Source organism: Leptopilina boulardi, unplaced genomic scaffold (genome assembly GCF_019393585.1).
Source record: "Leptopilina boulardi isolate dan_hultmark-lab unplaced genomic scaffold, ZJU_Lbou_2.1 LbouV2_216, whole genome shotgun sequence".
In the NCBI taxonomy this organism is placed as follows: Eukaryota; Metazoa; Arthropoda; class Insecta; order Hymenoptera; family Figitidae; genus Leptopilina; species Leptopilina boulardi.
In genome coordinates this window covers 317,185-436,065 of record NW_026137770.1, presented here as the reverse complement: position 1 = coordinate 436,065, position 118,881 = coordinate 317,185, and the positions used below count along the sequence as shown (strand labels likewise).

Sequence of the window (118,881 nt, the reverse complement as noted above, 5' to 3'; positions counted from 1 at the left end):
ATTATTAAAAGAACTATTCGTTTTTTTTCAAAAATTTATTTATTTGAAAAAATTAAAATTTTCTTTTTTAAAAAATACAATAATTTATTTTAGGAAATTATGATGATCGACGTTTAAAAAAGTCGTCAAGAAAAAAGTATAGAGAACGGAGTTCGTCTAGAGATAGTTATAATTATCCTTATCGCAGGACTGACTCTGAAAATCAGTCAGAATATACAGACGAATTCTCTGACGTAGAGAATCATGAGTCCAAACAAGTGGTAACCATAGATGGTCCAATGCAATCGGGTTCCTCTGCAAGAAACAAAAATTTACATGTAAAAGAAGTACCACCTAATACAGAAAAACTAGAAAATGCGCAAGACGAGAGCCCACTAGTTATTGCAGAGAAAACAGGGGAAATAAAAAATACCGAACAAATTTCTATTTCGGAAAAAAACCATGAAACTGAAAAAATCTCTGAATCCGAAAAAACTCCTGCAGCAGAAAAAGAAAAAAATTCGCTTTCAGTAGAAGAGCTTAAAGTCATTGGCAATCGAATAGATCCAGAAAGAGTTTTGGCACCTGAATCTAATGAGGATTTAGTAGTGAGGATACGTGAAATTATCAAAAAAGGATTACCAGAGGACGAAAAGAATCTTTTGTTGGTCAAGTTTCCCCCACCAAAGAATTGTTTGTTTTTGGATCCACCTAAACTAAATACGGAAGTGAAAGCTGCCTTACAAGATGCAGTAGTAAGAAGAGATTTGCGAATTAGTGAAACGCAACAAAAAATTAGTGCAAGTCTTGGAGGAATTATGAATTTAGCATCATTTGCGTTCACTCTCGATAGTAACAAAAAACTTGAAATGCAGAAATCTAATTATAAAAACATCAATGTTTCTTTGCGAGAAACTCTTAATTCTACTCAAGTAGGTGAAAAGTTATTTGGAGAAAATTTAGAGGATCAAGTAAAGGCGTCAAAAGCACTAGCTACATCAAGTGGAGCAAACTCGAGGGGTCCGGTACGTCGTCAACTGCCGAGACGTCCGTTTTCGCAAACCGGGCAGAAGTTTTCACCGCGCGGTCAGAAATCGAATTACAACAATGGTCCAATGAGGAAGAAGAGGTTCAACAAGGAACCCAATTAATTCTAGTAAAACATACAGGGCGTTTAAAATTCTTTATTAAAGAATGGGAAAAAGTTTCACTAAAAATATGACTGTCGAACTTCCAGCAGACAAAAAATCGAAAATTCTTTTGCAAATCGAAAAAATTAAATATATAAAACAATGCACGATTCGGGAATTCGCGGCATTTATCAGGACATTAGGTTTTTGTTGTTGTACATTAAAGTACGGTCGTATATACATAGAAAATTTTGAGTACGAGAGATTTTTGGCTCTTAGAGAGAATAATGACGATTTTGAAGCAATTATGTATTTGAAAAATATTTCGCGGTCCGATATTGAATGGTGGAAGTTAAATATTCCAAAAGCAGTCAATTCTATCACCTGTTTCGATCCTTGCATTGAAATTTTCACTGATGCATCTCCCACTGGTTAGGGAGCTCCTTGCAGTGGAAAACGGGCGCATGGTTTTTGGACAGATGACGAAAAAGCGAAGCACATGAATAGTTTAGAATTAATGGCTGTCCTAATGGGCCTGAAATGCTTTGCAAAACAATTAAAAGGCCAAGACATACTATTAAGGGTCGATAATACGACGGCAATCGCATATATAAATAAAAAAAGCGGGGTTCAATATCCTCAATTAAATGACCTTTCAAAACAAATCTGGATCTGTGTGTATTCGCATCGTATGTAGCGTCCAAGAAAAACATAGATGCGGATTTTGAGTCAAGAAACGGAATACGCGTTACATAATAAATGTTTTCATGATATTATCAAAAAATTTGGACAACCACAGATTGATCTCTTTGCATCAAGGTCAAACACCAAATGCAGACGATATGTCTCCTGGAAAAGGGATCCCGATTCTTATGCAGTAGATGCGTTCACTTTGAAGTGGAAACAATAATTCTTCTTTTACGCATTTCCACCGTTTGCGATAATATTAAGAGTTTTACAAAAAATTAAATTTGAAAACGCGAAGGGAATTTCAATTGTACCTTACTGGCTAGCTCAACCCTGGTTTCCCTTGTTTATAGAATTATCAATTTCAAAGCCCTTATATTTTAAACCATTTAATGATCTTCTTCAATCAATTAACAGGGAACAGCATCTAATGTGGGAGACGCTTACCCTGGTTGCAAACGTATTATCAAACAGGCATTCCAATTGAAACAAGTGTCAGCGGAAACAGCGGATGTTATGTTTTCATCATTAACAAAATCAACCATGAAACAATATGATACCGGGTTGAAAAAATGGTGGGCGTTTTGTAATCTTGAAAACTGTAATTGATCCGCTTTGTAGATCAATTCAGAACATTTTGAGTTTCCTTTCCGAAGAGTATAAAAAAGGAATGTCATATGGTTCTTCAAATTCATTTAGGTCTGCAATTGAGGGCCTCCATGCAATAAGGGGACGAGCGCGCCAGTAGAAGTCCCCGCGGACGGCGCGCGGCCGGCTACGCAAGGAGACAATGAAAATCACGTTCGTCCCCTTATTGCATGGAGGCCCTCAATTGCGTTAATATTCTGAATTGATGTTTCCCATCCGTAATTTTTATTTAAAATAAATACACAAATAAGTAAGCCCATCATTCTTGAAATACAATCACATATATTACACGGCAAAAAACTTTAAAGGAATGAGCAAGATCCGGAGAGTCGATAATGTAGGTTTCCAGTTAGTAGTTCAATTTTTCAATTATCTTTAAAAAGTGTGGCGGTAGTGAGACACCGAAGGAGTACTACTACAATATATAATCTCTTCAGAAGAGGCGCTTCATACAATTATGATAGAACTTCACTTACAGGTAAGTTCGTTTAATCATTTAATTAATTCACAAAAAAAGAAAAAGATGCAAACGCGAACTAAAATGCACTGACACCAGGATGAGAATAAGAGTAAAATGGCTGACGAGTCAAACTCGAAAGCGTCGCTAAACAGCGCCCTCTCTTCTCGGTGTCATTCAGATTAATCAATATTTTATTTTATCCACGATCGATAACTGATATGCGACCGTCGGTAACGTAGATTCCGGAACTATCCTATGTAGAGTTGATTGACACGAGAAGTCCATGGAAATTGACTGCCAGTATTGATTTGACAGATCGTCATCAAGACAGCAATTTCGTCTTTTCTGGTGTTCTTGAATATTCGGCACTCTTATATAAATATATACACCAGAAAGCTCTTCCCTTGGTGACTTCTAATTCCAATGGTAATTAGTGATGTCCTCAATGTATTTATGACTCAACGAGAATCCTCAATGCCTCGCGAGAGTTTTCATAACAGAACGGAAGGACAAATCAGAATCGAATTAAATCATATAATTAGTCGACTATTAACCTAACGACTTTGGCAAGTTGATTTATTAATAAGAGAATTTATTTTTTAACAAAATGAAGTGAGTATCAAAAGAAAACAATTTTTATAATTTATAATATTTTACAGACATTATGGCTGGATTCACACCCTAGTGTCGTTTATTTACATAAAAATTTATTTAACTTTATTATTTTTAGTTCATTTATACGCGACAAAATGCCTAGTTACAATAAACATATGTATTTTTAGTTTACTAATATAGCTTCAGAAAGTATTTATTAGAATCAATGGTACATTTTAACCTTGTGGAAGTTTCAAATGACATTAATTAACAGATTAAATTTCACTTATTAAATGAGCTACCTTCTTGTTAAAAGAGATTAATTAATGAACTTAGATGTATGGATAATATAAACGAAACCAAATAATTTCTCCCAACCAAATTAAATCCCTACACTGAAAAAAAAGATTTTGTGTTTGCAATAAAATTGTTTGGTTAGGCAATTTTGGGTCTTGTAACCAAATTTAGGTTGGCTGAAACAAAGTCGTAAAGTTATCTAATTAGATGAAATTAAGACCAAACTCATTTTAAAGATTAATTTAATATTATATAAAATTTTCTTTTCACTGAGCATATATATATATATATATATATATATATATATATATACCTATACTATATATTGGGTTAATCTAAATTTAGAAAATTCTGGGTCATTTGTATTACATCAGAACTAATTAAATTGATAATAATTATTAAAATTTTCCAAAAAAAAGAAACATATATATTATAACTCTCTAACTGAATTAAATTATTATTATCTCTAATTAAGTTCTTTTGGTCAGTTTTGAAAGTCTAACTCCATTGTTATACACTAGTTTCACTTTAAGTTATAATTACAATTCTCAATTGCAAGCACGAACGTCCCACACGTACAAGAATGAAATAAACCCACAAAAAAAAGAGAATCAATTGAACAATAATAATTATTCTTTTACTATAATTGAATTATTATAAACTCAAATTACACGCTATTTAATTAAATATGTCTTTTATAAATATGCACTTTAATTATGCGGTTTTTATTTATAAAACGCATAATAATGCTGAACAAAGATGATAAAACTTTTTATCACACAATTATTCATATATATTTAATGATAGTACAATAAAATTCGTTTGCTTTTATTTCATGTCAACATTATTGTCAGAATATAATAATTTATTATTATATTGTATTAATTTAATATTTTATGTGAATATTATTAATTATGATATTAAATCTATTCTTGTGTAGCTAAAACTATTTTAATGGATTTTCCTTTATTAATTTTCATTTATTAAATTTGTTTACTGTCCTGTAGTTAATGATTCTTATAGTGACTAATAAATATCAGTATTATATTAATGTATCAAATTCGTGTAAAATTAATTAAAAAAAAAAAATTATTCGATTCGCGAAATTAATCACACGACCGTGAGAGAGGTTTCTTTTTTTAATATTGAACCTTCGCGTGGACTCCGGAAGCACGTTGTCTGGCGGTCATTGTAGCCCAGTTTTACAAAAAAGGCGTGGTAGAGAGTGCTATACATTAAGAAAAGATTCTATTAGCGAGAGAATAATCGAAAAGGTGAAAGTGAAGCAATTCGATGTTCCCTACATATATATAAACTTGTTACTAATATATACTCGTTATATACTCTGAGACGCGGAGACACGCGACTGTCACCCTGAAAACAAGTTCATGAATTGAACTGTAGCGGGTCTCTTTTGAGCCTGAGGGTAATTTAACACACGCCCCTTTTCTCTTCTTTCGTTTCTACTTTCGACCGAATAAGGAATAAGACTCAGGAGTTTGGTGACTTCCCAAGAACAGGAAACAATTTCCTGCAGGCACGGGAAAGTGATTTTAATCGTTCGACAATCGCGTGCCTCCCCCTTGGGAACCTTTCTGATGACTTTCGTGTCTGACAACATTGTTACGCAGACAATTTTGCTCATTTTTGCTTTTTTTTTCCTTTTTTTTAGACTCCCTCAACCAATGCACATTTAACTACAATAAACCATTTATCTCTCTCGCAACGGATATCCTTTACTATTTTTTTTTATATTACAACTGTATTTTATTGCATAGCTCGTTATAAAGATTCTTCCAATGTGAAGAAGAATCGCAATGGATTGATATTTAAAATGTTTTCTGAGAAACTAGTAACGATTCTTTACTGTGAAAATATTCATCATTAACTCATTAAATATGCCTGTGGTCTGATAAAAGGGACCTCAGGTACAAAAAACGATTTTCATTTTTTTTTTTTTTGGTTGTTTGACAATTGGAATAGAAAAATGTACACTGATTTCGAATTTTATCTCAATTTTTCATTTGTAATTAGGGACCCTGAAAATCCTTTTATAACGAGTTTCAAGCAAATTAGATCAAGTTTGAAAAATTCTTCCGCCATATTTGATCCGTCATTTTGAAAATGTCAGATTTGTAACGTATTGACTATTAGTTTGGCTGTTTTCTCCAAAACTTGATTTTGGAAGTTAAATAACTATTATTATTCCACTATCATATTTATATATTTGATTGAAAGAAATTTCAACTTTCTAGAAAAATTCTATTTCTTTATCTAATATAATAATGAAAATTATAAAAATTGTATATTAATTTTTCGAAAATAATTAAAATTTTTTTTTACTCATTATTAATGCCTTTTATGAGTTAAACCAAAAACCATTAAAGTCAGAGCCTTCACCTTGGAATTGACACTGAGAAGGAGAGTACGGCCACGTGATTACTTGATTAGCACAATTTATCTAGACTTGTCGCTAATACAAGATGCACCGGTTACAGAAACTTTGTTTTCACTATCTTTTTAAATGCAAGGGGCGTGTACTTTTGCCTAGAGGGTTTTTCTTGTAACATATAAGACCAAAGAAAAGTTAAACTAGTTCTGAGATTTTTCAACTAGCCATCAGGTATAAAGGAGAAATTCAATGTCCCCCGATCTATCATTAACAATCGAACGCTGCTGTTGAACGCAAAGAAAAAAAAAGAAAAATAAAAGAAAATAAAAGAAGCTTCTGAATAAAGTGTGATCAATGTCATCTTAATTATATTTTTCATTTTCTGGTGCAAAGTGTTGTTTATTCAACATGAAGTTACTGGTGCGTATATCAAATATTAATTACAATTATGTTTACTATGTGATTTCATTAAATTGAATATAAATTACCAAATTTACACTATAAATACAAGAGAATTAACTATCCATCTCATTGCTATTTAATTATTTCCCAGTATTTTTTTCCTTATCTCATGGGGGAAGATTTTTTTTTAATTATATTTCAATTTTATTTTTGAAAAATATTATTTAACATTAATTATTACAATAAAAAAAATAAGCTGTTACTTTTTTTTAATTTACATTTTTTATAAATGACATTTTCCAGGTGCTCCTTTTACTGTCACCGGCAATTTTAGCCCAGAATTATCATCAAACTCGAGATCCAAATAATGAACCTTTTATGCCAATTTATCCAACATTTCCCTATAGTCCCAAACTGATGAAACGAGGAGCAGAGAGAAATATCGCAAATCCAGGAGCACAAGATTCTTACACACCAAAACAAGATCTTCGAGATTCCTATTCCTCAAGTTTTCCTGGAAAGGATTCCTATTATTCGCCTTATAATTCATTTTCAAAAACACCAGCTTCACCACCATCATCTTCATTTCCTGGCATCTTTTCCTCGACTCCTTTTGGTGCCAATTCTTTTGGTTCCTCTCCTTTTGGTGCCACTCCCTTTGGTTCTACTGGTTTTGGTGGAAATCCTTTCGGAGCAAATAATCCCTACAGTTCCCTAAATTCCTATGGCAATGCTTTTCAAAATTCACCACTTGCACAACCTCCAGTTGCTCCATTTCCACAAAATGCATTTCCCAATAATTACTATCCTCATCCAGGTTATTTGCCAAATTTTTACAATCAATATCCATTTTTGCCAAATTATCCCAACAAAAAGGACGATGACGATGATGATAGTGATGAAAGAAAGGGAAAAAAGGGAAAAGGCAAATACAAGGATGACAATGATGAAGATACACAATTTAGAGATGGTGGTAATTTTCTCTCCTCGAGCAGCAGAGATTTAGATGGACAATCATCAACCTACAAAGGATCAGGTTCATTTAAATCGAATTCAAATTATGCCGACAAACAAAATGGTATTCCAGGGCAATCCGCTAATTTGGATTACGCTTCAAATTCTTACGTTAAATCCCATCAATTGGAACAATTGATGCGTCAAACGCTAATTAAATTACTTGCCCAAAGTGTTGCTCAACAGGTGAGCCAAGCTCAGTATCCCAATATCTACGAGACGAACACTTCTCCTAATCAAAATATAAGAAACAATGATTATACTTCAGCTCCAAGTGGATTAGCCAAAACTGGATTATCCTATGTGGTGAATCCTTCAATCATTAATAAACCATCGAATCAACAACTTGGCACTGGACAAATACCATCGACCCAATTAATTACCAAAAGTCCAAGATTTCCCGATTCACAATATCCAAAAGCACCTGGACTTTTTCTCACACCCCTAAAAACAAATAGAAATCCTATTCCAATTCCATCTCCCGATTATGGTGACTATGAGACACAACCATCGCAAGTAGATCAAAATTATCAGGCATCATCCAATCAGGAGCAGAGAACAAATTTCAAAAGTAAAAATCTACCCACACAAACATCTCAAACATCAAGTTTTGAATACTCGAGTTATCAGCCAACTCCATCGACCAAATCATCCGAACAAAAGGAATTGGACAATGTTAGTATTAATTTCAGTAATAAAAAAGATAATAAACGAGGATAATGTATACGGTATAAATTCTTTTTTCATATAGACTGACTTCTGATATTATTTCAGCAAATGTAGAAAATTAGATTCTGTTGTATACTAATTATTGTGATAGAATTATTGATCTATTGAATAATTAATTTAAATTAAATAATATCACTGTAAAAAGAAGTATATCTTATTTTAAAATGTTTTGATATCGTTTTCAAGACATCATGTTTTAAAAACACTATCAACACATCTTAAAATAAGATACTTCTTTTTGCGGTGTTAAAATTAATACTTAACATAAAAATAGACGATTAAAAACGTAATAATTTAAATTGTTTACTTTATTAAGACACTGTTTATAGAGATTGTAAAAAATATTTTTGAAGAATAAAATGAAATTTTGTATTTCATTGAGAAATGGATCCAATAAATAAATCTTTATCAGAGTGAATATTTTTATATTATGAAAAGATTTCTTTATATGAATAACATTCATTGAAAATTTGGTTTAAAAAAAAAGTGTTAACATTTTTAATAGATAAAGTCTTTTTTTAAATTAATCTTGATAATTAATATCAAGTTTTAAGACATTGATAAACAAAAAAATTTGCAATAGATATTAAGAATTGTAATTAGGTTAAGAAATTTTTTTAAAATATATGTCAACAATAGAATGATAAAAATACATTTTACCAAATAGTTTTATTATAAAAATTAATTATATGTAAAGTATATGTGAAATTTAGATGAGTGTCGTTATAAATATACATTATTTATATATATATATATATATATTTGTGACGCTCCACGAGAGAAGGGACCTAACGTGCTTTTGACTTGAGGTTCACTTTTACCGTGCAATGACACAGTGAATGAACCTTAAGTCAAAAGCACGTTAGGTCCCTTCTCTCGTGGAGCGTAACACACATATATATATATATATATATATATATATATATAAAATATTTTTATATATTGAAATGGAAAATGATATCTTGTATTTTAAATACGTGATTGAAAGTTATAGACATTAATTATGTTTTTTCGAAAAAATGTACATTACTTTTGTAAAAATTAATAAATTGGTTTTCAAAATCAAGAAAAAAAACTTTTAAACAACGCACTTGAAATAATAAAATTGTAAAAATCGAAAATTCAAGATGCAATAATGATAAAGCATCTTTATCCAACATTTATTTTATTTCCCATTTTTTTCCTTATTCCTCGTATGTTTTTTTTCTGAAATAATTAAAAACCTTGAAAATCTTCAAATAAATATAAATTAACAACAATTTATGAATAATAATCTTAAACTATTTCCTAAATTATTTTAGCATATTTTCTTTAAAATCGAGCTATTGTTAATAATAACTTTGTTTTTTTAAATAGTTTAATATTATTTCATAAATCAAATTTATTATTATTACACCTGTTACGCATTTTTCTTTGAATAATAATGAAAATTTATTTTAATTTTTTAATTTGTTCAAAAAAAAAAAAAAAAAGAGATCGCAGATAAGTTATTGTAACCACTTTGGTTAGAATAAATTCACGTTGAAAATCGTGACCACTCGTAAATTAAGAAAGAAAGTTGACGTCACTTAGTTTTTATAGGGCTATATTCTGTGCGATTGCGGAAGAGAAATATGTATAGTCTCCCATATTTAAACTATATCACACATACACGTGTACAAAGGTAGCAATTACAGAAACTTGCTCGCATTTTAGCTCGTATCATCTTTTTACTTGAGATTAACCGCGACATAATAAAACGTGTTATGTGCCAGTATAAAGTCAAGTAAGAAAGATAGTGAGAATCACTTATATCTATCGTGTTCCTTTTTTTACTTCCCTTTTTATATTTTAGTTATGTTAGATTTCTCGTTAAATAAAATAATAAAAAAAAAACTTTAATCAACTGTTGTACTATTTTTTAAAAAATCAATCATTATTATTAACAGAATTGTTACTTTTAAATATTTTTATTTTTAAATATTATTAAATTTATACGAGTTGAGAGGAAAACTACAGAAAACCTTTTTTAAGCACAACTGGAAGTCGATTATGGTAACTCCATTTCCATTCCCCTTTCCATACTTTTCCCAAATGTGAAATATTGATATAAAAAATGATAAATCTTAGATAAAAGATTTGTAGAATTATTAAAACTTTTATTAAATTTCGTAAATATTTACTACGGTTTAAAAAATATTTATTTAAAATTGAAATGTAATTTGTACTTTCCATATCAAAATTTCCTATTTTTACACTTTTTTCCTAAGCTTTATCCCAATTATCAATCTTTTGCCAAAAATTCTTACGAAAATTTCAATCAAAAATGCCATAATGGAAAGCGTAAATCCAATAGTAAGTACGTAAAGCAAGATAAGTAATAGTTTTTTTTCTCGATTATTTCTGGTGGTTCAACACTTTTAAATTCCCTCGATTCACTATCAAAGTATGTCTTTAGAAAACCACCTTCCCTGATTCTCAAGATAAATTCATGAAAGCGATCAATATGTACGGACTATAACTTCTTGCATGGAGAACTCTTCTAACCTGTAGCACAGATTCTGGCATAACATTTGCATTCAATTTTCTATTGTATTTTTCATAATTATTTATCAACCTTTCAGCCACTAGAGAAAAACAAGATATATTTTTATACTCATTTATATACTTTAGGCATGCAAAGGCAGTTGAATTACTTGGAGTTTTAATAACTTTAAATCCCAATTTACTAATATGGGGATTTAAGCTGTATTTCATGTTAGACTGTAATATAATCGAATTCGTCATTGGTATCAAATGCGATGCTGCCAATTCATCGAGAGTTGTTATTTCAGGCGACGGTAGTAACTCGGGGTTTAGGATAACTGTAAAAACATAGCCTGTATAGATCATGCAAGCTAGTAATAACGATCCAAAAACTATTCTTTCCTTCGTTTTTAACTGGTTCCTCAACTATTGACATTCCCATTATAATTTGACTGATGTTCAACGTTTGCCATGTCTTTTGATTAAATCTCATCATAATAGCAGCTACCTTTAGTAAGCCAATTGTACCAATTGTTGCTATGATCATTAAGGAAAACTCTTGTGAAATAACAATGATTTTCAAGTTTCTTGAAGATTTGGGAATTATAACTTTAACATCATATTGTCCAAACAATCCAAAATTTATCAATTGCTGATCTAATTCATCATAATTAAACATTGGTGTAAACCACATTTGAGCTTTCTTTTTTAATAACGTTTTACGAAGCGAAACTGATGTTCTATCATCTTTATAGATTATAGAAACATTGGGTTTAAAGTATGGTAAAAGTGTAGCAAATTCACATTCTCTATTGAAATTATAATTTGAAATTTGTACATCAAGAATAAGAAAATTTAGACGATAACCATGCAAATCCTGCATTTTTTTGGAAACCATTGATTTTTACATGAAATTTGAAAAGCGGAGTACTTCTTCGTAAACGGATTCATCTGATGCAAAACTGGTAGTTTTTCTATTTGTTTCTTAAGAAAGACACGATGTTGTTGATCAAGTACCATAATCGTAATATCCAAAAACCCACCTTTCCATAGTTTTTTTCAAAATTTCTGTTTGCTTCAAGTGGTCTGATTTTCCTGAATATATGATTAAACATTTTGCTTGCGGTGAATTTACCGATGTCGTTTTAATGTAGAGCATTAAATTTTGAAACTGTTTAATCGTTTTATTGTTTATAGTGTCTGTTTCTACTACGAAAAGCATTGTCCTTCTTAATCGTCTATGTCTATGAAGATGATGTATCTTTTTTTTATCACTGCTGGTCATCCTTAAACATGGAAAATCCTTATTCACTGTCTTCTCAAGTGATTCTTGTAGATATTTTACTAATCTATTATAGTAATTTTCTTTCGATGATAATCCTAGAATTTCTCTCCAAATTACAATTACAAATTACAAATTTAATAAAACTCAACACGCGGATATGAACAGCCTCATTGTAGTGATTTTTTTTCAATTTTTATACAAAGAACGAATCATATCTAATAACAAAGCAACAAAGTAGAACAAGATTGAAAGCAGCTACTGTATTCACAGTTCAATAAGATCTGATTCTTTTCCTATTTTTTAAAAAAAGTGAAATATAAAATATATGCATCAATTCATTTTGTTGATCCAAAAATGATAATAAAAGAAACATTGCAAATTGTTTGTATTTTATGTTTTAAAAAGACTTTAGAATTGTAAGTTTTCATATTCTTAGATTTTATCTCATTCAGTTAAATTTTTGTAATTACTATCGATAAAAACTTGTTTGGTGAAAAAAAACTAAAAACATCTTTTAAGTTATTTATAAAGGATAAATAATCTTTCCTTTCAAATAATAAATACAAATTCATTAATTGTAATTAATTGTACCACTTAAAATTTACCAAAATTTCCTAATAATTTCTAATTTTTAATTATAAATTTTTAAGTTTGTTTATATTTATTAAAAGCCTTGAAATTTATAAATACACAATGCAAAAGTGATATATTGATTTTGCCATCTCTATGGAAATAAAAATTGTCAACATAAAGTTGGTTTTTTTTTTAAACAAAGAAATACATTCAGTATAACTTCATGTAAGGTATAACTTGTGAATAAAATAATATTATTTCATGGACGTAAGAAGTAAGTGGACCCAACGCAAAATCTTATTTTCTACGAGGGGGGTAAATCGCATCTTTGGTAAAGGGTGATTTATTGATCGAAGTGCGTTGATTGGCGGGAATTGCGCCGTTGTGCGAAATTTAAAAGGAGAAACAAAATTAAAACAAGTAATTAACAGTAAAATTGGTAAATTCCAATCTAAGAAATACTATTTCTATAGTATTGTCCACAAAATTAATTAATAATATTCTTCTGTAAATGTTTAACATATAATGGGTATATTGCAAATATAAAATAATGAAAAAAAGTACATATATTAAGCCGAATAAATTATAAATAAATAAATTACAAATAATAATGATCAACTATTAATATTAATTTTATCGTAAATACATTACCTATTACAATGGCGTGAAAGAAAATAAAGAACAATCTATATCATAAATGTTTTTCCGCCTCATTTAATATTCCTTTGGTAATACAGAACTAGTTAGTAAGTTAGACTATTGTCGCGACTATAGTATTGATTTTATAAAAAAAAAAAATTAAGAAAATAAAGGGCATTGTTACAAAAATGCAGCTACAAAGTTTAGCGAAAGTTACGGTGACTTGACAACACTTTTTCTAATTGTGTTATGTAATTTGTTAACGATCCCCTAATGAATTAATAAACATGAAATAATTTAACCGAAAAAAATATATTAATATCCGTATAAATAGAAATGAAGTTCGACATTAAGATTTCAAAATGGTAAAATCAATTTATTAAAATTTACTACACTCGCAATAAAAATAATTAAAGTGAAGGTGAAAAAATAAAATTTTTGTTTAACGCTCAAAGATTCTATAATGTGTGCGTATTAGCTAGAAAGTTTGACGTTTAATTGATGGTGCAAGGCGCATATCCGCGTGCATTATGAAGTTGCGGTCATCTTAAGATAAAATAGTAATATCTGAAGCAGCCTCCACACCCATCCATATAGTTTCAAACGAACTAGAAAGTTGGATTCTTTTAAGAAATTCACCATAGGAGAGAAGAAATTTCCTCCCTTCATTTTTCTTTTATATATTTATGTATATATAGATATATAGAATTCGTTTAACTGTACCGATGACGGTGGGAACGGTTACAAAAGCGATGTCCGGTCATTGTAGACATTTCAATTTTTTTTTCCTTTTCATATATTTTTTACTTTCAATTCGCCATGATTTCAAGTTTTGATAAAGATAATCGTTTTTTTTTTTAAATTTCTCGTGGCACAAGACAATTTCATATACTCGAGATATTGACCCTAAATATCCAATATACTCTTCTATTATATATTTCCCGTACATCGTTAGAGATATAATACTGTAATAGACATCATAATTGTTATAAACTTTCATTATATAAAAACATTAAAAAGCACTTAAAGGGATTTTCGATTAAGAAATTTATTATAGTTCAATTTGTTCCGGATACAAAAATATAATATAAAAAAAAAGACAAATAAAATCGATAAGAAGAGAAAAGAATGTAAAATATGTGAAATTAAAAGATTAAGAAAAAAGGGACAAAAAACGAATGAAAAAGAAAATGATTATATCAATTAAAGCGAAATATAATAATGATAAGCGTAAAGTGGGTGTTAATATATTATACATATGGTACACTTTCTAACAGTTATAGGCCATTTTATACAATGTATAATATAATATGTAATTTTATACATTCCTTGTTTATGAAAAAGGCAGACAGCTTAAACTTTCGAAACGTTTGCATGATACCTGTAATCCACACCTATAATGAAAGTTTTGAAGTTCAAGAGCTAAGATATAGCTTTGTTTTGGCAAATTATTGTAATAGAATTTTTTTTTTCCTAATATATCTTTATTTGATGTGTATCACAATGATATTTTTGGAATATAGTTCGATAATTCTATAGTTCATATATAAAATAGACGAATACACACGGAAGAGAGACATAAGCTATTGTTAACGCACAAGTTGATGGAAACGTCTGATTCATATTCAGTGGTGAATTACAAATATATTCAGAATAAGAGTTAAACAAGCACACACTCGACACTATTCAAATTTTATGGTTTTCCGCTTTCGTTCTTCCCAACTGCTTTTGGTCCAATCGGACCTTTACATCTCGTTCACTTTGTCCAGAGAGACTTTAATCTTCCGGGTATCCAAAGATATATATATATAATAAAAGAAAGTTATATATATATATACTTAAAGTACAACTCTTGATAAATTCGTATAAATTATATTCTGAGCAGCAGTTTAAGATATTATCAATGATAATTATCTTAAAGTAATTATATCGAGATCGTGATTCTAAAGAATAATGCAATCATGTTGGATTTCGGATTTTGTATTATTTATTCTTTGATTCGGGGAATTTTCATTAATTGAGATTTATATATATATATATAGTGAGTTGCGTTTTATTACGTGCTTGAAATATTAATTATGAGCCTAATCTCTAAAGAATAAGTGAAATTTTACTGATGAAATAGTTGGAATTTAGCACTTTAGTAATATTTCCTTTGGAATTTAGTCATTATTTTATCATAGTTTACGAAAAACAGTGAATTAAATAATAAAGTTCATACAAAAAAGTAGAATAATAGAAAGAAAGGTGGCGCCATATCTGTTATCATTTGGCACGTTAAGGTCATATGATTATTGTGATTTCACATGTAAATATTCTCCGCAGGTTTTCTCGCAAAATGATTTATCAACTTAAAAAACACACCAAAATTCGTTTAAATATTATTAAATTTCGTACAAAAAATAATAATAATAATATAGCAAATTCACGAACACTTTTATATAAACAAATTCCTAAAGTTAATTTACCTTATAATAACCCAGATTTCATTAGATTGTTTAAAATTTTAAAAATATACATACTGTTACGTCTCAAAAATTAGAAAATAATATTTTATTTTTGTCCGCTTTGGTGATTCACACCGAAAAAAATAATTCGCGAAACTTTCGTAAACTAGTTTTTCACTTTTGGACGGTCCCAATGTTTGGAAATCTTTCATTAACTTTTTCCAATATTTCACGAACGTTCATCACTCTCTTCATGACAATCAATGTCTGCGCACGCGCACAAAAAAAAGTTCGTGAAATCTTGAAAAAAAGTTAATGAAAGATTTTCAAACTTTAGGCCCGTTCAAAAGTGAACAACTAGTTTACGAAAGTTTCATGAACTATTTTTTTCCGTGCAGTGATATTTCCTGTTTTATTTATAGAGCAGAAGGCTTTCTGATAAGGGTACAGGTAAGAAAGAGAAAAATGTATAATATTTTAAGTTACAAGGTTACGAGTTTATTTTTACACACAAATATTTTAGTTATAAAAATTAGTTCTTTTTATGAAAGAGAGAATCTTGAAGCAACCAGTCTTGGAAAGTAAAGGAAGTCCACATTCCACTGTAACAAGGAATGCACAAGGTTACTACCGAATTTTACAAATAGGTAGTACAAGGATTTAGTAAATTAGTTAATGGCTTATCTTGTTGAGTAAATAGAAATTCTTTTAAGTCGAACTTGAATATGAAATCAAGCAGAGTAACAATACTTGTACTAGACTTTATATATGATAATGAGATGCTGATACCAAATTATGAACTGAACTTTCCAGGCAAATGTGGACCTTTTATACAAGATTTTCACAAAGAGCGCGCACAAATTTTCATATGAAGATTGCATTTCCCAACCCTTTTTAATAAGTAAGAAACCGACTAAATGTTATGGATTAGGGTGACTCCTCTTTACATTCCATAGGTTTGTGATAATAAAGGTATTTTCTCTCAATAAAACAGGCAATTAAAATAATCCTACAAATATATTTTTGGAATTCGAAGGGAAATCGATGTTAATATAAGTGAGATTCGAAAATTACAGAGGGTCGGATTTTATGATTTTATTACCAATTTCCTGTACACTTGTAGGGATGCTCAAAGGGGTATAAAAACATTTAATGGAAAATCTACGTCGACCGTGACTGATTTTCTGATTCGTTAAATAATATTAAAATACTTAATCTGTCAGACTACTGTCGCGATTATAGTATTGATTTTATACAGAAAAGTTAAACAAGTGAGGGTTACATCGATCAGAATTGAATCATGAGTTTGATTGGTATAATGTCATCATACAAGACCGTGAACAGAATTATAAAAAACGTTGTTTTTCAGAAATGTTACATATAAAAATTAATTATTCCACTATATTAACAAAAGAGACGACATAATGTATTTAAATAAAATCTACTTATCTTTAATTTTCAAATCAGACTCATGATTTTATTCTCTTCTAAAAGGTCTATAAACCTGAGCTGGCATTTTAGACTGTGCAAAATAAAACTTTTTAAAGTAAAGATGTAACAGTTCAATTTTATATTGATAATTGTGCTATTTATTTATATATTATTATTTATTTATAAAAAAAGAGAATATGGTATTTTAAATAGAATTATTAATGTTCATCAGATTTAACCTGAAGATAATAACGAAACAAGTCATCGAAACGTCGTTTTTTGTTTTGTGTCAATAAACAACATTTAATAACATAAATTTCTGTTATTTTGTTCCTTCCAAGGATCGAATTTTTTTAACTTTCTAATCAGCATTTTTAATTTAACTGATTTCTTTGCATAGTTTTACAACATTCAATTTAAGTTTTAATACCCGTAAAAGAGTTCGTTGAAAGTCTACTGACTGTTTTAGTAGAGTAATTGTTCTAACTTTATCGTATTAAATTTTATTAATTAACTATTTATTACTCATTACCTATTATATATTATTTTTAATTCATTACATAGCCCAACGTACTAAAAAATTTTTTTAATCATTTGGAATATGATGAAAGTTATTAAACGGAAATTTTTGTGGTCGCTGATTACGAATCTGAAGTCAGATTTCGAAAATTCAAAATGGCAAATCCAATATGGTGGGTTAAAAAAATTAAAAATCATTTTAAATGACGAAAATTTTTTCAAATCACTCCACAGCTTTTTTAAAAAAATTTTTTTTCAAAGTCTTGATAGTTTATTTCTCTATAGATTTTATGCAACATAATAAAAAGCATAAAATTTCTAATAAAAATAATTGAATTAGAATACATTGTTAGAAGATTTCATTATAGTTGTACATAATTTGAAATATCATAAAATAATTAATTAAAATTAAAATAATTGTTAATAATTTAGTAGTTAATACATCTTTAAGACAAATTAATTGTGATCATTTATAATATGTGTTATTGTTTTTTCTGAAAGTTAACTTGCAGTTCATGACCTTCGTTTGGAATGCATTTATATATTATAAATATTTTTCATGAAAAAATATAAGTGAAAATCATATTTAACTGATGTTCTCACACAGGTCACGTATATAAGAAGTTTAAAGAGGAAACATAGTATCAAAGAAAATTGACTTATAATTGCAATTTTACTGGATTGCTACTCCTGGTGCATTTAATGACAACTTTCAGAAACTCTCCTGTGCGAAAATTATAGGTTGTCTTTTTAATCTGATCTGCTTCTCTCGTCGAAGGAAGATATCGTTCCTCTCATATAATTCGGTTGCAACTATAATAATATATAGACTACTGTCAAAGTCATACAGTTCCGGTTTTTACTCGCAAATTACTCGCAGTCAATATATATATATATTGAGAAGTAAATTTTAAATTTTTATGTTTCATTATTGAAAAATAATTGAATTTACAACAAAATAAAATTTTTTTATTCTGAAATAAAATCTCATCATCTCGATGGATATCATTTTGTTGTGTGTACATTCTTATGTACATATTTAAATAATTATTAATTTCGTAAGACAGGAAACTTTATATATTATCAAAGAATAATAATAATCAAAGTGTAATGGCAGGAATCGAACCATGAAATTTCAGTAATGCCCACTGTTTAGAATGTTGACTTTATTGATATTCACTTTTTTATAACTTTTAATTATTTTATTTTTGTACAAAAGTTTCTATTTTTATGCTTCCTTTTATAGTATTTTCATTTTCATTATTATACTTCTGATTATTTTTTATTCCCTCGTTACATTTAATTCAGTAAATCATTTATTTATTACAATTTCCATTTTTTTCTATTTAGGAAATTTTCTATTTGTATTTTCATTTTAATATTTTTTTATACTATTTGTATCATTATATTTTTATACTTCTATTATATTATATTCGACTTCTTGTCATTTTGAATTATAACTTCATTTTACAATCCTACTGAATTATACAATAAAAAATTTTTTTATTTGGTAAACTTGATATTTTTTTTCTGTACTAAAATATCATGAATTCATCCATAAAATTAAATTCACAGCTTTCAGTTTTTCTCTCGTGGGCAAAATTTTATTTTTCCTGAATTTTCAAGATATAATATGATGATCGAGATATATGCTGCAGAGACTTATGAAATTTGAACTGATGTGGAACGAGGTGTGTCGGCGTCAATTTTTGGAACAACTCAACTCTCTTTGGATGAATGCATATAGCTCTCAACCTTGCAAAGAAAGCGTCCTTGCGAAATTTATTCTTCTGTGCGGTGTTCACAAGGTATTATAAGAGAGAGAATAAGAAGTTGGCTGATTGGCCCATGGATTCTTCATTCAAAGTGAACGGTGACCGCGCGAGTAAAACCTCACTCTATATAGAATCCCATACCATGTGCTCTCTATACACTCGAGTAGTTGTATTATTATTTTACCGGACAAATAATTTAGAAGTGAAGTGTGGTAGCTATCGAAACGGAAGTAGGGATAAAAGCTATATATAAGAGGAGAAGAACTATCCGGATCATTTATATAGTCGTATAAGATAGATCGGTTGTGTCTTTTTTTTTTTTGCATCTCACCTAAAATGGTAGGTGTTTTTTTTATTATTGTAATTATATAAAATAATAAATATTTTCATATTAAGAGAGTTGGTAATTTAATTACAAAATCCAATTAGGTGATGTGTTATCATGTACCGTTGATTAGCTTTGGGGGTATTATGGTTAATAACACGTATAATATGGACCAAAGTGTATCTAATGTAATTTTAGTGAAATTGTGACTCAAATTATTATTTGTGTGTTTGTTTATAAAAAATTTTGATTTAAATATTTAAATAAATTTTAATAATAATGAAAAATAAAAAAATTATAATTAAATAATAATTATACTAATTATTTTTATTTATGTGTCTAGAAAAGTTCTGATAAATATTATGCAAATTAAAAATGCATTCAGATTTGTTAAAGAATTAATGGGAAAAAAATTATTTCTGAATTTAAAAATTGTATAGGGTTTAATTCTTTTTGTTTTCAGAATTTTTATTTTTTTTGAATGAATAATTACCGTATATGTATTTTTTATTAACTTCCTTGTATTATAAATCTTTGGAATATTTGTGCAAATACAAAGTAATTAACATTAATTTAATGGTGTATAATTTCAACGCAATATAACTTTCTCAAAACAATTTGCCGCTATTTAATACTTATTGAGTACTTACTAAATGACTAAACTATATATTTATAAATATAATTTAAAAAATTTACAATCCTATATATAATTTATAGGAAATCATCAATATTTCTATTAAATTTTGAAAAAAAAATTATATCAATAAAGAATGGAAATTTTTCCTCATAATTATAATTTTTATTTTAATATTGATTTTTATATAAAAGTTTAAACTTTTTGATTTTCTTGTACAATAATTAATATACATTTATGCTTTTAAATTATGAAATTTTTTATTTAACAATTAATTGAAATATCAATGAATTAATTTAAAACCCCATAGATAGAAGATTCATTAAAATTTATTTAATAATTAACAGAATAATGTCGCTGTTTTAATTTTAATTTTGTCGGGAACTTTACTTTTAAAATATTAAATGGATTAATTTGAAATTTTGTGAAGATGTTTAAAATATGATGAGGGAGGTCTGTTACGTGCAAAAACTGAATTAATTATTATCTATTATTATTATAGAATATTTATAATAGTGACGTCACATATAACTTTAAATTTTCTTAAATAAACCAAAATATATTTATAATAATTAATTTAACGAAATATAACAATTTTCGCACGTTCTTCATCATATTTTAGATATCTCCACAAAATTTCAGATCAATCCATTTAATATTTTAAGAGTTTTCCCGTCAAATTTAGCATTGTGGATATAACAATAATAATATTGTATTTTAAACCAGTCAATGGAGTTGATATTGTTGCATCCGCAGATATAACATAATTAATTTAAAATAATTAAGTTTCAAGTCTAGACTTTGGTTCAATAACTTAGGAAATCTTTTCGATTTACCTTTTGTAGAAAATTAGAGGATTAGGAATTGATCTTAAATGGAATTGAGAAAATAATTGCGTTCTTAAAACACTAAAATTTCTCGGAAAGGTTTTTAATATTAATTGTGAATAATAAAAATTTATAAGTTGGAACTTGATAAAATATCGTGTACCATAACACAAAATTTATCGGAATTGTGAAATGGGTTAAGTTAAGAAAGAAGAGAAAAAGAAATAATTAATTTTTAATATAAACTTACTTTTTTTTATTTATCAATTAATAAATTTCCTGATAATGCAAAGAATAGACGTCCTTCTCAGAATTTTGAATTGATTGGATGAATTTTGAAAAGCAGCACTTGAAATAAACTTTGAACTTGTAGAATAACTGAATTTTAATTGTACAAATGACTTTTTAAGATTTTTGAATGACTGACTGACTTACGCAAATATGCGTTTTTAAGGGTCTATACCCACTTCAAATTTAGAGTTTTTGTGGGTTGTCCCTTAAAGAAACAGATTTCCAAAAAGTAGGGATAAAAATCTTAAAGAAAAAGATATCATCTATATTTTGCATCATTTTACAATTAGGCTAAATTTTTATTATTATAAATGTTGGATTTTCTAAATTTCCAAGGGCAACTTACAAGTGCAGACCACTTAAGTTTTTCAGTTTCATTGTCGATTCTAAAAGGAAGAAATTAGCATTTATATAATAAAAAAAAGACATAGATGTTTTTTCTTTTAGAATAAATATGAAATTTACAAATAAAAATTCATAGGAAACAGAAAATAACAATAAAAATCTAATGAAATAACGCAGGACGTTACAATAGTATTAATCATTATTTCTATAAATTAATGATCTTTCAAAGACTAAAAAAGCTAATATTAAAAAGCAATGTTCTCTTTTCCAAATCATCAACGAATAACCCAATTTTAATTCTGACGAATAAATAATATTTCTCATGATTCACGTCCACTTTGTAGAGATAAAAAAAAATCTTAATTAATGAAACGTTCACTTTTCTAACAATACTTTTTTTTTGCTATTGACATTATTATATTTTTTTCAAGATTTAATAAATTTTAATATGAAATCTCGTACATATTCTTTGTGAATTATATTGAAATTCCTTTATCTACTTTTCTCTATCTTTTAATAGAACCGTTCGCGCGGCAAATAATTACAAATGGAAATCTATGAGAAATGCATATATATATATAATTATACTGCGTAAATTTGAAATTAATCCATGAAACACTTTTCGATCAAAGTTTCATGATAGAATAGCTTTCTCTATTCTTGTTTTTTTTTCATTATTCTTTTTGTTTTTTTTTTCTTATAGAAGGGTTTCATTCTACTCACTTTACTATTCGTTACGGTTCTGGGAGAGAAGAAAATCAACTTGGAAGACATTGAAAGAGACAATTTACATGCGGAAACTAAATCAGACGATGGGCCTGATGATAACAAATACAATATCAAAGAAGGGGATCACTATCAGGAATCAACAAATTTATACGAAGCTCAGAATAGTCAAGGGAGCACTTATGCAGATCTCCAGTCCGTAACCGGCTCTAAATATATAGTACGAGTAATTACAGTATATAATATAAATTATTGCTATTCGTGATAAACTTTTATATCGTTTATAAGATAATCTCTTTGCAAATTCATTGCCCAGTTCAGTTTACACTATAATTAATTCTTTTATTAATAATATTTAAGAATTTATTTTTTATACCTTCTTTTTAAATATGATTTAATTTTCTTTCGTTATCTTTGCAAGAATATCTGAACTATATAATTTATGTATTTATCATATAGCATTATGAATTATTTACAATTCACCAAACTTTTACAATATTTACTATTCATTTTGTTTATTATTTTTTTCTATTCATTATTATTTAATTATTATTTATTTATTATTTATTAATGTTTATCATATTATTTTTACATTTTTTTTTATTATTATTTTTATTACCTATTACGAAACAAATTTTGTTTTAAAAGTATGAAATAATAAAAATTTTTTACAGCCAGAAGAATATCATCAGACAAGGAATTATTTGCAAAGCGAAGCCGATTATCAACAACAAACAATTTTGTCAGCACCTCAACAAACTCATCAACCAATACAATTTTACGCAGAAATAGTCCCAGAGAATAATCCTCAAGCGACCCACGAAACACAACAAAACGTCTATCAGCCAGAATTAATTGTTAGGAATAAAATTCAAACGCTACAGCAAAAAAATTCACCTGAAAAAATAATTCAACATGACAATAAAGGTGATGATCTATTTTAATTATTATTATACTTCTTTATTAGATAAAATAGCCCATATATACAAAGTCCAATTTGAGACATAAAAGAGTAGACATACATAAATTATTTAAAATATATAAAATAATACAAATCAATAAAATAAACACAAAAGTCCGCATACCGCTCAGCAACTTCGTACATTCAACATTTTAATAAACATAGCGATAAAAGCATTAATAATAACCGTAACCTCACAAGATGAGAGTACATTACACCAATACGACTCCTGGATGACATCCTCATTTAGATCCGGAAAATATTTAAGTTTAATTGAAATTGGAACAAATGACTAAGAAATGGTGCAGATTCTTTCTGAAGAAATTGCAGAATTTACAATGATTCATGGATGGCAAAGAAAGTTTAGATCTATTATAATAAAGAGACTTTAAATAGTAATTAAGAAGTCGAACCAATTGAACGAAGGACGTCCGTCCCAACTCTTGCCATTTCCATGAGACGTAGAAGGCATAATTTAGGATACCTAAAATCAGACATGTCGTTTATCTTTCTTAACCATACTAAAGCCCTGTCCAAAATCAATTATGAAACTGGAAGAGTACCCGTTTACGGCAAAAATAATAAATTCTTAAAAAATCTTGAAAAACCCTTTCGAGAAGATCCACATGTTCTATGCCCCACATTTGAATCGCGTATATCAACGTGATCTTTACTAGACTAGCAAAAAAAAAAATTCGTAAAAGTCGACCAGGAGTCAGTTTTGGTATTATAAATTATAATAAAACCAATTATACATATTCCTTAACAACCTTAATACTCCCTGCCGATGGTTGTCCGCTACCAAGAGTCGCTTCAGGTAATACGTATGCTGATGTGTTGGGAAAGCTCTGCAAGGAAGTTAATCCTGATATCACTCACACGAGAGTCTTGATGGCAAGGCCCACTAAAAAGGGAGACCTCTTGATCAGGGTCGGAGGTGACTCGGACAAGGTAGCTTTTACCGCCGAGGTGATCAAGGCTGTTGGCAGCATAGATAAGGTGCAGAAGGTGGATCGGAACGTTATACTCAAGATCCGCGACCTTAATTTCCTTACCCGTAAAGCAGAAGTCCAGTAAGCGCTGGAACAAAAACTCGGAATTTGCAGGAAGGTGACGGTCTTCGGACCCAACAAGCGAGGGATGAAGCTTGCAGTTGTTGTCACCGACCAAGAAGAGGCTGTCAGGCTGCTTTATGTACTGCCAAATAAGGAACAAAGTCATGATTGTCCGGTGTCACCGATGCCTGAGTTAGCGCAATCTAGCTAGAAGCTGCAAGGTAGCAGATATATCGGCTGTGTGCTTTAAGTGCGGGGAAGCCGATCATAAGTTTGCAGATTGCAAGAGCAGCCCCAGTTGCTTCTTGTGCAAAGCGAAGCCTTGGATACCAAGAGTTATGCAGATTTTCTACTTCTCCCGTAAAAAAAACCTCAATACTACTATTCTCCAATTTAAATGATTTAAAACGCTTGACACAGTTTTTACCACCTTAATGAAAGATAACAATTTTAGTTTTGCTGGTATTAATAATCAGACGATTTCGATTACAATAATGTTTCGGTTAAATGACAGTTGGGGAATATTCATGCACCCTCTTATTTTTTAAAGTAAAAAAAAGAATATACAAATTCAAAGTCTAAATTTTCTGAAAGTATCGATTTTTACTTTTTTCTTCTTTTTCTTTTGAGGATTCATTTCATGAAAGTGAACCATGAGATGTAAAATAGAGAGTAAACCTATATATATGCAGGTATATAAGATTTTTTAGACAATCTACTCATTTTACGATTCTTCAAACGCTATCTTTTCCCAAATGTACTTCTCTCGTTTAGTTGGAATTTTTCTCATGTAAATAACCTCATATAAATTCAGAATAGCTATAAAACCAGTAAATCCTTTAACAATTTAAAATCTCTATATACATATACACCACTCTCAAATTTTCATAGAAAATTAACCTCTTTTCAAGCTATAAATATATGTAGAAAAAAAAATTAGATACACCTAAAATATCCGGAAATGATTTAACATTATTTTGCATTGTTTGAAAATTGACAAGGAACAATTTCAAATTGTGAATTATATATATATACATACACACACAGAAAATGCTTTTATTTGTTACAGATATGATTGTAGTAAAAGAATTTACGAGCCCAGGGAAAATGCATTTATCTATATAGATATTTATTTCCATCCATAGAATAATAATAATTTACTTCTTTTGTAATCAGATTTCAAATACCGAATTTATATTTTTATTATCTCTTTTGTTTCTATCATAAGAAATATAAATATTTGATATTTCCTTCATGATGATGTCAAAATATTTTACTTCATTTGTTTTATTTTATAATAAATTTATATTCATTATTTCTTATAATTTAATTTTTTTTTCTTTTTTTAAAATAATTTCTGAATATATGATAGTTTTCTGATAGTTTTCTTTTTATTAACGTTAATTTGTACTTTTTAGAAACTTTATACATGGATGTTTCAACAAACCAACAATTACCATATTATTCGAATTTGGAATTAAGCAAAATGAATTCAAAAATTCAATCGCAACCACTGTATCATCGACTGACTGTTGATATGCATCAACACCCATCTCCTCAAGTCTATTCGAATGATTTACATCAAAATCAATTTGTTTCATCTGGAAAATTTGCTTACAACATTCAACCTCAATATGTAACTTATACACCAAAACATACTCACACTCAAGCACTTGTCTCAAAGGTCAGTGTAATTTTTTAATTAAGTTCTTGTACATTTTTATTAATAAAAATAATAATTATTATTAATTTTATCAATTTTGAAACATTCTTCCGCCATATTGGATCAGCCATTTTGAATTTTGAAAAACTATACATGTGATTTGTAATGTACTTTATTTTCTAGAACTATTTAAAGTACTTTATTATAAATGAGAAATTTTTATTACATTTTTTTGTTGTTCTAAAATGACATAATACTTTCAACAATTAAAGTTTTTGAATGAAACAATAAGAATTTATTTACATACATATAATTATTTTAGTTAGTAAAATTAGAAAAATATTTAAATATAAAAAAAGAAAAATTCTTTATTAAAGATTTATTATTAATGAAATGATTCGTGTTTTAGGGGCCAAAGACTAAAATTTACACTGTTCACAATTCGAAAATGGCTTCGGGAGCGCAAACTCATTCATCTCCAATTTACGCTCAATCAGAGAAGATGCATCATCAGCCAAAAAAAGTGATTTATCTTACTCAACAGCAAATGCAGTATTTGCCCCAAATTATTTACACTGAACCAAAGGCCGTTTACAGTCAAACAGCTCCAGTTTATGCCGATCTCTTCTCACGATTACCTACTTTTGTACAGGATAATAGTTTAAATAATCATGGAATTCAATACACTCAAAATGAACAATATTATATTCCAACGGCAATTGATGAACAATTCGTGAAAATATTCCGTGGATCTCATAAAGAAAGAGTTAAGGTAAAATTATTATAGAAGACTACAATGTATTATTTATTCACATTTATTTAAATTAATATAATTAATTTTTTCATATATTATATGATATTCTATTTATATTAATTCTAGTTCTAATTATTTTTAAGATTCCGGATGAACCGTCTGAGCATTTTGTTCCACCACAAGTACCGCCACAAAAATTTAAATCGAGTCTCACACAAATTGTACCAGTTTCCACGGAAAGTGAATCTTTGCCAACAAAGAGTTTTACATTGTCATCTGAACCGAAATCTTTACTTGACTCATACATTCCTAGTTATTTAATAGCTGCTCAAGACTCGGCAAAGTAAGTACATATATATTTATATTTTAATATTTCTAAATAATATATTTTTTAATTTCACTTTTTACAGTACACTATGAGATTTTAAAAAACATGGCAGATTAAATTTATACCATTAAATATTAAAATAATCCATTTTTTGAATTAAATTCATTTTTAAATTTAGTACAATGTAAATGATTCTAATTGTAAGTTGAAAATTTTAATCCTTAGATAGATTTTAAATAATACACCATTTTGGTATTAAAAAAATACCTCCACAATTTATTGTGTAATTGACAACTTTCAGTTTCTAAAAATTAAAAGATTTCCAACCTCGTCTTTAATTATTTGTACTAGAAGATAGAAATTACACAGCCTCAGAAAAAAAGAATAACACGAATCTGAAGTCCACTTTACTCTATCACGTCAGGATTTTTTCCTAATCTAAAAAAACATGTCGGATTTTTGGTGGTATACAAATTTTTTTTAAACCTTAATGGATTTACATAAAACTTTGAAGTCAGATTTTTAAAATTCAAAATGGCGGATTCAATATAGAGGACAATTTTTTTAAAAATTGATTATTTTTTCATAAAACTTGTTGGCTAAAGGTTTTTAGTGCCGCTGATTACGAATTGGAAGTTAGATTTAAAAAATTCAATTAACGGATTAAATATGGAGGATAAATTTTTTTAAAAATGATAGATTTTTAAGAAAATTGTTATCTACGATTTCTTGGAGTTGCTGATAATAATGATATGGTATAAAAACGCGTAAATACTACATTTCATGAAAAACTATCAATTATTAATAATTTTGTTCACCATCTTGGATCCGCCATTTTGAATTTTGAATATCTGACATCAGATTCATAATTGAAACCCTAAAAAATCTAAACTTTTTTCCTTTCTATTACAAAATAATTTATTTGGGTTTAATAATTTTTATTTCCCAATTCACTGAATTTCACGGTTAAGATTACTTTGTAAAAAAATTATTCTTTACTTAAATGAAAATTATGACAAACAAAATAAAATAAATTATTACGATCAATTTAATATTACCTAGATTAATTAAAATTTGAATAAAAAATATTAAATACAAATAAAAATAATGTCGGATTTACCGAAATAAATTAAAAAATAATTACAATAATAAAATTTATTCAAAAAATCTCCGTTCAATTATTAATAATTCATAACATAAATTAAACTATTAAATTTACCTTGCGCAGGTATTAAATAAATTAGAAAAAGATCGTGATACACTTTACACACTTATGCACAAAAAAATCCTTTGTTTCGCACTCGTCAAAATTAATGGCATTCGCCCTAAAAACAATATTCCGATTAGATATATCGGCAATATAAATGATTGATAAATAAATTAAATAAATGACAATATTATAAGATACTCATCCAAAATTAGTAGTTAAACTGATGGAATGATTAGAGGAATTATTTCATCTTTGGCTTGCCAATTGCACATCTTGACGTGTGGAGCCTTGAGTGATGCCTTCGGTCTACTGATCAAATTATGTTCCTCAATTAGAATTGCAAAAGTAAAAATCCATTGTAGGACGAAATCAAATTAAATAAATGGCTTATAAAACACAATTAAAGAAAAATACAAAATATAATATTTCCCTCACAACAAAAGGATATCCTGAGGATATCCTGAAAACGTCCATAGGATATCCTAGGATATCCTGAGGATATCCTCAGAACATTCAAACCGCCGTTACGTAGGATATTTTTGGGATATCCTGGGGATATACTGAGGATATTCTGGGATATCCTGGGGATATCCTCAGAACATTCAAACCGCCGTTACGTAGGATATTTTTGGGATATCCTGGGGATATACTGAGGATATTCTGGGATATCCTGGGGATATCCTGAGGATATTCTAGGGATATCCCTGGGATATTCCAGGGATATCCTAGTGATATCGTGGGGATATTCTTGGGATAATCTTGGTATATCGTTAAAATATTCTAGAAATATCGCTAAGATCTCCCTAGGATATCATTATGATTCAAATTTTGACTATTTGAGATAGCAATTTTTTGATACAAATAGGTTTCCCGTGATTGTCAATCATCTTTCAAATTTGGGCCTTAAAGTTGATAATTAGAGCATATATTTAAGCCAAAAATGCGATTTTCGACACTTTAAATTCGTTTTTTATGGGACTGACCGAATGAAAAATTTTTGTTCTAACACTCGCACCGAAAGTACACCATTTCTTACCTGTGTACCGGGAGAAAAGTATGTCTTTTCCCACGAGCGGAAGGGAAATGATTAGGATATCCCTGGGACGTCCTAGGGACATCCTCAGATATCCCTGGAATATCCCTAGGATATCCTAACCGCCGCTACTTTGGATATCCTTAAAGTATCCTTAGGATATCCCTGGGGTATCCCTAGGATATCGAAGTGATGTTTTCGGAATATCCTAGGATATCTGGTGCTGTGAGGGTTGTTTCACAGACTAAAAAAAATCGCTGACGAGATGCAAAAATCAAATGATTAATCAATCGCAAATTTCCTCGAATAACGACTAAACTTAACGTTATAACCACTGAGTTCAATTAATATATTAAAATTTTCTCCTAAACTAAAGTTTGATACTACTAGTTATACACGTGACACTAACATACGTTACACAAGTTGCCAATTATTATCAGACGAAAACTCAACATTCATGCACTTTGAACAGATGAAATAGAGTTCGGCAAGGTTAATTATTGTTACACTTACAAACGAAACTTTGTGGTTAATTAAAATTCAGTTTACATTGTAAACTGTGTAAACTGTAACTGTAATTGAACAAAATAGGTCTTGCCACTCTCTACAGTGGGAAGAAATAAAAAAGGTTGGGTTCAAATTAACTTCCAGACCATAATTACGGAAAAAATTTAAAAAAAAAAATTCTGCAATTTAGAACTAAATTCTTCAGAGATTAATGAGCTAACGAATTTTTTAATTTCTGCAATATAAATATTTAATGGTAATGCAAATGTAAAAATTAATGATTTTTTACACTTTTTGATCTGTTTTGAACAAAACTTTCTTGATTAATAGTTAAAAAAAATAAATAAAATGACAATAATTGCGTTTTCAGGTACAAAGAAAGACCAATAAAACTAGAGGGAGGTTTTCTTCCGTCCAAAATTAATTTCATTCAGTCACACAAGAAGCGCAAGTCGGAGTGAAAGAATGAAATATAATATTGTATAGAAAGGAATAGCTGAACGGCGTGGTGCCAAGGTCAGTAGTGGAAGTAAATGAGATTCCAGGCATAAGAAGAAGTTGGTCTTGCAAGACCATGTAATTTTCCACAGGAAGTCGGAAGTAACCTATATTCCATCTAGTCTTTCATTAACGATCACGAAAAACGTGTAATATATTCTCATCACTTAAAAAGGTTTTATATATTTTGTTTGTTCTCTTTTTAATAAAGTTTTGAATATAATCTTTTCATTTTTATTTTCCTCTAACAACTATTTGTCCTGTTGCTGTGAGGGAAAGGAAAACTTATACTGCGCCTTAATGCGGAAAAACATACTCAAGTGTCATGTATTCGTATGTTTTTTCGCTGTAGGACAGAAGGTTCTTTCCAGATTAATTACGAATACAATATACCTTCGTGATACGTTGCTTTAGAGGGGAAGTGACGTCATATTCCTTACGTAAAGTATTTTAAACTTCTCAAATTAAAATTTTTTTTCATTCGACACTTTTTGAAAGGGCTTTGGAGGAGGAGTGACGTCATAATCCTTACGTGAAATAACTTACACTTTTCAAATTAAATTTTTTTTAATTTCGACACATTTCTTGTAATTTTTTAAATTATTTGTAAAAAAAAAATGATTATAATTGTTTCTCTTCACGTTTCTATATATCTTAAAAGAAATTAATAATCGTAAAAATGAAATTTATTTCGCGCGATTACTGTCAAAAAATATAAAACTTTCTTTTAAATATGGTATAATTTCTCCATTAGAATAATTCCATTTTAAAAGAGGATTGCAAGTTTGGGTTTGTGGCGATAAATTATCATCAGTTTTATTGTAGGTCTTGTGCCAGATTTTGTTAATTATCAAGTTGTAGAATGACTTCGCAATCACTTTTAAATGGCGAATATTCTGGAATAGAATATAATGAGTTCGCATTTTATAAGATATACAATTAGTAATTTTATACAAGAAAGTTTTTAGTTAATGTAGTAAAACTTTTTATTTTTTTAGAGCATAATCGCTTTTACAATGCAACAAATTTTTTTTTTTTTTATTAAATGTTTAAAACGTCCCATCAATTGCCAGGGTCATTAGTGACGGCAATACAATATATTTATAATTTGTCACATTAGTTACATTATTTTCAATTGGTTATTTTGGTTACATTGTTAATTTAGATTGAGTTTATTACATTTGTTTTCTTTAGGAAAGTTAGAACTTTTTGGAACTGATTACTGTCATTTAATAGCAATTTTTAGTTGGTTTTTGATTTTGAGTCTGTTTCGTAGCACATTTTATTTGGGACAATCTATTAAAATATGTTTTATTGAGATAGTATTTAAGCACTGGTTACAAAAAATAGGTTCTCTTCTTATGAGCGATGAGTTAGATGAATGCGTTCAATTCGCAAACGGGTTAAAGTTATTTGATCTTTACGGTTTTCCAATGAGATTTTTTGTTGATCATAGACATTGTTTTTGATTTCGTGTAATTTAGAAGATTTAGCTTTCCATTCGTCGTTCTAGAGTTTTAGTGTTTCTTCTTTAAAGTGTACAAGCGGTTTTTGCAAGGGAATCTGCTGTGTCATTTTCTGGTATGCCGACGTGGGATGGAATTTAGATTATAATAATTCTTTTTCCATTATGTTTTAAATGTGTGGATAGTTCTTGGATTTTTTTTGTGATTTTGTCATGTTTGGTACGATTTTGTGTATAGATTTGATCCCACTGAGAGAGTCAGAGAAAATTATAAATTTATTTTCAGATCAGTTGTCTATGAAATTCAGGGCTTTTAATATTGCGTACGTTTCACATCGGAGGATAATTTAATTCAGGTAGTTTGAATTGTAGGTTTGTTTTAGTTGTGTGAAAACTATTTCCGGATCCTGTTTGACATTTAAAGCCATCTGTATAAATATGGTAATTTAGGTATTGTGATTTTAATTTTTCAAACTGGGCTCTGTATAAGACTGGTAATGTTTTTTTTTTGTTAGTTATGAGACTATTAAAGCTGTTATAAGACGGAGAAAAGAAGGCTCCTAGTGATATTCTGAGTTGTGAACAAGAGACAGTGTTTCTAAGACGTTTGGTTTAGCAGAGCTGTAAATGGTGCAACAATATTTGATTTTTGCTCTCATAGTTGTGTGTATTTATTAAGATGATTTGATATGTATTTCAATTTCTCTTTGCAAGTGTTTAGATTATGTTTAATTTTCTTTTACAGCTGTTTTTCAATTCTTTTATATGTGACTTCCATGTTAAATGGTTATCAAAAATTAATCCGAGTATTTTTATTTTTTCTGTGACAGAGAGTAGTTGATTATTTAGATGTAGTTCAGGTTTTATGGATACTAATTTTCCTTTTGAAAATACTATGCATGTGGATTTTGTGCTTGAGAATTTAATTTAATACTGATTGGTAAGTACTTAAAATTAATAAAACAAAAATTCAGTAGGGATTTTTTTCATTTAATTTCATTTAAATTTAGTAACATTTAGTAGGAACTGATATAAATAAAAATTATCTATAAGAATTAAATAAATAATTTAAACAATTTTAAATTCAACTTTTCATTAGGTTTTTATACCTATTGTACTGTACGTACGAAAAAAAGTACATGCTAATTACATGTGGAGTAATAACTTACAGACTACTTTAAAAAAGGATACTAAAATGCATCAACAGCTTCTTTTGTACGAAAACGATTTTAACAATAGTATTATTTATCAGCTTATAAACCAAATTTCAAAAATGATACCAACACGAGTTGCTGATTTCAAGAACATCACGAATGAAAACGGAGAGAGAATAGAATTACCTCCATATTTGCTAAAGGTAATAAGAGTAATCATCACTTCAAGAATTGATCACAACATTTCATCGAAGGTACTTAACATACTTGAATCTGTTGGGCAATTTTTGGACGTCACTATCCTTGTACTAAAACAGCGTAAAGATGATAAAACACTACTGGTTGAAAATTATAAAACAGTGAATGCGAACTTGCACTACTACAATCCATTCACTAAAAGATCTACTAAAACATAACATTCTCAAAGCAAAGCATTCTGTTTCCGTATAAACTTCGTAATCTGAATGGTTACAAGATGAAAATCGGTGTAATGCACTCTTCACCTTATGCCCTCTTTATGCGAAATTCAAGTAAACATGTTATAAGAGTCCACGGTCCTGACATCAACTTATAGATTAGTATATCAAAGGTCATTAATTTTTCTATAAAAATGAAATTATACAATATTACTAGCTGGTCTGCATTACGCTTATCCAAATACAACAGCACTAGAATGATGAAAAAAATAGAACAAAACGAGTTGCATTTGTGGGGTATTCCAACCATTCTAGCGAATTGATGGAGTACAGGAGTAATGAAGTTTTCGAAATAGGCAAAGGTACAAGAGCTATAAATTTAGTTGTATTAGTGCCAATTTTACCCGGTGAATATAAAATTTGGATAATTGAATGGCATCTTTTTAAAATAGTATTCATCTTCTATTTAATTTTGATACCTTGGTTGATAAGTAAATACCTAAAATTCGATCAACGAAACTGGAAATTAATGTACATTGTTCAAATGGCACTGGATTTAATATATTTTTCAAGAGGATCACCGTATCCAAGTCGATTTGATGTTGTTACATCTGCTCTTGTAGAATCTAGAATTAGTAACAAGTGGGATGCTGAATACTTTCCAAAAGTTTCTTTACAACAAAGTCAAATTGATTTATTTAAACAGAAAAAGTCTGTTATACATCAAAGGTTTGGAAATTAATTATAATCCTTTTAGTTTTTGGATATAGCTGTTCATTTTTTGCTTTCGCTGCAGAAATTTTTATTCATTAGCATTTGAATCTGTAAATTCAATTTCGTCTATCATAAGTACGAATTTCATGATATTGTTATGTCCATAAAGTTTGATTATTATCAATATACTTATCATTTTACTTCAAGCACTACAAAATTTTATTGTTAATCCGTAATAATTGCATCCTTGTCTGAAATTACTATAAAGCAACATAATAAATACTTTCTGTCAGAAAATTAATATCTATATTTTCAAAACAGATTTTAAAAATGTTTTTACTCTCTTCAGTAGCTTCCATACTAAATGCGTTTCGGTAATTAAATCACACAGTGACTAAAATATGATTTTACGTGAGACCCTTAGATTGTTATTAAATTATTAAGATCTTCCTATCTTCATGACGGTATTTCGTCAAAACAATTATCATTGAAATTATTGATGTTAATGGCTTTAGTGACATCTCAACGCATTCAAACAATGTCTAAAATTTCTTTGAAAAAAATTATTGTGTCGACTGACCTCATTTAAAATTAAAAAACCAGAACGTATAAAGATTTTGAAAGTTGGCAAATTTTCCCCCAAAAAATATTATTTTAAATTTTTCCAAAGTAATTTTTTTTTGAAACAATAAATAAAAGAAAAAGAACATTTTTTGAAATAAAATAATTTTAGTTCATTAATATTATGAAATTATTAAGTTTTTTTTTAATAAAATAGTTGTAAACTATTTCTATATAGATAACTTAAAAAAAAAGTGGGGATATATGGGCATATCTCTAGAACTTTTAAACTTTATGTTATCGCTCATTATGATACCTTAAGAATTTTTTAAATAATTTTTCAATACCATAATTTGACCAATTATAGGGCTTTTTAAATGTATCATGCGTTATATAATTTTTTTAATTATGTAGGAAATGACGAACGTAAGTTAAAGTGGTGAAATCGACAGTTTCTAGTGTGTGATATTGACTGCTTTTTTTGTTTTTAGACTGTAACTTTTTTAACGAAACATTGTGTGTCTTGTGGCTTGCAATAGAAGTAGGTGGGAGTGTAAAGAACTAAAAAATCCATGAAACAATGATGTGCCTCAAATTGAATAAAAACTATGTAGCTTCAAACTTGCGAGACAACTTTTTCAAAATTTCTACAAGTTAGCAGTTAAACTGATATAACTTTTTTAACGGAGGTTTTTGAGTAACGGCACAACGGGATTATATTATCTACCTAATAAGAAGTAATTTGAACCCATACAGGAATGTGTGCCTCCTTTACACAAAGAATGCAATGACTTCAAACATAAAATTTTAAAACGTAACTCATATCAAAAAACCACATATTTGAAAAGCACATGTTGAATTTTGCTTCTAAATGCTCCCAACTCATTGTAATCTCTTCTCATGCATTATAAAAGTCTACAGAAAAATCGTTCACCTTTGCACACTTCATTAAAACTTTATAATTAATAATGACTATAAACCTAAACTGTCCGACGCATAGTTTGTGAAGAAAAGTAAGTATTAACTAATAGATGTGTTTAAATCTGGCTGATATTTCTCACTCGAAGGTTTTTGGGGTCGCTGCGACTACTAATCTGAATTTTAAATTTTCCAAAATTCAGAATGGCGAATCCAATATGGCGGACGAATTTTTAAAAAAGTGATCCCATTGGCCTCAAATTTTTTACTCGGGGGTTTTTGGGGTCGCTGATTATGAATCTGAACTTTGTTTTTCAAAATTCAAAATGGCGGATCCAATATGGCGGATGACTTTTAAAAAAATTGATCCAATTGGCCTGAAATTCGTTACTCGGCGGTTTTTTGCGTCGCTGACTACGAATCTGAACTTAGTTTTACAAAATTCATAATGGCGGATGACTTTGTACAAAATTGATCCCATTGGCCTAAAATTTGTTACTCGGGGGTTTATGGGGTCGCTGATTACGAATCTGAACTTAATTTTTCTAAATTCAAAATGGTGGATCCAAAATTGCAAACAAAATTTTTTAAAAAATTGAATAATTGAAAAATATCTTTCTGACATATTTGATACACCATTTTAAATATTAGTAATGAAACTTTAAATTTTATGTACATGGTTACAAAAACTAAGCTACGAAAACCCCCAAGTAACAAATTTCAGGCCAATTGGATCAATTTTTTTAAAAGTCGTCCGCCATATTGGATCCGCCATTTTGAATTTTGAAAAACTAAGTTCAGATTCGTAATCAGCGACCCAAAAAACCCCCGAGTAACAAATTTCAGACAAATTCGATCAATTTTTTAAAAGTCATCCGCCATATTGGATCCGCCATTTTGAATTTTAAAAAACTAACGTCGGATTTGTAATCAGCGACCAAAAAAATCCGCGAGTAACAAATTTCAGTCAGTTTTAAACACATCTAGAGATTTTGGGCAGGTTTTTTGCAATAAGGCCCACTGTGCTGCGTAACAATTTGTAAAAATGAGTTACGCAAATTTTTGTATAGTATTTGATCAATACTGAAGACAATAAAATTTGTTTCACGAATGTGCCCTGAAAGAAAAATTAATTTTTCTAATATCTCAAAGTTTAAAAGTTCTAGAGATATGCCCATATACATAACGACATTGCTTCATAATCATTTAGCGCCATAGATGAGCGAATAGTGAAATCTATAATTGATCATTTCAGGTTCATATATATATCCAGTTCTCATAAATCTCCACTTCCGATAAATGTCTCTATCCTCCACTTACACTGCTGTAATTATATAAAATCAGATCGTTATAACGCGGAAACATATAAAACCCTTTCAATCTCATTTCAATAGAAACTTTGAATTATTTAGAATTAGAATCAATAACTACTTAAAGAGTAATTTAAATTTACTATATAATTGTTTGAATAATAGTAACTGCAAACATAGTAAAAGAAAAAATAAAAATTCGAGGCATATAAAAATTTATGGTATTAAATAATATTTTTTTTAATAACAGGTTATTTTTTCGAATTAAAAAAAATTAATTTCAATAGTAGCTAAAATTAACGTTGCATTATTATTCTCATTTAACTTGGAAATATTTATTATCCCTTCTTTTTAGAAAAAGTACTTTTTCTTTCATCTTAAAATAAATTGTCTTCTGAGATAAAAAAAAAATGAATAAAACTTGATTTGAATCAATCAAATTTTACTTCACAGAAATGTTCTGCTCTAAATAGTACAAATGCAATAAACTTAAAATTTCATTTAAAGGAACAATTTTTAAAAGCAGTATAAATTAGGAAAATCGACTTGAGAAATTTGTTATTTAGTCACTTTCTATTTTTTTAAAATTCAGAATAAAATTTTCTTTATTAAAAAAAAAATAAATAAACTGTTTTTTGTACAAAAATTATCAACACTTAGATTTAGAAAAAAATTCAAATTAAAAAAAATGCTTTTACTAGAATAATAAATAAACTTTAACATATTTTATTTAATCGTAAACCAATATTTATCTTCTGTGCTGTTTTTTCTCATTTAAGAAAGAATTAATAAAAATTCATATCATTGTATTTAACTAAAAATTTGTATATGTATTTTGCATAATAATAAAAAGAACTTTGATTACTCACTTTCTAATTTTTTTTTTCAACTCTATTTTCATAATCGTTCAATTATTAAATTTTAAACGCACAATTTTAGAATTATACGCAAAGAAATTTTTTACTTGAATAAATTACTTTAATTAAATAAAAATAGATTTGTCTGAAATTTAAATAACTCTATTTATTTGCTCCAAATAACAATTTTATTTGATACGAACATGATTTTTTTCACTCAAAATAAAATTATTTGAACCAAACAAAATTGAGTTGGTACAAATAAAATTAATTTTAAAGAAATATGTATATTTACTTAGCTCTATGACAAATATATTTTTTCTCTCGGCGGTAGATGAGGTGATTTTGACAAACATATTATTAAATTTATATCTACAGTTATAGTAAATCGAAAATTAATTACCAATAAAGGAATATAATTAGACAAAAATAACTTTCATTTAAAAAATAATTCCTTAAAATTAACATCAAAATTTACTTTTACAAATATTTCAAATTAGTTCAACGTACTTTCTCTATCTTTCTATCTTCTTATCGTCGTCTTCCTTTCTTTTTATTTTTCTCAAACTTATAAAAAATACACAGTGATTACAATTAAAACATAAAAAGAAATTGACCAAACTGATTATGAATTTATTATCTCATATTTAAAATGTGATGAAAAGTTAATTAAGTCGCTAAGAGAAAAAAAAAAAGCCGGGCACATTGCATCAGTTGATCGAAATTTAATAACCAGTTATTTCGTGCTGGATTTCTCTTGTTGAATTTTTATTAGTCCATTTGATTTTTTTTTTTCCTTCGGAGAACGCGTAACTTTTGGCAAAATATACATCGTTGTCTTCCTCTTTATACAAATCGAAGGTGAATAGCATTCCTCTTGTTGTGTTGAATATATGCGGTGAAACCATAAATGCGTCCTCTTCACTCGCACAAGGAAACCGAGGGCATATAAGGTGGGATGCTGTAGTCTCTACTTCATCAGTACCAAACACACACGATTCGTCTTCCGAGCCAGCAGGTTTAAAGTTTGTTCATCATGCGGTCCACATGGACACATGTAAGTTCCAATTAATTTAATTGTTCCTAATTCGCTTTCTGATCTAACTGCGCGTGTATCCACACTAATTGCCCTAATTAACGTCAAACTCACTCTCTAATCTACGTGTCTTGATCACCTGTAATTTTGCGGACTTTGTTTGTTCTCATATTATACTCGGTTCTATGGACTCTCATTATGCCAGTCGTGTATATAGTGTTAGAGCAATTCTTACGTTATCATTTACTGAATGTCTGCCAATCAGCCAAGCATACCAAAAGTTCAAGGCATGAAGTTTATATATATATTTTTTTTCTTTCACTGCCATTTCATTTTCTTTCATGGTCGAGTTCACTGTATTCACAACTTCTTTACTATATATAATCATTTAAAAACATAATTCAATTGTATTTCACTGATGATCAGAGGGGCGGAAAAAGGAAAATTCCACATAGAATATAAATTCACTTTCACGTGTGCCTTCAATTTTACTGTCACGGATATATTATTTTATATAGTGTATTAATGTTGTTGAAGAAGTTTAAAGAAATTTTTAGAAAATATCACAACATGTGCGAATTATATACTATATACGCGAGTGTGTGTGCAAATTCAGTAATATTAAGCGGATCATTTAATTTAATTAAGATTCGTTATTTTGGTGACTTGTTTGATAAAGAATATAATTAACTGTTATAAATTAGATTCATGATAATGGTAATTAAGTTTGTGTGGTAATTGTTGTGGTTTATTGTCAAAATTAGTGCCATTTTGTATTGCCTTAGAGAGACAGGCGCATGATGTTGTGCGTAATCCATTTCTGGGACACTCGGAAATCGTTGTTCTACTTTTGGCTTTTCCTTTCATAAACGAAATTTATGTGTTTTTCAATGTTTAACCTGGTTATTATGAAAACAGCCTAGAAATTTAATCGTCTTTTATAATATAATCTTCTTTTTGATATATATATATATATATATAAATAAATAATTCCTTTGCAATGAGTATTTTCTCTTATAGATAGTAAATTATGTTTTTTTTTTAGTTTTATGTTATTCATTATGTTGTTTGACATTGTATTTTTATAAATAATTGTTTTGTGTTTTAATTTCGATGTTGTGTAAGGTTCTTCAAATTTCTAACACCAACGTCCTTTTCTTTACTTCCTTATCCTCTAGATTCTTCTTTGTCTTAAAATGTCTTATTCTTTCTTTTCATTTAAACTTTTTCTTCACCTTCATCACTTTTTTCTTCTGATTCATTATCTTAAAACTCCTTTTTCTATCTTTTCTTTTTTTCTTCTTCTGTATCATTGGCACTATTATCTTCTTCTCCTCTTTATTCTCCTCCTACACTTTTCTCTCTTTCTTCTTCCTCCTCTTCATCTTCTTTTTATTTTTCTCCTCTTCGTCCACTAATTTTATCTTTAAACTTTTCTTTCTATCTTTCTTCTTCTAAACTATTTCAACTACCAGCTTTTTCTTCCCTTAATTCTCCTTCCTCCCTTTCTTTTTTTCTTTTTAATTTTTCTTAAGGTCATGTAATTGTTATGATTTCATATGTAAATATTCTCGGCATGTTTTTTCGCAAAATACTTGATAAATGAAGCTAAAATTTTGTGAAGAACTTAAGGGGGGAAAAAATTGAAAAAAAAAAATTCAAACCGCTTTTTTTGACAATCAAAAATATTTTTGATTGTTATTAATTTAAACAAAATGTCACTTTTTTGGTTTTCGAGATATTAATTAATTAATTAATGTTAATAAAATATGAAATATTTTAGAAATAAATAAAGTTACCGTAATTTTGAACACCAATTAAAAGGTTACGTAATTCTGCATCCAACGAGGCCTATATAATTGTTTATTAACAATCCACTAATCCAAAATACTTCATATATATATGGCACATTGGATGCGGAATTACGTAAGTTATTAATTGGTAAGTTCAAAATAACGGTAACTTTATTTATTTGTAAAATATTTCATTTTTATTAACATTAGTTAATTAATTAATTAATTAATATCTTGAAAACAAAAAAATGTCATTTTGTTTAATTTGTCTATTAAAAAGTCTATATTTTAAGCTTCATTTTAAAGGGTAAAAGAACGAAAAATTATGAATTATTTAAATTAAAAGATAAATGTGAAAATTAGTAATTGCTTCAAAATTCATTAGTGAATAAAAATGTTAAATCAATTATTGAAATAATAATAAAAATCGAGTAAATTAACTTATTATTTATCATTAATCCAATAAGGGGTAAATTACACTTAACTTAATCACTAATAGCAAAGACATCTTTACTTAATTAGTTTCATTTTCTAAAAATGAATAAATGATTTGTTTATTGTAAAAAATGAGAGTATTTCGAAATGCATTTTGTCTTAATTAACAAACCATTACGTTGGAGGTGAGAAATTTATTCATTTAAAAGTACATAAGCATTATCAAAATTTAAATAATAATAGAAAAGAAATGAATTATGCAAGATATTGATAAGTATATATAGGCATAATTTATATAAATTTATTATTCGTAAAAAACAAATTAGGATTAAAAAAAAATTTATTAACCGTTATATTCCCACAAATATATAAATATATGTTAAGATTTTAATTACAAATTTAGAACAAGTGTTTGTATACTTTCTTCCAAGTTGATCTTCGCTCTTCCGTTACTGTGCTCCTTTCAAAAATTTTATATTATCATCTCACTAACTTATATAATGAATATGAATATATACAACTTGCTTTAAAATAATAAATTGCTAATATTGCCTCTCCAATAATAAACAGTTGAAAATATTAATAATAGTAATAATAAATTAATAGATGCTTTAATATAACAATATCATTATTTAGTAGGTGATAAAATAATATAATACAAGAATTTGGATATAATAACAATAATATATGTAATAATAAAATAATAATATCAATAATATATTTAACACTTTTTGGTATTTCATAAAAATTTTTAATATTATTTAATTTTCTGATCATCTTTTTTTTGTAGTTTATAAAGAACTATAAAAATCTAAAGATTATAAAAGTTAATAAAACTATAAAGTTTATTACTCGTATTTATTAGGTCAATAGGTTTTCAATTATTTACTTTATTTCTGCGTGAGAGAAGAGAAAATTTTTTTTTAATACTTTATATGAAATTCATTTTAAAATTTACTAAATACTAAATAAATAGTTTTTACAACGAATCACAATATAATTTTACATTTCTGGGAAAATATAATACAACTTCTGAATATAATAAAAAAAGATTAGATTAAATTTTTAAAAATTTGAACATTACTTTTTCCCCTTGGATGAAAAGGTGGGGTCAGCTGCACATTGTTCTGAATTTGGCGAATATTTTTTTTTTCGACAGGACAGTTATTTCCTGCTCCTGATGATGGTGTCCATAATTGTGGAGAAAGTGTTTCTGATTTTCCATCATATATATATATATATATATAAATACGCAACCATATCTCTGTGGTCAATTCAAGGTACTTGGGACACAAGAGACTTAAAGCAGATGCTCTTAAGCAAGAGAGTGAAAGTTTTTTGTATCAGGAATAACGTTTTAAACATTTCAATTCACCACGATTCGTTAGATAACCAGCGACTTCTTTTTTTTTGTTTTAAAAATCTTCCATTATTTATGATCTACGACTATATATATATATATATATATACAAAAAAAGGGTTTCAAAAAAGACATAAAACTGATTGACATATCCCATATCTTATTATACTATATACATATATTAACCAACACATATAAGATAATATATATTTAGTAATGGTTAACAAGGATCACAGGTACAAAAATTTCACATCTATTCAATTCACTTATTGTCGCAATAGATGAGAAATTTTCGTAATAGAAATGCGAAAAAGATAAGAAAACATATACATAATATATTAAATCTATTATTGAGGGAGCAGGTATATTAAATTATTATTATTCATCCGTTAAATTTGTAATTCTTCTTGTTGTCTTATTTCTTAATGGATCATAAGTTCCAACAGAAATAAAAGAAATTTTCAAAAGGACATTATTTATCGTCAATATTATTATCAATGAGAATGAAATTACTTTTTTTTTTGTAGTATACCCTATATTTTGCGCAGTTTAATACATAAGAGAGAAAAGTAACGATTCCTATTGAGGATACTTCGATATATACACGATCAGAGTCAAGTCCGCAATATTAGTTTCAAAACAGGTTTCATCCGATGCATTTCGCATTTTCTCCGCTTTCTTTCACGAGAAGACGTTTGGTAACGTATATGCATTCTAACACTCTTCGAATTTTTTTTTTTTTACCTTGTCACTGTCATCTTAATGGAAAAACTATCAAAGGTTCGATTTATCAATGTAAATTGATATTTTTTTTCTGTCGACAAAGGAGAAAATTTTCATAGAGGAAACAAAGGATTGTATCTGACATTGTAGGAAAAGAAGTAGAAAAAATCGAATCGAAGATTCTTTATAGTCATCTGTGAAATAAGGCATTAATTTTATGCTCCTCTCTCGAGGAAGTATACATATATATATATATATATATATATATATATATATATATATATATATATATATTCATCACTGTAAATTGAAATTTTATTGCAGGAAGAATCCTTTGAATTCAATTCCCTAAAAGGAAAGTTTTGTTAAACACAAAGTATTTTTTAAAAAGACAAATTTATATTCCAACACTAACATCTGATAAATTGTTTAAATGATTCAATTTATCATTTTTACATCCCTTCATAATAATTTTATGATGGTATTATTTGTTCCTATAAAGTAGTGAAGAGAAATTATTTTGAACCTCTTTATCCACATTGATTATTAAAAAATTCAATTTTTTTTCTATTTTATTAATTTTTTTTTTGATATCTAAAAAAAGTTCTAAATTATTGTTAATTTTGCAGGTACTTATCTGTGCGCTACTGATTGTCGTAAGGACTCAGGCGTTACGATCAGAGAAGCTTAAGAGTGAAAGGAATGCAGAGGTCGAAGACAGCTCGAATCAAGATGCTCTACTCGACCTTGATAAAGAACTCAAGGATGACCTCAAGAGCAGTAACCTTTCAGTTCTGCCCCCAATATTTCTCTTCGAGTATACAAACGGTACGAATGCAACAAATGATGACAAATCAAAAAGAACAATTGACTCACACCTAGGCTATGGTTTTCAAGGAAATAATCTTATTTCCGGACATTATAATTATTATTTCCCAGCTGGAAAATCCGGAACAACAGTTAGTATCGAAGAATCAATAAGTCCCTTTCTACCAAAAACAATTGTCGAATCTGAAAATCAATACAATGGTGATAGACGAGAAAATAATTTCTTTAATCAAAAATCTAATAACGCTAAAAATCAACAGCCACCACGTTACGATCAAACACAAGCTTTTTTCCCACAGAGAACTAAATTACAAAAATCATCAGCTAATTTAGGATCTTATCAGGAAACATCTACAATACCGAGTACTCATTTAAGTCCATTTAGTACCGTGACTCAAGGACTATCAGCTTATAATTCTTTATCAACAACTCCAAATATGATTTTCGAATCAACTACTCCCTCTTCTTCTCAAGTGAATGCTGAGAATTCAACACCTGAATCACTCGCGAACATTACTCCGGCTGCTTATCGATCCAAGTATCGTTTTGGTCCTTACAATACTCCAAGAACTACAATTCCCGAGATTAGAGATCCTAATTCACAGGAGGATTATTATTCCCAACCTGATGACGATTTAACAAACTATCCCAAATACTCAGTGGAAAATGGTGTGAAATATGAACACAAAATTGTTTGGAAATATCCTGATGGAAGAGTCTCGGACACACCACCAACATCCTATGTTACTCATCCAAAATCATCTACTCCAAAAACAATAACTTCGAATTTCCCAACAGGAAGATACAAAAATAAACCCACTAATTTTCATTCAATCAACACACACATTTACAATAATCCCAGTCAATCAATATATTCCCAAACACCTGCTCAATTTCCAAAAGATGATTCCGAATTAAAGAATAGCAATCAATTTCCCCCTAATGATTTCTCGGATTCTAGTTACGAATCCGTGGATATTCCATCATCACAACTACCACCACACAAAGTTGTCTATCAGAATTCTTTCAACATGAAACCAAACATGAGACATCGTTTCCCATCAAATTCACCGCATCGTAACAATCAGAGAATTTCAAATTATAATTCCGCAAAAACCGCTCGTCCAGTTCTTAAATACGCTGTGAATAGTCCTAATCCCGAATACATTGGCACCACTGAAAATCCTGGTAAAATTGGTTCAGAAAAATTTTCACCCGAAGCACAAAATTACATCAATAAAATGCTCGCTTCAGGTAAATTTCACAAAAATAGTTATGGTCATAAAATTGTCGATCCTCAATATAATGATCTACTAAAATTTAATCCATCAATTTCGCAATACATCAAAAATCCATCTTCAATTTTAAATGCCCAACCAACATTTGTTCAAGCGGGAAATTCACTAATTCCAGTAATTATTCTACGAGTTGATGGTGCACCTCCTGTACAACAGAAGGCAACACCGAATATTAATTTAAAAGCACTGTTACAACAATATTTGACACAATATGCACAGAGTCTTAATGAAATGAATCAAGATTCGTCTTATGATTTGGGTAATGATTATTATTCAAGACCACAATCTTCAAAGGGAGGAAATCCCATTTCTGATTTAACGGAACTAACACAAAGTTTAAGTCAATATTCTGATGATCCAGATATTGCAAATGGATTTCAACAGAGATTTCCACAGAGTAATCGATATGACAGAAGACATTATCAATCGAGTAATTATGTACCAATTGTGAAGCAAGGTCATCGATTTATGGAAGATGAAGCTAAAATGATTGAAACAGTTAATAGATACACGAGTCAAGGTAGAAAACCACAAAAAGTTAAGAATGTTGAAATTATTGACGGTCCGAGATACACTAATTATCATAGAAGTTAAATTTCTTTTGGAAATTTTTATAGGGAGACTTCAATTATTTCCTCTGAAATTATAGAAAAAATTAATTCGCGACGCTCTACTGATACAGACACTTTAGAAACTCAGTTAAAAATTTATTGAAAACGCATTGAGCCCTCACAGCACCGGATATTTAAGGATATCCCTAGGACATCCTGGGGATATCCATTGCCTTGCGGCGGTTTGGATATCCCTGGGATATCCCAGGGATGTCCCAGGATATCCTCAGGATGTCCGAGGGATATCCAAACCGCCACAAGCAAATGGATATCCCCAGGATGTCCCAGGGATATCCTTAAATATCCGGTGCTGTGGGGGAGGTAACAATTTTTTGAAGGAGCTTTTGAGTGAGATTCCAATGATTTGGTATCAGTAGAGAGAATTATTTTAGTTTTTAATGTAACTTTTCCTTTACAATATGGCATCAAAAGGATGACTTCTCGATTTAAGTGGGCTGTTCTCGCAAATCACAATGTAAATATACAAGTGTACAAGTTATATTTTTGTTTAGAAAAAATTAACAAAAGATATGTAATTCTTGTTTAAGACATTTTTTATTAATTTTTTGTACAATTTTTTCAGTTTTTCTTAGATATTGTCTTTCATGCAAAAAAAAAGTTATTTAAATTTCTCACATAAAGAAAGTGAAAAGTAATTCTGAAAATACAATATCCCTCACAAAAACGGATATTTCAATAGGGGGAGACTCTGAGTTAGTGAATCATTAGATAGTGATTATTAATTAATGAAAATTAAAATATATTGAGTATTAATTAATTATTATTTAGTTAAATATTGGGTAACTCAAGAAAAATTACTATTCAATGACAATAATTAAAATAAAATTATTTTGTGTGAAATTAAAAAAAAAAAAAATGTTGAAAAAACTTGTTAACTCAAGAAGAAAAAATTTAAGCTACATTTTATCAAAAGTTATGAAACTAATTTATACAATTATTAAATAAACTGATAAACAAATATTTACTATAATTGTATTATAAATTAATAATTATTATTAATAAATATTTAATATCATTACAAATATTTTTACAGCTTATATAATTGGATAACGATTTTGAAAAAATATTTTCTTAAATAAAAGTAGATGAAGAAGTAAATTGTCTGGGTCCGAGCTCAAGCATGTAGGATTAAATGATAATTAATTAATACCAAATATCTTAATTTTCATTAATTAATAATAATTTAATTAACCCACGAGTTTTTTTAATCTGAAATAAGCTCTTTGTCATTAAGTTGTAAAACTTTTATTTTCATTACATAATGCGTCACCATCTAATGATTCACTAACTCAGACTTCTCCTGTATGATATTTTATAGTTGTCCTAGGGATATCATTTTGTCCGGAGAAATTCGGATGTCTCAGGGATGTCCGTGGACGTGCTAAGGTAATCCTAGGGAAATCCTAATTTCTTCGGACAAAATGATATCTGTAGAACATTCTGAATATCCGAATGCTTTTAGGGGTTTACAGAATAAAAGTTTTTAGTTGTATAGTTTTTAGTAAAATAAATCTCAATTTGGTTTTCTCAAAAAACATTGTTAAAAATGAAATTAAAAATTGTTTACCAAATGTTTACTGTATATTAATGTTGAAACTGATTTAATTGTGCATTTAAAATTTGTATTAGAAATTATTTAAATATATTTTTTTTTAAATGTTCTTATGTAATGAGAATTGGTGCTTGTAAATTTTGGACTATCTGCAAAATGATATAAAAATAAAATAGGAAAAACTTAAGTTTTACCTATATTTATGCCAGTAACTAAGTACTTTTAACAGCTTCATAAGATACATTGACAATATGTTTTTTTTAATACTCATTGTATTTATGGACTTTATGTACCTGAATTCACAGAAACTATTTAACTATTATGTTAAGTGTAACAACCATTTTAACAATCAATTGAGTTTAGTTATGTGCAGTTTTTAATACTTCATAATTGTCAATTTCATAGTATGTTCAGTAACGAATTTGAAAAATCAAGTAATCACATTTTAAAAATTATTCAAATGTTTTCAAATTTATTCAAATTTATATTGTAACATTTTATTATTATTTCAATTAAATTTGAATAATACAATTATTATCTTTATTTACAAATTTAAAAATTGCCTACATTTGATATCCAATATCCAAATATTAAGCTGCTCAAATGAGTTTTTGTGCCATGACGCAAAAATTGAAAATTTTGTTTTGATTAACATAATTACTGTTATACTTATTACAATTAAAAGTATATAAAGTCTAGAATGGGAGTGTGCAATAAGCAGAGGAGTGCAAAGAATGTTGACTTTTTATGTAATTGTGGTTTATCATATAACGAGCTAGTGAGAAAAAGCTATATACAGATTACGGGTACTTCGTGAAGATGACCAAATTTTTACACTGCTTCAAAAATGGTACCTTTTTTGAACATAGTTTTTAAGTTTGATGTGTTTTTATAATGTATATTTTTACTTTTGTAATAATAAAATAAAAGTGTTAAAAAATCACCTAGCCTATAATTTCAGTTGATACTATTTGAAAAATTGAAGATGCTCATGAATTATTTTTTTAATTTATATTGTGAATAATTTATTTATTATAAATAATAAAAATTGATGAATCTTGGAATAACCGCTGCAACCTCTGAGATAAATTTAATTTTAGAAAAGATTTAATTTTTAATTTTACAAAATTAGAAATTATTTTTAATAAAAATGCATAATAAATTAAAAATCTAATTTCAATCTTTATACATCTCAATTCATATCCAGTCTGTCCGCCTTCTTTGGGTAGGTGACTACAACAGCGAGCTTCATCCCTCGTCCGTTGGTAAAGAAATCCAAGTCGCGGATCTGAAGTGTGACCTATCTATCTACCGACTGCTCCTTACCCATGCTTTCGATCGCTTTTGTAACATCCGCAGTGAAAAAATTCTTGTTAAAGTCGCCTTCAATTTTAACGAGGCCTCCCTTCTGTGTAGGTCATGCAGCTACTAGCGTTATGTGGCTGGCGTCCCGATTGATTTTCTTGCGAAGCTTACCCAAAACGTCAGCATACGCTGTAGCTTCGATGTTGCCTTTTTCGTTTCTGGTTTTACATTTTGCGATTTTCATCATCTGTGCCTATGGGCACTCGTCATTGGTATCTGCCACTTGATGTTTACTCCACGCCTCCTCGATAACGGATTTAAAAGTTTTCAACCCGTTCTATATCGTTAAATTCACGTTCTTCTGAACATCCAAAAATTTCATCATCTTCAGGACCTCTACCACGATCCTGGTGTCACGTCACCGTAACGTTTGATAAATTTTGCAACTGTATTTTTGTAACAAAACTCTCTTTATTTTTACTTTGTTTTGTATAAAATCAATACTACATTCACGACAGTGGTCTGACTTTCTAACAAGTTCTGTATTATCAAAAGTTTTTCTCACAATTCAGAAAATATAACTACGAGATCGGTTTTTTGTACATTGTTCTACTAAGAGAGCCTACCTATGATTCTTTTTTACTACCACAATTCTTGTCAATCTAAAAGGAAAGTCACACTAATTCACAACGATTAGATGGTCACTCTTTAATTAAGAGGGTGAATAATGCTACCCTCTTCTGAGAATTTGTCTTCCCTCTTTGTGAAAATCCTGTATAAAATGGCCACATATGCCAGGAGAGACCAGTTCAGATTTTGGTACCAGTACGTGTTAAAAGTTTCTACATCAAGAAGAATTCATTCCAATATACAAGGATTTAACTTGTCACAATATTTGGAAATCATCTTTTCCCCTTTGTGGAGGAATCTCATTGTTTGGGTTTTCGTCACGGTCAATTGAACTTCGATCAGGACCTGTGTTCATCACCTGTAGTGGGATTACGAATAGCGCTAGTCGCTATGTAGAGCTTTTCGCTATTTAGGGTTAAAAATTTACATATGTTTAGTGAAATCAGTTCTACGTGATGTCCAAAATAAAATAGCGTTGACGGATTCTTCAAAACTTAAACTACAAGATCGTAATTCCAAAGAGAATATAAACATAACCCCACTGGATAAGACCTTTGACATAGAATTCATGTCAATTTCTTAAAAGATTTTATATACGTACCAAACCAATACTACACGAAGGTGGAAACAATTCTCTAACTTCATGTTTGTCAACTGTTACTTTACAATAAAATAATTTACAAAAAATTATTTGATTAAACATTTTGATTATTCGAATAAATTTAACTTGAATCCATAATTTTTAATTTCATACTTTCCGATTTAAAAAGTACTCATAATAAAATTTCTATCTGTGAATTTTACCAGCGAAACAATTGTGCTAACCTAAATCTGTGAAACTGATACATTTTTTTTGAGTTATCCAGTAACAAAAAACTTTTTTAAGTGAATATGAATTGCTAAGTAGCGAAATCCTACTTCAGGACTGCAGCGGAAGAAGGTAAGTAACAGCAGCGCCACTATGGTTTTGGTGTACGGCGGTACAATTTTGGGAGCGTGACTGTCCAAAATGTTGGTGAGTAGCTCACCGAAGTTGTGGGGACGCCACCTTTGGTTTGTACAACTTTTTGGCAGACACGCGCCCAAAAATGTACCGCAGCAGCCCAAACGTAGCTTACCAACAGAATGTTCCGCAGCCGCCTGTCGAAAGTCGGCTACAATGTAAAAGGTCTCTTAGTGCAGGAATAGAAAATTTTTTTTAGGAGAAAGTGTAGAAAGTAAGGAAATTTTTTTTTAATATATCCTTCGAATTGAAGTTAATTATATTGACTTTGAGCTTGTTGTCAAGATACAATCAACCGATGCTAAGAGCTATTTTAAACAATTTTTTATAGCTTTTTTTACACAATATACAAGCGTTTAATGACTGCGTTAAAACTATCTTTTCAAATCTACAAATTACTAAGTATCTATCAAATTTTCACCATCATTTTTTTAAATATTCTTGAAAACATGCCAAAAGCAAAATTGTCTAGCTGTGATGATAAAAAATGTCTTATCAACCTAACTAGAAAAATTGGTTTGTGGAATTGTAAGTCAAATAAGTCGCTATGAAGCTAAACAATTGCGTGTTATGTTACATTAACTTTTTGATTTGGAAAGAAACCCTAGGCTTATCTCCAAAAAAAAATGATTATAATGGATTAGTAAAATATCTAAAAGAGGAGTCAAAACTGCATCAGGTAATGTTCATTATTGATGATCAACTGAAAAACAAACCGAAATCATTGGAATCACTTATGAAGACAGTCAATAAAGATTTTCCATGCGAAAGGATGACCAGCAGTGATAAAAGAAAGATGCAGCTTCTTCCTTTACGTCAATGATTAAGAAGGACAACGCTTTTCGTAGTAGAAACAGACACTATAAACAATAAAACGATTAAACAGTTTGAAAATTTAATGCTCTATATTAAAGTGACATCGGTAAATTCACCGCAAGCAAAATGTTTAATCATATATTCAGGAAAATCAGACCACTTGAAGCAAAAAGAAATTTTGAAAAAACTATGGAAAGATGGGTTTTTGGACATTACGATTATGGTACTTGATCAACAACATCGTGTCTTTCTGAAGAAACAAATAGAAAAACTACCAGTTTTGCATCAGATAAATCCGTTTACGAAGAAGTACTCCGCTTTTCAAATTTCATGTAAAAATCAATGGTTTCCAAAAAAATGCAGGATTTGCATGGTTATCGTCTAAATTTTCTTATTCTTGATGTACAAATTTCAAATTATAATTTCAATAGAGAATGTGAATTTGCTACACTTTTAGCATACTTTAAACCCAATGTTTCTATAATCTATAAAGATGATAGAACATCAGTTTCGCTTCGTAAAACCTTATTACAAAAGAAAGCTCAAATGTGGTTTACACCAATGTTTAATTATGATGAATTAGATCAGCAATTGATAAATTTTGGATTGTTTGGACAATATGATGTTAAAGTTATAATTTCCAAATCTTCAAGAAGCTTGAAAATCATTGTTATTTCACAAGAGTTTTCCTTAATCATCATAGCAACAATTGGTACAATTGGCTTACTAAAGGTAGCTGCTATTATGATGAGATTTAATCAAAGGACATGGCAAACGTTGAACATCAGTCAAATTATAATGGGAATGTCAATAGTTGAGGAACCAGTAAAAACGAAGGAAAGAATAGTTTTTGGATCGTTATTACTTGCTTGCATGGTCTATACAGGCTATGTTTTTACAGTTATCCTGGACCTCGCGTTACTACCGTCGCCTGAAATAACAACTCTCGAAGAATTGGCAGCATCGCCTTTGATACCAATGACGAATTCGATTATATTACAGTCTAACATGTGTAACGCTAATTTAGATGTTAGAAATATTAATTAAAATAACAATATTCCACAATCTCGTGCTTAAATTACGTACTGTGATTTCGCTACACACTACTCTCTGGCATACGATCCTCTCTCATGGGGAGATTCCGCTGAGACGATCGGGAAACACGACGACGACGACCTGATTTGAACTACCTGTTACTCTTATTTATGGTACTCACTAAACACATCTTGTTGAGATAATCCGCTGAAACGACGATGTGGCTGCGACTTGACTCCAAGGATTGAAAACACAATAACTCGATTTAAACAATATAACAACTATTTATTTAACAACTTGTAACACACTATTCAATACTAATAATCCATTAACACATTTGTCGGCACACATCCGTCTTACACAGCAGCTCCGATTGATTATTGCGCGCCCTCTTCCTTCCTGCTGGCCCTTGGTCGATGAGAATCCGGAAATAACTGGAACTTCCTAATCCTGCATTGGACAACGAACCACCTATACTAAGGAAAAACCGCTGACACGCACAATCACACACTCATATGAATAGATCTCCCTGCTTGACATATTCGACGCTGATACTAGTATATAGAATTCTCGACCATATAATGAATATTGGTGACTGATATCTGAATAACGATATGCTTCGTTATACATGAAATACAGCTTAAATCCCCATATTAGTAAATTGGGATTTAAAGTTATTAAAACTCCAAGTAATTCAACTGCCTTTGCATGCCTAAAGTATATGAATGAGTATAAAAATGTATCTTGTTTTTCTCCAGTGGCTGAAAGATTGATAAATAATTATGAAAAATACAATAGAAAATTGGATGCAAAAATTATGCCGGAATCTGTGTTACAGGTTAGAAGAGTTCTCCATGCGAGAAGTTTTAGTCCATACATTGATCGCTTTCATGAAATTATCTTGAGAATCAGGGAAGGTGGTTTTCTAAAGACATACTTTGATAGTGAATCGAGGGAATTTAAAAGTGTTGAACCACCAGAAATAATCGAGAAAGAAAAACTATTACTTATCTCGCATTACGTACTTACTATTGGATTTACGCTTTCCATTATGGCATTTTTGATTGAAATTTTCGTAAGCATTTTTGGCAAAAGATTTTTTGCTCTGTGAGGAGGGAGTTGAGTTAATTTTCTGATTCTTAATCAGTGATAAAAATACCACCAATTCTTATAAGCGTACACTAGATGATAAATCTGTTAAATTCCTCTCATTAATCAGTTAAAGTTGTCTAAATTATTATTTTGTGTCTGTAATTCTTCCTAATAAAATTATTATATTTTTAATACATTTTCTTTTTTGCATTTTATGCATCAAATTTTCTTCTTCTGTTCCTATCAAAATTAGTTTTCCTTATAATAGTTATAAGAATGTAATATTCAAAATTGTTTTAAATAGTTTACTTTACTTATGTCAATGTTGTATATGTTATGAAAATTTAATAAATGATTAAATGAAACATATATATAGTCCAATTTTATTTTTAAAATGTTATCAATGTGAAGTTAAGGATTTTGAATTGGAAAATCATATTTGATTTGTAATAATTTAATTTTTCTTATTATTAATAAATTGTTACAATAAAGAAACGAGTATATGACACAATGTTGGTGAATTAATGATTTTAATTTGCACCTACATTTTTACGTCTCGAGGTATAACCAACGTTGCATGACATTATTTTTAAGTAGAGATCGATACGTAGCGAAATCTTCGGAGCGCTGTTGCTATTCGTAATCCCGCTACTGGTACCAGCCGTCCCTGCCCATAATTAGGACACATCAGTTGGCCATTTCATTCATCTTACTTCTTAAAAGGGTTATTCATTAATACTTATTTTCCTAAATCCTTTATAACCTATTAAATGCTGACTTTTTTATTTTCCAAGACTGGTTGCTTCAGGATTCTCTCTCTCTCTCAAAGAATAATTTTATAACTTAAAATATATGCTTAAATAAACTTATAACCTTGTCATTTTAAAATCAATATTCTCTTTCTTCCCTGTACCCTAAACTCAGAGTCTTTTGCTCTGAAACTGAAACAGGAGAAATTCACTGAATCATCGAGTTTCTTCGTATCTATAACTGGATGATTTGTTTTTTTTTCTGTTGCTTCTGTCTTTTGGTTTCTTATCACCAAATTTTCACCAGCTAAATCTATTTATATTGCCATAAATAAATGAAGAAAATTTAGATTTTACATATTATCGAACGTTCTAGGGATATCATTTGGTCCAGAGAAATTAGGATGTCCTGAGGACATTCTAAGGATATACTAATTTCCGTATACTTTTAGAACATCCGTAGAATATTCTGAAATATCTGTTGCTGTGAGAAAAATTGTTATAAACAAATTATGTTTATAAACTGTTAATTGGGAGAATAACTTTGATGGATTTTGATAAAACATATTACTCGAGGGTTTGTAGGTTCGTTAATCACGAATTCGGTACCAATTTTTAAAAATTCATAATCGCTGATACAACAGCGTGAACAAATTTATAAAACTCGATTTGTGTCGTTTCCAAATTCATTTTTTTAAACTCGTTACATAGGCATTCTCTATTACAACATTGATGTCAATTTTTCTAAATTCAAAATTTTGAATTCAATATGTCGTCTTGAGTTAAACTCAGAAAAATAATTTTCGACTTTACTGCAGTTATTATATCTTTTTCTTAATTATTCCAATTTTATAAATCAACATTACAGTTTATGACTTCGCTTATATATATATATATATATATATATATATATTGAAATTTTACGATCAAAAGTAAAAGTTTTTTGCTTGCCAACATTTATTATAATACAACAGATTTTAATGCATCATTTACGTGTATTCAATTATCAAAATGTGAAAAGTGAGGATGAGAAAAAAGCGTCATACTTCATAGTGCATAAAATTTACCTTCGTATTTATTTACTAAGACCACACATCTGAAAAATATAATTATATTTATTAATTAATTAAAAAACATAATTTCAGGATCATTAAAAATATATCTCATTTTTTTCTATACACATATTTTTCTTAATATACAAAAGTTGATTAATTTAAATTTTAATATCTCTCTACTTTTGTAAATTATTGGCAATTAATCAATTTTAATTTATATAAATGAATAATGATAATTTAATTTTCATTATCAGTTCTTTTCTCACGATATAAATATCGCAAAATTAATTTGTTCGGTAATTAACTACAAATCTCAGTAGTGTCAATTTGCACACTGTAAAACATTTGAAATTTAAGTGTTCAGTAATTATTTCTTAAGTAAAGAAGAATTTTTTTTTTTTTCATCTTCAATGTGTTGAACACACTTGGCTATGGGGGGATCGTGAACAGTCTATGTGTTCTAGAGCGCATAGAGAGAAGTTTGCTGGAAAAAGTAATGACCATTTATAATTGAAAACGGAACTGTAAAATGTATTATTTTTTTTCATTTCTATAATTGACAATTAATTGCGGGACCAATGTGTGTTGGTTTTTGATTTTATTGGATTCTCTATACTTATATGTCGCGCAAAGATTTGATATACGAGGTAAACATTGAATTATATATCTGGAGAGAAGAAAGCGAAAGGGATGCGTGTACGCAGAATTTATCACCAATCATTAAAATCGTCTTTTTTTTTTTATTTTTATTTTACTGTTTCCAGTTGTAAAAAACATTTTAGAAGGTGTGACGCTAGAACGATTTTCTAGATACATATATAATAATAAATATATATGAAGAGTTTGTTGGACAATTTTTTGTTCTTTTTTAGAATTGGTTTCATAGTCGTTGATTCATATAATAATGATGATCCCCTGCATCCTTTAGTTAAAAAGACAAGACTTTTCCTAGCTGTGGTCGCGTGTAGTGAATGAAAGTATCCTGACTCTGGTGGACTATAGAATAATATTTAGAACGATATTTTTCACTTGGTTGCCAGAGTGTATAAAGAAAATCGCGTATCTTCTATGTGGCTCAGTTCTCGTGTAGAGGTCCACCTTGTTAGATCAAATTTTTTTTTTTTTTTAAAGAGATAAATGAAAAAATCCAGTGATTTTTACATCCAAATGTGAGATATAAGTCCAATGTGTAATCGAAGAAAAAACAAGGGTTAAACGTTACGAGAGTGATTGGTTTTTTTTTTAAAGAACAATGTATTTTTATCTTGTAAGTAGCATCAATCTCGTCATGGAAGATTTTTAAATATGGGATAAAAAAATAAGTGGTGCCTTTTTGTGAAAGTGATGCATAGTGAATGGATTAAAGCCTCAGGATGAAAGCACAAAATTTTTTTTTTAATTCTAATAAAGTTTTTTTTAGTTCTTTACATGAATTTGAATGGGACGTGTGAAAATTAAGTCTGTAAAATTTTTGTACAGCTTAGAATAAAAACGGGGGGTAATTTGGAACATTATAGGGTAAATGGAAATAATTTTAAATTAAAAATTATTTTTCCATATAAAAACTATTATGACATTGAAAACAAATAAAATGGATTTTATTTAATCCTTAATTATTTATAATAATTATTTAAAACGAATGGGAGGATTTAGAATTGTTTCTAATTACCCAACGGTGTTCCGTTTTACCCCGTCTTTCTTAATATTCCCGAAAGTATAAAAAAACTTATTAGTTTACTTTATTTAAATGTTTTTTTACATATCAACTATTAGATGTAATTGTAATTAATTTTTAATGTATTATTACCTTTCATTAATGCAATTATTATATTTAAATGATTATAAATCAGTTGACACTTTTAGACGATCAGATTTCTCAAGTAAAAAAAATCAAATTTCTTTCATATTGAATTGTAAACCTACTGGATTAAATTGTATAAAAATTCCTCATTAAGTTTAAGAGGAAAAAAAATAGACGCAAGGAACCTTGTAACCACAGTAACGAGCTTCTATAACATAATTGGTCAGGAAAATTTCGATTGCTCATTTTTTACTTTTATTATAGAAATTTTACAAATTAATTAAAGAAAATACAATATTTTAACAATCAATTAATATCAATAAATGAATTTTTATATTTTAATTTACAATATAATTATTTTAAATAATTTCAAATATTTTTTTAATATTAAATCACACACTCTGCTTGAATTTTATAATATTTTTTGTTTATTTCCAAAAGGTTAATGAAATATTTATATTTTTTTTTTTCATTCTTAATTTTTCATAATTTATTTATCCGAAAGTCCAAAAAAATTTAATATTTAGAAACATTATAAAATAATAGTAATTGTAATAATATGGAAAGTATATGAAATAACAGATAAAGAGATATATGTAAAGATTCATTTATTTTTGGCAGAATTATAAAATTCCACTTCATAATAAAATTAATGAATAGAATAAAAATTAATGCAGAAATAAAGAAATCAAAGTAATTATTTCTTTCATTAAGATTTTCAATCTAGAATAGTAACTCATACATATATTTGTGCACCAGTAATAAAACGAAAGTTTCCGGTAATTTATTAGAAAAGTGCAGAAAGTTGTATTCAATAATTAGTACTATTTATCGCATTTTTAATTTACCAAACGTATTCCACTATAAAAATTTCTCCATGATTTTGTTTCTTTGTTTTATTTTTTTTTAATGAAAAATTGTATAGTAAAAATTAATTTTTATACACCATCAATGTCAAAATAGATCGGAAAATAAAGAATGTAACTAATAATAATTATTATATTATGTTTAAAGAAAATTTTTTAAAAAACTGTATTCAACATAATATGTAAAGTGAAACTTTTATCTATTTTTAATTTAATTAATAAGAAAGAGGGAAAGGGAATTAGAAGTTGTATATCTTAAATTTTGAACTGCATATAATCTATCTATCTATATATATATATATATATATATATATATATAAAAGTACATGAATATTTGTTTTAAGGAAGCTCATAGTGAATCAGTGTGAAACTCCATCAAGTTTTGGTCCCGTGCACATTCAGTCCTTATTTATATGACGTGCGTGCTTGCCCACATTTTACTTTTCCATTTTTCTTTTCTCTTCTAGGTCATACCCTTGACTTTCAAATGCAATTATTATGAATTATTCTTGAAAATTGAATCTTATGAGATTAAAAAAAAATCATTTAATATAACATTAAAACACACCTCCATAAGAAAAATTCAATTACAAAAAAAGTTGAAAATAAACAGGTGAATTAAAATTTTCTCCTAAATACATATCAGAATAAAATAAAAAAAATGAAAAATTTTAAGAGTATAAAAAAAATTATAACAAAATATATTTTAATTTATATATAAAAATTAAATAAAATTTGCAAAAAGTAATATCTTTTCCTTCATGATTGAAATATTTCTTAATTTTTAATACATGGTCTAGTAATTTAAGAAAGTAGACATCCTTTAATTTATTGGAAGAACTGTCATAAATGAAAAGTCATTTTACACGAATTCGTCAAAAAAAGATTTCTTCGTTCGATATTATTACTTTCAGATGTTATATAAGAAAAAAAAGCCCGTAATTTATTAGATTAGTCTTTTTTCAAGTATTTTTTTACTTATCTAAAAGTTAATCAAATCTGAAATTATTCGAAGATTTCAGTAAAGTGAAACAATTTTTATTTAAATATTGTTATTCTAATAGTTTAATTTACTTTTTTTTTAAACTTAACAGTATATTGTATAATTAAAAATTATTAGAATAATTAATAATAATTTTAAGAAATTATAAACTAATTGGTAAACAGAAACTATAATAGTCATTTTAAATAACAGAAAATAAAATACCTATATCATTTAAAATATCATTTTTTTACTGAAATAATTAACTTTCGCGTGCGTGCATTTAATTGACACTTTTATTTTGTCTTGTAAAAGTGTATGTTTTATTTAAACTCATTAGTAAGCTTTATCTTATCAAATAAATGCAATTTCAACACTTAATTAATGTTAATTTTAATATAGGAATTGATATTAATTTCGAATTTTTCTCCTTCTATATTTATTTTCACATCTTTTTATGCTCAGACAAGCATTTCAAGCTTCATGAACCTTTAAATACTTATTATGTTTAATTACGTTTTTTAGATTTGTAAATAAGTATATAAAATTACTTTTTTATTATAAGCATAATGGACATTTCAAAAGAATTAATATTAGTCAATTTTCAGATAAATTACGTGTCAGTGCCTTTGATGTAATTTCATTATTATCTAAGATGTTTTCTCACGTAATGTATCTGAGATTTGGATGATTACATTTTTTTTAAATCAAACCAAAATTGTGAAAGTGTCATTTATGTCATTCGCAGATTAAATCCTTGAACAAAATAACAAAAAAAAAAAAAACAATGTCTGCGTAATATTTCTAAACTTACGTTTTAATTTTAATGAACAAGAAAATAATTTAACAATTTAATAAAAATTATTTAACATCAATGTTAAAAATCTAATTTTCATAAATATAAAAAATTGAAACTAAATTTGATTTCTTTTTTAGACGGTCCTTTTATTGCTGAATTGGTCATGCGTGAAAGGAACGGAGGAGAAGAAGCAGAATGTCATTCCCGATCAAATTGCTCTCCCATCATCAAAACGAGAAATCGAGAAACTGCCACACGCGGATGAGATTTACAATTTGAATGAAACCTCATCCAAAAGAGTGACTGTTCATTATGAAAATTCCAATGGATTCATGCCAATAGTTGTATTGGATCATCGACGTGAAAATATCATAACAAAATCAAAAGACACTAATCAGAAAAAAAGTGAAAGCGTCTTAGAAAATGATCCTGTTTATTCAATGGAAGCGAGAATGTTTTTAAATTTACCACAATCGGGTGCTAATCGTCGAAATTTTGAATCAGGTGACAGAAGAAGTGATTTAGAATTATTGAAAGTCGACAGTAATACACCCGCAATTGCAAACTATCAGGAATTTTATGAAAATGTTCAAAGTGTCATTAATCAAAATCAAGATCCCGCTGATATTGGAAAAAAGAAGAATTCAAGAATAAGAGGTAAATATCGTAATAAACAAGTGCAAAATAAAGATAATGAAGATATGTACAATCGTCATTTTCCTCTAAATTCCTATAATAGCAATCAATTTAAGTCTAATTACGATACAGAGAAAGTGAACAGTAATCATCATAATCATCAACAACACGACATGTCAGGGTATAATCTTCAACGCAACGTTGCTTCGAAAGAGAAAACAGTGGCAAGGACAAATTTTAATACGAGACTGTCATCTGTAATGGAGAAGAAATCAAAAAGTGAAGTCGTTCAGAAATTACATACCGATAATAATGATAATGAATGGAAGAATAAAAATCCTTTAACCAATGTTGATGACGATTATAGTCTCGAGCTGAAACATGGATCTCAAAGATCAACAATTTCTCCGCAGGATATTTCCGCTAATCCTTCAGATTTATCAAATTCCCCTTCGAATATTTACGTTCAAGATGGTGGATACGATAATACAGGAACTAGTCGTCACTATGAGCGTTCAGAGGATTCGCAAGGAAGTTCCGATGAAAGTCTCGATTACATGGATGTCACTGAGAAACCAAGAAGAGTTCACAAAAGTAGAAGACGACCACAAACTGCTGAATTATCCAGAAAACTCCCCAAAGAACATCGATATACACAGGAAAATGATGATCGTAAACGACAAAATCTTGCAAGAGCCAAACAACGACATCGTCAACGTAACAAACAAAATCACTGGGATGACGAAGGTCGTTACCAATATCAAGATGAGAGTCACGAAGAGAAACTTGATAATTCAGAAGCTGATAATACAAATCAGAATACAAATTCTTGGAATCAAGTTGGATCATCGAATGTAGAAGTTGCACAATCGAATGGCTATCAAGTTGATCAAATAGAAAAACCAAAGTTACTAGTACCAGTGAACGTAAACCTTGTACCATTTACACAGTTCGATCATCAAAATGCATTAGGCACTAGTCAAGGATTTGACATTAACAATGCAATGATCCAAAATCTAGGTTCTGGCATGTCAATCGTCAGCACTGCTTCTCCATTCGTTAGCACATCACAAACTTTAATTCCAAAAACTAATCAAAATTCTCGTCAGGTGCCCGATATCATTGTCGGACAAAGCAGTATGCAAAATCCCGTTTCCGTTCTTCTACCGCAGGGACAAAGTCCTACAGCTAGAAGTGCATCAAGCACAACTCCACGTTCCATCTTCGCTTCTGCCTCAACAATAGCACCAACTTATCAATTAAATCATCTTCCCACTAATCACATTCTTCTACCACAACCATCCCTTCAAACTGTTTCAAATATAATTCAAGAAAACTCTGATATTCAAATTCAACCTCACGGAATTCATGGCCAAAATCTAGTTCCCCTACAGAACATTCCCATTGTTTCAAGTACAACTCCAATGAGCCAAAAATTTTCCACCGAGGGACAATATTTAGCAACAGCCAGTTTAGCAGTTGGCAATGATCATCATAATTCCAATCAGAAAACAATTTTTCAGCTTCCAGCAATATTGCACACTGGTGTCATCAATCTAAATAATCAAAATCAGCAAAAATCTCAGGACTCGTTTGTTGTAGCGAGACCAAGAGATAATGCTCAAATTCAAAAGGCTACAAATGACGCTTTTTTGAGTTCTATGAAGGATCTGCAAATGCAAATACAGAGGAATCAATTGTCAAACAATTATCAAGGTGCCGATTCTATTGGAAGTTCAAGCAACAATATTAATACATTTGCTGGAATCCCTGTTAGTATCATCAGAACACAATTGCCTGTTATGGGCTCCAAGAATGTAGAGATCATCAATCCCAACATTAAACCAAGTCCAGTTGATTTGACAATATTCAATCCCGTAACACCTGTTAATCAATTTACGGCAATGTACACAACACCTGTTCCAGTCATTAGTACATCAAGTTTCATCAACTCTAGACCAGCACCTACGGAGAATGTTCACTTAAGCAATTATGTTGATTCACTAACCGAATATGGAGCCAAAACACCACCAAGTAGCGTTTTTAATTTTCTTCCCATTGAAGACAATATCAAGAGTGCATCTTCACATAAAAATTCACGAGGTTCGACCAAGGCAAATCTCAAATCTGAAATAGCAAAATACGCCGAAGAAATGGTGAGAGAATCATTTAAAACAATGTACAATTCACAAAAATTAAATAATGATCGACGATTACCAGGAAATATTAGCATTGTCGATTCTTCGGAATTGGCAAAATTAAGAAACGAACTCCTACGACTAAAACCAACTAGCACAGATTCAAAATCATCAAAAGATGTTTTGGAAGCTCATCAAACAGAAAACAAATTTCGAACATCAAATTCAAGACCATCGAAAACAAATTCCCAAAAACCAGCATTCTCCCTCGAACAAATTGAACATATTCTCAAAGATGATATGAATTCCGATTACTATGGAAAACAAGAATTCGACGATGGATTTAATTTTAGAATTAATGATTATCTCACACCACCAAAACCAAATTCATTTTTGTCAAAAAGTCCATTTCACGATAAACCAGTGAAAAAACGTCCACCTGGACCAAGACCCACTGGATATTCAAGATCACGACATCGAAAACCCGGTGGTTATAAACCACACGGTTTAGAAACAGCTGCGTCAAATAATTTTGAATTTGGTTTTGATGCTCCTCGTTTTAGAAATAGGCCTCATTTTGAACATGATTATCATGAATTTCGTCCTGGACGTCATGGACATTCGAAATATCGTCAAAAAAATAGAGCTTTTAATAATAATTATTCCACTTTTAGTTCATCAGGATTGGATAATGAGAAAAAATCATTGAATAAAGATCTTTATGAAATTAATAATCCTAAATTTCATAATCTTCTTGGATTATTGATGAAAAATAAAAGACTACCCAATGGAATTCCACAGAATCATTTAAATAATAGGGATAATGATAATTTTGTGAAAATTCTCGAAGTGGAAAAACAACGACTTGAGAATCAATTTTATAATGATGCTTTACAAGGATTGCAGAAAAAATTAGATGAATCAAAATTAGGTCAGCAAAATATCAGTCAAATCAGTCCAAAATTTTGATTTATTTTTTAGATTAAAATAAGAAAATGTATAGAAGACATATAACTAAATTTTAAAAAATAATTCTATTATTGTACCATTAGATTCATTTTTTAATTTTATTTCGAGAAATAATTATTTTTTTCATTATATTTTCCATATCCTATATATATATATATAATACACTTGCTGAACAGATTTAGCTTCTGAAATTATTTCATAATTTAGAGGAAAAATGTAAAATAACAAAATTAATTAAATTAAAAATTTATATAGAAAATAATAAAATTAATGTAATTGTATTTAATAATAATTATTTACATTATTATAATTATACCTGTAAACGAAAATAATAATAACTTAATTTTTAATAAATTAAAATTCATGTAAAATGAAAATTAGAAATAATTAAAAAATAAATTATTATTCTTATCGGCGCAAAAATGATAAATTATGTAAAAAAAATTTTAATTATACCTATAATTTTTTTGAAGTGTTTTTAAAATACGTTAATTCGATTTATTATTATTATTGTTTCTTGTTGGTTCTTCTGTACGACATACACAAAAGTAGTGTAATCTTATAATTGTCCAGAAAAATGTTTCTTTGAATAAAAGAAATATTTCTTAGATATAGAGTCAATAAAGAAAAGTTTTCTTAAATTTAAAGAAAATTTATTTTGATTAAAAAAATGTGTTGAATTAAAAAAATACTACCTATTTTAAATTCAAACAAAATTATATTTAGAATAAACAAATTTTCCTTAAATTAAAAATAAAAAACATTTCTTTGACCCTATATCAAAGAAACATTTTTCTGGGTGTGAAAAATACGAGTTATCGAAAATTTTAGTCACTTTTATCAATAAAGAGACTGTTAAACATTTATTTAACATTTTAAATACATTTTTAAACATATATTTTTGTTATAAACATATATAGTCTAAGGATTGATTTTGTACCTTTATATACGTAATTTAAGGAATGTACTACAGTATGACTGATTAAATAAAAGCGACTGATTTCAGAGAGTGTATGTGAATTTTCTACTATTAATCTCACAAATTCATGAATGTCATGTTATATTTTTTTGTTAAATTATTTTTGTTGATTGTGGTAATTTTACAAATAAAAAACTGTTTTAAAATTAATTGCGTCATTTTGCACATATATTAATTATTTTCATAATTACATATCACGAAGTAACATAAGAAGAATTTGTAGTAATTTAGCATTCGGAATGTTCTAAAATTTCCGGAAAAGATGATCCTTCAGTCGTGAAATAATGGTTCATCTAAAACAAATGAAAATTTACAACATAGTTTTAATTATTTTTCTAGTAGGTAACATATAAAGTTTCTAGAAAAAATCCAGAAGGTTCCATGAGTTACATATATAAGTTTCCATGAATTTTTTAGAACGTTATATATAACTTTCTAGAAAGTTCTATTAAGTTTTCAAAAAGTTTTACAAAGTTTCTAGAAGGTTTCATGAAATTTTTAAAATATGACAAACACACTTCATAGAAAAGTGTTCTAATAAGATATATGAGATATTTATGCGCTACATACGTTAATTTAGAGAAAAGTTTTCTTGCCTAGAAAATAGTCCATCCGTTTAGAATACTAAATTGCAAATCTAAAGTTTGTGTAAAATTCATATACTCTTCTTTCAAAATTTACTGTAAATTTTTCAAATAGAAAAGCAATTATAGCAAAAGAGTATCCAATGACTAATACATAAAACAATATTAGTAGAAGTATTTCCTTTCGAATTATGGTTACTGATTGTAAAGAATCATAATGATTTTCGTATGATACATAATAGTCTTTTAGTAATCCAAATTCTGTAGCTCTTAGAATTATTTCATTGAAGCGATCGATATAAGGTGAATTTTTTCTACAATACCAAGTAGTAAATGTATAATCAAATGTTTCTTGCAATATTTTAACATTTAATTCTTGTTTTTCAGCTCTATATTTATTAACATGATTTTCAGCACTATTCATAAGACAAAATACGTTTGGATAATCAGTCATGTATTTCAAACAATTTGATTCCCATAGTACAGTTGGAGTACGTTTTATTTTGTTTACAAGTTTTTCAATATGAGGAAAAGAAAGATACTTCTCTTTTTCGTGATTATATTTAAAATCTTCTAACAAATTAACACTCATTAGTGGTTGCAAGGATGAATTGGCAACTTCTGCGAGACTTGTAAATTCCTTAAATTCCGATCTTAGACTAATGTCTAAAATTACTGTATAAATATAACCTGAATAAACAATGCATGACAATAAAAGAGAGCCAAAAATCATTCTTTCATACACAATATCTGGTTCTTGAACAGTAGACATTCCCATTATAATTTGACTGATGTGTAACGTTTGCCATCTACATTTGTTGAATGACATTAAAAAAGTTATAAATCGAATGATGATAATTATTGAAAATGTTGACAGAAGCATGTGTCCAAATTCTGGTGAAATATTTAAATTCTTAGTAAGCTTTACTGTCCACGGAAGAATAGCTTTAATATTATCAAACTTTAAAATTCTTAATGATTGTATTAAATTGTTTATATTGCTTGAATCTGTATTAAAGCTTTCTGTGATTAGATATAAATTTTCATTTGTTGAATTTTGTAATTCTGATATAATTGTGAAATTCATGACTTTTTGAAAAATTCCTTTCCATTGCATTTGCATTTCCTGTTTTTTTTCAAAATTATCATCATGAAAAATAACGTTAAAATTTAGTTTGTAGCCATTTAAATTTTTTAATTTATTTGGAAACCATTGACTTTTAAATGATAACATCTGAGTGGAAAAGTTATTACTGTTACTAAAAGGATTCATGTGACTCAAAATAGGTATCTTATTTGCATTTTTAGTAAGCGTCACTCGATATTTTCGTGGATCGTATGTTGCTATTGTAAGATCCAAGTAATCATTTTTCCAATTATTTTGCAATAATTTATTGATTTTAAGTTGCTCTAATTGAACAGAATTTATTATTAAACATTTTGGTCGTGATGATTTATTTGATAACAGTTTTATTCTTTTAAAAGTCATTATTACTTGTTCTGCTAAGGTTTGTTTTGACCATTGGAGAACAAATAGTGTCGTTCTTCTAGGATTATTAAAAGAATTTAGATAATCTTGGTTAAGATTAACACTCACTTTACTGTAGCTGATGCTCAATGAAGGAAAATGAACATTAACTTCAGTCATTAAATCATTCATTATTGGATCTGTATTTTTAACTGGATCGTTAAGAATGAACACTACTTGATAAAGTTTAGAATCTTCTTTTAGGTATTTTATCAGTCCATTATAGTGATTATTTGTTAAAGATGACACTCCTAAAAATTTATTCCATAGAAAGTAAACAACAAAACATAAACTGACAAACTTCATTGTACACAACCACCTTGTTTAACTGATAAAAGTTATCTGATGTTATTATAAATAACATTTTTTGAATTTGCCTCAATAAAGAAAAAATTTATGAATTAATCAATAATAGGTATGCTATATTAAAATTTCCATTAACATCAAAGGATTTCTAGACTAGATATGTAGTCTGATGCATTTATATACGTTGTCAAAATAAGTGAACTAAATTAATAAATATAGAACAAAGCATGATAAAATCTTATCTATAAAATTGATTTAATATGACTTCCCAATTCCAAATATCTTTCATAATCAAATTATCGCACAGGGGCCATTCAAATATTACGTAAGCATATTTTCAAGAGTTTTATATCCACTCAAAAATCATTACTCAGGTGGTTTTCGGGGTCGCTGTTTACGAATCTGTGGACGATTTTCAATAATTCAAAATGGCTGATCCAATTTTTGGGATTTCAAATGTTAAAAAATTTGTATCGTACAGGGAGAGAAATGAATTATTGTGGTTACTAAAAATTAAGTCCACACAACAATTCCGGATTGTCAATATAGAACCAGCAGTTCTATTTGTTTTTGGGACAAAAAAAATTGTTGAAATGGAATTGTTATTAAAACTATTCGGATTGTTCCGTGAACAAACATAATTGTTTGATAAACAAAGAAAATTGTTATGTAACAGTTGAAATAACAAAACTAAATTGTAAAATCGGCAATACAATTTGTTGTATTAACAAAGCTTTGAATACAATTTGTTTCATTTGCATTAAAATCTGTGGAACATGCAGCTTCTGAATCAAATTCTTTGACCTGAAACCAAAAAATTATTTTGAGTTGAAATTTGTTGTTTAATAATATTTAATATACATTTTGTATTTTTAAGGTGAGGTTATGTTCAATAGTAACCGAGTATAACTTACCGATAAAATTGTCTTTTCTTCACTAAACTTGCAAATTGCAATACATTTCTCACTTTAACCGGATTCATTATTTAACAGCACTTTGTCATTTTTTTTTAAATAACTAATAATAAAAGAAAAAGTGGTACATGTACCAGAAGCAAACGACACGACGATCTAATTGTTCAAGCAGCAATCGACAGAGTGTTTGCATCTACAACTGTATGGAATTGCAAGCTGAATAAAACTGACAACAAAAAATTCGTATTGTCAGCAAAGATAAGGGATTAGAATCCAACCAACAAAGGTAAGATGAAGTTATCCAACCAATGAAGGCAAGATGTAATCGACAACCCGATCAGCACAGATAAGAGATAATAATCCAACCAACAAAGGTAAGATGAAGTTATCCGACCAATGAAGGCAAGATGTAATCGATAACCCGATCAGCAAAGATAAGGGATTAGAATCCAACCAACAAAGGTTATTATATTTAAAATTATTATATTATTATATTAATTACATGAGATGTAGCATGGAATGGAAATAAAAGAAATGATGAACTCTTGATCGTCTTTTGTTTTTTAGAGTTTTTAAATGAAGGCTGAAATCTTTTAATTATTTCAAACTTTTGAGATTAAAATTAGTTTTATTTAATTACATTCGCAAAGACAAAATACACATGAGATGTAGCATAGAATGGAAATAAATGAAATGATGATCTGTTGATCGTCTTTTGTTTTTTAGGGTTTTTGAATGAAGGCTGAAATCTTTCATTTATTTCAAACTTTTGAGATTAAAATTAGTTTTCTTTAATTACATTCGCAAAGACAAAAGTCACATGAGATGTAGAATGCAATGGAAATAAATGAAATGATGATCTATTGATCGTCTTTTGTTTTTTAGGGTTTTTGAATGAAGGCTGAAATCTTTTAATAATTTCAGATTTTTAAAACTACAATTAATTTTACTAAATCACATTCGCAAAACGCATCACACATTAAATGTAGATTAGAATAGAATGTATATAACATTATAATTTTCAGATCGTCTTTTGATTCCGGAGTGTTCGAATGTAAGATAAAATCTTTCAATAATTTGATACTTTTAAATTAAAATTAGAACTCTATTATCACATTCTCAAGCTCACATTCAAAAAAGATGTTTTTAAATTATGTGCTAAAGATATAAATGTTTCAAGATTACTTTTTGTTTTCTATGTAAGCACAAAAAAATATATTTACTAATAAAAAATGGTTAGTGCTTTTTCAATGTTTGTCCACCTTTAGATTCGTAATCAGCGACCCCAAAAACCCCCGAGTAACAAGTTTTAAGTCAATTGGATCGATTTTCAAAAATGTCGTCCGCCATATTGGATCCGACATTTTGAATTTGTGAAAACGGACATCATATTCGTAATCAGCGACCCCAAAAACCCCGGAGTAACAAGTTTTAAGTAAATTGGATCGATTTTCAAAAATATCGTCCGCCATATTGGATCCACCATTTTGAATTTTTAAAAACGGACATCATATTCGTAATCAGCGACCCCAAAAACCCCCGAGTAACGATTTTCAAGTCAATTGGATCGATTTTCAAAAATGTCGTCCGCCATATTGGATCCGCCATTTTGAATTTTTAAAAACGGACTTTAGATTCGAAATCAGCAGACGAAAATTTTAAGGGAACCATTTGGTCTGATTTTTTTTAACATTATTATTCGATTATATTGCATATTCTAATTTTGGACATGGCCCCCTTTGACCTTGAAAAAGGGGCACTTTTTGCCGAGGCTCTTTGTTTTTTAAGAGAATTATTGTAGTTGCAAATTATAAATGGTTTAAATTTAAGCTAAAAATTAAACAGTTTAATTAATTTAAATTTTAAAAATTTGCAAAGTAAAATAGTGACCATTCTTTTACATTCAAATTAATAAGCTATCATTTATGAAATTCATATATTACTTTTAAGAGAAATTTATTGATGTCATATTTAGAAAATTGACACCATTGCAATATTTCTGTCAAATGAAAACAATAATTAAAAAAAATCGAAAAAATTTCACCTATAAATTTCTTTATGAGAAAGCAAAATTTACGCATTCTTATGCCATAGAAAATGCAATTTTCAATAGTTTTTTAAATTCATTTGCTTTCTTTTTATTTTTCCGTATTTATGCTCCTTTTAAAATTCAAGAATATTTAACGATTACATTTAACAAATCTTGAATTTTTAATTTCCTTAAATATCCCCTCACAATATGCCAAGAATCTTTAATTTTAATATTTAACAGAAATTCAAATCCAATATTCAGCCAACCTCTATGACTGACCTTTATTATGCGCGGACATTTAAACATCAACTCAACCTCGTTTGGACCTCGCCACTCAAGTTCCCGAACCTCGTCAAGCGAGGTTCAGTCAAGGTTCAGAGAAGTTTCATTACAAATAATTCAAACTATTATAGCTCAAAATTATCAGATACTTTATATTTTGTAATTAAATTTACTAATAAAAATTCGTATGTATTCCAGGAAGTAGCGTGCATTAATTATTTCACAACTGAATATCCATCTAAATATTTCTTTAAAAAACGACAATATATTGTAATCAATTCAAAAATTATATACATAATCTATGCATTTGAAATAACGTAAAATATTGAAATATGTAGTTCAAGATAAACTGCAAAGAAGTGCACACATGAAAAAAAAATTTGTCAAAATAGATAAGACAGTGAAAAATGTTGGAAAATAATAAAAAACGGGAAGAATTTCAAAAAGGCGTATTAATAAAGAAAAATTTCAAAACAAATAACCAACCAAGTATAATTATTCTCGGTGCAGGTGCTTCGGGTATAGCCGCTGCAACAAAACTTTTTCAAAATGGATTTCAAAATATCAAAATTCTGGAAGCTGAAAATCGAATTGGTGGACGAATTCACACTACTAAATTCAGTGAGTTAAAAATTTCTCACATTTTAGAAAAAAATTATAATTATTCCTTTAATTTTAATTTACATATTTTTTTTTCATAGTTATCTTTGATAAGTTTTTAATTTTTTCTCTTTAATTAGACGATTATTTAGTGGACATTGGATGTCAATGGGTAAATGGAGAAGAGGGAAATATTGTTTACGAATTAGCTTGGCCTCTTGGAGTATTGGGAAAAGGTAGAGGATGGTCATCGGAATATCATGAAGAAATATTCGATTCCTCAGGAAATATTGTTGATAAATCAGAGATAAATGATCTTATTCAATTTGACAAAGAAGTTGAAAGAAAATTGGAAGAATATGTTAGAAACAATAAAAATGCATCCATTGGCGTACATTATGAAAATGAGTATTTATCAACTTTGTTTGACTAGATTTTAATTATATATGCATAATTACTTTCTCAAATTATCAATAATAATAAATAATTTTGTTGCAGGCTTGATAAATACATTGAAACGCATCCAAAGTGGAAGGATAATAAAAAAGGATTGAGAAAATTATACGATATGATGACAGTATTTATGCATTCTGCAGAGAGTTGGAATGATGTTTCTACAGTGGCTTATAGGGAATTTGAAACTTCACCTGGATCCTGTTTAATTAATTGGAAAGAACGAGGATGTAGTACTATTCTTGATATTATTATGAAACGTTATCCAAATCCAAAAGAAGAATTACCAATTATGAGTAATACTATATTAAATGCTGAAGTTTCTTCAATTGATTATTCAAATCCAAATCGAAAAGTTACGGTAAAAACAATGAATAAAGAGACATTTATTGCAGATTATGTAATTGTCACATTTTCAGTGGGTGTGTTAAAAGAAATACATAAATCTCTCTTTAAGCCTGCTTTGCCAGTAGAAAAACAAAAAGCCATTGAGGTTTGTTTATTAAAAAATGTTTAACTATTAAAAAAATAATCTGTCTCGGCGAATAAATATTTCATCATAATTAATCGATTTTTTTTGTCAAAAATTCTGAAATATGAAAACGTATTAAATTTAAAAAAAAAAACTTACACTTTTTATTTCTGTCTCCTAACTTTTTTTAAATGATAAAAAATTATTTTATTGTAATAAATTTTTAGGGAATGGCTTATGGAAATGTGGCAAAGATTCTACTCTCTTTTAATGAACCTTGGTGGCCAACTGATGACAAAATAAACATTGAATATTCTTTGCTTTGGAAGGACAAAGATTTAGCAATCCTCGAAAAGGATGTGAGTATTATCATTTAAAATTCTATTATCAGGAAAATAATTTTTTTTACTTATAGTTAGAAAATAAAATAATTAACAAATTTTCGTCAATAGAATGAGAGGAGTTGGTTACAAGGATTAGTTGGATTTTATCCAGTTGAGCATAAACCAAAATTACTCTCCGGATGGATTACAGGAAAACATTCTCGGGATATGGAAAAGCTAACGGATGAGCAAGTCAAAAATCATTGTGTTGAAGTTTTGCAAAGATTTTTTGGAAAAAAATACAACGTTACTAAGCCCACTGGAATGATAAGGTAAAATGTTTTTTAATTTCTTCGCGATTAGTACAATTTTTAAATCAAATTTTTTAATTCAGAATTTCTAAACTTGTTTGGAAATTATAATTGGAATAAGTGACAGAAAAAAGAAAAAAAAATAGTTTTCTAAAAATGAAATTCAATTGCCTAACAAGATATTTCGTTGACGATATAGTTAAAGAAAAATTTGTTTTCTGAAAGAAAATTTAATTTCTAAATAGAAAATTTAAACTGTAAAGAATAAATTTTAGAAAAGATCCTAGTAAAGAGAATTCAGCAAACTTATTAATTTTTTTTAGATCAATGTGGCATAGTAAAAAACACTTTAGAGGTACCAATAGCTACAGAAGTCCAAAGTCGGATCCTGAAACTTCCAATCATACAAAATTGGGAGAACCTATTGGAAAAGAAAAACCAGTAAGTAATGCAAATTTTCTATTATTTCAATATATTTTTCCATTTTTCAAAATAAAATAAAATTCTCAGGTCATTTTATTTGCCGGGGAGGCGACAAATCCCAAGCACTTTAGTGCTCTTCACGGTGCAATTGAAACTGGATTTAGAGAAGCTGATAGAATTATAAAACTGCATCCAAATGTAGTAAATAATTAGAAAATTTTCGAATATCATAATTTTTTTTTAGAAAAAAAATTCACACAAAGTGAATATCAAAAGTAGGGGAAGGTGGGGTAATAGGATCTTTTAAGTTTCAAATACATTTTCAATTTCGCAGAAATAACTCGGAAAAATTGGACAATCTTCCTGTATGTCATACGAAGATAAACGGTTACATTTAAATAGTTAAAAATTGGTTATTTAATTATGTATTGTGATTTTATTTGAGATAAAAATGTATAGATTTGGATACATGAATAAAAATAGAGGCACAGTTTCGTTAAATCGATATGGCTTTTCTTATTTCTTTGAAAGTTGAAAAAGATTCATATATAAAATTTGATATTGTTGCATATTTAATTGCTAAGAATCCATATTTGTGTAAAATGTTCATCTGTCGAGAACTATTGACAAAATAAAAAAAATATTTAAAGAAAATAGAAATTATATCATTTTATTGGAATTTCAACTAAGAGCTACTAATACCCCACAGGGGTGCGTTCACGTAACTCTCACCCTCACTCTCACTCTCACTCTCACTCTCACTCTCACTCTCACTCTCACTCTCACTCTCACTCTCACTCTCACTCAAAAATTTTTCTCTCTCACTTTCACTCTCACTCAAAAATTTTTCTCTCTCACTCTCGCCCTCACTCTCAGTCAAAAATTTTTTACTATCATTCTTACTCTCATTCAAAAATTTTTCACTTTCACTTCCCACTTCCACTCAAAAATTTTTCATTATCACTTTCACTCTCACTCAAAAATTTTTCAATCTCACTTTCACTCTCACTCAAATATTTTTCTCTCTCACTCTCACCCTTACTCTTACTCTTTTTCGAAAATTTTTCACTCTCACTCTCACTCACTCAAAAATTTTTCACTAAAACTTTCACTTTCACTCAAAAATTATTCCCTCTTACTCTCACTTAAAAATATTTACTCTTACCTTCACTCAAAAAGGTTTCACTTTCATTTTCAATAAAAAAATTTTCCCTGTCACATTCATTGTAAATAGAAATTTTTTTCTCTCACTCTCACATTAAAATTTGTCTCTCTCACTTTCACTCAAAAATTATGTAAATGTCACTGACATTGAACATAACGATAAATTGTGAAAAAATTAAATATTACAGTAAAAGTGAGAAGTGTAGTGCACTAAACAATTTATTGATAATGAAACTGATAATGTAATTGACCATTAAAATAATGAAGGATTTGAGGGAATATAAAATAGATGTAAGTGTAAGGGGAATAGAATAGAATAGAATTTTTTTCAGTGAGAGTGAAAGTGAAATATAAATTTTTTTAGTAAAAGAGAATGTGAAAGAAAAATTAAAAATATTTTGAGTGAAAATGAGTGACAGAAAGAGTGAAACTTTTCTGAGAGAAAGTAAGAGTGAAAAATTTTTGAGCGAAAGTGAGAGTGAAAATTTATTGAGTCAAAGTAAGAGTGTGAGTGAAAATTTTTTGAGTAAAAGTAAGGGTAAGAGTTAAAATCTTTTAAAGTGAGAGTAAAAATTTTTTGAAAGAAAGAGAATGATAGTGAAAAATTTTTGAGTGAGAGTGAGTGCGAGAGAGAAAAATTTTTGAATGAGAGTGAGAAATATAGTGAAAAATTTATGAGTGAGAGTGAAAGAGAAAAATTTTTGAGTAAGAGTGAGAATGATAGTGAAGAATTTTTGAATGAGAGTAAGAATGATAGTGAAAAATTTTTGAGTGAGAATGAGAGAGAAAAATTGTTGAGCGAGAGTGAGAGTAATATTGAGAGTTAAAAATTTTTGAGTGAGAATGAGAAAAAATTTTTAAGTGAGCGAGAATGAGAGAGGAAAATTTTTGAGTGAGAGTGAAAAAAGAAACATTTTTGAGTGATAGTGAGAGTGAGAGAGAAAAATTTTTAAGTGAGAGTGAGGGCGAGAGTGAGAGAAAAATTTTTGAGTGAGGGTGAGAGTGAGAGAAAAATTTTTGAGTGAGGGTGAGAGTGAGAGAGAAAAATTTTTGAGTGAGAGCAAAAGTGAGAGAAAAATTTTTGAGTGAGGGTGAGAGTGAAAAATTTTTGAGTGAGAGTGAGAGTGACGGTGAGAGTTACGTGAACGCACCCCAGGTGGGGTAATGGGAGAAAATGCATTTTTTTAGAAAAAACTTTTTTGCAAATTAACTTTTTTGTTCTTAATTTCTAATTAATAATAATTAAAGATAAATAACAAAAGGACTAAAAAATGACCAAAATAATATTTTATTATAAAAATAAGTTGGTTTTTTAAAATTATTTTCCTTAAGGGATTCCAATTCCACCACCTTACACTACTTATACATATTAAGATCGTAATAATATAAATAATATTATAAAAATTTTCTCTAGTTGCCTTCGTAAATTATCGCTAGATACTTTGATCTTTTGTTCTACTTAATAATAATAAAAAAAAAAGATTTAAAAATTTTGTCAATCTTATAATTTGTTTTATTAAAACGTTTACAAACACTAAAAAAGAATGTCTAAAAATATTATAAAGTAAAAAAAACCTTGAAAATTCATGTTTTTTTATTAAATAATTGTCAGTAATTTTTTGATTTTTTAATTTACCGATTTTTCTGATCCACCATTTGAAAGAGCGTATCCGGGGCCATAAGAAATATATATTGCCAATTTTTTTATATTGCGTTTTGTTAGTTTAAAAAATTGCCAAACTTTAAGTACATTTGGTACTTAAAAGGTTAAAAAAAAGTTTTTAATTAAAAAAGTTATAAACAATTTATGTTTTGTGGGCGATATTTTTAAAATATTTACAGTTTTTTGAGTTTACATTGAAAAAATGTTTTATGACTTAGATTTTAATATTAAATATATATAAACTGTTATAGAAGTAATGTTAATTTAAAAAATTTTATTTTTTAATGCAAAAAAAATTTTATTTTTTAATGCAAAATTGTGTACTTTCTTATAAACAAATAGAGATATTTTAGTGTTCGAAATGGAAAAAAATTTTTTTTATATTATCAATCCTCAAATCCTCTAGAAGAAGTAGGGAAAAAAAATTTTAGTAATCTACAATTTTAAGAAAATGGCACGAGTTTTTGTTGCAATGAAATTTGGTTTTTAAAATAATAATTGTCCCCAAAGTAAAACTATTGGTTTTGCTTTTTAATATTAATATTTTTAATAATTAAATTGATACTTATAAAGTTTGTTTAAATTTTTAAAATAAGACAATTTGTATTGTAAATCTGTAAAATTATTCTTAAAATAAAAATAATTTAAAAGAAATTTTTTTTAGTTATTTCATTCTTTTTAATTTTCTGACTCTATTTTTATCCCTATATAATTGACAATGTAATTGAAACTAAATACAGAATATTGTGTAAAACCTTGTGTTCAAACTCGCCAATGAATTTTCTCTCTCAACTATACAACTGTTTTGCAAGAAATTAATGACATTTTTAATGTTTTCGTTGAATGCCTAAAACACTTATTGTAGATTAAGGTTTCACTCTCCAATGATACGTATTCAACGACTCACGAAATAGGAGCAGTTACATAATTAATTTTTAGTTTCGGACAAGAAAGCAAACCACAAAATTGCGGCCAATATTCTTTGGTGTATAACTTTTCACATAACTATAAACAAATCGTTTATACGATTTTTCTAAATATTTTACTAAATTGATTTTTAAATCGTATACTTTTTATTCATGCTTTTTCAATTTACAATAGTTATCGTCAAATATTTTATGTCTAAAATTTTTTTTACATTTTTCTCTATAGTGTCGAAAAAAAAAGAAAAATAATTTCTTTAAATGCTTAAAATATAAATATTTGTTAATGCTTTAAATTTTAATTAAATTTTTAATTTTTAATCAAAAAGAACAATTTAATATTGATAAGAAAAATAAATTTGGTAAATATATTTAACTTTTTGTTTATAATATCAATGTTATATTTATATGTGATGCGCATGCACTCTGAAGAAAGTGACGTAAGAAGAAAAAAATTATATAATAGTTTATGTTTATGATATAGCTTTAAATTGAAAATTTAAAAAGAGGATCAAATAAATAATTGATGATGAAGTCTTCTATACTTTCAAAATGTTTATTAAAAACTTATTTTAATTTTATATAATTAAAATAAGAAATTTTTATTCAAGTTAACTCTACCCACTTGGAAAGATTCCCCGGAAAGTGACCCCTGGAGGTTCTATCAGAATTCCGCCGGAACTTCCAACGTAATTCCGTCGGAATTCCATCGGAGTTCCAAAGAATTTCCGATGGGATTCCGACGGAATTAGAACTCTAAAAATTTTGACAAAAAAATTAATCGGAATTCCGTCGGAATCCCATCGGAAATTCTTTGGAATTCCGATGGAATTCCGACGGAATTACGTTGGAAGTTCCGGCGGAATTCTGATAGAACCTCCAGGGGGCACTTTCCGGGGAATCTTTCCAAGTGGGTATCATAAACATAACCTTTAATGTTTTGCTTTTTATAAGGCCGGTTCTTCAGAGCGCGGCACATATTATAATAATTTAAAAAATCCGTTGCAGAAAAAATAGGAAACTTTATCATAATTAGATGTTTATTGTAATTTAGTATTATCATTGAACGATTGGGAAATTAATTTAACAATAATTAATAAATTATTATTAAAAAATTAAAGTTTTGTTTATTTTTGTCATATTTGAGATTCCTGTTTGATACCAGTTACATGTTACCTCAGATATATATATATAATTTGTAACAGAATTAGTATCAGTGCAATAGATTTGTTACGCACGACTTCTCCCGAAATTTAATTACCCGTGGATCTTGCACGATTCGTAAATCACGAAATTCTTTGACACCTGAACGGATAATCTATACAGAAACTAATATTATTTCAATACCTGTAAATGTCGCTGACGAAACTAATCATGAACTAGAAAACAATTTCGTTTACATCATTCATTATTATTATTCTATGCCTTCAAAAACAATTAAAATCACGCTATTAAAACAGGAAATTATAACTTTCAGTTTATTCCTTATTTCCGCCAAAAAGAATTCATTTGGAATATGAATTTACCTTCTATGTTAACAAAAAAGAAAAACATGAAACAAAATGATTGTAAATAATAAAAATAATTAAAAAATTTTTTTGAATTAATTTTTTTGAATTTTTTATAATTTTTATTATTTTGAAGCATTTTTATCAATATTAACTATGTGTAATGAAAAAAAGAAAAACAATTACTTTGTTATTTTGTAACAAACTGGAGAATTGTAAAAAAGATTTTTAATAATAATATCAAAATATTTGTTATTGTTATTTTTTTAATGCAGAATAATATTTTTTATTATAAAACGTAATAGACAAATTCGTAACTGAAATTGAATAAGCCATATAATCATAGTTTTATAATAGACACTATTCACGTGAGAAAAATATTCCATTACTTATGTGAGGTGATAAAATATTAATTTGCGGAAAAGAATTCAAATCAAAATAAGTATTAAAAAAAAAAAAAAAAAAAAAAAAAAAATTGCCAATGGCATGGAACTGTGCTTATGTCGCACATCCAGCGTTAAAAAAGATAAAGAGAGGGAGAGACAAACAGATTAGACTGTTTTTCCTTCGGCTTAGTTTTTGTCACTTTCTGAAAAGTGTATAATTCGTTCGGTAGTTTCGCATCGCTAAACAGCGAATATAAAAGAAGGCGGAATATCAGTTTAGAACAGTTAGAATTGAACTTTGGTATCTGTCAAATCGGCTTAGATGGATACCATGCTGGTACGTGGTGTTTTTTTTTAAATTCAACAAAAAAATCAAATTTTCTAATTTTCAAAATTTTTTATCAACTATTTCTTATTTTTATATGTTTACATTCAATTTTTAACAAATAATTTTAGGTGTGATTTTCTATTTTGTGATTTACTGTTCAGTGTCTTAAATAACTAACTGGATTTGAAATTTGAACTGTGTTCTGGAACAATGTGTTAAGTGTATAAAAGTGTGACTAAAGGATTTTTTAACATAAGAAAAAAAAAACGAGGCACATTCTTCCAAAACACATTTTTTTCATTTCTTCGTTAATTTAAAAATTGATGAATTTATTTTTATTTTTTATTAAATTTTATAATCGTAAAAATATTACAAATATTTTGCAGATTCTACACATAATGCTGCTTTCAATAGCAGCCATAGTGACATCTTATAATTATAATAAAACAACAAGAATACCAATTACCTACACAATTTCAAAAGTCATTGATCTAACAAAACCATCAGTCAATGAAACATCAGAATCTAATCGACGATCCATGAGTAAATCGTCAAAAAATCCAACCAACATTAGTAAAAGACAAGATCCATCTTTTGGTAGTTCACTCTCAACTTTTGATGAACCATCAGGTGATATTTATTCGGATTCATTGTCAGGATTTAGGGACAGTAAAAGTAGTACAAAAGATGCATTTGACATTGATGACATTGATATTAAATCAACACCTTCTTTTGGTTTTGACGATTCACGTATAAAAAATAGTCCAACTTTCAATATTGTTAGTCCTAAAATAAAGGAAAGTTCCTCGTTTGATGTTGATTCACCTTCATTTAGTCTGGATGGTGGAAATTTTAACGTTGACGACACAGCTTTCAATACTGCCTTTGAAAATGAGGAGGAAACGCAAGATAAAGAAGAAGAACAACAACAAGAAGAAGAAGATCCTTCTTTTGGCATTGATCCTTCTGATTTTGAACCCACAACAAAAAAACCAAGTTCCTTTGAATCGGATTTTAGTAGTGCCAAAAGAAGTCCTCCCTATAGTACCAATAGAAATAAAGCATACAGTGAATCTTCCGATATCTATGGACCACAAACATCGAATTCAAGAAGCAAATCTTATGACACAAATTCCAATAAATATTCCAAAAATCCCAGACAAAGTTATTCGAAAGGTTCATCATCACCAACAGGACCTGTTTACAGTGACACTAATGTACAATATGTTGGTAGTTCAGCAACACCAATTAATTATGTCACAACACCTCATGATAGATTTGATTCACCTCTTGTTGCCGATAATTCAAAATTTCCATCATCAGATCAAAATTTCAAAGGATTTAGCTCATTTCAAAATAGTCTATTCGATCAAGGAACATTTGGACAAAATTCATTTCAAAATTTGAATGGTAATTCTTTTGAATATTCAAATCAACCAGTAACTCAAACACCAGTTTATAGTACTCAATATCCGGGTCCAAAAAATTCACAGCATATTTACTCACCGACTTCACATCAGACTTTAATTAATTTACCATCAGCATCGCCTCAATCTTTTGATAGTTTATCAACTTCCCTGCCAACTGAAATTCATAATAGAGAATTTTCAGGATTTATTCAGGGATTAGAGTCGGAGCCAATTGTTTTAAATAGTGGAAATAGTTTTAATTTTCAAGCTCCAAATTTTGGTATTCCTTTTGAATTTGGAACGGAAACGGGAAATCAACCATTTTTAACGGGTCATGGTCTTCAGCAACAACGTCAAGTTCTACCTGTTCAGTCGTCAAGTAGCACTCCTCAATTTCCACAATATAAAGGGGCAAGTATTCAGGCACATTCGAGAAGTGATTTTGCCAATCCTCCTGGAGGTTATCAATTTCTTACAAATCAACCTCAATTGCATTTTAATCCTAATAATGCACCAATTGATAGGGCGCATGTTCAAATTGTACATAATCCTTTTGAAAGAATAAGAACTGACGTTGAGGTTATTAATAAAAAGAAACCCGCACCACCGCAGCATGATGGCAAAGATGATGAAGATGAAACTGAGGAGGATGTTGAGGATAATGAAGAATTAGATGATGGTTGGTAGTACAATGATAAAAATATTGATAAAATTATTATTTATTTCAGCTTGTTATAATATTTTTTTTTAGTTCTATTTTTGTAATTATTACCAAAATTTTCCTTAACTTAAAATAATTTTTACTGTTGATATTATATTATAGAAAGAGTGACACTAAAATCTACTATTTTTTAGCCCATTTTTGGGACCTCGAATTTCGCATTTAAATATAGTTCAAAGTGTTTTAAATTGGGGGACAATAATTCCATAAACGTTTAGAGTTGAGCATAATCTTTGTTTCGAAGATACAGTGTTAAAAAAGGGTTAAAAAAGAGTTAAAAAGTGGTTAAACTTTGTTAAAATATAATAATTAAAATACGCTCAGATTCGCTTGAAACTTATTACTCGGGCGTTTTTGGGGTCGCTTATAACGAATATGGCGTTAGTTTTCAAAAATTCAAAATGGCGGACATGATTTTTAAAAATCGATCAAATCCACTTTAAACTTGTTACTCGGAGGTTTTTTGAGTCGCTGAATACGAATCTGGCATCAGTTTTTAAAAACTCAAAATGGCGGATCCAAAATGGCGGACAAGATTTCTAAAACTCGCCCAGATCCTCCTTGAAACTTGTTATTCGGGGGTTTTTTGAGTCGCTGATTACGAATCTGACGTCAGTTTTCAAAAATTCAAAATGGCGGATCCAAAATCCCACACAGCACAACATCTTACACCAGGCCTACAGCAGGCTTACATGTAAGGTTTGTAAGGTAACATCGTAAGCCCATAGTAGACTTACAGTAAACCAAAAATGTCCGCCTTACAGTAAGCTTACATGGTAGGGTCGAGGTAAGCTTACATGGTAGGGTCGAGGTAAGCTTACACGGTAAGGTCGAGGTAAGCTTATGAGTAAAGGCTGTGGTAAGGTTATTATTAAGTTGTAAGGTTGAGGTAAGGTTGTGGTAAGCTTACAAGGTAAGGCAAGTTATATTCAAATAATAATATTAATAATAAATAAATATTCAATAAAAAAATTTTTCTTTTGCCTTATTCTATTTTGGGAACCTATCATTTCGCAGAAAGTTTTGAAAATAAATTTGGGAGGAGTAGGATTCGAACCCGGGACCGAAGTATATACCTAACAACCTAACCAACTGAGCTAAACGGGGAACTGACAATGAGAAAAGTAATCTTACTTTTAAAGTGGAACCAAGAAGATAATCAACTCCTTAAAAGCAAGATTACTTTTCTCATTGTCAGTTCCCCGTTTAGCTCAGTTGGTTAGGTTGTTAGGTATATACTTCGGTCCCGGGTTCGAATCCTACTCCTCCCAAATTTGTTTTCAAAACTTTCTGCGAAATGATAGGTTCCCAAAATAGAATAAGGCAAAAGAAAAATTTTTTTATTGAATATTTATTTATTATTATTATTATTATTTGAATATAACTTGCCTTACCTTGTAAGCTTACCACAACCTTACCTCAACCTTACAACTTAATAATAACCTTACCACAGCCTTTACTCATAAGCTTACCTCGACCTTACCGTGTAAGCTTACCTCGACCCTACCATGTAATCTTACCTCGACCCTACCATGTAAGCTTACCTCGACCTTACCGTGTAAGCTTACCTCGACCTTACCGTGTAAGCTTACCTCGACCTTACCGTGTAAGCTTACCTCGACCCTACCATGTAAGCTTACCTCGACCCAACCATGTAAGCTTACCTCGACCTTACCGTGTAAGCTTACCTCGACCTTACCGTGTAAGCTTACCTCTCGACCCTACCATGTAAGCTTACCTCGACCCTACCATGTAAGCTTACTGTAAGGCGGACATTTTTGGTTTACTGTAAGTCTACTATGGGCTTACGATGTTACCTTACAAACCTTACATGTAAGCCTGCTGTAGACCTGGTGTAATATGTTGTGCTGTGTGGGATGACGGACAAAATTTCTAAAAATTGCTTAGATCTGATTGAAACTTGTAATTTGGGGGTTTTTGAAGTCGCTGATTACTATTCTGGTGTTGATTTTTCAAAATTCAAAATGGCGGACATGATTTCTAAAAATCGCCCAGATTAGCTTGAAAGATGCTCGGGGATTTATGGGATCGCTGATTATGAATTTTGGGTCAAATTAATAGCAACTCTAAGATTCCTATTGCACGGTTAGCCATATTGGATAGGCCATTTTTAATTTTGTGGATTTTGAAAATCTGACTACATATTCGTAATCAGCGACCCCGGAAACCCTAATGTAACATTTTTCAGAAGAATCTTATTAATTATAATTTTTCAGTCGCCATATTGTATCTGACATTTAAATTTTTTTAAATTGATGCCAGATTCGTAATCAGCGACCCAAAAACCCCTCGAGTAACAAGTTTCAAGCAGATCTGAGCGATGTTTAAAAATCATGTCCGCCATTTTGGATCCGTCATTTTGAAATTTGACGTATTAGAGAAAATCTAACGATAGATACGAATTTAGCGTAAAAAAATACGTGAAGAAAAGTTCTTACTTTTCCGGGTCCAAATATTGACGCGAATTTGTTTTCCTATGCTATTTTTGTTAATATCAAAAATGATAAATATTTTTAAAGTCTTTCTTATTTTTATTATTGATATTATATTAAAACAAAAAAAATTCAAGATTATAAATTCAATATGTTTCAAATACAAAAATAACAATAAAAATGCAAAAAAAAAATTTCTTTCAGGCTATAAATCAATTGAACGAGAATACGGTCAATCAGATGAAGATGAAAGTTCAAAAGCACAGATAAACAGTGAGGAAGGTTCATCGGAAAGTTATTCTTTAGAGGAACCGGAATTTAAAAATATGCCACCAATGGGTGAATTTATTTTTCAACCATACAAAGATAAAATTGGTAGATTACATGAATTTGTGAATCATGATGAGCCACAAAGTCGTTATTCAGTAGAATCGAGTGCAGACGACGATGATGATTATTCACCAAAAGAATATGCTTCTATAAATTCATCAAGTTCCGAATATGATGGAAATGATGACGAGGAAGAAGACGAGGAGGAACCAAAAAAGTTTAATAAACAAGAACAGGATGACGATGTTCCCAATCTTTTTACCAATAAGGGACTACAAAATCTTAGAAATTATGATTTACATTTTGAAAAAAAATTCAATCTCCCTTATCATAATGAAGCATTAAAAACCAGTACGTTACATATTTAAAGTGATTTATTAACATAAAACATTTTTCAAAATTTAATTTACATAAAGAGAATGTTTTCGGAAATTTTATAAATAAATAAAAACTCAATAAAAAAAAAAAAAAAAAAAAAATACAACTTTCAAGTCTCATCCATATATACTCAAGAAATTTGTAATTTTTACCATTTCAGAATTTGCACAAGATCGATCGAGTCTATCGGATATTTCAAAATACAAGAGAAAAAAGAATTCACAAGAAAATGGGGAAAATATTAAAAATGAATTAAAACAAAGAAATAAAAATCCAATAAAGCGAATTTCAAAAAATAATGAAGAAGATGAAACAAAATTGAATTTTCAAATTTATGATAAGTCTTTTGGACACAAAATTCCGAAAATATTAGATGAAAGGCAAAATGGTGATTCTTTTTCTAGATTCAAAAAAGATAATTCCCCTAAACATATTCCTTCGAAAAAAGGTGATAAATCATTAGGGATTATAGCGAAAAATGCCGCATTTGACACTGAAAATGATTATAATTTTTTCTCCCCACAGAGAATAAAATCTGGATTAAATGGGGGCTTGTTTTGAAAATCTAATAATAGATATAAAAAAAAAAGTTGAAAATATTTAAAATATATTCTTTTACTATTAAATTTTTTATTAATATTTCACTAAAGTGAAATTAACAATTATCAGAAAAAATTTATAATTACAAGTTAATGCAAAATTGTTAGGAATAATGAAATTCATTTAATATAAAACGACTGAAATGTGAAGAATTAAAAGAATTATTCCTTCTCAAACAACTCAGTGAATAATACAAAAAAATTATTGGATTAGCGCGAAAAATTGCAAAAACAGATTCTTTAAAACTTTTTTTTTTCCTCAAAAACTCTTTGTTGTCCCACTTTTATTTTTACATATTTTATTAGAAAAAATCTCAAATTTCCAATGAAAATAAGAAAAAAAAAATTGTGAAATTGGTTCGAAATTGATAAATAAAATTTAATTTTGATATTGAAGGGGTAAAACATATTTTCTTTTTTTGAAAAGTTTTTTTTAATCCTTAATATTAAAAAAAAATTTAAGTAGCTAATATTTTAGGAATTTACATTACTAATTAAGCAACAATTCACTAATGTTTTAAGTCAATACAATAGTTTTTTGTTTTTGACTGGGTCGTTTGTAAAGGAATTTTAAAACAATATATTATTATTATTATTATTATATAATAATATAATAAGAATTTAATTGTAATTATTTCCGTATAAAATAGTCTCCTGTGTATAAAATGAAATAAAAAAAAATGAATAATATAAAAAAATAATAATTTATGAAAAATTAGATACTAAAAATCCTGCTTTTAAAAAAGTTTAATTAAAAATTTTAATTAAATCGTGTTAGAGAAAATGTTCTATTATTGTGATTGCCATGTGCTATATAGAACTGTTAAAAAAGTTATACGAAGTGAATAATTGTGTTTGCTGTTTAACTAAATTACCATTCTTGTTATTATAATTAACTTTGATTCGAATAAATATTATTATTTATGTGTTTGAAGCCTAAAGGCAGCTTTCTTTTTGCGAATTTAAAAGATTAATTAATAATTTTAACTAGCAACAATAATTAATAATTATAATAATAAGCATTTTGTACTAATTTGTAAAATTTGGCTATAATTATAATTATTGAATGTTTTATTATAAAAAGTTATTAATTATTACCTATTATTATTATTAAAAATTTATATATACTTATAATTTATGATTATTTTCAAATATAATTATTTCTTGATAAACAATTTTTTAAATGATATTTCGAATAATTATTTATTTATACAATATTTTGGAAAAGTTAAGGGGAGGCATTACTCACAATTTTGGCCCACTTAAATTTAAATTATTAAACGAGGTTATATATTTTTTTATATTTTTGACCATCCTGTATGTTTCTAGGACCCAAATGATGTAAGAAAAAAAAATATAACCAAAGTTTAATAATTTAAATTTATGAGGGTCAAAAATTGGAGGTAGTGCTTCCCCTTAAAAAAATATTAATGATCATTGATCTATCTCTATTTTATATTTTTAATAAGTTATTATGATTTAAAAATATCTGTATATTTATATTTAATTTTACAATATATTGAGTTAAAAAAATTTATTTTGAAATTCACTTTAACTTCAAAGAAGAATAATTTCTTTTTTAATTATTCTCAAATCTAGAACAAATTATTGTGTTTACTATTTTATTTATTAAAATTTTTTTACATTACCTTGTATTATGAAACTAAATTATATTATATATAATACTGTGATTATTATATATATATTGTTAATAAAAGGGTTTTATGTTATGCAACATGTATAGGGTATTATACAATGGAAAATGATTAGAAGTAAAAAAAAAATCGTCTATACAGTCCTTCTAGACAGCATGATACCGGAAGTATTTTATTGTCAAATTATTTCCTGAACTTTGAAGATAAGATCCTAATTCGAGTGCAATAACATTGACGAATTAAGTGAACACGTAGTGATTGTATACCGTGTCAGAGGCTTCGCCTGCGATTGTCATTAGGGAATCAAGACCTATAATTTGGTCAAACAATCCGGATATTTGTCGACAATTGTAATAGTTTTAATTGATTCTACCATTATTATCTCAATGATCAACTTCTGTATATAAACAGTTGCTGACTAGATTCCAATATCAGTATCGTCTCTAAGGATTCAGCAAGATGAAGACTTTTCTCTTGGTAACAAGTTTTTTTGTTGAAAATTTATAAGAATTTATCACATTTTTTTCAATTTTTTGTTTCCTACTTTTTTTTTTAAAAATATTATCTACCTACTTTTTAACAAATGATATTTCGACTATTTTTTTGTTTTAATTTACAACCAGAGGAATTTTTCATTACGAGGAAATAAAACATATTTGAATGAAATGAAAATTTGTTTGTCACAAAGCTAAATTTATTTGTTTTAAATAATAATGTTGTTCGGTTAAATGACATTTTGAATATTTCAAAATTTTAAGATCCTTGTAATATTATTTTGCTTTTATTATTCAATAAATTTTATTTATTAAAAAGAAAATTTTTTTTTAGGTTACTTTGTTAGTCGCCTTGGCATTGGTTGTGGATTCGAATCCAATAGCAGGATCAAGTAAAAAGGAAAAACGAGGAGTGGCATTTTTACCAACGGGTTACGATATTTTTGGTGTTATACCAGCTTTTACCTCAGCATGGAATCCAACCTCTTTTGGACAATCAGCCTGGGATTCGTCTTTGAATTCTGATTTAGCTTTAGGACAAATACAACTTCAAGCTACACACAACGTTGCTCTTCAAGTATTTTTATATTACTACAATACAGTTGTTACATTAATAAATTTTAATTTAAAATAGATATTAATGTTTTATGAAATAAATATAGGCATTAAATGATCCTCATCATGGAACTCCAAGCATCGTTTATTCACCAGAAATTTTACGTTCTGTCCAACAAGCGAAGGAAGCCAATCAGAATGTTCTTGTGGCTCAACATAGAGTTGAGGAAGTGAAACAAGCAACAATTCTACAACAAAGAATAGCTATAGCTAGAGAAGCTGCAGCTCGTGAAGCAGCTCACAGGTAATCATCAAAATTAAGCTCGAACTATTCCAAAAAGGGGTGAAATAATAATTAGTAAAGAGTGATACAATATATATTTTAAAAAAATTATTAATTTTGATGTTTAAGATCAGCAGAGATTTCGGCTCATGCTCAAGCTGAGGCGAGAGCAAGTGCCAAACAATTGGTAGCTCTTCAACAAAAATTAGCAACTTTAAAGGATTCTGTAGCTGCAGCACAAAGAGTAGCGGCTGCAAGAGAAGCTGCAGCAGCTGCAGCCATACAACGTAATGCAGCTGACACTGCTGCAGAATTAAGAAAACAAGACGTAGATAAACAAATCTCTACAAGTGAAAGAGAAGCCAAGGTGAGATCAATTTTTTATCTTTAGCTATAAAATTAATTTTTCTCTTGCTAATCTGTAACTTTAAATAAGTATCAGAAAGCCAAAACCCTTCAGCTAATGAAACAACGTCCTAATTTTGATTTTGTAAAATTTTAGATGATCTATTGCAAAATTAGTGTTCTGTTTTAACTCTAACAGAAGCTTAGCCTATCTTTCTAGTATATTCTAATTTATAAATTAACTATACTTTTTTTATTTTTTAGGCTCGAGATTTAATTGCTGCTAAAGAAAACGCTATTGCCAATGCTATACAATATGCAGCTACTGAAAAACCAGCTCATCGTCCTTGGGGCTAACTTTCCTTTTCAGATAATCAATTATGCAAATTATATATAATCGCCAATCACATAATTAGCAATTATTAATAATCGAATGTAGGATTCATTATTGGATGGTTATTTTTAAGGGCATTTTCATTAAGGTTTACTTTACTGTTTGTCATTTTTTTAAAAAAATTTTATATACGGGTCGGCTTAAGCCTTCCAAAATTTTATCTTAATAATATATTGTAAATTGGAAATACTTGAAAATTTTATACAGAAACATTTTACGTACATAATTTTAACAATAAAAAAATTATTTTTCTGATAAAATTCTTGATACCTATTTTTGTAGTTTCATTTCGAAAACCTACATAAAAAAATATCGTCAATATTTACAAGTATTGAAAACAGTGTAAACACACATATATATATATATATATATATATATATATATATATCATCAACAACTGTTACTTAGAGTTGGTTTTGATTTACGATTTATTGAATGATAAAATTATATGTCACGAGTTAGGTAGTAACTTTTTACGATGATTTCCTATCGTTACATAGTTTGATAGCGAGCTTTTATATCGATTCGTAAAAAAAATTGGAATTTGCATATCAATCGAATGGTGTTGAATGAAAAACACTGTTCCCCGGAACAAGTTGAATTTGTTAGACAATCAAAAAATGTTTCATTTTATAAAAGTTAAAAATAGTCTCTCTGAAATAATTGAATTTTTCATTCTAACGTTTTTGAGGATTATATAAGTAAATATATATATATATATGTATATAAATTTATACATAATTAAAAATTACATTACCTTCATTTCAAATCCTATTATTAAAGCAAATCAGAGTATATTTTAATAACTTTCAGTTTCAATATTTATTGTACAGTTAATACAATAATTAATAGTAATATTAATAATAATAAATATGATATGATAAATATTAAAATAAATCAAAAATTATTTTTGTTATTATATTTAAATATTCATTAATTTTATATGGTATTGGAAAGTAAAAATTTTTAAAAATCAAATCTCTTTTACTTATCTTGTAATTACGGTAATCATAACTAATAAATTTATTAGTATTTCAAACATAACGTATACATTATATTAAGTGGCATAATAAATCTTGATTATTAAAACATGTTAGTTTAGAAGTCTCACTTTTGAATTTAAAAAAATCCCCCTCCCAATTGCGTGTGTAGTTGCATCTATCGTTTGATTACTTTCGTATATATATATATATATATGTCGATCCAATGATTTACTGTCCGGAAACCTTTCACCACCATATCTAAGATCATTCATAATATTCACCTACTTATAATCTCAATTTTCTCAATTGAACAAAAAATTTTCTTTATTTTAACAAAATTTAATGGACAGATAATAATAATAATAATAATAATCATTTCTAAGTTGTAAACTGAAATTTGTTTTCTCCTCACATGTTGTTTAAATGATAATAATTCTTCTTATTTGTTTATCATATATTAGCTCACAAGTCTAAATTTCAGTTAGACAATAGACACTTTTAATGAAGAGTGGTTTTTATGTAAATTTTATTTCAAATGAAACCATAGTATTAGCTCGTTTTGTTTTGCTTTGTATGCAACTATATATTATTATATTATATCGACGCAACTAATTGCCTGTCATTGAACTTGTAGACCTTCGTTTATTATACATATTTTTCAACTGAATGACCTTATGAGCTTTCATTTTCTTGCTGTGTATAGTAAGTAATGTAGTATTTAATTAAACTCTAATTAATTCACATGGGAAGTAGAAGATTTGCAAATAACTTGTATACACCTTTCACGAAGAGACGTGGAGGATATTACTTTCTTCAATAAGTGTTTATATTTCGTTTTTGTTTGTCTCTTCTCTATCTTCTACATACTCCATGTAACCAGATCACAAACTCTCACTAAATGCATAAAGAGAGTATATTTATTGGGTTTATTATTTTATATGGCTATACAAAATTGTAAAACGATCAAATCATCAATTGAAAAATTTCACTCTAAAGACGCTGTGTGGACCACGTCTTCAAGGAATAATTTCAAATTTTGAAAATAATAAGTAAGTAATTTCATTAATGAGTATTATTCACCTTTAAAGAAAATATTTAAACATTTAATTTTTTCTTTTAAAAAACATGTGTAAACTAGGGGAAAATTTATCAAATTTAAGAACGCATGATTTAAACAACAACAATCATAAAACAATAAAAATAACAATTATAACAACAAAAATAATAATAATAGTATTAATATTAATATAAAAGCCAAGTCAAAGAAGAAGTACTCTTTACTCTTGAATAATTGGGAACAGCAGGTAGTAGATTGAAGATAGGCAAGACGCCTGGAATTAATGGGATAAGCAACAAAATTCTAAAAGAGGTCATCGATGCTTCCCCCAAGATTTTGCTAGTTATCTTCAATCGCTGCCTAGAAAGAGGAGAGTTCTTTCCAGACTGGAAGAGGCAAAGGCTAGTTCTCCTAAGAAAGAGTGACAAATCTCTAGATAAATACTCATCCTACAGGCCTATATGTCTGTTGGATACGATGGACAAATTTCTAGAGGACATGGTTCTGCAAAGAATGCAATTTCACTTGATCGGAGAGAATAGTCTATCCGATTACCAATTTGGTATTGGTAGCAATAGACATACGGAACGCATTCAACTCCGCGAGATGGTAAGATCTCATCGAGTCGATAATAAAAAAAAAGTATACCGCCTTACCTGTTGCGGATGATGGATAAGTATCTTAGCGACAAGTGGGTTATTTACAAGGGAGATACCTGCATTCATCTAACGATGATTTCCTGAGAATGGACCTTCCCGAAGGTGCAGTGATCGTCGGCTTTGCGGACGACGCGCTGATCGTTTGCGCTGCCGACACGGAGGAAGCTCTGGGGATATTGGTGAACGAATCACTGCGGCTAGCAAAGTGCTGGCTGGAAACCAGAGGTATTAAAATAGCCCTGGAAAAGACCGAAAGAGTGATGGCGAGTGTCCCCATCAACAAATAGATGTTCTACCATCCGCGATAAGATGGTGTCCGCACAGAGTTGTATTACTTCACGTATTGTCTCTACTTATTGGAGAGTATCTACGAGTGCTGTACAGGTCCTTGAAAGTGTCCCGCCAGTAGATCTTTTGGCGCTTGAGAGGAAGAAAATTATACTTCTTCTCAAAGAGAGGAATTCTTTGGAAGAGGAAGTTCGACCCAATAAGGACTGCATCCGCTATGAAGCAAGGCGCACAGTCGTCGAAAAATGGCAGGAGAGATGGGACGGGGAAGTCAAAGATCGATGGATTTATCGCCTTATACCGACACTCGCCACCTGGTTAAGTAGGAAACATGGTGACATCTCTTACTAAATGGCCCAACTGAGTCCAGATCTGGCCTGAGCCCCGTCTGGATGAAACAGTGAAATACCGAACGAGGCCATGTCCAGTTTTCGGATCTGGACACCTGGTCACATCCCGACCATGGCCATGGGAATTTTCTCAATCTGACCAGTATTGTAATTTCCAATAAATTATAATTATTTATATACATATAATTAATAAATAAATAAATATTATTTCATTTTATAAATCTTCATTTAAAATAACAAATTATGAAACTAAAATAACAAATAAAATTTTAATTTGCAAAAAATCAATGTTCCTTAATTTAAAGGTTATTTATTTTTATTTTACATTTCGACTGACCACTTGAAAGTTGGAAAAAAAGTGATTTAAATAATTTTATAAAACGCTTTAAATATACTTTTATAAAGTTTCATAGAATTTTCGTTTAACATAACATTTATCCTTAGCAAAATTTTTGTTTTAATAGAATTTTTTAAAATGGACTTCCGTTTTTCTTAATTTTCTATTTAATAGAAAATCGATATAAAATATTTTAGTTAAAAAATAATAAAACGGTTATTGTCTTTTCCCTTTTTTAAAAAATAACTGCGCTGTCGGAAATGAAAAGTTAATTTCACCAAACAAGATAGAACATTATATAAAACAAAAATTTTAAAAAAATCTTTCTGATTATAATACAGTAAAGAATATTCGATAAAGATCTCAAAGATGAAATCGATAAATTCAAATGCGATTTGTTTTTTACTCGCATATATATATATATATATTAAAAAGCATGAAAGTTTATGAAATTGACGGGTATACACATTTAAATTTCCGCTGCATCACTGCATTGTAAATGCACCTGATTAAAAAAATTGAACACTTTCATTTATGTGAACATGCAAAAAGAATACTTTAGGGAAGTATAAAACAAACTGAATGGGCGTTCACCGGACGTTCACTGAACTCAAATTGGATCGCATTCAAGTAGCCTCTATACTATATACATTGGTACTTTAGATGTACAGATTTCGATTGCGCGTCGCATTATACATATGTGATTTATTTTTTTTTTTAATTCATTTTTTTGGGATGATTCGCGAATCGGACACAAGATACTCTCAGGTCCGGTTTTCTGACTTGCTGTAAATCTATCACAGATATGAGTGGGAGAAAGTGTTACCTATAAAAACCGATGCTCTCATTGGTGGCACTTGTAGTGCCTGATTAGCTGTTCAACCATTAAACTTCAATTTTCTAGATTTTCAAATAAAAAAATAATAATAATAAAAATGTTTTTAATTGTAAGTAAAATGGAGATGATGATAATGGTGATTAGAGTCCGAAAAAAAGCGAGGTTCGCGAAAGTTTGCGCAAGAGTTTATTGTCATCAAGGTCAAGATCGCTGAACAGTAATCGATATTAATTATATATAATAATAAAGTAATTAAAATTTAATGATTCAATATGAGAGAAGTTTTTTAAGGATAAAATAAAATTTATGTCTCTCATTTTTTTTAAGATTATAAGTTTTTTTTTGTCGTATTATTTTATTGAAAGTTTTATGATTTTTTTATTACTCTATTGGAGATAAATTAGAAATTTAATAATTTTTTTAAATGCTTTAAATCATTGAAATCTATTATTTCTATATTAAACAGCAAAATTTTTTGATTTTTTTAAAAATTTTGTTCTAATCTGGTAGAACAGTGATTATTACACATCTTGATGAAAATTAATAATATATTTCATTTTAGTGTTTGGAAAATTGATTACTTTATTTCTAGTTAATTATTGGATCATTCGTTTTTCGAACAACATTGGCTGATTACATGACTGACAGTCAGTTTTTTACATGGAGAGGGTAAGAATTCATATTTCTTTATACTCTTTTTATTCTTTTAGCCTTTTTTCTACATTTCATTTTTTTTAAAGAAAAATTATCTTCTTAAATTTTTTAACAAAGCTGTTTTGTTTTTTTAGCATAGTGCCAGGAAAAGACATACGTCAAAATAACATAAAAAGTTTTGGCTCAACAGTTAGGAGTAGAATTGACATTATGGGAAGTGCAACACATTCTAATATTATTCCAGCTCCAATTATGATTAGAGCAATGAAAAATAGTAATGTTAAAGGACATCTGATTAAACAAGAAAGTAGTTCAAAAAGAGGTGGACCATCATATACAACATACGGCGCTATGAATATGTACAATCCAACTGTTATAACACTTGGACCAAAGGGTACCGTCAAGAGTGCTATTAAAGCTTCTGAATTAAAATCTGGATCCTATGGATCGTACAAAGGCTACAATCCTACAGTAACAATCGTTAGACCATCTGAAAGCAACAAAAACTACATTCCTGTTTCATCTTTTAGAGGCACTAATGATCATGGTTCGTCAATTTTATCAAATACAATACCACATGATACCAGTAGTTACAATTCTGCGTCTTCATCTGAAAGTGGGGGTTATGGTTCCTCTCCTGCAACGGGAAGTGGTATCAATAGTTATAAATCTTCCATTTCGGAAAGTGGTACCAATAGTTATGGTTCTTCATCTTCATCCGGTAGCAATAATTATGGAACTGCAATTTTGTCGGAAAGTGGTACAAAAAATTATGGATCTTCAATATCATCCGGTAGTGGTACAAATAGTTATGGATCTTCTATTTCCTCAGGAAGTGGTACCGTAAACTATGGATCTCCTATTTCGTCCGCAAGTAGTACCAGCAGCTACAGTTCTCCAATTTTATCAGGAAGTGGCTATGGTTCTTCAATTCCATCGGAAAGTAGTGCTGCTAACAATTATGGTTCTTCTATTTCTTCAGGTAATTATTTAATACTAGTAAAACATTTTCTTACTTTGAATAAATTATGACGATTCTTCTATTTCAGGAGGAGATGGTACCAGCAGTTATGGTTCATCATCATACAGTGGTACCAACAGTTATGAATCTCCTGTCTCGTCTGAAACGTCTCTAAGTGATAGCAACAACTACGGTTCTTCTTATGCTTCATCAGACGCATCATACAGTGGTACCAATAGTTATGGTTCTCCTCTTTTATCATCTGCTAGTAAAACATATTCATCTGCAGTAGCTGGTAATTTTAATCAACTTCCAAATCATTATACTCAAGCTGCACCTATTAGCCATCAGCATATTGAAGTTACTAAACCTGTGACTGTTCCTGTTTTCAAGAACGTTGGTATGTATTACAAAACAATGTTACAAAAAAATTAATTACTTTTGCGAATATAAAAATATTCTGTTTCCATAGAATCATCTATATAGTTACATAAATTTTGATTTTTATCAAATTGTAGGTGTTCCAGTTCCACAACCTGTAGGAGTACAAGTTCCACATCCAGTCGCTGTTAGTGTAACTCAACCTTATCCCATTCATGTACCAGTTTCTCAACCGGTTCCAGTACCAGTGATAAGAACTATAGCAGTTCCCGTTGAAAAGAAGGTTCCATTTCCAGTGGAAAAAATTGTCCCCTATCCAGTCGAAAAACATATTCCATATACAATTGAAAAAAATATTCCAGTACCGGTGGAAAAACCATATCCAATTCATGTTCCAGTTTATAAACATATTTATCATCGGCACAGAGGTCATGGTCATCATTGGGGCTAAGAATTCGTTGAAATTTCAAGATTTTTAATTTTACTGTTTGCAAAAAAATGAAGTTTAAACAGTCATTTTTAGTGTTTAATTATTACATGTTTTGTTTATTTATGCAAATGTAAAAATCAAAATGTTGACACAGAACTCGTAATTGTATTTTCTGTTGTTCTTGTTCTTATACCAAATATTGTTTATTTCCATAATAATTGTATAAATTACATTCTAATCGACTTTGATTATTATATGTAATTATTTATTTAAATTGTATAATTTTAGTATGAAATTTTTATTATTTATTAACTAATTTTAATTTAAGTTATTGTATTGTTTTTTTTATTACAATAATTTATACTTTCTTAATAAAAGAAATATAATTTTCCATTACAAAAGTAATTAAAATGACATTTCCTTAAATATTCCACACTAAAATTTTTTTGAACAATTCTACTGAATATTTTTCGCAAGTTTTCTCACCTTGATAGTTTAAGCTAAAATTTTGTGTGGAGCACAAAAATAGTGTAAGGATTCGTTGTCATGTGCTAGATTATATTAATATTTTATAAAAAGTTGCATATTTGATGAAAATTGAATTACGATTTTGATCAATTTCGCAAGTATGGAATTTGTAAAGAATACATTTTTTTATAAAATATTAATATAATATAGCACATGACAACAAATCCTTGTACTATTTTTTAATTCTTTACGAAATTTTAGCTTAATCTATTAAATATTTTGCGAGAAAACCTGCGGAGAATATTAATATTTACATGTGAAAACATAACAATCACATAACCTTAAAAGGTTACAAGTTTATTTAGACAAATATTTAGAGTTATAAAATTGATCTTTGAGAGACAGAATCCTGAAGCAACCATTCTTGAAAATAAAGGAAGTCAGCATTCCACTGCAACAAGGAATGTAAAGGTTACTACAAATTTTTATAAGGAGTTAGGAAGGATTTACATTAAAAGCACGAAGAAATATAAGGAGACCCCACTGTCTGGGAAAGCTGCAGCCGTTTTCCCCGGTTCTCTTACAATTAACGGAGGTGTTGAACCCTAACGGGAAAATTTGATACCTCCGAAATTTCGTCTGCTAAAATTGACATGAGTAATGTAAACATGGAGAATCTCCATGGACAGAAACATGATATAATTATTTATGTTGTGTAAAAACACAGTATCGAGGTAAAATTAGTAACTGCAAGTGAATATAAATTATTAAGCTGTTTAAATTTTATTTTAATTATGGTTGTGATAAAAATATACTTTAATAAAATTTATATTTAAAATGAAACTCATCATTATTATTTGGATTTCATTGAAAAAAGTTTTGTAAATAGATTTATATTTTGTATTGCCTTTAACACAATTTGTTTTGCAATCTTTAATAGAACAGCTAATCATATTTCCTTTTTTTTTTTTAATTATTTACAAAAACCAGAAAAAAACGAAGCGATATAAAAACAATCAGTATATGCAGGTTATGTCACGGTAGCCATTTTGCGAAAGTTCTATGTGTTAGTAACTGTATGTACACATTTTGTGTCAGTGTGGGTAACTAGTTCCCAACTTTTCCGATAGGTTCGACACCTCCCTTAATTGTAAGAGAAACGGGGAAATCATAGCTTCATCTTTTCGTGGGCTAAATATAGCAGTGGGGTCTCTTTATACTACTTCGTGATTAAAAGTATGACGACTTATCTTAAATTTAGATGTAAGATGTATGAAAAAGGACCACTGCTGTGTCCTTAAATATTGAAAGGAACGGCTGGTACCAGATATCGCTTAAGAGCTCACAGAAAGGTTGACGGGCCTTGGTATGACCACAGGTTCGGAGTTCAGTTGACCGTGATAAAAATTCAAATAATTAATTTCTTCTAGAAAAGAAAGAAGAGATGATTTACAAATATTATGGGAAAGTTAAAGGCTTAAATACTTGGATGAGTTCTTCTTGACGTAGAAACTTTTATCACTTGACAAAGAGATTTTTTAAGTTCAACTTGAGTATAAAATTTAGCAGAGTGATAGTATTTCTACAAGATTTCGTATATGAAGTTGACATGCTGGTACCAAAATCTGAACTGAACTCTCCTGGCAAATGTGGTCCTTTTATACAGAATTTTCACAAAGAGAATAGATAAAATTTTATTATAGTGGGTTGCTTTTTTACACATGGAGAGAAGGGCGTAGTAGATCTTACTACTATCTCAGTGAAATCTACTAAACAGTATCGTTCATTTTGGACGGACTAAACATTAAGTTAAATGAACGATACTGTTTAGTAAAAAAATTTACACGATTATCGATAGAAAAAAATTTACCGACAGAAACGAAATGTAGAAATCTGATTGGTTGTCCGCAATCTGGTTAAATGTGGACAACCAATCAGATTTGTGCATTTTTATTCTGTCGGTAAATTTTTTTGTGTGACAGAACTATAGTAGTCCCTCTGACTACGCTGTTTAGTAGAATTTGGACTAAACGTGTTTAGTAGAATAGACTAAATCTCTTCTCTCCGTACACCCTACCGATAAAAGACATTACCTGATTAAATTAGGGTGACTTCTCTTTGAAGTAACAATAACCGAGGTGATAAAATGAACATCATGAGAAATAACTCTCTCAGTTGAACAATTTACAAACAGTGGTTAGATAAATATTATTTGGAGAAAAACACATAATTGGTGTAGGAGGAAGTATGCTCCCCAATCATTTAGAATCTAATCTTATCTATATTTGGTCACAATCTAAGGATTAACATAATATATTTCTTTTGTTCAAAGTGTGAAAAGAAAAAGGGATACTCCATTAGGTAATAAATTTTTAGAAATACGGAATTTGTTAGGAACTCAGACTACAAACGGGAGCACGTCATTGGTTATGAAAAAAGGGGAGCTTTGTTACACAAATGCAGCTGCAATGTTTAGTACGTTACGGTGACGTGACATTATGATAGTAGGGAGTGAAAATACACAAACAAAATTAATTCTCGATATCAACCGTCTGCATTACATTCAAAATATTCAATAAAAAAACTAATTTTGATTTTACATAATTGAAAAGGAACTTTTAATCAATATAAAACTATGTCATAAACACAACCTATAATTTTTTGCTTTTTCTTAGAGGATCCTTTCTTTAGAGCGCGTCACATATATTAATAAATGTAATTACAAAAGTACCCTCACAACACAAGGATATTCAGGATATCCCTGGGACGTCCTGGGGATATCCATTTGCTTTTGGCGATTCGGATATCCCTAAGATATCCTCTGGATATCCATGGACATCTCTAAGATATCCCAGGGATATCCAAACCGCCGAAAACAAATCGATATCCCCAGGACGTCCCAAGGATATCCTGAATATCCTTTTGTTGTGAGGGTAGAACTTTAATTCCATTTCTTTAGATGAGTTTAAACATTAAATTGTCCACTTTCTTGTAAATTTATTATTATATACATACACAATATTAACATTAAATGGTCATTTATGTTAAAAAGATAAAATGATGATTAATTAAAGTTAATGAAGTTCATGCACAGTTGGACATTACAAGTATTCGTTATGCTCTCTTCACAACTGGATGAGCTAGTCTAGTGAACTTGAATAATGATTATAAAAATCGAGAGTCTCATATTTATATTATAGATAGGTCACATACATGTTTGAAACAATTTGTACTCTATTACAAGATTTATTTTTTAAATATTTTGAAATGAAATGAAAATTAACACAAATTATATGATAACTTTTCTAATTTTAATGATTTCATTTACGTTTATCTAAAATAAGTTTAATATTTTTTTCATTCCTGAAATTACTGATTATTTAACAAAAGTTTCAAAATCTGAATCTAATTTCTATGTAACACAATAAAAAATTCTTTTTGGACCATTTCGAATCAAGTCGTATTATTTCAAAACTTAATTTTAATCCTTTTGAATTCTGAAATTTCATTTTGAATCAATCCGAAGCTAATTTTAATCCTTTTAAATTACGAAATTTTATTTCGAATCAATTGGTTTTCAAGACAATAGGATTAATTCAGAATTTAAAAGAATTAGAATTTAATTTCGGAAGGCGTGGAAATCCTCGAGGATTTCCTCGTGTCAAATTTGGACGGAATTCCTCGAGGATTTCCACGAGGATTTTGTACTCTAATTTTTTTGTCTGTATTTTAAAAATCCGCAAGGAATCCACGAGGATTTTGTACTTTAATTTTTTCGTCTGTTATTAAAAATCTTCACAGATTCCACGTGGATTTTGTACTATAATTTTTTTTGTCTGTATTTCAAAAATCCGCAAGGAATCCACGAGGATTTGTACAAAGAGAAAAAATTGAATTTCAAAGTTCGAAAACCTCGAGGAAATTTGTAATTAAATGCCGACAAAAAATATTTACTGAAAAGTCCTCGTGGATATTTTCAACGATCAGGAAATAAAAATATTTAACTTTAAGTTAAAATCATTATGGATTTTTTTGACGACAGTGAAACACAGATAAGACATTTTTAAGATAAAAATCCTCGTGAATTTATAGGTGCAGGGAAATTAATTAAAAGTTCAAAATCCTCGAGGAATTCCTTGCGGATTTTTGAAATACAGACACAAAAAATTAGAGTACAAAATCCTCGTGGAAATCCTCGAGGAATTCCGTCCAAATTTGACACGAGGAAATCCTCGAGAATTTCCACGGGGATATTTTTTACGGGGGAAACAAGTTGATTCAGAAGGAGAAAACATTTAAAAAGAATTCAAATTCAGCTTCATAATGAAACTAATTGATTCAGAAAGAAAACACAGTTGAAAAGAATTAAAATTCAGCTTCATAATGAAACGAATTGATTCATAATTATACGAAAAAAAATTTTTTTTTTGAGTTACGTAGAAATTTAGATTTGGATAAAAATTGATTGACACAGAAACAAATTTTCAAATGTCTCGGAATAAAACATAAAAGACCTAAATTCCTCTTGCAAAGTTAAAATTACACTATTAAACGAATAAACGCGAAACTTTATTAATAGGAAACACTATATAAATTTATTTTTATTTACATTTATGGCGTAAAAGAGTGATAAATGTTTCGTTTAATAATAACAACATACATTCCACTTAAAAGTAGTGCAATCACTCGTGAAGACTTATTTTTTTTTAATCCTAAAGTTTATAATTATTTCAATAAAACTCTAAATGTCGAAGAAAAATATATACAAAAAAAAAAGTTTTAACATCGTTATAAATACTTTATAAAGAATCAACTTTCTTAAATTAACAAAACATTTAAAAATTGAAACATTTGAAAATTTTTTGGTCAAATAAAATAATATTGCTTTTGTGCGCAGAATAGCAAAATAATAAAGTATAATAATAATGATAAATTTAAAACTAATGTATATCACTTTACCGTTTTTTTTGCGTTGAAATATAGAGAGATAGTTATAGTAATGCCATGGTCACTTCCTTTTGCTGGAGAAACAATTGCACCAAAGAGAATAGTATAGCGCGCGCTGCTCAAAGGAGAATTTCCGAGGGAAGATCTCGTTCAATAATATCAGGTCGTCGACAGTGAAAGGTTTCCTACTATATTAAGATGAGAAATGCTCAAAGATATATCAGTCCCTGAAGACATCTCTCAGTAACAAGACTTCCTTTGCCCATTTCCATTGACACGTGATTATAATCATGATAAAATTTGTGAGTAAATAATAAAAAGATTCACAATATTATTTTTGTGACAAAAAATACAACAAATACATTTAAAGTGATAAAATTTATAATTTAATGTCTCAATTAATAATGGGCTTTTTTATTTTTCTCTTTTATAAACCCGTTTATACTACACTGAAAAAAAATTATCATTGACTCAAGAAAATCATTTACTTGTCCCTATTTGTTCCAATATTTTTTTTAACTGAAAATTATTTTTTTAAACTAGTTAAATTTCCTTGCATCAAGAAAATATTGAATCAAATACAGATAATTAAATGGATTTTCTTGATTAAATACTATTTTTTTTCCAGTGTACAAATAAATTAATTCGTGAAACAATAAAAATTAGAAATCTCAAAAATAAGTGAAACGAAATAAATAAGTTTAGTCAGGTATTATTTATAAAAAAAAAAAAAACAGTTTGGATTTTTATACATAAGAACCAACTTAGAATAAAATTAATTAATTTTAAAATTTATTTCAATTATAGAATTTAAATTATCTATTTCAATTCAAATTTACAAATTGAAAAATAATAATTGTTTTTTTGATTATTATAGATTTTTCTCTGCTGTCTGAGTTTGGCAGCAGCGTATCCAATTACAATAACTGAATTTGCGGGAAGATATTATCTACCATTTTTCAATAATTATCAAAAAATTGAAAGATCCGATAGTTATGCGGCTGCTACTGAAAATGGAGATTATGGTGGTGGTGATGTAACAGGAACAGAAGCGCACTATCTTTCTGGTGACAATACTGGAGTACATGTGGAACCAAGTGGTTATGAAGGACAACAGGATTATTCTTCATATTCTGATTTTGGCAATTATCATGGAGGAAATGATGATTCTTCTCATGGATTCGAAGATCATGGGAATAATTATGTTCACAGTGTTCCTGTGTCTGAACATGTTGAGGTGACAAAACCAATTGCCATTCCTGTTTATAAAGATATTGGTAAGTTGAAAAAATCATTTTTATTTTTTCATATATATTTAATTTTAAATATAAATAAAAATCTGAAAAATTGGGAAAAAAAAACAAAATAGAATAATTTGAATTTTTAAAATTATTTTCCTTCTAAAAGTTAAATTATGAATGAATGAATGTGAATTTAAAAATCAAAATTTTAAAATAAGTCTTACACAAATTTTTGAAAAACATCCCACAACAATAATATAATGTAAAAATAATAAATGAGTAATTAATTTTCAACAGGAATACCAGTTCCTCAGCCAGTGAAGATCAATGTTCCTCATCCAGTGGCAGTTGGTGTTAATCAACCTTATCCAGTTGCAGTTCCTGTTGCGAGGCCAGTTCCCATTCAAATTATAAAAACTATAGCTGTACCTGTGGAGAAAAAAGTTCCATATCCTGTAGAAAAACATATCCCTGTTCCTGTTGAGAAACCTGTACCAATAACAATTGAAAAACATATTCCTGTACCACTTGTGAAACCTTATCCAATCAAAATTCCCATTTACAAAACTATTTATCATCATGCCAAGGGCCATAGTCACGTTCACAGTCACTAAAAATACAAAAAGAAAAATGAATTTTTTTTAATGATAATTATAAAAACACTAAAATTGATGTAAATTTTTAGGTGAAAATTTTGATGTCCTCTCTAAAAATGAAATCAAATTTTTTCGTAAAAATAATTTACATTAAACATTTAATTCTTTTTGTACGTCATACTTTGTAAAAGTGATTTTTTGTAACGAAACCATTGTTCATAAAAGTTACCAAGACGATACTAAAGGTGATAAGAGAAATGCATTTTTTTTTGTAATTAAACGTGTGTACAGTAAAGTATGTGTCCGATATCTGACTATACTTTGAGAAAGTTTACAAGAAAAAAAAAACTGTCTTGTCTTCTCTTACACCAATGTTTTTTGTTGTTGTTATTATTGTTGTTGTTGTTGTACATAGTGTTGATCAGCGTTTTTTTATTTGTTAAGTTTCTATTTTTGTATCGTTAAACATTTTACAATAAAAATCAATAAAAAAAACATGTTCTTTATTTAGTGAAAGCATATATTTATAAAAGACGGAGACAAAATCATTAATTAATTATTAGTAGATCAAAGAAAACGTTGATATTTAATTATCTCAAGAAAATAATAAGATAAGAAGAGCTATTTCATCTTTCTTGTGAAATGCTCACTTGGGCATAAAGTACGTTTTGAGATAGATTTTTAGTTTTTTTTTTGTATATTTTATTTAATTTTTTTATTTGAGCCTTTCTTATGAATATACTGAAACATGTATTTTCGTATTTTGACATATTAATATTTGCAGAAACTATATTTGAAATAAGATCATCTTTTTGTAGTTCACCTTTCACTGTTTCTTTTTCGTTTTCATGCATCTCATATGGAAAGTCAAATTATTAAAGAATTTTGTATAGTTGAAAATCGTGTCTAATCATATTCTTAAGTTTCAACAAATAGTGAAACAAATCAGAATATGAAACCTATTTGTTTAAATTCACAAATAATTATACTTCCAATTTAAATATATATATTTGTTGTATCTATATTTGTATGTTTTCCCAGGAAGTACAAAATAATTATAAATAACATACATCTATAGCATTATCAAAATTTATTAATTTTTTGAAATTTAAAAATAATTTAATTCAACTTGAACATTAGTTTGATCAAAATCAATTTTTTTAACAGAAAATGTTGCATAATACTTGCGAATGTAATATGACTTTAAAAATTCAAAATGGCGGGTCCAAGATGGCGGACGAAATTTTATATCATTAAATTCATATTGAAATTTGTTTCTAAGACATTTTTGGAGTTGCTATTTACGAATTCGATGTCAGTATTTCAAAAATTAGATTTGGGGAAAATTGTTTTTAATTTATCAAATTAGCATAAAACTCGTTACTCAGATACATGGAGAAAAAAGAATTGTTGTGGTTACTAAAAATTAAGTCCACACAACAATTCCAGATTGTCAATATAGAACCAGCAGTTCTATTTGTTTTCGGGACAAAAAAAATTGTTAAAATGGGATTGTTATTAAAACTATTCGGATTATTCGGTGAACAAACAGAATTGTTTGATGAACAAAGAAAATTGTTATGGAACAGTTGAAATAACAAAACTAAATTGTTAAATCGACAATACAATTTGTTGTATTAACAAAGCTTTGATCCGTCTAATACAATTTGTTCAGTTTTTTAGCCTTCTAAAATAATCGATAGCAGATTTCCGTAGGTCATATCACCAGTTTCATTTGCATTAAAATCTGTGGAACATTCAGCTTCTGAATCAAATTCTTTGGCCAGAAACTACAAATTATTTTAAATTTGTTGTTAAATAATATTTAATATACATTTTGCATTTTTGAAGGTGAGGTTATGTTCAATAGTAACCGAGTATAATTTACCGATAAACAATGAAATTGTCTCTTCGTCCATTCACTACACTTGCAATAGATTTCTCACTTTAACTGGATTCATTATTTAACAGCACTTTGTCATTTAAAAAAAAAACTAATAATAAAAGCAAAAGTGCACATGTGCCAAAAGCAAACGACGCGACGATCTGCACGCCAGTTTGCGAGAATTTAAGATGACCACGTGACATGGAACAATAAACCTGTCAGTTGAACAAATTCGGATTGTTCCAGCAGCAAATCGATAAAGTTGCTTCTGCAACTGTATTATGGAATTGCAAACTGAACAAAACTGACAACAAAAAATTCGTATTTTTCTCCGAGTATTTTCGAAATCTCTGATTAGGATAATCAGAAATCTTAAATACTTCCAAGTAACAAGTTTTAAGGGAATTTTATTAATTTTTAAAAAATGTTAATTATTATTTTAAAAAATCAACAAATGTAAAAATGAACGGAGTTACACAACAAAAAGTAACAAAAACAAATCTTCATATAAATAATTATAATAGAAAGCTGTTTTAATTTTTTCATAAAAAACATCTTGGCTGTTCTTTTTTTTAATAAATATATACTTCCTTTACTAATTTGCTACTTCCGCTCTTTATTTATTGATTAAAATGAGCAAGAGTTATTTACGAAACGATTCTATACATAATACAATTTCAGCATGTACATAAAATTAAATATTTTAGATTTTGATTTGATCTTGTTTACCCTAGCAAATCAAATTATCAAAGATTGTGTATTAGAATTTTTATCAAGTTCTTAATTGAAAATCTAACTCAATTTCACTTTTTTAGTATCATTAATATTATTATTATTATCCCAGTGGTGAATATCGAAATCTCAATTTTCGTAATTTCGTCTTCATTACACAATATTATTTCATCATTTTACATATATAAACTATTATCAATTCGTCAAAAATACAATTCATATTTATGCAAATAAACATATATATATATATATATATATATATATATATATATATATATATATATATATATATATATATATATATGTTTGTGTATGTGTGAATTTTCTTCCATCATTCGAAAAATTAATACGAAAACGCGTTTATAGACGAAGAATAAAGGAAAAGGCGGAAATATTATTTTGATGAAATTACATAAGTATTTTATTATTATATGCCAAGCATGAAAAGAGTGTATAATAAAATAATAAGGCGACACAAAAATTAGTGAAGGTTTCAAACTCTCTGTTTTATGTATTCTAGTAGGAAGGGAGGGTAAAATATATTTATAGGATTTGTCTTAGGTATATAAACACAGAAGCTGGAAAATTACTGAAACATTTCAGTATATTTGCCATTCGTTGACATTGTCAAAATTATGATGAGTAAAATAGTGTGTTATTTATAAAACAATTTTTTTAATTTATTTTTTAATTTTAACCTAAAAAATTTTTTTTCTAATAATAAATCAACTGATTAATATATACCTGATTAAAATTAATTAATTTCTTTTTGATAAAATATTTTGAAAACTAATTAAAATGAAAAAATTTATTTTTTAATTTCTATGAAAATTAATTATTAAATTTTTATTATAATTATAACTGAATGAGAAAAAAACTATTTTTTTAAAAGTGAAACTATTTTCTTTTAGATACTAATAATTGCTGCTGTTACTAGTACTTGTTGGGGTTCAGAATGGCAGTTAAATGGACATGGAAGTGGTTTGACCTTAGGAGAAATTTCATTAGATGGCCTTGATCATGAATTACCAGCAATAACTCTAGGTTTGCTCTCGTTTTAAAATTTTTTTTCACCAAATGTAATTTTTTTTTCTTATATTTAAACGTGGGAAAAAAGTAATGTAATTTTTCGAAAGGATCAGGACACGACAGTCTGGGTTTTAATAGCAATGGTTGGGATTCAAGTATCTCTATTGGTCACCATGGTCAACACGTAATACCTGTAGTCAAGGAAATTGGTAAAAAAAAAAAATTTTCTTTTTTACAATTTCTCAAAAATTTATAAAGAAGAATAAAATTACTTTCCTTCTTGTTAGTTTAGAAGAAATATTTGAAATGATAAAATGCAAGATTAATAAAAAAAAAACTATTTTTATAAGAAAAATACATTTTTTTTTATTAATAAATATAATTTTTATTTTGAAGGCGTTCCAATAGTCAAGCAAGTTGAATTTAAAGTTCCTCAACCAGAAATACAATCAATTCCTCAACCATATCCAGTGCCTATTTTTGTATCAAAACCCGTTCCTTACGAGGTAAGATATTTTAGAAATTTAAAAAAATTTTGATATTAATTTTTCAATTAATTTAAATGAAAATGATTTATTTTACTAAATAAAAATAAATTTTTAAGGTCATCAAACACGAGGTGAAAAAAGTGGAGAACAAAGTTCCAGTAAAAGTGGAAAAAATTATTCCATACAAAGTGGAAAAGCCGGTACCATTTACAATTATAAAATCAGTACCTGTCCCAGTGGAAAAGCCTTTTCCAATTAAAATTCCCGTATATAAAACAATTGTTCATAAACATCATAAAAAGTAAATATTAAATTGCATAATATCATCTCTGTAACTTTTAAGCGCAATAAAATAATGTATTCGAACAGGAAGGATTTTAAAACGTTTTATTTTTTTCGTCTATATATTTTATGTCAACTCTCTCTATTCAGTTATTTAGATTTCTAATATAAAATTTTTAACCAAACACCTTTAAAAACTACCCTAAAAAATTTTTTGCTATAAATTCGTTGATGATTGACTTTAGAGTGAAAGTACTATATTATTGATGGAATAAAGATGCTTATTGCCAAAGACAAAAATACAATGAATACAAAGTATAGTAATTAAACTTAGCTATATATATGTGTATAAATATCCGGTAATAATATTTTTATATTTGTAAGAAAAGTTATTAGGATTAAATTACTTTTTAACTAGTTTTAGTGTTAAAATTTGTACTTGACGTAATTCAGAAGTGCTTTCATATATCAATTACATGGAGAAAGTAGTTTCAGTTACATTTTTATTTTATTTTTAAGATGCTTCTATTTTAGAGACCTTGGATTAAAGAAAGTAAAAGTGCCTATAGAAGAAGTAACATTATAGCTTTTTGTGCGAATATCATATTATCTACTTTTGTTAAATTATGTAGTACATATATATATATATATATATATATATATATTCAAGTTAAAAGTATTAAAATATTATGTTAAAAATTTAAAAAAATTAATTAAACTATAGCAAAATGTATAAAGAAATAAAAAATTAAATTTTAAATAAAATAAAGCGGTTTTTTTATTCATTGTATCCGTACTACTACTTTTAATTATTAATTGTATCCGTTTAATATAAATTATATCATATACATATGTGAACATATGACTTGTTACTTTATGATCGAAGATTATTACTGTCACAACATTGAACTTAAATGGCTATTAGAATTCGTTCACGCAACATTTTATGATTTATTACAGACTAGAATAGATTATGACACGCAAGAAAATCTAATGTGAATGCTCGTAATTTTATTTCCTTTTTCTTTAGTCTCAATATTATTCTACTTTTGCACGTTATTTTTTTTTGAAAATTTTTAAAATGCACATACAATTTTAAAAAATTACAAAATTTACATTTTTAGTTGCAAACTTTTTTAATTTATCATACAGTCCGGACTAGCGTAATTTTTAAAGTGCCCTTCTGGTTTAAATAATTATACGTCTCTCTTTAACATGATTAGTTTATTACTCCCAAGTACGAATTTATTTTCTTTGTGAATAAAGCTCATTAGAAGTACAGAAAGAACTTGGCTGTTTAATATTGGTCGAATATTCGCTGAATATTGGCAGTCAAGATTTTAGAAAAATATATTTATTTATATACGCTCGGTGATTTAGTGAATTTTTCCTGTTTCATTTACAAAGCAGAAGACTCTGAGCTAGGGGTACAGGGAAGATAGAGAAAATTGATTTTTAATGATAAGTTTATTCAGACAAATATTTAGAGTTATAAAATTGATCTTTGAGAGACAGAATCCTGAAGCAACCATTCTTGAAAATAAAGGAAGTCAGCATTCCACTGCAACAAGGAATGTAAAGGTTACTACAAATTTTTATAAGGAGTTAGGAAGGATTTAGATAAAAAGTATTACGACTTACCTCAAAAATTTAGATGTAAGATGTATCAAAAAGGACCACTGCTGTGTCCTTAAATATGGGGAGGAACAGCTGGTACCAGATATCACTTAAGCGCTCACAGGAAAGTTGACGGGCCATGGTGATGACCACAGGTCCGGAGTTCAGTTGACCGTGATGAAAATCCAAATAATTAATTTCTTCTAGAAAAGAAAGAAGAAATGATTTCCAAATATTATGGGAAAGTTAAAGCCTTGAATACTTGGATGAGTTCTTCTTGACGTAGAAACTTTTAACACTTGTCACAGAGATTCTTCTAAGTTCAATTTAAGTAGAAAATTAAGCAGAGTAACTACTTCTACAAGATTTCGTATATGAAGTTGACGTGCTGGTACCAAAATCTGAACTGAACTCTCCTAGCAAATGTGGTCCTTTTATACAGAATTTTCACAAAGAGAATAGATAAAATTTTATTATAGTGGGTTGCTTTTTCCACCCTCTTGCTCAAGCTGTGACCATCTAATCATTGCAAATTAGGGTGACTTCCCTTTGAAGTGACAAGAATTCTGGTAATAAAAAAAGAATCATAGGTAGATTCTCTCAGTTGACCAATGTACGAAAAACGGTCTGACAGATTTTATTTTCTGAATTCGAAGAAAAATCTATATTTGTCGTAGGAGGTACAAGGCTCTTCTATCATATAAAAATCGACCTCTTGAGTGTAAGCAGCAGCTTTAGTACTGACAGCCTGATGACTTCAGAAATAAATACGGAAGCTATCAACGAAACTATCGAAAGCTGCATAAACTTAAGAGCAGATGTGGTAGCAATGTTGGTCGAGATTGGAAGAAATATTTAGACGTTCAGAAGAATGTGGACCAAACGATAAAATTTGAGAACAAGATCGACGATGGTCATCCAAAGTGTATTAAAGGTATTCGTATGATGACGTTTTGGGTAAGCTTCGCAAAAAGATCCATCCGGACATCAGTCATACAAAAACGGTTATTGTTAGAGCTACGAATAAAGGGAGACCTCCTGATCAAAATCAAAGGCGACTACAACGAAGAGGCATTTACCACGGAAATTACCAATACGGTCGGATGCATATAGGGAAAGTGTAGTCGGTGGATAGAAAGGTCACACTTGAGATCCACGACTTGGAACGCCTTATACAGGTAGAAGAGGTTCAACAAGCATTGGCATATATGTATTCGAAAAATGAGGAAGCAGGAAGGTGACTGACCCAACTGTCGGGAATTGAAACTTGCTATTTTATCCACCGACACCGTTGAAGCAGACAGAATGGAAGAATTGAAACGTATAAAAATTGGTTTTATGTGTTACATATAATCAAATAATAATGATCGATTGGTGTCGTCGATGTGACTGAGAGGAGACCACATCTTCTCAGACCGAAGCCTTTGACACTTATAAAAATATTCGACGAAAAAGCAGCCATTAAACGCTGTATGCAACGTTTAGAATTGTCGATAGTGAACACTAGGAGCGCGCTATCTCCGCGTCTTGTGACAAGTTTAATAGAATTAATGAAAACTAACCTATTAAAATGGGTAAAAATTCTTACTGACTATAATTAGCTGTACTTTTTTTATGTTATTGTAATTGTGTGTAAATTTTTTATATATTTAAAAATAATTTTAACATTAATCAATGCGGTAACAAACTTTATTATAATAGCGGAACTTATAAATAATTAGATTTAAGATTTGTCACCATCAATTGATTTATTTTGTTATTATTAAGTTTCAAATGAAAGATAATTAATCTTCGTAACTGTATTTTACCTTCCGTGAAGTAAAAAGATCTATATTTAAAAAATCCATTGCCTCTTGAAGGGAACAAAGAAAGAATATGATAGAGATTTAGCATGTTTATTTTATGTCTTTCTTAGATATATACATATATTGAGAAACGAGTGTAATAGAAACCTCAAACGCGGAAGGGAGAGTATTCATTGTTACAAATGAACACATTCATCTCGTTTATCTTAGGATTTAATCTTCTGGGCATAGAAAAAAAATTCGTCGATTGAAATCGAGCAAAATTTCTTTGAGAGGTCTCGAGCAAAGTAATACTCTATATTGACTGTGTGCGGTATGTGAATATAAGTTGCACCTCCAGTGGCCAATGAAGAAAAAGAAGAGAAATATAAAAAAATCCCCAAGCGAAAGTAAATGCATCGATCACTTCCTTCTATTTTCTGAATGAAAAAAAAAAAAGAAAAATATTGAACGAGTCCGGAAGGCAATAGGAAATTAGTCACTAACACTTAATTAATTTCTTATTTAGGTCAATGAACGTTTTTCAAGATACAATAAACAAATTATATTTCTTTTTGTACATAAACAAAAAAAAATATATATATATTCACAATATTTTATTATTCATAAATATATTTGCTATAGAGGAACTGACTATAAATTTTAAACCAATCCCGAAAGAAAATTAATAAGTGTTGCAAAAAGTCTCATAAAGATTAATTATTTAATAGAGATATTTGCAAATGGTGAATTATAGCTATTTACGAAGTTATTATATAGTTATTTTAAAGTAATTTTTATTTTGATAATTCCACATTCTTTAAATTTTTCACAAAATCTATTTTTCTTGTTTAAGTTTATTTTCCTGAAAGTATTGAATTATTTTTATAAACATAATTAAAATTTGTTTTTATAAATTAATATTAATTATATAAAAAAATTGATTATAATTTGTTTATTATATATTATACTCTATTCTTTTTATTATTTTTGAAAATATATTATAACATTTTTATTTCTAACATTTTAATTTCATTGAAATTTCGTTCTATTTTGCAGTAATTTTTGTCAATTTATTATTTAAATAATAAAATCACATATTCCATTTATTTATTGATCTTTTATTTCTTTTATCATGTATAAAAAATTTTATAAAAAAATATGAATTCTAATTTATCAATATTGTTATCTTAATTCTTTAGCACTTTAAAATAACTTCCGGAACAATTATAACGATCGTGTGAATATAATTAAAGATGTTTTGTACGCCGGTTAATTGTTCCTTCACTTTGTATTCAAATTACTTAAAAGACTTTTTATTGAAGTTAAAACATTTGTAAAACAAATTTCGTAATAATTTTCTAGCGGGAGGGATATAGTGTACTAGTAGAAGAAGATTTAAGTGAAAGGTGGTGGAATATAAACGGTATATAAACCTCGTTCCTTCAACTCGACTTCCTCTGTGTCAATATTCAACTTCCTCCAAAAAGTTCCGTCATGAATCAAATTGTAAGCAACTATTACTCAAAAATAAACGAAAAAAAAAGAAATAAAACATCTTTATAAATGTGAATGAATTAAAAATTTTACGTTTCTTCCTTATCCTCATGGCCATACTAAAATCAGAAATAAATATTATAAATTATCAAATATAAACTAAAAACGGACGAATGAATAATAATCAAATTTAAAAAAAGAGACATTTTTTTAAAAAATGAAAATTAAAAATGAGAAAATAAACAGTTGTATAAATTAAATTGCATTATATTTTGAAAATGTTTTTGAATTTTTCTTCTTAAATTAAAATGAAAACTTTGTTGAGTTAAAAAATTGTTAGGAGTAAATTTAATTTAATATTACATACATATATATAGTTTTAATTGCTAAACATACAAAACTTATAAAGTCATTAAAGATAATTGGAGTAATTTCAAATGACTATTATTTTAAATGTAATCAGTATCATATATGATTGAGGAAGCAAATGTTAATATTGAGGCAAAATAGTACTGTAATTATAAAGTACATTATTAGTTTGTTGCTCTCTCTTTATTCATAAACTGTGGGATGTATGTTATTTGTGAACAAAGATAATAATAATTGTTCCCAAGTGTGCAATACGTGATGTGCGAGTAAATTAAATATCGGAGATTTCACTTGCAGATTTTTTTCTTCGCTTGTATTTACTTGGTGTCTGCCGGTTATCCTGAAAGTGATGATCATGTCAGTACAACATATGAGGAAAAAACTAAACCTGTACACATTCCAATATATAAAAAATACGGTAAGTTTTTTAAATTTCATATTCATTTTTTTTTTAGTTTTATTTTTTAATCATAATTTTTAATTCATTGTATTTTTTCATTTTATATTGTAGTGGACCAAAATATGTACATAAAAATAAATTTATTTAAATTATTTATTTATGATAGTCAACAAGGTAAATATTAAAAATTAAAAAAATATGTTAGTTCATTTTATACCAAGTGGAAAATGTATGCCTGGATCCATCCATGGCTCATCCAAGTTTTGAAACCTTACGCCGTACTTTTTTCCGACGATTACAATTTTAATAATTATTTATCAAGACATTATTCGTCACCATTATAATACGCCCTGCTTATCTAGGAGTTAGAAAACATAACCGGAAGTATAAATTGTGCAATATACTAATCCAAGGGCCATCCGGATGTCTCCCTATATATATAGTGCTCTAGGTATGAAATTAACATCTTCGAGGAAGTTTGAACAAAACAAAAATATTAAATTCTTCCAAGTGCAAATATAGGGTTTCCTTCATGTGGGCCACTTCCTGAAGTGGTCTAGGTAAAAAATTAACGTCATTTACGGGGAAGTTTAGACAAAACAAAAATATATCCTTCCAAGTGCAGATTACGGGTTTCCGTTATCTGGACCACTTTTTGTAGTGCTCTAGGTAAAAAACGACGTCTTCGAGAAAATTTGGACAAAACAAAAATGTTATATCCCTCCAAGTGCAAATAAGACACTTCCTTCATCCTAACTACAAACTATAATAATTTATGTGTTAAAATAACTTCATTTTAAATTTTTCATACAATCACGTATCAATTTTATTTTATCACGTATCATTTCTAGGAACTAGAATAGAAGAATAATAAAATGTCAAAATTAAAAAAATGTAATGTAAATATTATTTTTTATTTTACTGCATTTTTTTTTGCTTTCTGGTGGATGCCATTTTAAGGACATTTGGAGGGATATATTTTTGTTTTGTCTTGACTTCCCCGAAAGTATTAGTATATTGTACTATTTATACTTCCGGTTATGTTTTCTAACTCCTTTGACAACCAAGGCGAATTATAATGATGGCGAATAATGTCTGAATAAATAATTATTGTAATTGTAACCGACGGGAAAAAGTGTGGCGTAAGGTTTCAATTATTTTTTCATATTAACTAAATTAAAATTTTTATTATAATTATAAATTTATTAAGGAAAATTTTAATTTCAGCTATACCCATTCCACATCCTGTAATAGTAAAAATTCCCCAAGAAATAAGGATTCCAATTCCACAACCGTATCAAGTACCAGTGGAGATTCCACATCCATATCCAGTTGAGGTTATCAAACATATAGAAATTCCCGTTGAAAAACCTGAGCCTTATGTAGTAGAAAAGCACGTAAGTAAAAAAGAAAAAATAAACAAAAAAAAAAAAATGTTAGCAAAAATAGTAGAAAATTAGAAAATTACAGATTCTTCTATAAATCCTAGACATAAATAAAAGAGCGCCTGAAATGAGCAACCAATATCACTTTAATGATGTTCGGGCAACTACACCCAGAGAAATGATATATTTGTCTTAGAGCCTAATAAATATTTATTTGATTAAAATAAATTTTTATTTGATTTAAATAAAAAATTTATATACGCCAAATAAATAGACTAGTAGGCTATTAGACAAATATAAGTTTATTTAAATCAAATATGTTTTATTTGGTTCATATAAAACATTTCTCTGGGTGTAACTGTAATTGTAAAAAATTTAGAAAAATTCAGTTTGACTATTATTGTCTTTTACTACTGATACCAAAATTTAAATAAATTTAAACTGACATTTACTAGTAATTCCAAAATTATAAGAACAGTAAATCACTTTTACTACTGCTATTAAACAATAAAAAAATTAAAAAAGTGATAAATATAATAATAATAATAATATTACTGATAAAGAAATTGCAAGAATTTGGGATGTCTGGCTTAATATTCACTTCTACTACTGATGTTAAAATTACAGGCATATTAGGCACATGTCGGACTAAAATTTATCTTTACTACTGATATAATTAAGAGACACGAATTTCCAACTTTTGATCTCCTTGAAACTCGACATCTTTTATTATCAGTAGTAAAAATACATTTTATTTTGGTGTAAAGAAAATTTTTATTTGTCTCAAATAAACTTCAAATATTTATTTAGAAATATTTAGTTAACTCTTTTTTTATCTTTCATACTGTAAATATAGATGTAATTATATATTTCAGTTTGAATTTGTTAATAGATTTTTAAATAAGAATACAATCTTTTTAGGTACCATACGTCGTGGAAAAGCCTTATCCAGTTTATGTAGAGAAAAAATTTCCTTATCCCGTGGCAAAGCCTTATGCCGTTCATGTGCCCATTTATAAACATGTGTACCACCACTCATCAAAAGGAAAGCATTGGCACTAAAACTTAACAAGTTAGAATATTTGAAGGTCTAATCAATCTGCCATCTTCTGCTGTGAAAAGAGGCTTCTTCATTTTCATCGACACTAAATTTAGAAATGAGCACTACGAAAGAAATAGTTTATTTCTTTTCCATTAAAAATGTCTCACGATTTTACGAACGAGAGAAAAAATTCTTCCTCCAAACAAATTAAAAAAATAAAATTATTTTTCAATAATATAAGTGTTGCGTAAAGTATTTCTTTCAGTAAGGCAATCTAAAAAGATATGTTGTTGAAATATATATATATATATATAGTTTTTATTCATGAATTGAAATGTTGATTGTTGAATAAAATCATGAATAATTTTGACTCTGTAGAAAATAATATATGTATCTACAGTATAGAAAAATTGTCAAATTAATCAATAAGAATTGTGTGCAACTCTTTGTAAAAAAAAAAATTATTTTTTTTCAATTTAAACGAAAAGAATTGTTTTAATAATTGACAATTATTGAAGTATTATTGCTTCAATTGGAAAAATAATTGAAACTTATTCTAAGAAAATTATACTTTCACTCTCATGAAAGAAATAACTGGTTTATTATTATTATCTAAATATTTTATTGATTGAAGTATATAATTTACTTCTCAATGGATCTTTAATAATTATATCAATTAATAATTTTTTTCTTTATCTATAATAAAATTGTTAATCTAACTAAAAAAAATCTTGATAGGAGGATTATAAAATTCTTGACTCAGGTAATACAATATATTTGACCCCCGCAGGTAATTTGATATTTCATTTAGATAAATAAAATTATTGGTCAAGGTAATTAAATTTTTAATTTAAATAATATTTTATAATTGTTTCCATTGAATATAAAAATTGATCAAATTGTTGGTCAAACTAATAAAATTCCAGAGAGACGTAAATTACATCTAAAGTAAAGAAAAAAAGTACATGCATTTCTTCGCGATGAATTAAATGATTAAATGCAACGCAATTCCATAGTCTCACCTTTCTAGAATTGATTTTATTACCATAAAAGGAGAACATTTACCAAATTTGGACTAAATAAAAAATACGAAATCATTGAAAGTGTCTGAAATAAACGACGATATAATTTTTCTTTTACGAATGTAGAGCAATTACAGTTAGTTTTTAATGAACATCGCATGATTTTGTAAATATATTTTTCTAAATATTTTTTATTATATCTTCAAGCTAAATTTGTCATCGAAGTTTTGTACAGAAAACTATTAAAAATTTGTTACAAATATGAAGTTTATTAATTTTTATGCCCATTTGATCAAATAGTAAAATCAAAATTTCCTAAAAAAGAAATTATTATCTAATATTGAATTTAAATTAATTTTTAATTTACTTTAAAAAAAATGTTATATAATTCGTAATAATTAATCGTACCAATTAATTACTAATATAAATACATGTTATATGTTCATGAATATATATTGTTACATTAATAAATATTTTATTAAATTTAATGATATTTTTGAGTCTAGATTTTCATCTAATAATTCAGAATTTTTTTAAAATGAGTTCTATTTTTTTATTATTTTTAAAGGAATAATTTTGAATTTAATGGATCAGAGAATCATGGTAACTGCTCTACAGGAATAAGATTCTCTTGGATAAAAAGGTTTAATATAAAAGGATTCAATTTGGATTTTGAAGAAATAGTCTAATGCTAAACAATAGTCCATTCTTCGGAATTAGAAAATTTGTAAAAAGATTTTAAGAAAATATTTCGACAGCAAATTAAAAATTACTTACTTTTTATTTATAATTGTTATTATTAAAGATGATGGAAATTGAAAAGTAAGAGAGAGCAAAAATCCTTGGTAATTAGGAATTTGTTGAAACTTCCTTTTTCTTTGAAAAATGTGAAATAAAATGAAACTCACTTTTAAAAATTTTAAATAAAATACTTTGAATTTAAAAAATTTAACTTGAATTTAGAATAAAAACTTAAAATTAATCTTGAATTTAAAAATTATTTTAAAACTTAGTTGAAAGAAAGAAAATCTTTTTTTTTTGTTGAGAAGAATGTATTGAATGCAAAATTAAATAGAATATAAATTTAAAATTGAATATTAGAATATATATTTTTTCTATAGAAACATAAGTTTTTATGTTAAAATTCCCACCATCAGATTTTCTAGGGGAAATAGATTTGAAGGGAAATTCTTGGAGAAAGGGAAAAAATTTTGCAGAAAAGAAAAAGTAGATTGGGAAAATTTGGATTGGTTTAAAGAAAAGAAGATGATGAGAAAACTTATTTAGAAAAAGGGCCCTATTGGCAAATTTGGGCCAGTCTCATTTTTAAGGGTTTAACGCGTAGGAGCGCCTTAAAAAGGGGATTGATAGTTTTCTTCCTTGATTTCGTTTCCCCTCTTCCAAATTCCATTTTCTGAATACATAATTTTCCTCTTTTTCACATATTAATATTATTGAAAATGGTTTTGTTTTTAATAAAAAATAAATTAACAATTTTATAATGTTAATAATAAAAATTATATCTTATTTATAATAATCTAAATTTTATACATTCACACAAATATATACATATTTTCATAATTATTTATAATTATTATAAACTTTTTAAAGAATAAATTCATTTGTAAAAACTTCATATAATTCATTAAAAATAAATAAAAAATGAATATTGTTTATAATTATTATAAATATTTATAAATAAAAAAAATTATTATTCGAAAATGTTTTAAAAATTATATAATGAAAATATAAATACATACATCCATAGATATATGTGGACACTTAATGAGTTTTTAAATATGTGGCGTCTTAAATTTGAGAAGAAAAAGATATTATCTTATGATGTTACAAAGGAATGTTGATTTTTGGAATTTGCTAAATTTATGAATATTTGTAAAATTGTATTGATTTTTGCTCTTAAAATTTTTAAATTTATGATTATTTGAAAATATAAAATATTGATTTTTGTAATTCAGATTTTTAAGTTTACCATCCATAAATTCTACAAAATCAAAAAAATAGATGAATGAAAATCTAATTAAATATTTATAATGAAATAAAAGACAAAATTTTAAATGACGGAGACAAACGACATTACAATATTATTGAAATTTTTATAAAACTTCTAATTTTCTTATTTTTGAAAATTTTTTAGAAAAAATAAATTGAATCGTATAAAGTGATTTAATGGAGGAAAAAGACATATCACGTAATATGAGAATAAAATTGTTACATATATTCTCTATGAAAATAATGAGAGAGAAAAAAATTGTCACTGACAAGCGTGTAATTCACTGATTAATTTTCTTGTCGATTATAATAAAAATGGAATTCAATATTTTCAATTTAGCATAATAATAAAGCTTTTCTTTAAAAAATATAATATGCATCTATTTTGTGTCACTGGGTGTAATTCTACTTTTACTTTGACTTATATTATATACTTTCACTGTTCCGCTCTAACATAGAAGAATGAATCAAAGACGATTCAACGCAAGACATATATATATATTGTTAAATTACTTCCCATATTAAGAAAGAAAAATAAATTACATAAATATTCACTTTAGTTTTTTTTTATTTTAAAAAAGAAGACTTTTAGGTTCAAATAAAAGGTTCACTACATAAATTGTTGGATTCTACAAGTGTGCCCACAAAGGGGTACAACTTTTTTTTTCATTAAAAATCAAGGAGGAATCAATTTAGTTTCTTTTTTGACAGTTACCTAAGACCTCTAGATTGCCACTGATACGTACAAGTCTCATAATATGCA

At 28.2% G+C, this 118,881-nt stretch overlaps 10 protein-coding genes across 10 annotated transcripts; all 10 read left to right on the top strand.

Annotated features, from left to right (window-relative positions):
- Positions 1-6,428: 6,428 nt before the first annotated feature.
- On the top strand, positions 6,429-8,699 carry LOC127279352 (uncharacterized). Its single transcript, XM_051301657.1, has 2 exons — positions 6,429-6,607; positions 6,893-8,699. The coding sequence occupies exons 1-2, from the start codon at positions 6,596-6,598 to the stop codon at positions 8,321-8,323; spliced, it is 1,443 nt and encodes a 480-aa protein (XP_051157614.1). The 5' UTR covers positions 6,429-6,595; the 3' UTR covers positions 8,324-8,699.
- Positions 8,700-19,682: 10,983 nt separating this feature from the next.
- LOC127279351 (uncharacterized) lies at positions 19,683-30,886 on the top strand. The gene is made up of 7 exons (XM_051301655.1): positions 19,683-19,845; positions 22,632-22,874; positions 23,329-23,581; positions 26,089-26,354; positions 26,743-27,105; positions 27,231-27,430; positions 30,536-30,886. The coding sequence occupies exons 1-7, from the start codon at positions 19,843-19,845 to the stop codon at positions 30,624-30,626; spliced, it is 1,419 nt and encodes a 472-aa protein (XP_051157612.1). The 5' UTR covers positions 19,683-19,842; the 3' UTR covers positions 30,627-30,886.
- A 7,494-nt stretch (positions 30,887-38,380) lies between these two features.
- On the top strand, positions 38,381-48,658 carry LOC127279382 (uncharacterized). The gene is made up of 2 exons (XM_051301703.1): positions 38,381-39,115; positions 44,035-48,658. Exons 1-2 carry the CDS (start codon positions 39,095-39,097, stop codon positions 46,123-46,125), a joined length of 2,112 nt encoding a protein of 703 aa, XP_051157660.1. The 5' UTR covers positions 38,381-39,094; the 3' UTR covers positions 46,126-48,658.
- Positions 48,659-56,492: 7,834 nt separating this feature from the next.
- On the top strand, positions 56,493-63,887 carry LOC127279354 (uncharacterized). Its single transcript, XM_051301661.1, has 2 exons — positions 56,493-56,667; positions 59,986-63,887. Exons 1-2 carry the CDS (start codon positions 56,653-56,655, stop codon positions 63,589-63,591), a joined length of 3,621 nt encoding a protein of 1,206 aa, XP_051157618.1. The 5' UTR covers positions 56,493-56,652; the 3' UTR covers positions 63,592-63,887.
- A 6,646-nt stretch (positions 63,888-70,533) lies between these two features.
- LOC127279388 (spermine oxidase-like) lies at positions 70,534-73,303 on the top strand. Its single transcript, XM_051301710.1, has 7 exons — positions 70,534-70,837; positions 70,957-71,224; positions 71,315-71,762; positions 71,969-72,100; positions 72,194-72,396; positions 72,699-72,816; positions 72,886-73,303. The coding sequence occupies exons 1-7, from the start codon at positions 70,624-70,626 to the stop codon at positions 73,009-73,011; spliced, it is 1,509 nt and encodes a 502-aa protein (XP_051157667.1). The 5' UTR covers positions 70,534-70,623; the 3' UTR covers positions 73,012-73,303.
- Positions 73,304-78,773: 5,470 nt separating this feature from the next.
- LOC127279507 (rac guanine nucleotide exchange factor JJ-like) lies at positions 78,774-85,051 on the top strand. The gene is made up of 4 exons (XM_051301904.1): positions 78,774-78,779; positions 79,157-80,858; positions 83,558-84,034; positions 84,222-85,051. The coding sequence occupies exons 1-4, from the start codon at positions 78,774-78,776 to the stop codon at positions 84,620-84,622; spliced, it is 2,586 nt and encodes an 861-aa protein (XP_051157861.1). The 3' UTR covers positions 84,623-85,051.
- A 1,682-nt stretch (positions 85,052-86,733) lies between these two features.
- Positions 86,734-88,659, top strand: LOC127279381 (uncharacterized). The gene is made up of 5 exons (XM_051301702.1): positions 86,734-86,792; positions 87,144-87,386; positions 87,472-87,668; positions 87,777-88,014; positions 88,257-88,659. Exons 1-5 carry the CDS (start codon positions 86,775-86,777, stop codon positions 88,347-88,349), a joined length of 789 nt encoding a protein of 262 aa, XP_051157659.1. The 5' UTR covers positions 86,734-86,774; the 3' UTR covers positions 88,350-88,659.
- A 4,266-nt stretch (positions 88,660-92,925) lies between these two features.
- LOC127279506 (mucin-4-like) lies at positions 92,926-107,082 on the top strand. The gene is made up of 12 exons (XM_051301903.1): positions 92,926-93,007; positions 93,491-93,567; positions 93,687-94,534; positions 94,602-94,913; positions 95,032-95,342; positions 101,617-102,016; positions 102,278-102,586; positions 105,797-105,843; positions 106,105-106,237; positions 106,330-106,431; positions 106,619-106,728; positions 106,827-107,082. The coding sequence occupies exons 1-12, from the start codon at positions 92,996-92,998 to the stop codon at positions 107,013-107,015; spliced, it is 2,850 nt and encodes a 949-aa protein (XP_051157860.1). The 5' UTR covers positions 92,926-92,995; the 3' UTR covers positions 107,016-107,082.
- Positions 100,915-103,071, top strand: LOC127279383 (uncharacterized). The gene is made up of 3 exons (XM_051301705.1): positions 100,915-101,041; positions 101,617-102,016; positions 102,278-103,071. The coding sequence occupies exons 1-3, from the start codon at positions 101,030-101,032 to the stop codon at positions 102,592-102,594; spliced, it is 729 nt and encodes a 242-aa protein (XP_051157662.1). The 5' UTR covers positions 100,915-101,029; the 3' UTR covers positions 102,595-103,071.
- A 4,746-nt stretch (positions 107,083-111,828) lies between the features above and the next one.
- Positions 111,829-115,540, top strand: LOC127279384 (MAGE-like protein 2). Its single transcript, XM_051301706.1, has 4 exons — positions 111,829-111,902; positions 112,557-112,677; positions 113,887-114,056; positions 114,966-115,540. The coding sequence occupies exons 1-4, from the start codon at positions 111,891-111,893 to the stop codon at positions 115,104-115,106; spliced, it is 444 nt and encodes a 147-aa protein (XP_051157663.1). The 5' UTR covers positions 111,829-111,890; the 3' UTR covers positions 115,107-115,540.
- The last annotated feature ends 3,341 nt before the right edge of the window (positions 115,541-118,881 follow it).

What these genes read in the sequence shown, in the direction of transcription:
- LOC127279351 (XM_051301655.1), top strand. An exon ending in TAACCGGCTCTAAATATATA is followed by an intron (nt 22,875 to 23,328) that starts GTACGAGTAATT and finishes AATTTTTTACAG; the next exon opens with CCAGAAGAATATCATCAGAC. An exon ending in AATTCAACATGACAATAAAG is followed by an intron (nt 23,582 to 26,088) that starts GTGATGATCTAT and finishes TGTACTTTTTAG; the next exon opens with AAACTTTATACATGGATGTT.
- LOC127279382 (XM_051301703.1), top strand. Translation starts at nt 39,095, where the DNA reads ATGCGGTCCACATGGACACAT. An exon ending in TGCGGTCCACATGGACACAT is followed by an intron (nt 39,116 to 44,034) that starts GTAAGTTCCAAT and finishes TTAATTTTGCAG; the next exon opens with GTACTTATCTGTGCGCTACT.
- LOC127279388 (XM_051301710.1), top strand. Translation starts at nt 70,624, where the DNA reads ATGTTGGAAAATAATAAAAAACGGGAAGAATTTCAAAAAGGCGTATTA. An exon ending in AATTCACACTACTAAATTCA is followed by an intron (nt 70,838 to 70,956) that starts GTGAGTTAAAAA and finishes CTCTTTAATTAG; the next exon opens with ACGATTATTTAGTGGACATT. An exon ending in GGCGTACATTATGAAAATGA is followed by an intron (nt 71,225 to 71,314) that starts GTATTTATCAAC and finishes ATTTTGTTGCAG; the next exon opens with GCTTGATAAATACATTGAAA.
- LOC127279507 (XM_051301904.1), top strand. An exon ending in TAATGAAGAATTAGATGATG is followed by an intron (nt 80,859 to 83,557) that starts GTTGGTAGTACA and finishes AATTTCTTTCAG; the next exon opens with GCTATAAATCAATTGAACGA. An exon ending in TAATGAAGCATTAAAAACCA is followed by an intron (nt 84,035 to 84,221) that starts GTACGTTACATA and finishes TTACCATTTCAG; the next exon opens with AATTTGCACAAGATCGATCG.
- LOC127279381 (XM_051301702.1), top strand. An exon ending in CACACAACGTTGCTCTTCAA is followed by an intron (nt 87,387 to 87,471) that starts GTATTTTTATAT and finishes AAATAAATATAG; the next exon opens with GCATTAAATGATCCTCATCA. An exon ending in GCTCGTGAAGCAGCTCACAG is followed by an intron (nt 87,669 to 87,776) that starts GTAATCATCAAA and finishes TTGATGTTTAAG; the next exon opens with ATCAGCAGAGATTTCGGCTC.
- LOC127279506 (XM_051301903.1), top strand. An exon ending in CAGTTTTTTACATGGAGAGG is followed by an intron (nt 93,568 to 93,686) that starts GTAAGAATTCAT and finishes TTGTTTTTTTAG; the next exon opens with CATAGTGCCAGGAAAAGACA. An exon ending in ATTACCAGCAATAACTCTAG is followed by an intron (nt 106,238 to 106,329) that starts GTTTGCTCTCGT and finishes ATTTTTCGAAAG; the next exon opens with GATCAGGACACGACAGTCTG.
- LOC127279383 (XM_051301705.1), top strand. An exon ending in TCCTGTTTATAAAGATATTG is followed by an intron (nt 102,017 to 102,277) that starts GTAAGTTGAAAA and finishes AATTTTCAACAG; the next exon opens with GAATACCAGTTCCTCAGCCA.
- LOC127279384 (XM_051301706.1), top strand. An exon ending in TCCAATATATAAAAAATACG is followed by an intron (nt 112,678 to 113,886) that starts GTAAGTTTTTTA and finishes TTTTAATTTCAG; the next exon opens with CTATACCCATTCCACATCCT. An exon ending in CTTATGTAGTAGAAAAGCAC is followed by an intron (nt 114,057 to 114,965) that starts GTAAGTAAAAAA and finishes CAATCTTTTTAG; the next exon opens with GTACCATACGTCGTGGAAAA.